The following is a 143681-nucleotide window of genomic DNA, read 5'->3' as shown; positions in this document are numbered from 1 at the left end:
TTTGGACGCACCTCTTTCTTCTTTTCCTTTCTGGCGTCCTTCTTCCCTTCTTTTCTTCCTTCCTTCCTTCTTCCTTTCTCTCTCGCCTTTCCGAGAAAAGCCTCCTCCAAAAGTTTCTGCTTCTCCCGGGATCGCAGCGGCGGCGGCGGCGGCTCTCCGCCTCGAGGTGAATCCATTGAAGGAGGCAGGCAAAAGATCTCCAAAGCGCCGGGAGGGATCAGCTGTAGAAGGTGGGCCGGGCTGGGCTGGGCTTGACGGGGAGGGGGCGGTCAGGAGGCAAACAGGAGATCGGGGATGGGAGCTGCTGAAGTTCTAGTCCTCATGGAGGAGGGGAGCCCTCCTGGGCGCGGGGGGGCTGGAGGGGGCTGGAGGGGGGAAAGCTGCTAAATTGGTCTCTTCTTTTCGTCCCACGACACGTGCAGACAGCCCCACCTCCCCCTCTTTCTCCCCCACTTGCTTTAGGGAAGATAAAATGGGGAAGGGGAAGGAGAAAAACATATTTATGATTTTTTAAAAAAAAATGGGGAAAGGGGAGAAAAAAACACGAGTTTCTAAAAAAAAAAATGTACCCAGGGGCAGTTTTTCCTCTCCCTAACTCATAAAATGCCTGCCAAGTCAGAAACTAAAGCTTCAGATACAGAGAATGGGACCTTGGAGGTCATCTAGTCCAACCCCCCCGCCTAAGCAGGAGACCCTACACATTTCTGACTGAGGGCAGTCCAGTCTCTTCATGAAAGCCTCCAGGGATGAAATTCCCACAACTTCTGAAGAACAGAATAATAACAGCTTAACAGAGATTGAAAGGGACCCTGTAGGTCATCTAGCCCAACCCCCACCGGCCCAAGCAGGAGACCTTACACCATTTCTGACTGAGGGCAGTCCAGTCTCTTCATGAAAGCCTCCAGGGATGAAATTCCCACAACTTCTGAAGAACAGAATAATAACAGATTAACAGAGATTGTAAGGGACCCTGTAGGTCATCTAGCCCAACCCCCACCGGCCCAAGCAGGAGACCTTACACCATTTCTGACTGAGGGCAGTCCAGTCTCTTCATGAAAGCCTCCAGGGATGAAATTCCCACAACTTCTGAAGAACAGAATAATAACAGATTAACAGAGATTGTAAGGGACCTTGTAGGTCATCTAGTCTAACCCCCTGCCCAAGCAGGAGACCTTACACCATTTCTGACTGAGGGCAGTCCAGTCTCTTCATGAAAGCCTCCAGGGATGAAACTCCCACAACTTCTGAAGAACAGAATAATAACAGCTTAACAGAGATTGGAAGGGACCCTGTAGGTCATCTAGCCCAACCCCCACCTGCCCAAGCAGGAGACCCTACACCATTTCTGACTGAGGGCAGTCCAGTCTCTTCTTGAAAGCCTCCAGGGATGAAACTCCCACAACTTCTGAAGAACAGAATCATAACAGAGTAACAGAGTTGGAAAGGGACCTTGTGGGTCATCTAGTCCAACCCCCTTCCGAGGCAAGAGACCCTACACCATTTCTGACAGAGGGCAGCCCAGTCTCTTCCTTCAAGGGATGACGAGTTATTCAAGGCAATAAATTGAGTCAATAAATGCGGCACAACCACGCCCACCAGTCCTGACCGGTTTCCTTCCCTGAGATGCAGAGCCAGGCAAAACTGGAGCAGGATTTATATAATACCACATTTTATATAATGCCCTATATGCTAGAATTTATATTATTTTAATTGATATTACACAAGAGGGTTTTATACAGCTAGTTCTGGACTCAAGAGCCCCAGCAACCGCTAAGCGAGGCAGTGGTGAGGTGAGCTTTCCTTCTTTTGTGAGCTTTCTTCCCACTGTTGTTAAGTGAATCACTGCCATCGTTCAGCTAATCACCCGGTCATTAAGTGAATCCGGCTTCCCCGTGGACATTGCTCGTCCGAAGGTCGCAAAACGGGGATCCTGGGGAATCTTGCGACCATCGTAAATAGGAAAGAGTTGCCGAAACGACTGAATTTTGGTCACTTGACCATGGGGGACGGTCATAAGTGTGAAAAAATGGGCATAAGTCACTTTTTTTTTCCAGGGTCGTCATAATGTTGTACATCACTAAACAAACTGTTGTAAGTTGAGGACTACCTGTATATTTTTTATATGATACCCGATTGTATTATACAGGGCATCCGCAATTCCTGTTGCTAAGTGAGACAGCCGTTGAGTTTTGCCCCATTTTACGACCTTTCCTGCCACGGTTCTGCCACAGTTGCTAATCAGCCAGTCGTTAAGTGAATCTGGCTTCCCCGTGGACGTTGCTCGTCCGAAGGTCACAAAACGGGGAATCTTGCAACTGTCATAAATACGAGTCAGTGGCCAAAACGACTGAATTTTGGTCACCTGACCATGGGGATGGTCGTAAGTGTAAAAATCAACGGGCATAAGTTACTTTTTTTCAGGGTCGTCGTAACATTGTACATCACTAAACAAACTGTTGTAAGTTGAGGACTACCTGTGTATTTTTATATTGTACCAGATTGTATTATCCGTAATTCCTGTTGCTAAGTGAGACAGCCGTTAAGTGAATTTTGTCCCATTTTACGACCTTTCCTGCCACGGTCGCTAAGTGGAGCGCTGCAGTCGTTAAGTGAGTCGCGTGGTCGTTAAGCGAATCTGGCTTCCCCATTGACTTTGCTTATCGGAAGGTCCCAAGAGGGGATTGCGTGACCCCGGAACGCGGACTGTGACCGTTGTAAATACGAGTCAGTTGCCAAGCCGTCTGAATTTTGATCACGCAGCCATGGGAATGCCTCAGCAGTCGTTAAGCGTGAAAAACAGCCATAAGTCCTTTTTTCCAGGGCTGTCGTCACTTTGAATGGTCATGAAATGAATGGTTATAAGTCGAGGACTGCCTGGGGTCCTAAATGGTTTTGCGAGAGGAGGCACTGTGGCCAATCTATCGAATTAAAAAGGAGGGATTTCAGGAGGGAGGGTGACAGCCCCTCGCACAAGAACCCCTCCAAGGGCACGGAGTGGTTTTTAAATAATATTTGGGGACGACGTTGCAGTTGCTGTAGCTGTTCCTCTTGCCTTGGCCAGGGGGTTGGGCTAGAGGACCTCTAGGGTCCGCTTCAATGAAGCTCGGATCGATGTAATAACTCATAGTGATGATATATAGATTGCAACGTGGTTTTGTCCCCTGATGGGAAACCCCACCCCTCTTTTTTTTAGGGGCTTCCGGGGACGTTGGCAGAAATCCTAAAGCCTTTGAAACCCCCCCCCCAAAATTTTTATTTTTATTTTAATCAAAAAAATTTTTAAAAAATGCATCAATGAAATAAAAGGCACCGGCTTTTGTGAGAGGCAACGAATTATTTGAACCACACGCTGGAGATTTGAAGATTTTTTTGGGGGGAGGGAGGAACACTCATAGGGGAGGGGCAAGGGGCCCAAAGACCCCTCCCTTTTGCACACTCATAGGGGAGGGGCAAGGGGCCCAAAGACCCCTCCCTTTTGCACACTCATAGGGGAGGGGCAGGGGCCCAAAGACCCCTCCCTTTTGCACACTCATAGGGGAGGGGCAAGGGGCCCAAAGACCCCTCCCTTTTGCACACTCATAGGGGAGGGGCATGGGGCACACAGACCCCTCCCTTTTGCACACTCATAGGGGAGGGGCAAGGGGCCCAAAGACCCCTCCCTTTTGCACACTCATAGGGAAGGGGCAAGGGGCCCAAAGACCCCTCCCTTTTGCACACTCATAGGGGAGGGGCAAGGGGCCCAAAGACCCCTCCCCTTTTGCACACTCATAGAAGAGGGGCAAGGGGCCCAAAGATCCCTCCTTTTTGCACACTTGGGGAAGGAGCAAGGGGCAGACAGACCCCTTCCTTTTGCACACTCATAGGGGAGGGTCAAAGGGCCCAAAGACCCCTCCCCTTTGCACACTCATAGGGGAGGGGCAAGGGCACACGACCCCTTCCTTTTGCACACTCATAGGGGAGGGGCAAGGGGCCCAAAGACCCCTCCCTTTTGCACGCTCATGGGGAGGGACAAGGGGCCCAAAGACCCCTCCCTTTTGCACACTCATAGGGAAGGGGCAGGGGCCCAAAGACCCCTTCCTTTTGCACACTTAGGGAAGGAGCAAGGGGTACACAGACCCCTTCCTTTTTGCACACTCATAGGGGAGGGGCAAGGGGCACACAGACCCCTTCCTTTTTGCACACTCGTAGGGGAGGGGCAAGGGGCACACAGACCCCTTCCTTTTGCACACTCGTAGGGGAGGGGCAAGGGGCACACAGACCCCTTCCTTTTTGCACACTCGTGGGGGAGGGGCAAGGGGCACACAGACCCCTTCCTTTTTGCACACTCGTAGGGGAGGGGCAAGGGGCACACAGACCCCTTCCTTTTGCACACTCGTAGGGGAGGGGCAAGGGGCACACAGACCCCTTCCTTTTGCACACTCATAGGGGAGGGGCAAGGGGCACACAGACCCCTTCCTTTTTGCACACTCGTAGGGGAGGGGCAAGGGGCACACAGACCCCTTCCTTTTGCACACTCGTAGGGGAGGGGCAAGGGGCACACAGACCCCTTCCTTTTTGCACACTCGTAGGGGAGGGGCAAGGGGCACACAGACCCCTTCCTTTTTGCACACTTGTAGGGGAGGGGCAAGGGGCACACAGACCCCTTCCTTTTGCACACTCGTAGGGGAGGGGCAAGGGGCACACAGACCCCTTCCTTTTTGCACACTCGTAGGGGAGGGCAAAGGGCCCAAAGACCCCTTCCCTTTAGCACACTCGGGGGGACAAAATGGACCCCTTGGTTATTGGAATTGAAGGGGAGAGACCCCTTCCTGTTTGCACACTCGTGGATAGGCCTTGGGGCGCACAAGAACCCTCCCCTTTTGCACACTCATGCAGGATGGGCTTGGGGCACACTCCTCCCCTTTTGCACACTCGTGGGGGAGGGGCAAGGGCACATGACCCCCTCCCCTTTTGCACACTCATGGGGAAGGAGCAAGGGGCACAAAGGCCCCCTTTTTACACCTATGGGGGAGGGGCAAGGGCACATGCCCTTCTTTTTGCACACTCATGGGGGAGGGGCAAGGGGCACAGAAGACCCCTCCCCTTTACCACACTCGTGGATAGGCTTAATCAGTGAAATGGGAGAGACCCCTCCCCTTTTGCACACTCATGGGGGTGGGGCTTGGTGCCCTTCTCCTGCCACCATCATTAAGGGAATCACTGCAGCTGCTAGGCAGCCGGTCGTTAAATGAATCCAGCTTCCCTGTGGACCTTGATTGTCAGAAGGTTGCAAAATGGGATCACCTAACCCCGGGAAAACCACAATTGTCGTAAATACGAGTCAACCGTCAAGCCTCCAAATTTTGATCACGAGATAAAATAAAATGAAATAATATAATACGGCAAATAATAATTTTAAAAAGCAAAAAATAAAAAAATAATGCAAAAAAGGCAATAAAATAATAAAATAAATAATAAAATAATAAAATAAAATAAAAATAATGAAATAAAATAATAAAATAAAATAATAATTCAAATAATAATTTTAAAAAGCAAAAAATAATAATGCAAAAAGGCAATAATAAAATAAAATAAAATAAAATAAAATAAAATAAAATGAAATAATAAAATGAAATGAAATGAAATGAAATGAAATAAAATAATAAAATAAAATAATAATAATGCAAATAATAATGGTGGGGGGCAAGAATTCCCTCCAGGACCACTCCCCATCTTTCTTTAGGCCACTAATCCCCGGCTTACGACCACAACTGACCCCAATGTTGCTGCCGCCGAGCGAGACATTAAATGACCTTAGTTTGCTCCATTTTACGACCCTTCTGGCCACGGTCGTTAAGTGAACCCCTGCAGTCATTAAGTGGGTCACCTGGTCATTGAGCGAATCCGGCTTCCCCGTGGACTTGGCTGGTCTGAAGGTCCTCAAAAGGGGATCCCGTGACCCCCGGAGGGGTGAGGGAATGCTGCGACCGTCGTAAATGTGAGTCAGCTGTCGACTGTTTGGATTTTGATCAGGCTGACTCCATAAACTGCTTAGAGAGGGCTGCAAAGCATTGTATAGCGGTATATAAGTGCTAGGGCTATTGCTAAGGAAGGAAGGAACAAACAAAGAAGGGAGGGAAGGAAGGAAAGCAGGAAGGCGAGAAGGAAGGAAAGCGAGTAGGAAGGAAGGAGAGGAGGAGGAAAGGAAGCGAGTAGGAAAGAAGGCAGAAAGAAAGATAGGAAGGAAGGAACAAACAAAGAAGGGAGGGAAGGAAGGAAAGCAGGAAGGCGAGAAGGAAGGAAGGAGACGAGGAAGGAAGGAGAGGAGGAGGAATGGAAGCGAGTAGGAAAGAAGGCAGAAAGAAAGATAGGAAGGAAGGAAGGAAGGAAGGAAGGAAGGAAGGAAGGAAGGAAGGAAGGAAAGCAAGTAGGAAAGAAGGAAGATGAGAAGAAAGATGAGGAAGGAAGGAAAGTGAGAAGGAAGGAAAGCAAGGAAGGAAGGAAAGCAAGTAGGAAGGAAGGAGAGGAGGAAAGAAAGCGAGTAGGAAAGAAGGCAGAAAGAAAGATAGGAAGGAAGGAAGGAAGGAAGGAAGGAAGGAAGGAAGGAAGGAAGGAAGGAAGGAAGGAAGGAAGGAAGGAAAGCAAGTAGGAAAGAAGGAAGATGAAAAGGAAGATGAGGAGGGAAGGAAAGCAAGCAAGGAAGGAAAGCAAGTAGGAAGAAAGGAAGATGAGAAGGAAGATAAGGAAGGAAGGAAGGAAGGAAGGAAGGAAGGAAGGAAGGAAGGAAGGAAGGAAGGAAAAGCAAGAAGGAAGGAAGATGAGAGAAGGAAGGAAAATAAGTAGGAAGGAAGATGAGAAGGAAGACAAGGAAGGAAGGAAGGTGAAAAGGAAAGAAGGTGAGAAGGAAAGGAGGAAGGAAAGTGAGAAGGACAGAAGGAAGGTGAGAAGGAAAGAAGGAAGGAAAACGAGTAGGGAAGGAAAGAAGATGAGAAGGAAGATTAGGAAGAAAGGAAAGAAGGAAGGAAGATGAGAAGGAAGGAAGGAAGACAAGAAGGAATGGAAATGAGAAGTAAGGAAGCTGTGTTGGTGTAGTGGTTATAATACAGAATTTGCAGGCTGACTCTGCCCACTGCCAGCAGTTCGATCCTGACCATGTCAAGATTGACTCAGCCTTCCGTCCTTCCGAGGTGGGTAAAATGAGGACCCAGATTGTTGGGGGCAATTTGCTGGCTCTGCAACCTTCAGGGAGGCGACGTTTATCGGCTGTGAATCGAGTCTGTAGCACCCTCATATCATCATTTGGGATTTGGGTTTGGCCAGTTCAGTGAAAAGAAGAATTAAGGGTGACATGATAGCAGAGTTCCAGCATTTGAGGGGGTGCCCCCAAGAAGAGGGGGGTCAAATGATTCTCCAAAGCACCAGAAGGCAGGACAAGAAGCAACGGATGGAAACTGATCCAGGAGAGAAGCAACCTAGGAGAAATTTCCTAACTGTGAGGACAATTAACCAGTGGAACTGCTGGCCACCAGAAGTTGTAGGGGCTTCATCACTGAAGGTTTTCAAGAAGAGATTGGTCAACTATTTGTCTGGAATATCAGGCCTCCTGCTTGAGCAGGGGGTTGGACTAGATGACCTCCAGCATCCCTTCCAACTCTTGTGTATTCTGTAAAATACATCATTTTTCTATTTGGAGAGGAAGGGGGGCGGGTCTTCTAAATTTCTGCTCCTTCTGGATTCCTGCTTTTGATTCTGGGGCAAAAAAATAAAAATAAAAACGCCTGTGAGGCTTCCAGATCAAAGCCGATGCCGTCTGTAAAATCAGTAAGGAAGGAACTTAAAAAATGCCGAGGCTGCAAAACTATTTATTTATCACATTTTGCCTCTCATGCAGTCTCCCCCCCACCAGGCCCTCTCCTGAACCCTGCGAGGGAGGTGGGGCGAGAAAGAGCGCTCAGCTCGAACAGCCTGGAGGGTAGATTGGAACTCAGGTCTCCCTGCTGCCAATTCAGAACTTTCTAATGTGGCTTTAGGCATAGAAGCCAGTTGGGTGACTTTCAGCCAATCACCAGGAGATTGAGAGTTCTAGTCCCCGCCCTAGGCATGGAAGCCAATTGGATGACTTTGAGCCAATCAACAGGAGACGGGGAGTTCTAGTCCCCGCCTTAGGACTGAAAGCCAATTGGATGACTTTGAGCCAATCAACAGGAGACAGGGAGTTCTAATCCTGCCTTAGGTGTGAAAGCCAATTGGATGACTTTGGACCAATTACCAGGAGACGGTGAATTCTAGTCCCGCCTTAGGACTGAAAGCCAATTGGATGACTTTGAGCCAATCAACAGGAGACGGGGAGTTCTAGTCCTGCCTTAGGCATGGAAGCCAATTGGATGACTTTGGACCAATTACCAGGAGACGGGGAGTTCTAGTCCCCGCCTTAGGCGTGAAAGCCAATTGGATGACTTTGGGCCAATCACCAGGAGACGGTGAATTCTAGTCCTGCCTTAGGCGTGGAAGCCAATTGGATGACTTTGGACCAATTACCAGGAGACGGGGAGTTCTAGTCCCCGCCTTAGGCGTGGAAGCCAATTGGATGACTTAGGGCCAATCACCAGGAGACGGTGAATTCTAGTCCTGCCTTAGGCGTGGAAGCCAATTGGATGACTTTGGGCCAATCAACAGGAGACGGTGAATTCTAGTCCTGCCTTAGGAATGAAAGCCAATTGGATGACTTTGGGCCAATCACCAGGAGACGGTGAATTCTAGTCCTGCCTTAGGCGTGGAAGCCAATTGGATGACTTTGGACCAATCACCAGGAGACGGTGAATTCTAGTCCTGCCTTAGGCGTGGAAGCCAATTGGATGACTTTGGACCAATCACTAGGAGACGGTGAATTCTAGTCCTGCCTTAGGCATGGAAGCCAATTGGATGACTTTGGACCAATCACCAGGAGACGGTGAATTCTAGTCCCGCCTTAGGCGTGAAAGCCAATTGGATAACTTTGGGCCAATCATTGGAGACAGGGAGTTCTAGTCCCCACCTTAGGCACGAAAGCCAATTGGATGACTTTGGACCAATTACCAGGAGACGGGAAGTTCTAGTCCTGCTTTAGGAATGAAAGCCAATTGGATGACTTTGAGCCAATCACTAGGAGACGGTGAGTTCTAGTCCTGCTTTAGGAATGAAAGCCAATTGGATGACTTTGGGCCAATCACCAGGAGACGGTGAATTCTAGTCCTTCCTTAGGCAGGAAAGCCGGCTTGGTGACTTTGGTCTAATCCTCAGGCGACAGCGATCGTTGTTAAGTGAATCCGGCTTCCCCTATTGACTTCACTCGTCAGAAGGTCACAAAAGGGAATTATGTGACCCTGGCACACACTGCGACTGTCAAAAAAAACGAGTCAGTTGCCAAGTGTGTGAATTCTGATCACATGACCCTGGGAAATGCTGCAGTGGTTGTGTGAAAAATGGACAATAAGTCACTTGTCACAGTGCCGTTATAACTGTTCACTAAACAAATGGCCGTTAAGTCAAGGACTACCTGTGCCCTAAATTGCGGCGCAACCTTTTTATGGACCAGCAAAAAAAAGCCTGTTTTTATCCCTTCTTTATTCACCCGCGTTCCCTTTTCTTAATTTGGAGGCAGGAATTTTCAGAGTCTTGGCCAAAAAAAAAGAAAGAAAGAAAAAAAATCCAATCCAATCCCATTCATGGCCGTGTCCATCTTCCTTTGCAAGGCGCTAGTCCCTAAGATCAACTCCAGGAGACCAAAACGTCGTTCAGGCAAGTGTTTTAATTAAAATACTTCATAGCACCATAAGAGTGGTTGAGGGCATACGAAATGCGGTTTATTCTTATTTATTCTTATTTATTTATTTCCCAATGCTTCCCTTTCGCTCTGTGTGCGTGTGTGGGTGTCTCTTCACCGGCCTGTTTATAACGATTGTTCGCTCTGCCTCCCACGCGGGGAAGGGGAGATCCCACCAAAACTGGAATCCTTTTGAACAAAGGCCAAAAAAAAAAAAAAAAAAAGAAAGAGAAAAGAAACGAAACCATCTTCTCCAACCTGGTGCCCTCCGGGTGAGACGCATCACGGACTGTCCAGTTACGGCTCCGGAGGTCCTTATAAGCATTAAATATATTTTGCTTATATATTCTTTTGCGGTGAAGGCCCACCAGGTTGCAGAAAACCAGTCTGGAAAAGATGGGCAGGGGAAGAAAATTTACTGGGTAATTTCCAGTTATCCACATCGCCCCGATATCTTATCTTCCCACAGGGGCATAATCGATGCGACCCTCCATTTCCAGCCTACAAACAAATATCCTAAAATATCTCTCTCTCTCTCTGTGTGTGTGTGTGTGTGTGTGTGTGTGTGTGTGTGTATATATATATATATATATATATGGATCTTTGGTTATTCGGGTTTTCTCCCGCGTAAGATTCGAAGTATCTAGGCAACGTTTCGATGAAGTCTCATTCATCATCTTCAGGCTTGCTTCTTCAGCCGAAGAAGCAAGCCTGAAGATGATGAATGAGACTTCATCAAACGCTGCCTAGATACTCAATCTTACGCGGGAGAAAACCCGAATAACCAAAGATCCACATACAAATACCGCGAGAACCTCAGAAAACAAATATATATATATATATATATATATATATATATATATATATATATATATATATATATATATATATATATATATATATATATATATTATATATTGCATACAGCTCGTTCAAAAGAATCCCTTTCCCGCTTCCAAATGAGTGCATTATGATGAGTTTTTTAAGAAGCCATATTTTTTTAAAAAAAGAAAGAAATGTGGCACTGTGTTACCACCAATGGCCAGAGATGGACAGTGCCTTCTGAAGGATGGGGAGGGGTGTGTGTGTGTGTGTGTGTGTGTGAATGTTAGCACCTCTAGTTGGGACACTCGGGTCCCCCCCTCCCCCCTGGGAGGGCTCGGACGCAGACCCCCGGGGCTCCCACCGGCTTGGAGTTGACCCAGGAGAGTGGGGGGGGGGGTGTCGTCCCCTCCTTGTCCCGACTGCTCAGTGGGCCAGAGCCCCCATGGGATCCCAGGCAGGCAGGCAAATGGGCTCTTGTTGTAAGACCTCCAGGACTTCTTCTGGCACGTGTTTGCGGTCGATGACCACTTCGTACACGAACTCGGAGAACCAGTCGTCGGTCATGAGCAGGTAACCTGGAAGGGGGGAGATAAGAGTCAGTTGATGTCAACTCGTACAGCATCCCTATGCCTGTTTTCGAGTTGCCATAAGCAGAAGGGAGGGGGAGGATATCTGAAGGAGCAGGGCGGAAGTTTAAAACCAGAAGTGCATCCCAACACTTATCTTAACAAAGATTGTAGCTAACCTACCGGATCTTCTTCCCACGAAAATCCTTAGTTGGAGAATGTGATTGATGACACACCCAGCCTGTGAACGTGCTTCATTGGAGAACGTGATTGATGACACACCCAGGGGGAAGGAGGGAAACAGGGTCACAGGGGACTGTAAATTAGGTATGCCAGAGTTGGCTTCATACATGTTAATGCCAGGCATGTTGCTCCTAATAAATAAACCTTTTGGTTTCTTTTGAAGCTTGGCTCGAGGCTCATGAGTTAATTAGGGCAATCACCGGAATCCTGACAGCTAGGCTGTAACCGCTAGGCTGCGATGGAGACGTTCATGACGAGGTTGGGCTAAGGCTGCGGCCCAAGAACCAGGGAGGTAAGAAGAAGGCCGTCATTCCCAGGCCGTCCCGTCTCTTAAGTTTGTGGTTTTTGTCGGGGAAACTAAACAACATTCGTTTTTTCTCACCATGTACAGACTAGGCTGTTTGTCTGTGTCATAGGATATATGGGAGTAGATGCATAATTTTGTATGCATATGTATGCATGTATGCAATTTATTTTGTCGTGTTTATGTAGTGTATATTGGAGGTGTGACTCTTTGAGAGCTGTAGGCAATGAAATTTCATTTTAATGATTTGTGTACAAAGTGACCATAAAGTTATTCTATTCCATTCCATTATTATTCTGTTCTATTCTCTATTCTATTCTTTATTCTAATCTCTTGTTCTGTTCTGTTCTGTTCTGTTCTGTTCTATTCTATTCTATCCTATCCTATTCTATTCCACCCTATGGCTATTACTAAGTGTTGTACCTTATGATTCTTGACCCTTGATGAATGTATCTTTTCTTTTTATGTACACTGAGAGCATTTGCACCAAGACAAATTCCTTGTGTGTCCAATCATCCTTGGCCAATAAAAAGAATTCTATTCCTATTCCTATTCCTATTCCTATTCTATTCTATTCCTATTCCTATTCTATGGCTATTACTAAGTGTTGTACCTTATGATTCTTGACCCTTGATGAATGTATCTTTTCTTTTTATGTACACTGAGAGCATTTGCACCAAGACAAATTCCTTGTGGGTCCAATCATCCTTGGCCAATAAAAAGAATTCTATTCTATTCCTATTCCTATTCTATTCCTATTCCTATTCTATGGCTATTACTAAGTGTTGTACCTTATGATTCTTGACCCTTGATGAATGTATTTTTTCTTTTTATGTACACTGAGAACATTTGCACCAAGACAAATTCCTTGTGTGTCCAATCATCCTTGGCCAATAAAAAGAATTCTATTCTATTCCTATTCCTAATCCTATTCTATTCTATTCCTATTCCTATTCTATGGCTATTACTAAGTGTTGTACCTTATGATTCTTGACCCTTGATGAATGTATCTTTTCTTTTTATGTACACTGAGAGCATTTGCACCAAGACAAATTCCTTGTGTGTCCAATCATCCTTGGCCAATAAAAAGAATTCTATTCCTATTCCTATTCCTATTCTATTCTATTCCTATTCCTATTCTATGGCTATTACTAAGTGTTGTACCTTATGATTCTTGACCCTTGATGAATGTATCTTTTCTTTTTATGTACACTGAGAGCATCTGCACCAAGACAAATTCCTTGTGTGTCCAATCATCCTTGGCCAATAAAAAGAATTCTATTCTATTCCTATTCCTATTCCTATTCCTATTCCTATTCCTATTCTATTCTATTCCTATTCCTATTCTATGGCTATTACTAAGTGTTGTACCTTATGATTCTTAACCCTTGATGAATGTATCTTTTCTTTTTATGTACACTGAGAGCATCTGCACCAAGACAAATTCCTTGTGTGTCCAATCATCCTTGGCCAATAAAAAGAATTCTATTCTATTCCTATTCCTATTCCTATTCCTATTCCTATTCTATTCTATTCCTATTCCTATTCTATGGCTATTACTAAGTGTTGTACCTTATGATTCTTGACCCTTGATGAATGTATCTTTTCTTTTTATGTACACTGAGAGCATCTGCACCAAGACAAATTCCTTGTGTGTCCAATCATCCTTGGCCAATAAAAAGAATTCTATTCTATTCCTATTCCTATTCTATTCTATTCCTATTCCTATTCTATGGCTATTACTAAGTGTTGTACCTTATGATTCTTGACCCTTGATGAATGTATCTTTTCTTTTTATGTACACTGAGAGCATCTGCACCAAGACAAATTCCTTGTGGGTCCAATCATCCTTGGCCAATAAAAAGAATTCTATTCCTATTCCTATTCCTATTCCTATTCTATTCTATTCCTATTCCTATTCTATGGCTATTACTAAGTGTTGTACCTTATGATTCTTGACCCTTGATGAATGTATCTTTTCTTTTTATGTACACTGAGAGCATCTGCACCAAGACAAATTCCTTGTGTGTCCAATCATCCTTGGCCAATAAAAAGAATTCTATTCTATTCCTATTCCTATTCCTATTCTATTCTATTCTATTCCTATTCTATGGCTATTACTAAGTGTTGTACCTTATGATTCTTGACCCTTGATGAATGTATCTTTTCTTTTTATGTACACTGAGAGCATTTGCACCAAGACAAATTCCTTGTGGGTCCAATCATCCTTGGCCAATAAAAAGAATTCTATTCTATTCTATTCTATTCTATTCTATTCTATTCTATTCTATTCTATTCTATTCTATTCTATTCTATGGCTATTCCTATTCCTATTCTATGGCTATTACTAAGTGTTGTACCTGATGCTTCTTGACCCTTGATGAATGTATTTTTTCTTTTTATGTACACTGAGAGCATTTGCACCAAGACAAATTCCTTGTGGGTCCAATCACACTTGGCCAATAAAAGGAATTCTATTCTGTTCTGCTCTGCTCTACATTCTATTCTATTCTTAATTCTGTTCCCATTCTATTCAAGTGAGAAACATTGGTTTAAACAGAGATGCCCTGGATCACTCCCAAGAACCAGGCCTGGCTGAGGTATTCTGGGAAGTCCATCTGTCTTCAAGAATGATTAATGGGGAATTCTGGGAGTGGAAGTCCTCCCCTCTTAAAGGGGATAAGGTTGAGAAACGCTACTTTATAGGAAAACCCGCTTCCTGAATAATTTTGATTTCCCCCCCTTAAGCTAACTAAATGCATTGTATTATTATTATTTTAATTGAACGGATCAGCTAGTAAGAACGAACAGACCCATCCATACATTGTTTTCCTACTGACCCCATAGCCACAGGGCTTAAAATCGAAATGTTTCAGCATCCAGAAACCAAATAACTGAATTTAAGAGTTTTTGAGCTCTCTTCGATTTGCGTCAAACTGGCCAGGACAGTGAATAGCGTTACAAGATCGGATCTTATATTATTTTTTTCCTCCAAAAGGAAGAATAGGTCTTATTTTCCGGTTAGGTCTTATTTTCGGGGAAATACTGGACCTCACTGAGTCTGTCTGACTGAGAATCTTAACTGGGGCTTATTTTTTTTTGGGGGGGGTAGGGCTTATATTACGAGCCTCCTGAAAAAAACCATGCTAGGGTTTATTTTTCGGTTAGGATCTTATTTTCGGGGAAACTGGGCTATTTCAAGAGCCGCAAGAGAAAACTAAGGATTCAAGTCCCATGATGCAAAATCTTTGCAAATTTGCAAACTTTCTCTCACTTGGGGGAAAAAAAGAAAAACCCCAAACAGGACAAAATGTACAGGGAACACAGAGATTTCAGCGAGTATTTTTGGAAACAAAACCCAAGAAAAAGCAGATTTGATAACCTTTTGGGCCAAGGAAATTCCTGCGTATCAGAGGAAGTGCCTTCGCGGTGTGAACAATGCCCTTTGGGGTGGGGGCAGAAGTCAGGGCGGCCAGAGGGAGCTCCTCCCCCCCCCTTGGGAAAGGTGGGGGAGGCTTGGCAGGAAAGGTGGGTCGAGACCCCAAGAAAGCGCTCTCATTTCCTCCCTCCCTTCTCGCCCTCCGCCTCCTCCCACCCTGGTTTAGTCTGTTGTTTTAGGCAAGCCTCAGACTGAGGTTTGAATCCCTGCCAGAGTCGGCTTCCAAACTGAGCTCGCTACAGGCAGTCCTCGACTTACGACCACAACGGAGCCCAAAATTAATCTCCCCAAGCGAGACAAGTGAGCTTTGTCCCGTTTTTTACGACCTTTCCTGCCACTGCGGTGAAGGGAATCATGGAGTCACACGGTTGTTAAGTGAATCCGGCTTCCCCTGGTCGGAAGGTCACAAAAGGGGATCACGTGACCCCCCCAGGACATTGAGACCGTCGTAAATATGAGTCAGTGGCCAAGCGCCTGAATGTGGATCCTTGTGGAGATGCTGCAATGGTCACTGAGTGTGAAAAAACGGTCGTAAATCCCTTTTTTCAGTGCCGTTGTAACTTTGAACGGTCACTAAACAAATGGTTGTAAGTTGAGGACTGTCTGTAACCAAAGGGGCTTTGCTGTGTTTAAATCCTGAAAGCTTGAAATGGCCCCCTATGAAGGACGAGGAGAGGAGAGGAGAGAATAGAATAGGGAATAAAATAGAACGGAATAGAATTGAATTTGAAAGATTAGAAGCAAAAAGAACTTGAAATAGAATAGAATAATACAGTTGGAAGGGATCTTGTAGGTCATCTATAGACAGACAGACAGATTAGATAGATAGATAGATAGATAGATAGATAGATAGATAGATAGACAGACAGACAGACAGACAGACACCGTAGACAGATACAGACAGACAGTTGGCAGATGGATGGATGGATGATAGATAGAGATGATAGACAGACAGATGGTAGAATTAATGGATAGATGGATGATAGATGACAGACAGACAGATGATAGACAGATGATAGACAGACAGACAGACAGACAGACAGACAGATGACAGAGAGATGGTAGAATCAATGGATGGATGGATGGATAGATAGGCAGACAGACAGACTGTAAAATTAATGGATGGATGACAGACAGATGACAGACAGAGAGACAGACGGTAGAATCAATGGATGGATGGATGAAGATAGATAGATAGAGCTAGGCAGACAGATAGAGATAGATAGATGAAAGATAAATAGATATAGAGATAGATGACAGACAGACAGACAGAAAGTAGAATCAATGGCTGGATGATAGATAGATAGATAGATAGATAGATAGATAGATAGATAGATAGATAGATGACAGACAGATAGACAGAAAGTAGAATCAATGGCTGGCTGGATGATAGATAGATAGATAGATAGATAGATAGATAGATGGATAGATAGATAGATAGATAGATAGATAGATAGATAGATATGAGATAGTTGACAGATAGACAGAAAGTAAAATCAATGGCTGGCTGGCTGGATGATAGATAGATAGATAGATAGATAGATAGATAGATAGATAGATAGATAGATAGATAGATAGATAGATAGATAGATAGATAGATAGATAGATAGATAGATAGATAGATAGATAGATAGATGAGAGATAGTTGACAGAAAGATAGACAGAAAGTAGAATCAATGGCTGGCTGGATGATAGATAGGTAGATAGATAGGTAGGTAGATGGATGGATGGATAGATAGATAGATAGATAGATAGATAGATAGATAGATAGATAGATAGATAGATAGATAGATAGATAGATAGATAGATAGATAGACAGAAGGTAGAATCAATGGATGGCTGAATGGATGATAGATCCAAAAACACATACACACCCCTTCTTGCAATTAATTTGGGGGGAGTGGAGGGAGAAAGAGGAGTCAGAGTTCTTGAATGGGGATGTGTTACCCTCCCCTTGGCTCAACCTTGAAAGCCCCCCTTCCCCTTCACAAAGGACGCCATACCTTTATTCCCACGGTCTTCACCCCAGGAATTCTCCACGCGCCACTTCTCGTAGCCTTCGTCTGGTTCTTCCTAGAAAAGAAGGGTCGTAGGCGGTGAGAAAAACCCAGCGGGAACCACCGACTGCAAGACACTTCATCCTGGGGAATGAAAATTACTTAAGCGGTACAGGCAGTCCTCGACTTATGACCAAAACAGAGCCTGAAATGTCTGTTGCTAAGTGAGAATTTGTTAAGTGAATTTTGCCACATTGTACGACCTTTTCTTCCCACCGTTGTTAAGTGAATCGCTGCAGTTGCACCCAGTTGTTAAGTGAATCTGGCAGCCCCCCCCCACTGCTTGTCAGAAGGTCGCAAAAGGGGATCGTGTAACCCCAGGACATAGCAATGGTCATAAATATGAATCGGTTGCCAAGCGTCCGAAGTTTGATCGTGGGGACGGTGCGAAAGTCGTAAAGGTGAAAGATGGTCGTAAGTCACATTTTTCAGTGCCATTGTAACAGAGTGCCAATGTAACACTGTCATGCCCTTGTGGGAGTCCGACTCCGAGGGGGAGATTGAGCAGCTGACAGGGAGTGGGAGTGTGGCTCCGGTGGCTGTGGAGGAAACTGGGGAAGGGCACACAGTCCAGCTGGGCATTCAGAGGAAGACCCAGGGCCATCCCGTCTTCATCCTAGGGCACTCAGGGAGGAATGGAGAAGGGAGCAACGTGGTTTACGGGGGAGGAAAGGGCCCTGATCCCCTTCATGGGCTGCAGCTGGGAAGACTGTTTAAAAGGGCAAACTGCGCATGGCAGAGTTGCTGGAAGCAAAGTGTGCATTATCTTTGTCGAGGCTTATCTGGGTTTTGGTGTCCTCCCAACTGTGGGTGCTGCATCCGATGAAAGTCTGCAATTTATCATCCTGGCCTGCTGTGTTAATTACGTCAGCGTGGTTTGTGTTGGTTTTTTTTATTTCTAATTATCTTTACTTTGGGTTCGGACTGCATTTCTGCCCTTCGTAGACTGTTTCTGGAAGAGTTTGATCTCCAGCCAAGGGTAATTGGACATTGGGGGCCAAGTTGGAGGCATTCAAGGGAATTTATTCTACTTTTGTAACTTTGTAATTTTTGTGTCACGCCCCAGGTCTTCACAGGTCACTAAACAAACGGTTATAAGTCGAGGACTGCTTATATTTGGTCTGCCTGATCGAATGATTTTTATGAATGATTTTCAGGGCGGTGGTTTTATTTTTTCCCCCCCCTTGAACTCCAGGTAGTCCTCGACCTACGACTAGCATTGAGCTCAAAATTTATATTGCTAAGTGAGGCAGTTTGTTAAGTGTGCATTGGCCTCGTTTTATGAACTTTCTTGCCATCGGGGTGGAGTGAATCACCGCAGTTAAGTTGTTAAGTGACTTGGCTTCCCCGTGGACTTCTCTTGTTAGGAGGCAAAAGGGATCACATGACATGACCCCAGGGCGCTGTGACGGGCATAAGTGTGAAAAATGGTCGTAAAGTGTGAAAAACGGTCAAGTCACTTTTTTTTCAGAGCCATTGCAACTTGGAACTGTCACTAAATGGTCACGCTGTTAAGTCGAGGATGGCCTGTATGGATGGAAATATCCCCAAAATGGGGTGTGGTTTTTTTGCATAATGTCCTGTTTTGTTACTTGGTGTCCCGAAGTCGAGAACGCTTCAGAAATTTTGGACACCCGGCTGCTACGACAAACAAGTTTTCCTTTTACAAAAGTAATTGAAAAAAATATTTGAAAGTGCAGAAATGAATAGATTTAGCATTGGAAATTAAAGAAAAAAGAAGACTCTGAATATAACATGGTATGGGATTTATTTTAGCAATGGTTAGAAAATAAAAATGAATTAAAATGGATCAGATGAATATATAATAGTGATAAGAGAAGATTTGTAAAAATGGATACATTGGATATTAACGACATGAAAACGTGATTATCATATGTGGTGGACCTGCCCAAAAGCAAAAAAAAATAAAAAATACTGGAGAAAATTAAAAATCGGTTAGAAGAAATCACAAAAGTTAAAACTGAGTTTAAACCAGAGATATTTCTATTAGGAATCCTAAAACAGAAAATGAGCAAAAAATTATTATACATAATACTCCATATATTAACGGCAGCAAGGGTCACCTTTGCTCAAAATTGGAAATGCAAAAACCCCCGAATTCATGGTCATAAAGAAAACCCTGGAATGTGCAGAAATGGACAGGCTATCAATGGAACTCAGAAAACAAGAGGAGTCAGAATACTATGAGATTTGGAACTTATGGTATAGTTGGCTGGAAGATAGACAAGAAAGGAATAAAAAGTCAAATAAAAGGACATGAAAGAAATTGGTAATATTATATGCAAATTTATTTGTGATAAATAATTAGAATGAAATTCTGTATTATATCTAAATAAGTGAATGAACATTTGATACAATGAGAGAGTTGTCAATTAGAGCGAACACTGTATTTGCCTACGTTGCGACAAATGGAATGTTTTGATTTTATTGTATGTATATAAATATATTTAATAAAGTATTTTTAAATTTAAAAAGAAAAGAAAACGGATTGTTGTTATATTAGTATATTGATAAGGAGAGTATTAATTGTAAACTGTAAGGACATGAAATATGAACTTAACTGACACACGGTTGAAATGGAATGGATTGATTGTACAGTATGTAAAAAATATTTTTTTTATTTAAAACAAAAAACACGCTTCCTGCCAATCTGGCATTTCTGGTTTCAATTTGGCTGCCAACAATTGCTTCTCCTCCAATTTCTCGACGTGCCAACCTGGTTTTGCAACTGCTGAATGCCAGGGGCGGGTGAATATTTATATATGTGTGCCGCATCGTTGCAAAACGTATTTAAATAACCACAATAGGATTGTTGGTCAGGATGAAGCAATGGTGCCTGAGGAAGGAATTCTGAAAGGCTCAGAGGGAAGAGAACGGCTCTGCTTGGTAAGAGGACTAACCACCAGGCAGGGTTCCCTGGGGTGAGGGGAATGAGACCCCCACCCCCACAATAAATAATTCCCAACATAATTTTTTAGGCTAGCGGGACAGTGTTTTGACATTGCTAGAACAGAGGAGCTCAACCGTGGCAACTTGACATGGACTTCAACTCCCAGAGTTCCTCAGCCAGCATGTCCTCTTCTCAAAAGGTTTCCAACCTTGACTTGTGGACTTCAACTCCCAGAATTCCTCAACCAGCATGTCCTCTTCTCAAAAGGCTTCCAACCTTGACTTGTGGACTTCAACTCCCAGAGTTCCTCAGCCGGCATGTCCTCTTCTCAAAAGGCTTCCAACCTTGACTTGTGGACTTCAACTCCCAGAATTCCTCAGCCGGCATGTCCTCTTCTCAAAAGGTTTCCAACCTTGACTTGTGGACTTCAACTCCCAGAGTTCCTCAGCCGGCATGTCCTCTTCTCAAAAGGTTTCCAACCTTGACTTGTGGACTTCAACTCCCAGAATTCCTCAGCCGGCATGTCCTCTTCTCAAAAGGTTTCCAACCTTGACTTGTGGACTTCAACTCCCAGAGTTCCTCAGCCGGCATGTCCTCTTCTCAAAAGGTTTCCAACCTTGACCACTTCTGGACTTCAACTCCCAGAGTTCCTCAGCCGGCATGTCCTCTTCTCAAGGGCTTCCAACCTTGACTTGTGGACTTCTCTGGAGAGGATGAGACGGCATATAGGGCTGAAGTAGAGAACCTGTCTATCTGGTGTTCACAGAACCATCTGTCCCTGAATGTCCATAAAACCAAAGAACTGATTATGGACTTCAGGAAACATGGACAGGACCACGCCCCACTCATCATCAACGGGGAGAACGAGTGGAAACTGTCCCTACGATCAGATTCCTTGGCACCCCTATTTCAGCTGATATCTCCTGGTCCCCTAACCCCAAGGCCATAGTGAAGAAGGCTCAGGAGCGGCTGCACTTCCTGCGGGTTCTCAGGAAGAACAATCTGGATAAGAAGCTGTTGCTGGCTTTCTATAAAGCCTCTGTGGAGAGCACTCTGACGTATTGTCTGGGTGTGTGGTATGCAGGCTCCACAGTTGAGGACAGAAAAAATGTATAGAGGGTGATAAACACGGCTCAAAAGATCATTAGTTGCCCTCTGCCCTCCCTGGAAGACTTAGCCAGGTCCCGCTGCCAAAGCAGAATCAAGGCCATCATAGAAGACCCCTCACACCTTGGCAATTATCTTTTTGACCTGCTGCCGTCTGGACCGCGTTTTAGGTCAATAAAATCCCACACCACTAGACTAACAAATAGCTTCTTTCCCTGGGCCATCCGAACCGCAAATAAAGACGAAGTCGCTACCTCATTAAGATGTGAAAAGATGTGAAATCTCAATACCCCATTCAGTTGCATAATAACATATTACAGTACAATCCATCTCTTGTGTATTACACTCGGCTAAGCGTTACAGTCAGTGTTGGATGTATATTTTGTGTATATTCGTAGATATTGTACTCTCAAATTGCAAATGGAGACGTGGGTACTCTATCTTTCTTATCTTCATTTGGTTTTATTGTATTGCGAACAGTTGCTGGGGTGCATCCACAGTTTCGTTGTACGTGTACAATGACAATAAAGTTCTTCTTCTTCTTCTTCTTCTTTCTTCTTCTTCTTCTTCTTCTTCTTCTTCTTCTTCTTCTTCTTCTTCTTCTTCTTCTTCTTCTTCTTCTTCTTCTTCTTCTTCTTTCTTCTTCTTCTTCTCTTCTTCTTCTTCTCTTCTTCTTCTTCTTCTTCTTCTTCTTCTTCTTCTTCTTCTTCTTCTTCTTCTTCTCCTCCTCCTCCTCCTCCTCCTCCTCCTCCTCCCTTCTTCTTCTTCCCCTCCTTCTCCTTCTCCCCCTTCTCCTTCTCCTTCTCCTTCAACTCCCACAGTTCCTCAGCTGGCATGTCCTCTTCTCAAGGGCTTCCAACCTTGACCACTTCTGGACTTCAACTCCCACAATATGTTCTCTTCTCCAGAGTTCTCCAAGCTTGACAACTTGATGACCTGTGGACATCAACTCCCAGAATTCCTCAGCCAGCATGACTCTGCCTCTCTGAGTTTTTACTTCTTTTAGGGGAAATATTCTGCCTTTTTAATATATCCTAAAATATTTCTTCTTCTTTTTTTTTAGGAAAGGGGTGGGTTTTAACTTCCAACAGAAGCATCCACAATTTCTGTCGGCAAGCAGTTCCATTGGTTAATTGTCCTCACTGTTGGGAAGTTTCTCCTTAATTCCAGGTTGCTTCTGTCCTTGATTAGTTTCCATCCATGGTTTCTTGTCCTGCCTTCTGGTGCTTTGGAGAATAGCTTGACTCCCTCTTCTTTGGGGCAGCCCCTCAGATATTGGAAGGCTGCTCTCCTGTCTCCCCTGGTCCTTCTCTTCCCTAGACTAGCCAGGCCCAGTTCCTGCAACCGTTCTTCATATGTTCTCATGTGTTCATATGGAGAAGGCTTATACATGTCGTAGTTGAGCTGACATCCATTTGACGGCCCACAATCAGTCAATCAAACCTTGCCAATCTCCAGGACAGGTAAATTTAAGGCAGGGAAAGCGTTTCCCCCCAAGCAAACTTACTTTCTTCGTGAAGGCTGTAATGACCATGGCGTGCGTCATCATGGAGTCCCCGAAAATCAGCCGCTCGTCTTTCTTCATATTCTTGACTGACACCCCGAACATCAGCTCATGGTTGTATCTGCAAACAACCAAGAAGGTTTCTGAATTGGGGGGCAAATGGGGCTGGGATTTCCAGGTGGACTTCAACTCCCACAATCCCTTGCTGGTCGGGACTGAAGGAAGAAGTCACCCCAGGTTTTATCCTCCCTATTTATTAAAAAAATGCATTTCCTGATGAGCTCAGGGTATCATTGAGCCAGTTTGGTCTGGTGGTTAAAACATTAGGCTAGAAACTAGGAGACAGTGAGTTCTAGTCCCGCCTTAGGCATGAAAGCCAGCTGGGTGACTTTGGGCCAATCACCAAGAGACGGTGAGTTTAATTCCGTCTTACGCATGAAAGTTGTCCGGGTGGCTTAGGGCCAATTGCCAGGTGACTGAGAGTTCTAGTCCCTCCTTAGGCATGAAAGCCAGCTAGATGACTTTGAGCCAATCGCTAGGAGATTGGGAATTCTAGTCCCACTTTAGGCATGAAAGTTGTCTGGTTAACTTTGGGTCAATCGCCAGGAGATTAGGAGTTCTAGTCCCGCTTTATGCATTAAAGCCAGCTGGGTGACTTTGGGCCAATCACCAAGAGACTGGGAGTTCTAGTACTGCCTTAAGGCATGAAAGTCAGCTGGGTGACTTTGGGCCAATCACCAGGAGAGTGGGAATTCTAGTCCTGCCTTAAACATAAAAGCTGGCTGGGTGATTTGGACCAACCTCTCTCTCTCTCTCTCTCTCTCCCTCTCCCTCTCCCTCTCCCCTCTCTCCTCCTCCTCTCTCTCTCTCTCTCCCTCCCTCCCTCTCTCTCTCTCTCTCTCTCCTCCCAATAAATTTGATTAATAAAACAATACACACATAAAGAAAATAAACCATGGCCTCTGCGTGCAGACAACGAACCCCCAAAGTGAGAGGAACCAGGCCTCCTGCTTGGAAGCCTTGTCCAGGGGCAACCCCCTCCCCACCCTCCCCATGGGCTCTCCCCCTCCTTGCACCAAACCTCACATCTTCAAATCGTTGATGCCTAGCTTGCTGTTAAAACATTTTCCAACGTCGCAGCCAAACCAAACTGCCTATGGGAGAAGAGAGAGCAGCCAACGGTCAGGACGAATGTCATGCCCCTGTCGGAATCTGATTCGGAGGGGGAGGCCGAGCAGCTGACAGGGAGTGGGAGTGTGGCTCCGTTGGCTGTGGAAGAAACTGGGGAAGGGCAAAGTCCGGCTGGGCAGAGCAGAGGAGAGGGAGAGCAAGGGAGAGGGGGTTCAGAGGAAGACCCAGCCCCACCCCCTCTTCATCCTAGGGGACGCAGGGAGGAATGGAGAAGGGAGCAACGTGGGTTGCATGGCTTACGGGGGAGGAAAGGGCCCTGATTTCCTTCATTAGCTGCAGCTGGGAACACAGTGTTTAAAAAGGGAGATTGCGCACAGCAACTTGTTGGAAGCAAATTGTGAGTTATCTATTATTGTCGAGGGTTATCTGGGCTCCTGGCATCTTTCCAACTGTGTGCGTGTTTTGCTGTGCTTTCAAGTCTGCAATTCCTTCTCCTGCCCTGTCCAGTTAATTGCTGCAGCTTGTGGGTTGTGTGGATTTTTATTTGCAGTTTGTAGGTACTTCGTTTTTGGACTGAATTTCCTCCACTTAAAGGCTATTCCTGGGAGAAGTTTTCTCCAGCCGAAGGTTAACTGGACGTTGGGAGAAAGTTGGAGAGAATAAAGGGACTTTTCTTACTTATGTGACTGTGTTGCCTTTGTGCCACACCCCTTTGGGTCATCACAACGAAGAAGAAAGAGCGGAAGAGAATTGGGGGGGGGAATCAACTGGGGGGGGCAGTGGGGGTTGCAAGAGACTGACCTCTCCATCCTGTATAGACGCGGCCACCATCTTTTTCAAGAGCTCCACCGGCTGGTTGTTGTAAAGGGTCTTCCTGCCACCCACCATGTTGCCCAGATAATCCACTGTGTAGAGCTGGTTGTATTTGTTCCGGGGACGAGGATCGTTCACCAGGCACACCTGTGAGATGGAGTGGAGAGAGGGGGGGCAGGTTAGGGGCAGTCAGGTGCAGGAAGGGGCAACCCCCTGGCTCGGCTGGGACGCCTCCCCCCACCAGCCAGATGGGATGGTTTCAATCAGAGATGTCCAACTTTGGCCACTTTTAAGACTGGGGGTGGACTTCAATTCCCAGAATTCCCCAGCCAGTGTAGGATTAGAACTCCTGGCCTTCTGGGGATTGGCTCAAAGTCACCCAGGCGGCTTCCATGTTTTAAGGTGGGACTGGAACTCACAAGCTCCTAGTGATTGGGTCAGAGGTCCTCAGCCAGCTTTCCTGCCTAAGGCTGGACTAGAACTCAATGGCACCTGGTGATTGGCCCAAAGTCACCCAGCGGTCTTTCCTGCCTAAGGCTGGACTAGAACTCAATGGCACCTGGTGATTGGCTGAAAGTCACCAACCCGCCTTTCCTGCCTAAGGCAGAAACTAGAACTCAATGTCTCCTGGTGATTGGCCCAAAGTCACCCAGCGGTCTTTCCTGCCTAAGGCGGAACTAGAACTCAATGGCACCTGGTGATTGGCTGAAAGTCACCAACCCGCCTTTCCTGCCTAAGGCAGAAACTAGAACTCAATGTCTCCTGGTGATTGGCCCAAAGTCACCCAGCGGTCTTTCCTGCCTAAGGCTGGACTAGAACTCAATGGCACCTGGTGATTGGCTGAAAGTCACCAACCCGCCTTTCCTGCCTAAGGCTGGACTAGAACTCAATGGCACCTGGTGATTGGCTGAAAGTCACCAACCCGCTTCCTGCCTAAGGCTGGACTAGAACTCAATGGCACCTGGTGATTGGCTGAAAGTCACCAACCCGCCTTTCCTGCCTAAGGCAGAAACTAGAACTCAATGGCACCTGGTGATTGGCCCAAAGTCACCAACCCGCCTTTCCTGCCTAAGGCAGAAACTAGAACTCAATGGCACCTGGTGATTGGCTGAAAGTCACCAACCCGCCTTTCCTGCCTAAGGCAGAAACTAGAACTCAATGGCACCTGGTGATTGGCTGAAAGTCACCAACCCGCCTTTCCTGCCTAAGGCAGAAACTAGAACTCAATGGCACCTGGTGATTGGCTGAAAGTCACCAACCCGCCTTTCCTGCCTAAGGCAGAAACTAGAACTCAATGGCACCTGGTGATTGGCCCAAAGTCACCCAGCTGGATTTGATGCCTAAGGCAGAAACTAGAACTCAATGGCATCTGGTGATTGGACCAAAGTCACCCAGCGGTCTTTCCTTCCTAAGGCTGGACTAGAACTCAATGGCACCTGGTGATTGGCCCAAAGTCACCCAGCTGGATTTGATGCCTAAGGCAGAAACTAGAACTCAATGGCATCTGGTGATTGGACCAAAGTCACCCAGCGGTCTTTCCTTCCTAAGGCTGGACTAGAACTCAATGGCACCTGGTGATTGGCCCAAAGTCACCAACCCGCCTTTCCTGCCTAAGGCAGAAACTAGAACTCAATGTCTCCTGGTGATTGGCCCAAAGTCACCCAGCTGGATTTGAAGCCTAAGGCAGAAACTAGAACTCCCAGTCTCCTGGTGATTGGTCCCAAGTCACCTAGCCTTTTTTCCTGCCTAAGGCAAAAACTAGAACTCAATGTCTCCTGGTGATTGAGCCAAAGTCACCCAACTGGCTTTCATATCTAAGATGAAACCAGAAGTTACAAGCTTGGATCAAAGGCCCCCCAGACATCTCTCATGATTAAAGCGGGACTAGAACTCCCCGTCTTCTGGTTTCTAGCCCAGCACCTTCGGATGGTTTACAGAAATAAGTGGGGTCAAATCTCTCGTGGGCTTCCCGTACGCCAGGAAAAAAAAGGAGAATTACAATCAAATCGCCCTTCCTGGTTGAATCCAAAAAGGGAATTCTAGTTTCAGCAAGGGAGGAATGCTGACTATATTGGGGAGGGATGCCACACTGAGAGACACAGCTGGGCTGGGCTAGGTTTGAGGAAAGGGATTTCAGGGTAAGGAATGTGCCCAGATCCCTAAAAAAAAAGAGATTCCAGGATCAGGGAAATGATCACTTGGTCAACTAAAAAAAAATAAAATACTCCTTTGGTCTTTTTAGTTGCCAGCAGAAAGGGAGTGGGAGAAAGCAGTGCATTCCTTAAATGCTTCAGATAATTGCTAGGCAGCCGAAGCTGTTGGCGCACAAGATTATTACTAGAGAGCATGATTGATGACTCTTGGCTATGGATGTGTCCCATTGGAGAATATACATCCAGGAGGGGGAAGACCAGGGTCAAGGGGGAAATGAATGATGGGTCTTAAAGAGTCGGCTGCACCCAGCTAACGCCGACATGGTCACTCCTAATAAATCTTTTTTTTTTACTCTTGAGAGATGTGGCTAGAGACTTATGATTTGAACGGGGGGCGGATTTGTTGGAGCCCTGACACACTTCATGTTGGTTTGCACCGCGAGACCTTCGTACCTTGCTCTCCATATCAAACAAGGGTTTGACGTGTTCTTGGTAGAACTTTGCGGGGCTGATCGGGCCGATCTTGTGATAATTCTTCTCCTTGTCGTAATATTCCCAGCAGAAGGTGGTAGGAGGGTTCCCCAGGCAGATGCTGACGACCCGGAAAACCTGGAAGAGGATGGGAGAGAACGTGGTTGTGGAAACCCAGCCACCCTCTGAAATGGGTTGGTGGGCAGCTGTGAGAGTTTGAAACGGTAGGTTGCAAGTGGAGGAAGGAAGGAAGGACGCGGAGGGGAAAGGAAAGCATTGGCGGCGCCATAGTGGGGTTTGATTCCCACGGTCACCGAGGGAGGAACCTCAAGCTGGAAGAACTGCCAGAGGTGCATAAAGGGGGTGACAATGATTTTAATATCTGGGTAAGGCCACACTTGGAATACTGCATCCAGTTTTGGGTGGTTAAAAAAGAGGTTGACACTCTGGAAAGAGTGCCAAAAAAGAGCAACAAAGAGGATTAGAGAACTGGAGGCTAAAAGATATGATGAATGGTTGCAGGAAATGGGCCTAGCTTGTCTGTCTGTCTATCATCTCTGTCTGTCTGTCTATCCATCTATATCTTGTCTAGCTGTCCTGTCTGTCTATCTGTCTGTCATCCATCCATCCATCCATCCATCCATCCATCCATCCATCCCTCTATCCATCCTTAGTAAGACCACACCTAGAGTACTGCATCCAGTTTTGGTCACCACATTATAAAAAAAGATGTTGAGACTCTAGAAAAAGTGCAGAGAAGAGCAACCAGGATGATGAGGGGACTGGAGGCTCAAACATACGAAGAACGGTTGCAGGAACTGGGCCTGGCTAGTCTAGGGAAGAGAAGGACCAGGGGAGAGAGGAGAGCAGCCTTCCAATATTTGGGCGGCTGCCACAAAGAAGAATTGGAGGTCAACCAATTCTCCAAAGCTCTTGGGACAAGAAGCAACGGATGGAAACTAATCAAGGAGAGATGCAACCTGGAACTAAGGTGAAATTTCCTGAGCGTTAGAACAATTAACCAGTGGAACAGCTTTCCACCAGAAGTTGAGGGTGCTCCATCACTGGAGGTTTTCAAGAAGAGACTGAACAAGCTGCCAGTCTGAAATGGTATAGGATCTCCTGCTTGAGCAGGAGGTTGGACTAGATGACCTCCAAGGTCCCTTCCAACTCTGTTGTTCAGTATGCTTCCAGAAGTTGAGGGTGCTCCATCACTCCAGGTTTTTAAAAAGAGATTGGACAAAAGCATTTCAACCAACCACTCAATCAGAATAGAGCTGGAAGGGACCTTGGAGGTCTTCTAGTCCAGCCCCCTGCGCAGGCAGGAGACCCTAGAGTCTAGACCATTTCAAACAAGTGGCTGTCCAGTCTTTTCTTTTCTGCTCCCTAAGCTCGGTGGCTTTCTTGATTTAAACCAAGGGTCTTCAAACTTGACAGCTTTAAGACTTGTGGACTTCAACTCCCAGAATTCCTGAGCTAACGTGATTGGAGGAAGAAGAATTCTGGGAGTTGAAGTCCACAAGTCTTAAAGCTGTCAAGTTTGAAGACCCCTGCTCTATTCTAGTCTTAAAGTCTTCTTCTATTCAAATTCTTATTCTTTTCTATTCTCTATTCTAAAATTCTTATTCAAATTCTTATTCTTATTCTTTTCTTCTATTCTATATTCTATTCTAAAAATCTTATTCCTATTCTATTCTATTCTATTCTATTCTATTCTATTCTATTCTATTCTATTCTATTCTATTCTATTCTATTCTTATTCGATCGTCTATTCTCCATTCTCTATTCTATTCTAAAATTCTTATTCAAATTCTTATTCAATTCTATTCAAATTCTTATTCTTATTCTATTCTTCTATTCTATATTCTATTCTAAAATCTTATTCCTATTCTATTCTATTCTTATTCAATCGTCTATTCTCCATTCTCTATTCTATTCTAAAATTCTTATTCAAATTCTTATTCAATTCTATTCAAATTCTTATTCTTATTCTATTCTTCTATTCTATATTCTATTCTAAAAATCTTATTCCTATTCTATTCTATTCTTATTCGATCGTCTATTCTCCATTCTCCATTCTCCATTCTATTCTAAAATTCTTATTCAAATTCTTATTCAATTCTATTCAAATTCTTATTCTATTCTTGTTCTATTCTCTATTCCAAGGGTCTTCAAACTTGGCAAGTTTAAGACTGTGTGGACTTCAACTCCCAGAATTCCCGAGCTAACATGACTGGAGGAGGAAGAATTCTGGGAGCTGAAATTCACAACTCTTTTAAAGCTGTCAAGTCTGAAGACCCCTGATTTAAACAGCCGCTCACAAACTGTTGTAAGTTGAGGACTACTTGCACTGTCTGGGGCCGGGTGATTTAAACCTGTGGCCTTCCCCAAAAAAGCAGAATCCATGGGCTGTACTTGCTAAAACGACTGCGTGATTCAGCTGAAGAAGATTTACTTAACCACCCTGGTGGAAAAAGGTGGCGAAATGTGACACGATGCACTTAACCGCTGCTTTGCTTTAGCAATGGGAATGCTTCTTCCCAGTTCTGGCCGTAAGTTGAGGACTAGCGGAACGCTTTGCGCAGCAGCGAGGATGGCTTAGATACATTGGCTGCTACTGCCCTCTAGTGTCCAGATTTTCAGAACTTGTTGGAGCTTCAAATTTTCTTTCTCTCTCTATTATTATTATTATTTATTTTTATTATTACATTTTGTATATTACAGTATTATATTATAAATATTGGTTCACAGATGACTTATCGTCTAGAAACAAATACTGTGGGGGTAAGACGCTACTCTTAACACCCCTTGGGGGTGTGGGGCATGCCTTAAAATAGCTTCTACCAGGGGTGGCTAACCTTTTTGGGCTCCTGTATCCAAAATTGTGCGTGCACTTATGCTCGCGCGCTAGCGTGACAGCACCCAGAAGGCAATGCGTGCGCCTCCCATGCCCCCTGTGCCTACATGTGCAATTCCCCCACCCTCTTACTGCACTGCGCCTCCCAGATGATTTTTGGTCTGTTTGAGGCCTTTTTCGGCCTCCCAGGCGTGAGGAAAGCCTTGCAGCCTGAAATAGGCCCGTTTCGTCACTTCTGGTATTTCCAGAAGTGACGAAACGGGCCTATTTTTCAGGCTGCAGAGGCTTTCCTCGCGCCTGGGAGGCCGAAAAAGGTCTCAAACCAGCCGGAAATCAGCTGGGAGGCGTGAGGTAAGCTCGCTTGCGGCTTGTGCACCAGTGGCACAAATGGTTCCGCGTGCCAGCTGTGGCACGCGGGCCATAGGTTCGCCCTCACGGGCCTCTACTGTACATCACAGTGGATTTGCCATGGTAACGGCTTCACAGGACTGCACAAGGGGGCTCCCTCTTGTGGTGAAAGAGAAGAACTGTGATACTGCGCAAGAGACAGTACAACAGCGTGAGTCCCAACTACAGGATTTTCCTGTCTTAATACAGGATTGGGATAAATCAATACCCGGGCAATGGCGGGTTATCGGCTAGTGGTACTGGCTTGGGGAACCCAGAGAGGGATGGAGCCCATCAAATGGCTAGTGTGATCTGCTGTCATCGGGATGCGGGGGGTGGGAGTTGGGTTTTTATTTATTTATTTATTTTATTTTCCAAATTTTGTTCTATTGTACTTTACGAATTTAATTCTTTTCGATAAGTTTTTATTGTTTTTTATTTTTATTTTAAATATGGTTTTACGTTGTGTAAGCCCCCTCGAGTCGCCATGGGCGATTGGCGGCAATATAAATGAAACAATAATAAATAAATAAATAGTTGTCACTAAACAAATGATTGTTAAGTGGAGGGCTACCGGTAGCGCTCCACTCACAAGAGTTCACTTAGTGACCGTTCGAAGTTACAACAGCACTGAGGGAAAAGGGACTTATGACCGTTTTTCACACTTACGACCGTGGCAGCATCCCCGTGGCCACATGATTTGGATGCTTTGACAACTAACTCACATTTATGACGATTACAACGATTCCCCCTTTGGGATCTTTGGACAGACAAAAGCCCATGGGGAAGCCAGATTCGCTTAACGACCGTGGTACCAACTTTTAACTACTGCTGTGAGTCACTGAATAACTCCGGCAAGGAAGGTTGAGAGATGGGAGTAAAACTTCCTTAACAACAGTCTCACTTAGCAAGGGAAATTTTGGGCTCCACAAGTCCCAAAAACTTTTTAAACACTCATTCTGGGTTTCTGTACCAGCCAGAGGTTTTGTGATAAGATCTTTTGGAGGCATGGCTGCAAATCTGGAATATACTAGATACAGATAATCAGAGTCAGAAGGGACCTTGTAGGTCATCTAGTCCAACCCCATCACCCAAGCGGGAGACCCTACATCATTTCTGACAGAAGGCAGTCCAGTCTCTTCTTGAAAGCCTCCAGGGATGAAGCTCCCACAACTTCAGAAGGTCAACTTCTGTTCCATGGGATTGTTCTCATGGTCAGAAAGTTTCTCTTTATTTCCAGGTTGAATATCTCCTTGTTCAGTTTCCATCCATTATTCCTTGTCTGGCCTTTGGGTGCTTTGGAGAATAGATTGACCCCTTCCTCCTCTCTGGGGCAGCCCCTCAAATACTGGAAGATGCTCTCCTGTCTCCCCTGGTCCTTCTCTTCCCTAGACTAGCAAGGCCCAGTTCCTGCAACCGTTCTTCATTTGTTTTAGCCTCCAGTCCCCTCATCATCCTGGTTGCTCTTCTCTGCACCTTTTCTATACTCTCAACATCCTTTTTTATAGTGTGGTGACCAAAACCAGGTGCAGTACTCTAGGTGTGGCCTTACTAAGGCTTTGTAGAGTGGTATTAGTACCTCCCTTGACCTCGATTGTATCCCTCTGTTAACACAACTTAGGATTGCATTGGCTTTTTTGGCTGCTGCTGCACAACATTGGCTCCTATTTAGCCTGGTTGTCCACTAAGACTCCGAGATCCCCCTCCCAGTTCCTGCTATTGAGCCTGGTTTCACCCAGTCTATTATATGTGTCCTTTGGGTTTTTCTTGCCTAAGTGTAGGACTTTCCTTTTCTCTACGTCGAATTTAATTTTGTTAGTTAGATACTACTTCGAAAGCAACCCCCAAATTCGGGACGGGGGTCCCTTCCCCAAGGACCACCTACCTCCTCGATCATGGTGTCGACTGCTGCCGAAAGCTCCTCTTTGCTACATCCGGTCTCGACCATGTTTCGTAGCCGAAGGCAATATTCCCGCATCTGTTGGAAAGGAGAAATACATGTTAGTATACCTTCCAAATTCTAGACCATTCCAGACCTGTCCAGTCTCTTCTTAAAAACCTCCAGTAGTGAAGCACCCACAATTTCTAGTGGCCAGCTGTTCCACTGGTTCATTGTCCTCACTGTTAGGGAAGTTTCTCCTTAATTCCACATGGCTTCTTCTTCTTCTCTCCTTCATTCGTTTCCATCCCTTGTTTTTTGTCCTGTCCTCAGGTGCTTTGGAGACTAGCTTGCTTAATGACGGACTGCAAGTTTTGACTTTGGTGTCCGGTTTTAATGTCTGTGCTTTTAATAGATTTTACGTGTGCATTTGTGATATATTGATCGTTGTTTTAACTGACGGTTGGGAACATCCAGAGTTTGATATAAAATGGGCGGCTGTATAGTATAAATAAATGCTTTAAGGAGAGGTAGTCCTTGGCTTATACAAGAGGTCATTTAGTCTCCCGCTTGGGTGGGGGGTTGGACTAGATGACCTATAAGGTCCCTTACAACTCTGATTATCTGTTACCTGTTAGTGACTGTTCCAAGTTACAACAGCACTGAAAAAAAAAAAAGGACTTATGACCGTTTTGCAGACTTACAACCGTTCACGTGATCGAAATTGGTGTGCTTGGCATGCGACTCATAGTTATGACCGTCAGAGTGTCCCTGGGGTCACGTGGTCCCCTTTTGCAACCCCTCTGATGAGCAAAATCAATTGGGCGGGGGGGGGGGAACCAGATTCACTTAACGACTGTGCCATGAACTTGGTAACTGCAGCAATTCCGCTTAACAAGAGCGGGAAGAAAGGTCATAAAATGGGGAGCAAAGACTCACCTAACAACCGTGTGACTAACTCAACGACTGCAGGGATTCGGTTAACAAACGTGGCCAGAAAAAGTCATAAGATTGGGGCATAACTCGCTCAAACCAAGGTGCCACTTAGCAACCGAATTTCTGGGCTCACTTGTGGTCGTAAGTCGAGGACTGTCTATAATATGTACGCATTATGCATACATTACATATATATTTATATGTAATGTACTTGGGCAAGAAAAAGCCAAAGGACACATATAATAGACTGGGTGGAACCAGGCTCAATAGCAGGAACTGGGAGGGGGATCTCGGAGTCTTAGTGGACAACCAGCTGAATATGGAGCCGATGTTGTGCAGCAGCAGCCAAAAAAGCCAATGCAATCCTAAGTTGCGTTAACAGAGGGATACAATCGAGATCAAGGGAGGGACTAATACCACTCTATAAAGCCTTAGTAAGACTAGAGTCCTGCATCCAGTTCTGTTCACCACATTACAAAAAAGATGTTGAGACTCTAGAAAAAGTGCAGAGAAGAGCAACCAGGAGGATGAGGGGACTGGAGACTAAAACATACAATGAACAATTGCAGGAACTGGGCCTGGCTAGTCTAGGGAAGAGGAGAGGGGAGACAGGAGAGCAGCTTCCAATATTTGGGGGGCTGCCCCAGAGAGGAGGAAAGGGGGTCAAGCTATTCTCCAAAGCACCCAAAGGCCAGAAAAGGAATAATGGATGGAAACTGATCCGGGAGAGAACAATCAACCAATGGAACAGAAGTTGCCCTCGGAAGTTGTGGGAGCTTCATCCCTGGAGGCTTTCAAGAAGAGATTGGACTGCCATCTGTCAGAAATGGTGTAGGGTCTCCCGCTTGGGTGATGGGGTTGGACTAGATGACCTACAAGGTCCCTTCCAACTCTGATGATCTGTCATCTGTTATATGTATGTATATGCATGTGTATATAATTATATATTTTATATTTATGTATGCCTTTAATGATCTATTGACGTTGTTTTTAACTGCTGGCTGAGAGCACTCAGAGTTTAATATATGATGGGCAGCTAAATAAATACTGTTTAATAAACAGCCAATTCACCACGTAAATTGTTTGGGGGAGAAGCAACTCCGTGCAGAGGTCAGACGAGGAGGAAGAGGCAGTGAGCCCAAGAAATTAAGAGCTGGGAGATCAAAGGCAAGGAAACCTAATTACAACTCATTTGCATTTAATGTAAATACTAGCTGACAAATCCTCCCACCAAATTCTTGTTAAGTGAACAACCTGGTTGTTAAATGAACCTGGACGGAGGGATGAGGCCCCTTGTCAAGACCCAGAGGAAGCGGGGAGTGGATGCCTGACCAAGAATTGGGTGGGAGGATTTGTCAGCTAGTATTTACATTAAATGCAAATGAGTTGTAATTAGGTTTCCTTGCCTTTGATCTCCCAGCTCTTAATTTCTTGGGCTCTGCTGCCTCTTCCTCCTCGCCTGACCTCTGCACGGAGTTGCTTCTCCCCCAAACAATTTACGTGGTGACTTAGCTGTTTATTGAAAAGCATTTGTTCAGCTGCCCATCATGTATTAAACTCTTGAGTGCTCTCAGCCAGCAGTTAAAAACGTCGATATATAATTAAGGCATACATAAATATAAAATATATAATTATATTATACACACACACGTATATATGTAATATATACATAATGCATACATATTACAGGCTGTCCCCGACTTACGACCAAAACTGAGCTCAAAAGTGAGGTTGCTAAGTGGCACCTGGGTTAAGTGACTTTTGGTGCATCTTACGGTTTTGCTTGCTAAGTGAATCGCTGCAGTCGGTAACATGGTCGTTAAATGAATTTGGCTCCCCCCCCACCCCCCATTAACCTTGTTGGAAGGTCGCAAAAAGGGAATCGCATGACTTCCGGGGTGGACACCGCAGCCGTCATAAATACGAATCAAGTGCTCAGCATCTGGATTTTGATCACGTGGCCATGGGGATGTTTGCAATGGTTGTTAAGTGGAAAAACAATTGTAAGTCCCTTTTTTTCCGGTGCTGTTCTAACTTTTGAGCGGTCGCTAAGTGAACTCTTGTAAGTTGTGGACTAGAGGTAGTTCTCGAGTTACGACCACAAACAAATGAGCCCAAAATTTAGGTTGCTGAGTGTTTTACTATGCTCCAGGTAGTCCTTCTTGTATGACCATAACTGAGCCCAAGTTCCTGACACAAGTTCACTGCGTCTTGCCCTGTTTTACGACCTTGTTTGCCACCATTGCTAAGTGAATCATTGTATTTGTTAAGTGAGTCACATGGTTGTTAAGCGAATCTGGCTTCCCCCTTGAGTTCATAACAGATGGTAACAGAATAACAGAGTTGGATGGGACCTTGTAGGTCATCTAGTCCAACCCCCTGCCCAAGCGGGAGACCCTACACCATTTCTGACCAGTGGCAGTCCAGTCTCTTCTTGAAAGCTTCCAGGGATGATGAAGCTCCCACAACTTCTGAATAACAGAATAATAACAGATTAATAGAGTTGGAAGGGAACTTGGAGGTCATCCAGTCCAACCCCCCACCCAAGCGGGAGACCCTACACCATTTCTGGCAGAGGGCAGTCCAGTCTCCTCTTGGTGGTCAGTTGGCTGGTCAGAAGGTCAGCAAAAGGGGATCACGGGACCCCCGGGACTCTGCGACCGTCGTAAATGTGAGTCAGCTGCCAAGTGAATCAAACTCAGCTGGTCTCTCCGGGAAGCTCCTGAGTCAGAGATTTCCCCAGAGTCAATCTTTCCTCCTAGGTCCAAGTCCCACTTACCTTATTGTTCAGGATGTCATTCATCCGTCTGGAGGTCTCAGAGGTATTGGATTCAGGGAAAACCTTCTTTGGAACGACACCGTACTTTTCTATTCAGACCAAAAAAGAAAAAAAAAAAGCCCCACAATTCAACATAAATTATCACACCAGCCACCTGTCAGGCCAAAAAAAATTCTCAATAAAAGGAGAATATTTGTAGCTCAGGATTGAATTAAGGGGGCCCTTGGTGCTCTCTGAGTTTGGTGGTTTTCTTGCAGACGTTTTATGACCCAATAGGGAACGTTATCAGAGGAGGAGGAGGAGGAGGAGGAGGAGGAGGAGGAGGAGGAGGAGTAGGAGGAGGAGGAGGAGAAGTAGAAGAAAAGGAAGAAGGAGGAGGAGGAGGAAGAAGAAGAAAAGGAAGGAGGAGGAGGAGGAGGAGGAGGAGGAGGAGGAGGAGGAGGAGGAGGAGGAGGAGGAGGGAGGAGGAGGAGGAGGAGGAGGAGGGAGGAGGAGGAGGAGGAGGAGGAGGAGGAGGAGGAGGAGGAGGAGGAGGAGGAGAAGTAGAAGAAGAAAAGGGAGGAGGAGGAGGAGGAGGAGGAGGAGGAGGAGGAGGAGGAGGAGGAGGAGGAGAAGAAGAAGAAGAAAAGGAAGAAGAAAAGGAAGAAGAAGAAGAAAAGGAAGAAGAAGAAGAAAAGGAAGAAGAAGAAGAAAAGGAAGAAGAAAAGGAAGAAGAAGAAAAGGAAGAAGAAGAAGAAAAGGAAGAAGAAAAGGAAGAAGAAGAAGAAGAAGAAGAAGAAGAAGAAGAAGAAGAAGAAGAAGAAGAAGAAGAAGAAGAAGAAGAAGAAAGAAGAAGAAGAAGAAGAAGAAGAAGAAGAAGAAGGATTGTTTGGGGTCCTTGGTGCTCTCTGAGATTGGTTGTTTTCCTACAGACGTTTCATGACCCAATTAGGGAACATCATCAGTGATAGTAGAGGGGGAGGGCTGCACTCTTGTTAATTTCTTGTAACTTGCCCTATCAGGGTTGGGATGGTATAAACAAAGTCACTGGGTAAAGCCAGGTTTCACTCAACCCCCCCCGATGTTGCTAACTTTACACGTGCCCGATTCACTTAACAACCATAGCGAGGAAGGTCACAAAACGGGGCAAAACTCACTTCCCTCCCTTGCCCCGGGGAAGAGGAAACTAGGGAACATCGTCCATGCTAGAAGGGAGAAGGCTCAAGTTGTGGTGGTTAAGTGGAGGACACCCCTGAAGGCCAATCTCAAGCCGGAGGCCTCTGCGCTGACTTCCGGGGAGAAGACCCCTGGGACACCCGCCCCCTCCTCCAAAGCAGCCCCCTTTGAGGCTTCACACAGACCCCCCCCCACCCAGAAGCCCACCCACCCACATTCAAGGGGCCTGGCTTGTCTTACCGATGATGTTCACCAGCATGTCCCACTGGCCGCCGTCGTTGCAAGGGTTGGTGAGGAGGAATTGCACCAGCCGCCCGTCGACAGGCTCCTGAGCGGTCTCAATGAAGGCGTGAAGGAAGTAGTAGCAGCGTTCGATCTGGGGGGGACAGGCCGAAGATAATGGCATCAGAACCCCATACCTGCTCAGGTGCTTCACCCCAAAAGTCTGTGGGCCTGGCTTGTTTCCCCTTAAACCCAGAGGTCTCCAACCTTGGCCACTCGAAGACTGGCGGACTTCAAACTCCCATGAGTCGTCAAGTGGCCAAAAGCTGAGGAATTCTGGGAGTTGAATCGAATTCTTTATTGTCGTGGCACGAAAAAACATACAACGAAATTCACATCACACCCAGAGACCAGACTCAACACGCGCGCGCACACACGATAATCCCCAAACACCCACCCGCCAAAAATTCCCCACCTCCTAAAAACACACAAGCCTCCACACAACAGACCGAGTAATCCTGTCCAACTGATGGTGGTTGATTGTTAAGTGCAATGATAGTTCTGGGATAAAAATGGTTCGGAAAACGTGTGGTCCGAGTTTTAATGGTTCTGTATCTCCTGCCAGAAGGCAGCAGTTCAACACAGATTGTTTTTTTTTTTAAATAATTTTGTAAAATTTTTATCACAACAAAAAACAAACATAAAACCTTCTTGAGGTTGAGTACATATTTCTTCATGCACAAAATAATATTATCATATTTAACTTGTATATATTTATAATCATTCTTATTAATATTTTATATCACATGTTAGCTCATCTATTTATTGGTAACAATATACTATGCTTATATAATTCTTTACTCTTCTATCCAACCATTCATAAAATAAATTCCAAATTTTATAATCATCTTTTCCTTCTTGTTCTCTAATCGCCATTGTCAATCTACTCATTTCTGCACGTTCAATTATTTTCTTAATTATTTCCTCTTCTGTTGGAATTTTTCCATTTCTCCAATTTTGTGCAAATGCGATCCTAGCTGCTGTTCATATATTTATAATCAAATACGGTAACTCCTTATTACAACCCTCGGGCAGAATTCCCAATAAAAATGCCTCTGGTTTTTAAATCTATAGGTTGCTTTATCATCTTCTCCAGCCACATGTGTATTTTAGTCCAATACATTTGAGTCTCTGCGCATGTCCACCACATGGGGTAGTATGATCCTGGTAGCTTCTGACGTTTCCAGTACTTATCTTCAAACATCTTAGCAATTCTCATTGGGGATAGTTCACAAAGATTGTGAGCAGGATGGGAAGAGTCTTTGAGAATGTGCGACTTCCTTAAACGGCGAGATGCGAAGATGTCGTCCAGGGCTGGTAGCTGGAGCCCCATGATATTCTGGGCAGTTTTAATGATTCTCTGCAGAGCCTTTTTGTCCACTGCAGAGCTGCTCCCATCCTATGCAAGGATGTCGTAGGTCAGGACACTCCCAATGGTGCTGCAGTAGCAGGACAGAAGGAGATGCTGAGATAGATTTATCTCCCTGAGCATTCTCAGAAAGTACAGCCTCTTCTTCTGGGCCTTCTTCACGAGCATGTTTGCATTCATAGTCCATGAGAGGTCCTCCGAGATATAGAAGTGCCCAGAAATTTAAAACTACCCAACCCTTTCCACCTCCTCGCCATTTATGTAAAATGGTCAATGTACCATCTCTCTTCCTCCTGAAATCGATTATAGGGGTTTTTTTTTGGTATTAAGTGTGAGGTTATTTTTTTTACACCCACGGTGTCAGCCCTTGTCCTTCCTTTCTATAAGCAGACCAGTCCACCAGTCTTCGAGTTGCCAAGGTTGGAGGCCCCGGCCTTCATCCTTCTGTTGGCACCTGCCCAACCGTCACCTTGGTATTCTTATTGGGGGTGGTGGTGGTCAGCCAGATGTTTAGACTGTATCTGGTGTTTTTATCCTACTACCCTCCAAGGGCAAGCCGCTAGAATACAACCTGACAGCAAATCTCTCTCCCTATGAGCCCTGATGATGTTACCTAGTTGGGTCATGAAACGTCTGCAAGAAAAGCACCAAGGCCCCTCCCTGAAGTGTAGAAGGAAGTAGGGTTTATAGAGAGGAGGAGGAGGAGGAGGAACAATGTGGGGTCCTTGTTGCTCTTCTGGTGGCTTTCTTGCAGACATTTCATGACCCAACTAGGGAATATCATCAGTGCTGGGAGGAGGAGGAGGAGGAGGAGGAGGAGGAGGAAGAGGAAGAGGAGGAGAAGACAGCAATTTTCTATTGTAATCTTTAATTGCAGGTTGTGGGTTGTTTTGTGTACCCCACCCCCTTTATCACACTGTCTTCATATTTCAAATCTTTCTTCCTTGTCAGCTAACGCCCGAAACTCTTGGGAAAGGAACCAAGTACGTAAATCAACCCGAGATCCGCCTGAAAGCAGCTACTTCCACACCGTAGAAAAGCAAAGGTTGCTTCTTACGTTAGACGGGAAAAAAATAAAGTCCCTTTTTTTGATTCATCATCTTCTCCACGTCATTCCTGGTTTCGCAATAATGACTGAGAGGTGCAGGAACTGTAAACACAATGCTGGCAGCCACATTGTCTAAAATGCTATTTCTCAACTTTAGCAGCTTTTAAGAAGGGTGGGCTTCAACTCCCAGAATTCCCCAGCCAGCCATGCATGGCTGGCTGGGGAATTCTGGGAATTGAAGCCCACCCTTCTTAAAAGTTGCTAAAGTTGAGAAATTATTGGTCTAGGTAAGGAGCTGAAATGTTCTTACTCCACCAAACAATCTGCCGGGGCTACAATTCCCAGCATTTGGAATAACGAGACTTGGAAGGGAACGTGGAGGTCTTCTAGTCCAACCCCTGGCTCAGGCCAGTAACCTATAATCTGTCCCAAAGGTGCTTTTTCAAGAGGCAAAAATGGCCTTTTGTTTTTTTCTTCGAAGGTGTTTGGCTTCTCATCCAAGCTGTGACCGGATGGCGGGGAAGGATTTCTACTCCTTGCATAAAGACAGCTGGTCCTTTGCATCCTTTTTAAGAGAGTCCTTGAGGCCACTTGGAGGTTTGTCTTGTGTCTTCAGGGTCACCTGAGTTTGCAAAATGGTTCCTGTAGTCTGCAATTTTTCCCCCCTCTGGAAATCCATTCCTATGGATTGGATTGCCAGAGGATTTGTTCCTATGAATGGTGTGGGAGTAGGAATGGGTTTCGGAGGGGGGGGGATCGCAGACCACAGGAACCATTTGCAAACTCAGGTGACCCCGAGGATACAGATGAACCTCCAAGTGGCCTCAACGACCCTCTAAAAAGGATGCAAATGACCAGCTGTGTCTGCAAGGAGTGTAAATCCTTCCCTTCCCCACCATCTAGTCAGAGCTGAAGAAGCTTCTTAGAGGAGAAGCAAAACATCTTCAAAGAAAAAACAGAAAGTCCAGTTTGCCTCTTGAAAAAAAGCTCTTTAGGATAACTACAACCTGGATGACAGAAAGTCTCCATAGACAAAACAGCAAAGGGTATATAAATATACATTATTACTATAATCCCTAGCGAACACCATAAATGTCCGATTTATATGGATAAAATTGACCACTTTTGTTCTTCCCTTATTCAACAGAACTGTGATGACTCGTGACGTGACACAAAAGCAACAAAGTCACAAAAATAGGTAAAGTCCCTTTAATTCCTCCAACTTGGCCCCCAATGTCCAGTTACCATCGGCTGGAGAAGAAGAAAAAAAACCTCCCCCAATAACAGTTTTTAAAGGGAAGAAATTCCATCCGAACCCAAAGTACATATAAATTATAAATAAAAAACCAACATAAACCATTAATGAGACAGGGAAGGATAAGGAACTGCAGACTTCCAAAATATAACAAAACACACACAGTTGGGAGGAGGCCAGAACCCAGATAAACAAAAATAATTCACGCTCTGCTTCCAGCAAGGTGCTGTGCGCAAACACCCTTTTTAAATCCTGTTTTCCCAGCTGCAGCTAATGAAGGGAATCAGGGCCCTTTCCTCTCCCGTAAGCCATGTTGCTCCCTTCTCCGTTTCTCCCTGCGTGTCCTAGGATGAAGAAAGGGTGAGCCTGGGCCTTCCTCTGAATGCCCAGCCGGATTGTGCCCTTCCCCAGTTTCCTCCACAGCCACCGGAGCCACACTCCCACTCCCTGTCAGCTGCTCAACCTCCCCCTCGGAATCAGATTCCAACAGGGACCCTTTGTGGTGAGATGGGCAACAAATAAATAAATATCAGTAATAATAATCTCAAAAGACTAGAAATTTAAAACAACGACATCATCCAGCCTCCATATTCAGAGGGTGCCTGATAGGAATGGAATGGGCCAACTCAATCCCATTTAACAATTTAAAATGAATTTTAAAAAATTACTTTTAACATTTTGTCGTTCCCATCTCACTTCTCTCCCTCCTTTTGCCTCCGTCCTTGAATGGTTCTATTCTATCAACTTCCTTGATGTGGGTAATCCTCAACTTACAACAGTTCATCTAGCGACCAACCAAAGTTACAACGGCGCTGAAAGAAAGGGACCGTTTTCCCACTTAATGACCGTTGCAGCTGTTCCGTGGTCACAGTCTGGATGCTTGGCAACGGGGCTCATATTTATGACGGTCACAGAATCCTGGAGTGTTCTAAGTTTGCTCGCTAAATGGATGGTTGTAAGACGAGGACTGCCTGAACTCAAGGAAGGGGAGACAAAATTGCCGTTCCGAGCAGCAGCGGTACCTTGTCCCAAAAGAAGAGGTAGGACTGGCTGAACTCAAACTCCTCAATGTTCAATTTCTTCATGAGTGGCAGGCGCATCACATTTAAGCAGGAGAAGATCCAACAGCGTCCTGAAGACCAGAAGGGGGAAAAGAGAGAGAGACGGAACAAGGCAGAAGGTTTAAACTCCCAGGGGGAAAAAAAAGAACAGAGTCCCAAAGGTGCATTTTTTTTTCTTTTCAAAAGACAATTTTGACTTTCTCGGCTTTTTGCTTTGAAAACGTTTCGCTTCTCATTCACAGGCTGCTTTCTTCAGAGAAAGAAAGAGAGAGAGAGAAACAGAGGGGGGAGAGGAAGGAAGGAATAAAGAACGACAAACAGAGAGGGGAGAGAGAAAGGAAAACAGAAAAAAGAGAAAGAGAGACAGGGAGAGGAGAGGAGAGGAAAGAGAAGAGGAAACAAAGGGAGACAGGGAAGAGAAAGAAAGAAAGAAGAAAGAGAAAAAGACAGGAGACAGGCAGAAGAGAGGAGAGGAAAGGAAAGAAAACAGAAAGACAACAGAAAGAAAGAAAGAAAGAAAGAAAGAAAGAAAGAAAGAAAGAAAGAAAGAAAGAAAGAAAGAAAGAAAGAAAGAAAGAAAGAAAGAGAAAAAAGAAAGAAAGAAAGAAAGAAAGAAAGAAAGAAAGAAAGAAAAACCAAATACAGACTGGGAGAGGAGAGGAAAGGAAGAGAAAAAAAAAAGGGAGACAGGGACAGTGAAAGAAAGAAAGAAAGAAAGAAAGAAAGAAAGAAAGAAAGAAAGAAAGAAAGAAAGAAAGAAAGAAAGAAAGAAAGAAAGAAAGAAAGAAAGAAAGAAAGAAAGAAAGAAAGAAAACCAAATACAGACTGGGAGAGGAGAGGAAAGGAAGAGAAAAAAACAAAGGGAGACAGGGACAGTGAAAGAAAGAAAGAAAGAAAGAAAGAAAGAAAGAAAGAAAGAAAGAAAGAAAGAAAGAAAGAAAGAAAGAAAGAAAGAAAGAAAGAAAGAAAGAAAGAAAAAGAAAGAAAGAAAGAAAGAAAGAAAGAAAGAAAGAAAGAAAGAAAAAAGAAAGAAAGAAAGAAAGAAAGAAAGAAAGAAAGAAAGAAAATACAGACTGGGAGAGGAGAGGAAAGGAAAGGAAGAGAAAAAAACAAATGGAGACAGGGACAGTGAAAGAAAGAAAGAAAGAAAGAAAGAAAGAAAGAAAGAAAGAAAGAAAGAAAGAAAGAAAGAAAGAAAGAAAGAAAGAAAGAAAATAAGACTGGGAGAGGAGAGAAAAGGAAAGGAAGAGAAAAAAACAAAGGGAGACAGGGACAGTGAAAGAAAGAAAGAAAGAAAGAAAGAAAGAAAGAAAGAAAGAAAGAAAGAAAGAAAGAAAGAAAGAAAGAAAGAAAGAAAGAAAGAAAGAAAGAAAGAAAAAAAAATAAGACTGGGAGAGGAGAGAAAAGGAAAGGAAGAGAAAAAAACAAAGGGAGACAGGGACAGTGAAAGAAAGAAAAAAAGAAGAAAGAAAGAAAAGAGAAAAGGAAACCACCTCAGGTGTCCAGGGACCTCGTTTCCCCTCAGGCCGGTTGCCCAAAACAGCATTTGAAGCCCCTCCTCCCAAAGCTTCCCAACTGACAAACCCCCCCATCTTAGCCGGACGCCTTCGACTTACGCCATTCGTTTAGTGACCGTTCAAAGTTACAATGGCCCCGAAAAGAGTGGCTTAGGACCGCTTTGCACACCCACGGCCGACCGCATCCCCCAGGGTCACGGGATCAAAACTGCCAGCTTGGCAGCTGATTCACATTTATGACGGTCACAGCTCCCCGGGGAGGGTCATGGGATCCCCTTTGGGTCACCTTTTGACGAGCAACACTGATGGGGGAGCCGGATTCACTTAAGAACCGCGTGACCGACTTAACCACACAGGTCCTAGGATGAGGCCAAACTCCCTTGCCTCACTTAGCAACCGGAAATTCCGGGCTCGGTTTGCGGTCATAAGTCGAGGACCTTTCGTGAGGGTTTTTTTTAAAACCTTCAAAACTTGGCTGTGTTCCCCAGCCTGGGGCACTGAATGAGTCAAGGGCCCTGTTGTTTTTTTAATAACTGTTTATTGGCTAATTATCTCAGCTGCTGCATATATTCACCTTGGATATTTTTTAATTTGTTTAAATGTATTTAATTGTTTTAATATGCTTAGAACTTTGTATTTAATTGTTTTAATATGCTTAGAGCTTTGTCAGCAGGCCAGAGTCGCTGGAATAAGATGGGTGGCTATAAAAATGGAATAAATAAAAATAAAGGCTTTTTTGGGGGGCTGGAACGGTAGCCTGAGATGGTTACGATCCAGGGGAAAAAAAGAGCCAACAGGTAGAGGCAGGTCTGAGCAGGTTTATAAAAATATTTTTTAAAAAATTATAGCTAGTCCTCGACTTACATTTTGTTTGGCAACCGTCCAAAGTTACAATGGCCCTGAAAAAAAAACTGGCTTGAGACCATTTTTTTTTGTGAGGGATCTCGGAGTCTTAGTGGACAACCAGCTAAATAGGAGCCAATGTTGTGCAACAGCAGCCAAAAAAGCCAATGCAATCCTAAATTGCATTAACAGAGGGATACAACTGAGATCAAGGGAAGTACTAATACCACTCTATGAAGCCTTAGTAAGGCCACACCTAGAGTCCTGCATCCAGTTTTGGTCACCACACTATAAAACAGATGATGAGGAGACTAAAACATACGATGAAGAGTTGCTGGAACTGGGCCTGGCTAGTCTAGGGAAGAGAAGGACCAGGGGAGGCAGGAGAGCATCTTCCAATATTTGAGGGGCTGCCCCAGAGAGGAGAAAAGAGGTCACGCTATTCTCCAAAGCAACCGAAGGCCAGACAAGGAATAATGGATGGAAACTGATCCAAGGAGAGATTCAACCTGGAAATAAGGAGGAATTTTCTGACAGGGAGAACAATCAACCCATGGAACAAAAGCTGCCTTCAGAAGTTGTGGGAGCTTCATCCCTGGAGGCTTCCAAGAAGAGACCGGACTGCCTTCTGTCAGAAATGGTGTAGGGTCTCTTGCCTGGGTGGGGGGTTGGACTGGATGACCTACAAGGTCCCTTCCGACTCTGATTATCTGTTATCTCTGTTTATTCACACTTAGTGACTCTCTGATCCCCTGATCAAAATCAGAACACTTGGGCAACTGGTTCATATTTATGACGGTCACAGTGTCCCGGGGTCATGGGATCTTTCCCAGAAGCCAGATTCACTTAACAACCGTGGGACTAACTTAACCGCTGCAGCGATTCAACTGGACAACCGGGTCAAAGAAAGGTGGAAAAAAATGGGGCGGGACTTGCTTTAATGATGGTCTCGCTTAGCAACGGAACTTTCTGTGGCTCAATTCCTCATTTTTTAAAAGTAAAAGGTTCCCCTTACACCTACGTGCTAGTCATTTCCGGCTCTAGGGGGCAGCGCTCAGGTCCGTTGCAAAGCCAAAGAGCCAGCGCTGTCCGAAGACGTCTCCGTGGTCCTGTGGCCGGCATGACTAAACACCTTCAAAGGCACACGGGACGCTGTCCTCTTCCCACCAAAGGGGTCCCTATTTTTCTACTCGCATTTTTTTTTTTACATGCTTTCGAACGGCTAGGTTGGCAGAAGCGGCTTGGACAAGGAACGGGAGCTCGCTCCGCGACGCAGCGCTAGGGATTCGAACCGCCAAACGGCCAACCTTTCTGACCGACAAGCTCAGTGTCTTAGCCACTGAGCCACTGCGTCCCTTCATCCTCTTTTAACGACCCCCCATAATCCCTTGCAGGGAATGGAGCTAGCAGAGTAATTTCCTGGCTGGATGCCTTTCCCTGTTGCCAATACGGAGTTTTGTTCAGCATTGGGCCCAGAGAGAGAAATATCTGTCTCGACACCTAGGATCGAACTCACAGCCTCCCGATTGGGACGTGAGAGCTCCGCCTCTAGGCCACCGCACCGCTCCCTTTCTGGGGCTCAAGGGTGGTCACAAATCGAGGACTAGGCTTTCGATGCGGACAGCGGTTTACCTGAATTCTTCTGGTTGGTGATCGGCTTCCCTTCGGCCGGCACCGCGTGCTGGAAGACCTGCAGGGTGCTTTGGAGAATGTCCCGGTCGAGGCTTCCGTCCAGGAAATCCGTTGACGTAGCCACATTCTGGGCTAGGCGATAGCGAGGTTCTCCTTTCAAGGCTTTGAGGAACGCCCCGGATTTCTTCAAGCTTAACCCTGTTATAATTGAAAAGAAATAAAGGAGGAACATACAATAATAAGAGTTTTGAAGGGACCTCAGAGGTCTTCTAGTCCAACCAAGCAGGAGACCCGGCCTATACCATTCCAGACAAATGGCCGTCCAGCCTCTTCATAAAAACTACCAGTGATGGAGAAGGAAGGGAGGGCGGGAAGGAAGATCAGAATAACCGAATTGGAAGGAATCTTAGAGGTCTTCTAGACCAGTCCCCTGCTGAAGCAGAAGAACCTATACCATTCCAATCTCTTCTTAAAAGCCTTCAGTGTTAGAGCATTTACAACTTCTAGTGGCCAGCTGTTCCACTGGTTAATTGTCCTCACTATTAGGAAGTTTCTCCTTAATTCCCACTTGCTTCTTAATTAGTTTCCATCCGTTGTTCCTTATCCTGCCTTCAGTGGCTTTGGAGAATAGCTTGACCCCCTCTTCTTTGGGGGCAGCCCCTCAGATATTGGAATGTTGCTATCATGTCACCCCTAATTCTTCTTTTCTCTAGACTAGACTAACCCAACCTCCAGCGATGGAGCACCCACAACTTCTGATGGCGAGCAGTTCCACTGGTTAATTGTTTTCACTATCAGGATGTTTCTCCTGAATTCCAAGTGGCTTCTCTCCTTGCTCAGTTTCCATCCATTGTTCCTCGTCCTGCCGCTCACGATATGGATGCAGTATTCCAGGTGTGTTCCAACAGTGCTTTTTCCAAGAGGCAGCTGGGCTTTCTCAGATTTTCCAAGCAAAAGTCCAGTTGCCTCTTGGAAAAAACACCTTTGGGACAACCATGACCTGGATGACTAGAGAATCATCCAGCAACAATGATGATTAGGGGACTGGAGGCTAAAACTTATGAAGAATGGGTTGCAGGAACTGGGTATGTCTTAAGTTTAATGCAAAGAAGAACATGACAGCAGTGTTCCAGTATCTGAGGGGCTGCCCTCAAAGAAGAGGGAGTCAAGCTATGCTCCAAAGCACCTGAAGGCAGGATAAGGAACAATGGATGGAAACTAAATCAGGAGAGAAGCAACTGGGAATTAAGGAGAAACTTCCTAATAGTGAGGACAATTAACCAGTGGTTTGCCAATTGCACCTGGGCAGACAGGATGTCACTCCAGAGGGTTAATGTCATTGCCCAGAGGATCATTGGTTGCCCTCTCCCCTCTTTGGAAGAGCTTTATAGCTCCCGCTGCCTTAAGAAGGTTCAAAACATCCTTAAAGATCCATCTCATCCTGGGCACCCCCCCCCCTTTTTTTTGAACTATTACCATCTGGCAGACGGTACAGGACAATAATAAAAACAAGGACAAATAGGCTGAAAAACAGCTTCTATTCCAGGGCAGTAGCTCTTTTGAATTCTACTGTATAGCGCAATATGAATGCAATATCAGGGGTTCTCCATTCAATTGTATAGAATGTGAAGGAGGTGTGTTTGTGTTTTATTTTCATGGTCATGATGCGCACTGAAGATGGTGTTTCATTTCATAGTAGGACGTGCAATGACAGTAAGGTAAACTAAACTAAATTAAACTAATCTTCGTAGACATATTGCAAGTGGGGTCTTACTAAAGCTTTGTAAAGTTGTATTAGAATTTCTTGCAATCCTGATTCTCTCTCTATTAATGCAAAGATAAGCCACGTGAGGACAAAGCCACGTTTTGGAAAAAATATTCCCGATCTTGAGATGGCTCGTCGATTGCTTGCTCACAGAGAGGAAATGCCCTCTGAGGTATCGTAACAAAAGACTTTTTGCAAGCCGGTTGAGACATTTAATTTGGTTGTGGGCGAGAGTTTAACGTATAGCGGTTGGGGCTCAAATGTGGTTTTTATGTGGCTGCACCTTCCAGCTGCCCACGTTTATTCTGCTTTCAGGATTTGCTTCTGCTGCTTGCTGGATCGCCTTACGTGTCACTTTTGTGCAGCCTTTTTAAAAAGCAGGAAAAATAACAAGGACAAAGTGCAACCCTAAATATTTATCCACCTCTCCGACTGACAGGGCTGTCCCTCTTTACCGTGACCAATTGGTACAGCAAAAATGAAACCAACCCAAAAAGCGGCACTGATGATGTTACCTAGTTTGGGTCATGAAATGTCTGCCAAGAAAACCACAACGCTCAGAGAGCCCCAAAGACGGGGACACACACACACACAAACACACACACACAAGTTCTAGCCTGAGCAACAAATATTCTCTTTTCATTGGAATGGGGGAAAAACACATCGCAAACTGTAAAATATATACACGGAAAAAGCATGGGGGTATCGTTTTTAAAAGCCACCCGTCAAACTGAATACTCTGAAAACGAATTGCCAAAGTCAAGAGTGGCACATTTTTATTTTTCTCCCCCAAATTCCTGGGAGGGGAGGGATGGGTCCCAAGAGGAGAATAAAAGAATGAATTTATGGAATTTAATAAGTTTTTTTTTTCATTCTCATTCTTTTGGGGGAACAATTTCACAGCCACAGAAATTGGAGGATAATGAAGATGTCACATACACCGTCCATTGTAAATTTATGGACAGGTAACTCCTTGACTTATGATCACGACTGAGCCCAAATTTATGTCATTGAGCGAGGCACTTGTTAAGCTCCATTTTATGACTTTTCGTGCCGCCGTTGTTAAGTGAATCCCTGCAGTTGTTAAGTTAGTCACTCAGTTGTTAAGTAAATCTGCCTTCCCTCCCTCGATTTTGGCTGATCAAAAGGTTGCAAAAGGAGATCACGGGACACTGCGACCATCGTAAATACGAGTCGGTGGTCAAGTGTCTGAATTTTGATGCCGCGACCATGGTCAAAATGATGGGGGGGAATGGTTGCATGTCACTTTTTTTTCCAGTGCCATTGTGACTTTGGTCCCTCAACAAGTGAGTCGAGCACTGCCTGTCTTGTACATTTATATATATATATATATATATAATATATTTTTCTTCAATTGGCATCCATAGGGTCCCAATTTTGGGGTGGCATCCCACTGTGTCAACCCACCCCCTCCTCAAATTACCTCCATATGGCTGCCCCCCCCCCCAAAAAAAACCCCACCCTAAATCTAGGGGTTTGTTTGCTTTAAATTATTATTATTTTAAAATCTGGTTGCTTTAAATTGGGGAGGGGCTTCCACTCCCAGAATTCTTTGCTGGCTGGGGAATTCTGGGAGTTGAAGTCCTTCCCCTCCCCCCCCCATTTTAAATCACTGATTTAAATTTAAATGAATGAAAAGTCAAATTTGGAGCAGATGGAAGATTTAGGCTTTGCTTTTTTTGGGGGGGGGTCTATTTTTAGGAGCCCCCCCCCGGTGTTATCCCAAAGCGGGCTACAGGCAGAAAGCACTCTGCACGTGCTCAGAGGCACGCTCGTCGTTCGTGTTTCCCCCCTCCCGCACCCCGTCCCGAGGGGAGCCCTCGTCCCCCACCGGCTCCCGGGCCACCGGCCGTCTCCATAGCAACCCCGGGCTCGCGCCCCCTCCCTCCGCCGTCCCCATGGCAACGCACCTGAGACACACATCGCGAACCCTCCAGGCACAACCGCCGCCGCCTCGCTACCAAACCAGCCGGGCGCCGGAAGCGGCACTTTATAGCCTCGGAAACAGGAAGTGGCCCTGCGACGGGGGCGGCGGTGGTCAATCCTGGCTGCGCGGCGCGCTCCGGCTTCGCGCTGGAGGGAGGGAGGGAGGGAGGGAGGGGAAAGGGCGGGGCTGCTCTTAAAGGGCCCGCGCGCGATTTTCTCCAGGGCGGGGGACGCGCGGGGCGGGGGGGGGGTGGACAGGGAAGGGTTGGGGTGCTGGCTAGCAAAAGCAAGAGGGAAGGAGGGAAGGAGGGGTGGGGGGGAAAGGGCTCTGCCCAGGGGGACCCGCTTGGTGAATCTGGGCCAGGCCCTCTCAAGCCAGCCTACCTCGCAGGGTTGCTGGTGAGCAGATCTAAAAGGGGTTCCTAAGGATGTCTGTCAGTCTCTCTACCTCTATCTATCCATTATCTATCCATCATTATTTATCATCTATTCATTATCTGTCTATCTCTACCATCTGTCTGTCTGTCTGTCTGTCAATCATGTACCCATCTCTCTCTCTCTCTCTCTCTCTCTCATCTATCTATATTTACCCATTATCTATCCATCATTATCATCAATCCATTATCTATATTTCTATCTATCATGTACCCATATCTATTTATCTATATCTATCTCTACCCATTACCCATCATCTATTTATCTATCATCTATCCATTATCTCTACCCTCTATCAATCATGTACCCATATATATCTATATCTATATCTGTCTGTCTATCTATCTATCTATCTATCTATCTATCTATCTATCTATCTATCTATCTATCTATCATGTATCCATATCTATCTATCTACCTCTATTTACCCATTATCGATCATTTATCATCTATCCATTATCTATATCTTGATCTATCATGTACCCATATCTATTTATCTATATCTATCTATCTTTACCCATTATCGATCATCTATTCATCCATCATCTATCCATTATCTATCTCTACCGTCTGTCTGTCTATCATCTATGTATCATGTACATCTATCCATCTAACTATCTATCTATTCATTATCTATCCATTATCTGTCTACCCTCTATCTGTCTGTTTGTCTACCTATCTACCTACCTACCTACCTATCGGTCTCCCACCTTTATTATTTTTACAAATAATACAAGGTGGTGAACATACCTAATCCTCGTCCCTCCTCCTGTTTTACCCAGCACAACAACCCTGTGAGGTGGGCTGGGCTGGGCAAGGGGGACCAGCGCAAAGTCACCAGCTAGCTTAACAATTTCCTGCTTGCAAAAGAATTTCTGTTCCCAATCCATGATCCTTTGTCAAGGGCTTGCCTCCCTACATCAATTTGAGAGCTTCAGAAAAGAAATTAAAAACAAAAAACAAAATATATGCACTACCTGACTGTTGTTACATCCTCTAACCCCCACTCCTTTAATTTCAAACTATTCACTATTGACCTCACCCCATTCCTAAGAGGTCTATAAGGGGCGTGCATAAGTGCACCATCGTGCCTACCATCCCTGTCCTATTGTCCCCATTTATTCATACCTATTTCCTGTATTCTTACGTTTATACTTCTACCTATTTTCTTGTAAGCATTTGACAAATCAAATCAAACAAACAAATAAATATAAAATTAAATTTTAAAAAATGCATGCGCACAAGAAAGACGGTTTTGAAAAGGCTGCTCAGGAAGTCACTTATTCATTCGGTGTATTTTGGGCTTTAAATCGTCTACTTAAGTGGCTTCCCAGCCCATTTTTCAAAACCATTTTCCCAAAATGGTTTGATTCCCGAAGACGTGAAGTGTTTCAAAGAAAGGCCACCCTAACATTCGGTGTTGCTTGTTGTCCATCTGCAGAATAACACGGTGGCGTTTTGCGAAATAAACCTCGCGCTGAACAGCGGGTCAGTCTAAATGACCCCGAGGTCACCTTCTGAAACAGGTTTCCCCCACCCCCACCTTAAAGATAAATCCCCAAGCAAGCTGGAACTGCCAGAACGCCCCTTGAAAAGGTTTTTCCACCCGTTGTTGCCTGCCGCTGTGCCTTGGGAATGTGAAGCAACATTATTACGCCCGTTAGGGCTGTGCATTATTGTTCTTCTCCAGCCAGCATGAAGTGCAATTCTTGGAACAGGGCAACCTTTCATCCCGTGGCCTCTCCCTTTGCAAATGAGGCTCTGCGTGGGAGCTGCTGGCAAGGACAACAGCCTGTCTGTTTATTGAACTAGGGCTAACAAGTTGTCTTCCTGTCCTTGAGGAAGGGTTGGGAGAGGGGGGGAGGAGCGTCTACCTGTTCTCAAAAGCACCTGAAGGCAGGACAAGAAGCAACAGGTGGAAACTCATCAAAAAGAGAAGCAGCCTAGATGTAAGGAGGAATTTCCTGACTGTGAAAACAATGAACCAGTGGAACAGCTTGCCACCTGAAGTTGTGGGTGCTTCATCCCTGGAGGTCTTTAAGAAGAGACTGGACAGTCACTTGTCTGAAATGGAAGAGGGTTTCCTATTTGAGCAGGGGGCTGGACTAGAAGACCTCCAAGGTCCCTTCCTACAGGACTATCTGTAGCTAATAGTGCAGAGAAGAGCAACTGACATGATTAAAGGCCTGGAGACTTAAAACATACGAAGAAGAACGGTTGCAGGAACTGGGCCTGGCTAGTCTAGGGAAGAGAAGGACCAGGGGAGACAGGAGAGCATCTTCCAATATTTTGAGGGGCTGCCCCAAAGAAGAGGGAGTCAAGCTATTCTCCAAAGCAAATGGAAGAGAAGGAAGACGAGAGGGAGGGAGAGAGAGAGAGAGACAAGAAAGAGAGAAAGAAAGACAGACATCTGAGCAAACCATGGATGGACAGAAGATATGTCTAGTTTAAGGAAAAGGAGGATGGAGTGTCATGATAGCAGTCTTCCAATATCTCAGGACTTGCGATAAAGAAGAGGTGTCAAAAAGAGGTTGAGGCTCTGGAAAAGGTGCAGAGAAGAGCAACCAGGAGGATGAGGGGACTGGAGGATAAAACATACGAAGAACGGTTGCAGGAACTGGGCCTGGCTAGTCTACGGAAGAGAAAGACCAGGGGAGACAGGAGAGCATCTTCCAATATTTGAGGAGCTGCCCCAAAGAATAGGGAGTCAAGCTATTGGGCAGCGGGTTGGACTACAAGACCTCTTAAGATCCCTTCCAGCCCTAGAATTCCATGGATTCTATAAGCCGCTCCTGGACTCCAGCTCCCATCAATGGAGCTGTGGATGGAGCAGGAAGGGGTAGATTATAAAAAGATGGTACATATTTTTTTCCCCCTGCTCCTACACGTTTCCTGCTTCGATAATTCTAGGATTCATTCTGGCTTCTAAGGAAAAAAAAAACCTATTAACTCCCTTCGGATTTAATTAAGGTTTATTTTGATTTGCTAGGGGATAAGCAATTCCCAGGTTAGAACGTTTGAGCTTCTGGCTAACTATTCAGGTTGTTAATCAGGATGCAGGGATCTATATCCTTTCTTTTCAGTGGACTAAACCATCATCTTATTTTTAAACTAGCTTTAAACCCATGCTTTGCTACGAAACAATATAGTGGGGCTTAATTTTTGTGGAGGAAAATAAGGAGGGGAAAAAATTCTGCCTCTGCCTACCAGCATCCATGGGTATTCATCTGGCTACCATCCTGTCAGTGAGTGAGAGAGTTGAGGGCTCCTTGGAAACTGAAACAGTATTTGCTGTGTGAGCAAGGAGACAGTAAGGAGCCTGGGTGTGGCTTAGCTCAACTGTTCTGTACTAAAGCTGCTTGGTGCTGTGAAACTGAAACTCCTCTGCTTGTGTTTTGCATTTGGAAGAGGTTTCTTTTTGGGTGGGGAGAGGGAGTAGAACTCCTCAGCATCAGAGCGTGTTAATAGTAATAATTCAGACTGCTCACATCCTGGACATAAATAGTTTCAACTCCTACCCTCAAAATGACGCTGTAGAGCACTGCACACCTGAACAACTAGACACAAGGACAGTTTTTTCCCCAAACGCCATCACTCTGCTAAACAAATAATTCCTTCAACACTGTCCAACTTTTACAAAGTCTGCACTACTATTAATCTTCTCATCACTCCTTATCGCCCATCCCCTCCCACTTGTGACTGTATGACTGTAACTTTGTCACTTGTATCCTAATGATTTATATTGACTGTTTCCTGGTATGAATTGATTGCTTGTTGTACCCTATGACTATTATTAAGTGTTGTACTGGATGGTTCTTGACAAATGTATCTTTTCTTTTATGGACAACTGAGAGCATTTGCACCAAGACAAATTCCTTGTGTGTCCAACCACACTTGGCCATAAAGAATTTTCTATTTTCTTTTCTTTTCTTTTCTTTTGTTCTATTCTTTCTGTTCTATTCTAATTTCTATTCTATTCTAATTTCTATTCTAACTTCTATTCTACTCTATTCTAATTTCTATTCTATTCTATTCTGACTATCACTAGGCATTGTATCTTATGATTCTTGATGAATGTATTTTATTTTTTATCTTATGTACACTGAGAGCATTTGCACCAGAGACAAATTCCTTGTGTGTCCAATCACACTTGGCCAATAAAGAATTCTATTCTATTCTATTCTATTCTATTCTATTCTATTCTATTCTATTCTATTCTATTCTATTCTATTCTGTTCTAATTCTTGGTTCTTCAAGGTCACTGAGTTCCTCATGGCCACCGGATTTCTTCACAACCAACTTTTTTGGGGGGGGTTGGGCCAATTTCCTTTGAAGACATCCTCCGTTGCAATTGCATTCATCCCACCATGTTGTCTTTTTTGTGTGTTGGGACGACGACTCGTTCTTCTTGTTTGACATTCTGTCATCTTTGGGTAACATACCTTACTACAGTGATGTAAGGCCTGGTCTCGGTGTACCAGTCTTTCCTGGTGATAACCATCTTGCAGGATCAACCTTTTGTGTTCCTGGCTTTTTGATCACCGGGAGAGAAAACTAAATTAAAGCACAACGCGCCTGCCAGCAAGCGACTTTAACCTGCATTGTTTTTTTGGTCCACCATTTACCTTGTCCAGGAGAACAAATTGTTCCCGTGTAGACCAACAGAGACAGATACAATCAGGACAGGACGGGACAATTATATTTATATTCATCACATGTAAACAAGAGGTTGAGACTCTGGAAAGGAGGCAGAGAAGAGCAACGTAGAGGACTAGGAGGCTGAAAGCTATAAAACGTACGAAAAACAGTTGCTGGAATTGGGTATGTCTAGATAACAGATAACCAGAGTTGGAAGGGACCTTGTAGGTCATGTAGTCCACCCCCTGCCCAAGCAGGAGACCCTACACCATTTCTGACCAATGGGAGTCCAATCTCTTCTTGAGAGCCTCCAGGGATGAAGTTCCCACAACTTCCGAGGGCAACTTCTGTTCCATCAGTTGATAGTTCTCAATGTCAGAAAAATTTCTTCTTATTTCCAGGTTAAATCTCTCCTTGATCAGTTTCCATCCATTATTCCTTGTCTAGAGGGATCCCGGCACAGCTGATCGTGGGAAGCGCTGATCATCGGGAGGGAAAAAAGAAAAAGAAATACCAGTTCGGCCAAACCAGTAGCTATTTTTTTACTACTGGTTCGGGTGAACATTAAAAATTTTTTACTACCGGTTTGTCTGAACCGGGCTGAACCAGTAGAATACCACCACTGGATTGGAGGCTGAAACATGCGAAGAACAGTTGCAGGAACCGGGCCTGGCTAGTCTAGGGAAGAGAAGGACCAGGGGAGACAGGAGAGCATCTTCCAATATCTGAGGGGCTGCCCCAGAGAGAAGGAGGAAGGGGGTCAACCTATTATCCAAGGCACTCGAAGGCCAGACAAGGAACCATGGATGGAAACTGAACAAACCTTCTTCAACCAATTCACCATCAGCCAAGACTAGGCACGCCCGCCCCCAACTACCTCAATTCAAACTACAACTGGCCTTAAATGCAAGCTACTCAATGCAAGAAGCCTTGTAAATAAAATACCTGAATTTCTCCTCTTACTAAATATGGCTAAATTCGACATCATATTTGTCTGTGAAACATGGCTCAATGCATCTCTCCCTGACTCCATTACCACAGTAAGAGACTATCATGTTTACCAATCCGATTGTGAAATCCGTAGAGGAGGTGGTGTTGCTATCTTCTATAAAAAGTCCTTATATCTAAAAAATATCCAAGTTACCCAAGAGCTTGCTCTTCCTGAGACCATTATCTGTGAACTGACTTTAAATATCACGTTTCGGTTCTACTAATATGGGCAACCTCCTGCCCACACGCTTTTATCTTTCTTGGTGACTTCAATCTACCTCATTATTAACTGGAGCCTAAACGAATGTACAACTGAACCCATACATGCAACCTTCTACAATGCTGTAACAAATCTGGGACTGGAACAACTAGTAACCAACAATACTAGGCTTAACAACTGCCTTGATCTCATCTTCTGCAATAGTTTGAATTCAATTTACGGAATACAAATTAAAGAACCCTTTTCCAACAGTGACCACAACATGATTGACTTTTGTCTCAACATACGTCCACACAAAAATCATCATAATGACAAAATCCCCAATTATAACTTCAAAAAAGGCAACTATGATCTTATAATCAACGATCTCTCTTCCCTTGATTGGCAATTTCTATTCACTGGATGCAATACTGTTGAAGACCATTACAACATATTTTTACTTGAAGTCAAAAGAGTCATCAAACTATATGTACTAATAACAACTCCCAAAAGCAGGAAAAACAGATTATCCATAACAATAAGGAAGCTTCAATCCAAAAAGAGATCACTTTGGCAAAAAAACAAATTAGGTCACGTTGCCAACTTCAAAAGCTGATACAAAAATTTATGCCACCAGATAAAAACTGAATGCACTAATTATCACATTAAACAAGAGGAAAACCTTCTACGCACCAATTCCACCTGCGCTTTCCACAATTTTGTAAACAACAAACTAAAAGACTCAAGGTCCATCCCACCCCTGAAAGACTGCAACGATGACACCATTAAAGCCAACATCTTTAACACATTCTTTGGCTCAGTATTTGTAAACAGTAATGGATCAAGTCCAGTACTTCCTAACCGAACCACAGACAACTACAATGATCTAATACATATCGATTTTACAGAAGACAATGTTGAAAAAGCACTATGCAATCTAAAACCATCTTTATCTATTGGACCGGACGGAATATGTGCCTACTTCTTAAAAAAGCTATCCACTGCCATAGCCAAACCTCTAAGCATAATCTTTGAAAAATCTTTCAGGACCAGCTCCTTGCCAAACCTATGGTCACAAGCCACAGTCATCCCCATCTTCAAAAAGGGAGACCCCAGCCTAGTTGAAAATTACAGACCAATCTCCTTATGCTGCGTCACCTGTAAAGTCATGGAATCAATTATTAACCAATCCATCATCCTGCACTTAGGGACAAACAACCTACTCTCCAATAAACAATTTGGTTTCAGGAAAAAACTATCCTGTAATCTGCACCTCTTACACTGCAAAAACATATGGATTACACAACTCGATCAGGGCAAAACAATAGACGCAATCTACATAGACTTCTGTAAAGCCTTTGATTCAGTGGTACATGACAAACTACTCCTAAAACTAAAATCTTATGGTATCTCTGGACAACTGAATAACTGGATAGAAGCATTCCTGTCAAACAGACAACAAATGGTCAAAATTGGGAGCGTCCTATCAAATTCTGTACCTGTCAATAGTGGTGTCCCCCAAGGCAGTGTTCTAGGTCCAACTCTTCATACTCTATAAAAATGACCTCTGTGATCATATTAAGAGCAACTGCATTCTCTTTGCTGATGATGTAAAGTTGTTCAATACCACAGACAATACTGCTACCCTTCAAAAAGACCTTGACTATGTATCAGAATGGTCAAATAAATGACAACTTCAAATCTCAACAAATAAATGCTCTGTCCTACATACTGGCAGAAAAAATCAGAAAATAAAATACAAGCTAAATAGTCAAGACCTTGTTGAGGATCCAAACTCTGTCAAGGATCTTGGAGTATCATCTCAAATGATCTAAGTGCTAGAGTCCACTGTAACTACATAGCCAAAAAGGCATTAAGAGTTGTTAATCTAATCCTATGTAGCTTCTTCTCTGGTAATATCACACTACTAACTAGAGCATACAAAACATTTGTTGGACCAATACTTGAAAACGCTCATCAGTCTGGAACCCACATTACGTATCTGATATTAGCACAGTTGAGAAAGTCCAGTAATATTTCACAAGAAGAGTTCTCTACTCATCTACTCGTTGTAGAATCCCTTATGCCACCAGACTTGAAACTCTAGACCTAGAAAACCTAGAACTACGCCGCCTCCGGTCTGATCTAAATATAGTATATAAAATCATACATTGCAATGTCCTACCGGTCAATGAATACTTCAGCTTCAACCATAACAACACAAGAGCACACAATAGATACAAACTCAAGGTTAACCGCACCAAACTTGATTTGCAGGAAATACGACTTCAGCAATAGAGTGGTCAATGTCTGGAATACTCTACCCGACTCTGTAGTTTCTTCCCCAAACCCCAAAAAACTTTAACCTTAGACTGTCTACTATTGACCTCACCCCTTTCCTAAGAGGTCTGTAGGGGCGTGCATAAGCGCACCAACGTGCCTACCGTCCCTGTCCTATTGTTTCTTTTATTTTTCTTATATGTATCCATGTATTCATAACTATATTTATTCTTATACCTGTATCTTGTAAGCAATTGACAAATCAAATAAATACTAAAAAAAGGAGAGATTCAACCTGGAAAAAGGAGAAACTTTCTGACAGTGAGAACAATCAACCCGTGGAACAGAAGTTGCCTTCAGAAGTCGTGGGAGCTTCATCACTGGAGGCTTTCAAGAGGAGACTGGACTGCCATCAGTCAGAAATGCTGTAGGGTCCCCTGCTTGGGCGGGGGGGGGGTTGGACTAGATGACCTTTAATGTCCCTTCCAACTCTGTCAATCTGTTCATCTATACATTCTGTTGTCGCTTGAAAGTGGATCACTTATAAAGGTTAATGTTGCTTGAAGGCGGATCAGTTATAGATTTGATTTATTTAAAGTTAGAAATCAAAGCAATGCAGCGCTAAGGATTTCCTCGCCGAGAGGGAAGATGCGCCATCTGAAGTCACGCGGGTTAACTAAGGGGTTGCTCCAGAGTAAGAATGCCTTCACCTGAAAAAAAAAAGAAAAGGAAAAAAAAAAGTATCAAAATTGGCCGCCAACCATAAAATTAACAAAGCAACGAACAAAAATGAATTGATTCCTAGGCACCCCAGTGAAAACACAGCCAGCCTGGCAAACTGGTTGAGTGAAGAGCTTTTTATTCGGTTTTTATTCGGACGCTACCAGAAAGGAATTAAAGCAATTTATAAAACGCTACTCATCTCACACCCTGACTTTGGGCCGCAAACAGGAAATTAAAACCCCAAGCGAGGAAGACAACGCAATTCGTAGCAATGAAATTTCAACCACAATCTGTCGATCTATCCTGAGTCGCAAAACAATCGCTTCGTTTTGTAGTCGAGGAGAGACAGCCATGACCAAAACCAGGGCTGCCTTGCCTCCCACCCCAAAGATGGAGGTCCTTCATAGTTAGTAAGCCTCAGGTAAGGCCACACCTGGAAAAACTGCATCCAGTGTTGATGGCCGCATTATTTAAAAGGTGTTGAGACTCTGGAAAGAGTATGGAGAAGAGTTCCTGCCTGCTCTGCCTGATTTTGGGTAAAAGTTGCTCTTTTTTAATTAAAAAAAATTCAATATTTACATAAATATTTTATAATATTTACATACTAACCACGCCCAGCCAGTCACATGACCGCCAAGCCACGCCCAGTCAGCAAGCCACGCCCAGTCAGTCCCATGACCACCAAGCCACACCCACAAAATAGGCCACGCCCCATTTTGTTCAGAAATTTGAATCCCGCCCCTGGATAGATGATGTGGTATCCCTCCCCGCTCTGTGGAGGGAGGGCTATTTAATTTAGAGACAGATGGCCTCTTAAGGCCCCTCTTTCAAACCTAGGACAATAAACCCATCAGGACTAGATTCAGACCTTCCACTTGCATTGAAAAGACAAAAGCCCTTCTTCTCAAGACAGCCAAGTCCACATGTTGGACAGACCGAGAGGACCGCTGGTTGGAAAGAGGTTTGAATTGCCAAACAGTTGAATTTGGATCGTGGGACCGGGATGGGGTCGTAAGTGCGAGGATCATTCGTAAGTTATATTTTTCGGTGCCGTTGTAAATTTCAAATGAGGGCTAAGGGAACGCTTGTCATTCAAGGGCTGTCTGTCTTAAGAAATGAAGAAGCTGCTTTTCTACTTTCTGGCTAATATAGAAACACGACGTCCGATTAACATTTATCCTGACTGGTTTTTTTTTCCGGAGAAAGGCGTGAATCAGAAGTAAAATCAGAAATACTTACAGGGCGGTGTGGCTTGAAGCATCGGTTTTCTTGAAACACTTTCAGGAAAAGTGAAAAAGGGAAGGGAAAGGAAGGAGGACAAAGAGGAGGGAAGGTAGGAAGGGGAAGGAAGGAAGGAAGGAAGGAAGGAAGGAAGGAAGGAAGGAAGGAAGGAAGGAAGGAAGGAAGGAAAGAAAGAAAAAGAAACAGAGAGAAAGAAAGAAGGAAAGAAAAAGAAAGAAAGAGAGAGAGAAAGAAGGAAAGAAAGAAAAGGAGAGAGAGAGAGAGAAAGAAAGAAAAGAAAGAAAATATTTATTTATCATACTAATAAAGAAGAATATTTGTAGCTCAGGGTTGACATGAGACAGACCTTGGTGCTCTCTGAGCTGGCTTGTTTTCCTGCAGACATTTCATGACCCAACTAGGTACCATCATCACATCATAGACTAGCACTGATGACATTACCTAGTTGGGTAATGAAACGTCTGCAAGAAAACAAGCAAGCTCAGAGAGCACCAAGGACCCTAAGTCCTCCCTCCTCCTCCCCCTCCCCTTCTTCTACTCTTCCCCTTCTTCTCCTCCACTCCACAAACCCTACTCCCTACAAACTCTGATGACGTTACCTAGACGGGTCATGAAACGTCTGTAAGAAAACAACCGAACTCAGAGAGCACCAAGAACCCCTCATTTATCATGGTTAGAAACGGCCCAATTCCCTCCATGAGTGACTCTTTCGGCACAATATCCAGGTTATTTATTTATTTATAATTCAAATTTCTTAACTGCCCATCTCCTTCAAAAAGGCGGGGGGGCGGCTTGTGCATTGAGGATGGGCCGTGTGTTGGCCTGGATTTTTGTTCAGTTTGGCAGGATAATTCCCTTCCCTCCCCTGGCAATCACTCCGTGGTCCAAAATGCTTGGAAACCTGACTTTAAGATTAACATCGTAGGTGGTGGACCTGCCCAAAGGCAAAAAAAAATTTTTTGGAGAAAAATGCATACATGGATAGAGAAAACGATAAGGCAACATATACATATAAAGCCAGAAATGTTTTTGTTAGGTATTTTGCCAGGAAAAAATATAATAAAGAGAATATATATTTAATACTGCATGTGGGGATGGCAGCGAGAATTGCATTTGCACAACATTGGAAAAAAGAGGAAGCTCCTTCAGAGGAAAATGTAATTAAAAATATATATTAGATAAGTGCGGAAATGGATAAGTTAACATTAAAGATAAAGGATAAAGAAGACACTGAATATTTTTTAATTTGGGATTTGATTTAACCGTGTTGCTTGCAACTTCACAATTTATATTGTTTTATTTGTTTCCTAGTATGATCTGATTGCTTATTAGTAACCTATGACTATCACTAAGTGTTGTATCTTATGATTCTTGATGAATGTATTTTATTTTTTCTTTATGTACACTGAGAGCATTTGTACCAAAGACAAATTCCTTGTATGTCCAATAAAACACTTGGCCAATAAAAAATTCTGTTCTGTTCTATTCCATTCTTTTCCTGTTTCTATTATATTCCCATATTCTCTATTCTATTCTATTCTATTCCAGTTTTTATTCTATTCCCACATTCTCTATTCTACTCTACTCTACTCTACTCTACTCTACTCTACTCTACTCTACTCTACTCTACTCTACTCTACTCTACTCTGTCCCTGGTTTTATTCTATTCCCATATTCTCTGCTCTGCTCTGCTCTACTCTACCCTACCCTACCCTACCCTACTCTACTCCTGTTTTTATTCTATTCCCATATTCTCTATTCTATTCTACTTTACTCTATTTTATTCTGTTTTTTTTTACCAATGGTTAGATAATAAAGGTAGAAATTAGAAGTTGGAAGAATACTATGATATACAAGGAAAGAATATTACTAATATTATGTACATGTAAAATGACCCAGACAACACACAGTTTATTAAATACTTATATATGTGTGTGTGTTTTTTTTAAAAAGGACGAACATCTGGGGCTTTAGGTTCCTTTTGGCCCAAGGCCCTGGCGATAGGAAGTGGGCGGGAGTCGCTCCCTCTCTGCCACTCCTTCGCCCAGATGTTAGGCAGATGTGAAGCCACTGCCCCAAGCCCATTATCTACCTACCTGAGGGTGCTGCATTTTGGCAGGAAGGCGGGAGGCAATTTGGAAGTCCGCCTGCGGCCAGGAGGTGGATGACAGCTCCTTCCTATGGGGTGTGTGTGTGTGTGGGCACCAGGACTCAAGCGGGAGCAGCACCTCCTGCCGGCAAAGAAGGTTGTTTTCCCGCCAGGGGTTGTCTTCCTGGGGGAGACTCGGGTTTCAAAAATGAAGCAGCCCCCCCCCTACCCCAGGACTTCTGGGTCACATTCGGACATCCGAAAGGGCACCTACAACATTTATGGCTGAAGGAAATTTGCCTCTTGCCAGAAGGGGCCGCTTCTTAAAAAAATAGGAGCATTACTAATATTAGGAGCATTATTAATATTAATATTATTACTAATATTATATATTATTCCAGGCTTTTCTCACTGCTCATACCCCCCCCACACCGCATCCCATCCCATGGCAGTGTCCCACAGTGCCAAAGGCTAAATTTTGGGCTGTAGAAAGGACGGTCGTGTCCGGTTACGATAAAGGAGACCACAGGATGCTCGGGGTTTTGGGTTGTTGTTTTTTTAATTCTATCGCAATTGGTGTAGAGTTCAGCCCCACAAAGCTATGGCTAATTACAGGAGTCAGTCAGTCAGTCAGTCAGTCAGTCAGTCAGCCAGCCAGCCAGCCAGCCAGCCAGCCAGCCAGCCAGCCTGCCTGCCTGCCTGCCTGCCTGCCTGCCTGCCTGCCTGCCTATCTATCTATCTATCTATCTATCTATCTATCTATCTATCTATCTATCTATCTATCTCTATCCATCATTATCTACACGTCTGTCTGCCTGCCTGCCTGTCTGCCAGCTGTCCATCCATCCATCCATTCATAGCCATCTATCTATCTCTGTCTAGCTATCCATCCATCCATATCTATCAGTCTGTCTGTCTATCTATATCTATCCATCATTATCTACCTGCCTGCCTCTATCTCTCCATCCATATCTATCTATCTATCTATCTATCTATCTATCTATCTATCTATCTATCTATCTATCTATCTATCTATCTATCTGTCTATCTGTCTATCTCTCTATCTCTCTATCTCTCTATCTCTCTATCTCTCTGTCTATATCTATCTATCTATCCATCCATCCATCCATCATTATCTATCTATTGGTCTGTCTATCTGCCTACCTATCCGTCTGTCCGTCCATTTCCCCCCCATCTGTTCGTCCATCCATCCATCCATCCATTCATGTAAACACACATACAGACTTTTCCAAGTTCTACATATTTCATTTTCTTTCTTTCAAGCTCGCAACCCCCTTGACTGGGTTTCTTGATATTTTTCTGCCCCCCCCCCCCCAATTTGAATAGCTGCCCGGCTGGCCAAACAAACGATGCTGCACAGCCCTGTGTTCAATATTCACTCTAGTAGGAGAAGGAGGGGCAGAGCCTGGGGGATGGAGTCAATAAAGGAACCAGCCTGGAATCCTTACGTTCCCACAAGCGGTCTAAATCCAACCCTTCTTCATACAGACACCAAACTCAATTTCATGCTCATTTTTATATTCTATTCCATATTTTATTACCGCTTTATATTTTCTACATAGTTTTTCCCCTCTTTTAATTTTCTCAACTTTATTTTAATTATCTCATCTCAATTCAAATCATTATATTTATACTTTTGTCTGTCCTGTTTCAATTTCATATTATCTTTTCTCATTAAACAAATTTTTCCCCGTAGTTACCAATTGGAGTATGACACCTTTATATCCTTTAATTTTATCTGTTCAAGCTCTTATTTAAGCTTCAATGTATACCTTTAAAATTACAGCATTCAATATAATACATAACGTCCAATCGAATTCTGCTTGGTACATTCTTAAAATACACACTATATTCTTAAAAAGAAAAAATTATACACACACATTCCATTCCAATTCAATTCTATCATTAATATTCATTAAAATCTTAACATCTTTAACATTTCTTTTCAATTAAATATCATACTTCCTTGGGAACACTTATAAACTTTCCATAGTTAATTCTTTTCCCCCCCATATTTCTCACTTATATTTTTATAAATCATTAATAATAATTAAAATGTTCCCATTTAATTCTCTCATTCACTTTAATTCATTTATTTATTAACAAACATTCCACTACATTACAGTAAATATTTTATCCATCATTTTAGTCATATTTTCTAAATTTATTTCTGTTTGTAATACAACAATGTTATCTTAGGTACCTTTGCAGAATCCCTTTTACAATTAAATTTTCACCCATTATCTCTAAACAAGCTTATGGTTACAATTCTTATATCTTTTCCCTGTTTCTCTATTTCTTGTTTCTGTCTTTTACAACTTCTTTTCCTTGCCTTCTTCCCCCTCTTCTTCTCCCTCCCCTTTCCCCCCCTCATCTCTCTACTTCTAACTCTCTCATCTGTAATCCCCTCTTCTGTTGCTTTCTAATATTGTATTATCTTTCAAATTGTTCTTCTTTTTTTTGGTTGTTTTTTCTGGTCTTAAACCTTTCACTCTCTTTCCCCCCTTTCCTTTTTCCCCCCCACTTAAAATTATTTGATCATTAAAGATGGCTTCTTCTTTGTCCCAATCTTCTTGTTCTGCAAGTGTTTCTTGTTGTTTCTCATAGTTCCAAATCTCCATTTCTAAGAATTGAAATATGAAGCCAAAAGAACCTCTCCCTTCTTGTGCATCCTCTTTCCATTTTTAAAGTTCCATTTTCAGTTCTTCTAAGAGTGATACCATTTTGAAGACTTTTAAACAACCACCTGGTTAATTTTAGTCATCTAGATGCAAAAACCAAAAATCACCAAATAATCCAAATAATCCAAGGCTGTTTCTTCTTGCTTCTTTTTTCCACTTTCTCTTCCTGGGGTTCTATTATTTTGTTGCCAAGTTTCAGTTAAAATGTATCTTTGAGGAATCTTGTTAAAATTTCACTGTAGGTTCCTTTTAGTTACAGTTCCATTCCTTAGTTCCAGGCAGTCTCCTCCATTTTTCCAGATCCTGCCCTTTTATTCTTTTTTTTTCTCCTTTCCTGCTTTTAAAAACTTTTAAATATCCAGAAATCTTCATTATCCCTTTGACTTTTATTTTCAGCTTAGATGCCTATTAATGTCAAAGTGGATTTTTTTTTCAATTTCTTGCTTAAGTCTTTTGGCTGTCAGTATAAGGAAGGGAAGAAAAAAAAATCCTTTCCCTTCTCTCTCTCCTTCGCAGCTTCAAAATCTTCTTTGGGAACAATGTTATTTAATTTAAATTCCAGGGTACTTTACATTGTTGCTTTTTCAGTTTAACCCGGTCGACCAAAACTTTCTCTTCTTATCTTCCTCCTGCACATTCTTTTCCGGTTCAGTTCTTCTTTGAGGTGGCCATTACTGACCACCGCTGCAACCGCCTTCGGAAAAGGGAGTAATGGCCAGCTGGGGAAGAGAGATGCGGCTCTCCTCGACCCTGCTGGCAGTCTCCCCCTTCTTCACCATCTCTACGGGGTGGCTTAGCCCCAAAACCAGCCGGCTCGGGGCGCTCTGGCGGCGAGCACAGATCAAAACTGCGCACGATCGCGGATTTCGGTCTGTCGCCGAAGAGACTCAAACCGGAAGCCCTGGTTGTTTCTGACTTCCAATATTATGTGGTGTAATTCCGGGTTGTGTCAGATGCGGAATTACAACAAGACTTCGCCAATTAGATGCTATTCTGAATAAAAGAAATTATTATTGAAGATGGACTTTGCTGTTTTCTTTTTGAATGGATTTCATCACTTGGAAACCTGACAGAAAGGAGCAATTAAGAACTCGGGGTCAACATGGGAGTAAGGCCACAGATGGACGATTAATGGCCCCTCCAATCAGGATTAAAAGAGGAGCAAAAGGGGAGGGGGCTTTTGCAGGAAACAACTCGCTTGTTTGTCCATTCATTCCAGCCTCTTGAAGATTTCTCTGTAAACCCAGCCTTCCCTGCCAGCACTGAGTGTGGAACTATTTACCGGGCAACGTTCCAGGATTGCTAAAAGTCTGAGATAATTAGTCTACCTTTGTGAGGCTGTTTGCCAAGCTGTTGGCTGATTGTGAATGAAATAGAAAGAAAGAAAGAAAGAAAGAAAGAAAGAAAGAAAGAAAGAAAGAAAGAAAGAAGGAAGGAAGGAAGGAAGGAAGGAAGGAAGGAAGGAAGGAAGGAAGGAAAGAAAGAAAGAAAGAAAGAAAGAAAGAAAGAAAGAAAGAAAGAAAGAAAGAAAGAAAGAAAGAAAGAAGAAGGAAGGAAGGAAGGAAGGAAGGAAGGAAGGAAGGAAGGAAGGAAGGAAGGAAGGAAGGAAGGAAGAAAGAAAGAATAGAATAGAATAGAATAGAATAGAATAGAATAGAATAGAATAGAATAGAATTCTTTTATTGGCCAAGTGTGATTGAACACACGAGGAATTTGTCTTGGTGCAAATGCTCTCAGTGCACATAAAAGAAAAGATACATTCGTCAAGAGTCAAGAAGCATCAGGTGCAACACTTAATGATAGTCATAGGGTACAATAGAACAGAATAGAAGGATATAGGAATAGAATTTAAATAGAATGGGATGGGACGGGATGGAACAGGATAGAGAGTAGAGTAGAGTAGAGTAGAGTAGAGTAGAAAATAGAAAATAGAAAATAGAATAGAACAGGAATATATGGAATATGGATAGAAGAGAACAGAGAATAGAATAGAACAATAGAATAGAGAAGAAAAGAGAATAGGAATAGAACAGAACAGAATAGAATTCTTTATTGGCCTAGTGTGATTGGACACAGAAGGATTTTGTCTTTGGTGCAAATGCTCTCAGTGCACATAAAAGAAAAGATACATTCGTCAAGAGTCAAGAATCATCAAGTACAACACTTAATGATAGTCATAGGGTACAATAAGCAATCAAATCACACACTAGGTAACAGGAAATAATTCACATTACTGTAAATGAAGTGATTTTTGATGGGACTCAGAATTGACTGAGTCCTTTTTGGTGAGGCCTAGGACGGAACAGATTCATGTTACCCTGATTCTTCGCATCTGGAAGATGTTTCTGAGTGGGCAATAGCCATCCTCGAGTCTCCCTACCTGTATGAACTTCTGCCATCGAACTGCCAGAGCAAAGAGCGCTATGAGTGACAGGACCACGCCGGCAGCGATGACCGCTTCGGTGGGAAAACGCAGCTTGCTCTCTGCGGGACAAAGGGAGAGAGAAGCCACCATCGTTCAGTAAGATCCATTTTATTAAAGACATTCAACAGATGCCAATTCTATCCTATTCTATTCTATTCTATTCTATTCTATTCTACTCCTGTTTCTATTCTATTCTATTATTTCTATTCTATTGTATTCTACTCCTGTTTTTATTCTATTCTATTCTACTCTACTCGTTTTTATTCTATTCTATTCTACTCCTGTTTTTATTCTGTTCTGTTCTATTCTATTCTATTCTATACTACTCCTTTTTCTATTCTATTCTATTCTATTCTATTCTATTCTATTCTATTCTATACTACTTTTTATTCTATTCTATTCTACTCTACTCGTTTTTACTCTATTCTATTCTACTCCTGTTTTTATTCTGTTCTGTTCTATTCTATTCTATTCTATACTACTCCTGTTTCTATTCTATTCTATTCTATTCTATACTACTCCTGTTTTTATTCTGTTCTGTTCTATTCTATTCTATACTCCTGTTTCTATTCTATTCTATTCTATTCTATTCTATTCTATTCTATTCTATTCTATTCTATTCTATATTCCTGTTTCTATTCTATTCTATTCTATTCTATTCTATTCTATTCTATTCTATTCTATACTACTGATTCTATTCTATTCTATTCTATTCTATTCTATTCTATTCTATTCTATTCTATTCTATACTACTCCTGTTTTTATTCTATTCTATTCTATTCTATTCTATTCTATTCTATTCTATTCTATTCCTGTTTTTATTCTATTCTACTCATTTCTATTCTATTTTATTCTGTTCTATTCTATTCTATACTACTCCTGTTTCTATTCTATTCTATTCTATTCTATTCTATTCTATTCTATACTACTGTTTCTATTCTATTCTATTCTACTCCTGTTTTATTCTATTCTATTATTTCTATTCTATTCTACTCCTGTTTTTATTCTATTCTATACCTGTTTTTATTCTATTCTATTCTACTCCTGTTTTTATTCTATTCTATTCCTGTTTCTATTTTATTCTGTTCTATTCTATTCTATTCTATTCTATTCTGTTCTGTTCTGTTCTGTTCTGTTCTGTTCTATTCTATTCTATTCTATTCTATTCTATTCTATTCTATTCTATTCTCTATTCTCTATTCTCTATTCTCTATTCTATTCAATTCTATTTATATGTAAAAATAGTAGAGGTGGGATACCAATCAATAGACAGAAGTACCTTCGATGACCAGGTGGAAATCCTTACGGCTCATTCCACGCGGAGAGCGAGCCGCGCAGGCGTACATCCCACCGTCCGAGGCTTGGAGCCGCTTAATGGTCAGCTGAAACAGCTCGTTGGTTTGGGAAATCCAGTAGCGGGAGTCCTCCAGGCGCAGCGTTTCGTTGTCCTTCAGCCAGGCGAGCTGAGCGGGAGGGTTGGCTTTGACACGGCAATCGAGGGTCACATCCCACTCGGCGGGGATGCCGGGGGGGTCTTCCCCAGTTAGGATGGGGGCATCTGTGGAGCGCCAGAAGATGGGTCAGCAGAGAAAACCCGGGTTTGGGCAAATGCCCTTGGTGCCACCCAACCTCTCCCTGCCAGGTGCCCTTTGCAGGACCGTTGTGTGTCAGCATAGACACAAATCTATATATATATATATGAAAGCGAAATTACCCCTCACGCATCGTCGCAAAATCTCCAGAACCATAAAGCCTACAAACTTGAAATTTGGCACTTATGTTCCTCTTGGGGCTCACTAAGAAAGGATTTTTTTTTCCAAATGACCATCAGAGCATTGGTATTTCCTATATTATTATTGTTATTGGTATTGTTATTATTAACACGCTCTGATGCTAAAGAGTTCTACTCCCCCTCCCCACCTGAAAAGAAATCTGCTCCAAATGCAGAACACCAGCAGAGGAGAGGAGTTTCAATTTCAGTTTCATAGCACCAAGCAGCTTCAGTACAGAAGAGTTGAGTTAAGCCACGCCCAGGCTCCTTGCTGTCTCCTCTTTGCTCACACAGCAAATACTGTTTCACTTTCCAAACAGCCCTCCACTCTCTCACACATTTACAGGACATTAGCCAGATGAATACTGGTGGATGCTGGGAGGCAGAGGCAGAATTTTTCCCCCCCTTATTTTCCTCCCCAAAAACTAAGCCCGACGATATAGTTTCGTAGCGAAGCACAGGTATATAGAGCTAGTAGATAATAGATAATAGACACAAATAGCAAACTGAGAATTCACATTGTCCATTTTCCTACCACTGGATCCAAATGGGAACAAATTTGGTATAAATAATTTGGAATAAATTTGGTATAAATAATTACAAAAATTAAACCTGGGAGCCAAAGTCCACCCCGCTTAAAGGGCCCAACGTTGACAAACACTTTTCTACTCATAATTTAAATATCAATAATCTTTTTATTTTGTGGGGAGAAGGAACAGCTGGCTGGCAATCTGGCTGTGGAGAGAACCCGGCCTCCCATCCTATGGCAATGGGACCCCTCCCTCCTCGGGGCCCCACCCAACCCCACCCAGGTGACAGTAATCATAAAGTGATAATTTTGTAATGATACTTCTATTTGGTGCAAAGAAAATGCGGAGATTTTTCTATTTCTTTCTTCCTCCCTCCCTCTCTATATCCTTCCTTCCTTCCTTTTTCCTTTTCCTCCCTTCCTCCTCCTCCCTTCCTTCTTCCCCCTTCCTTCCTCACTAGCTTTTCCTTCCTTCATTCCTCCTCCCCTCTTTTTTCTTCCTCCTTCCTGCTTCCCCCTTCCTCCCTCACTCTTTCCTTCCTTCCTTCCTCACTTCCTTCCTCCTTGCATCCCTCCCTCCCTCTTCCTTCCTTCCTTCCTCCCTCCTTCCTTCCTCCTCCCTCCGTTTTCCTTCCTTCCTTCCTTCCTTCCTTACTTCCTTCCTTCCTTCCTTCCTTCCTTCCTTCCTTCCTTCCTCCCTCCCTCCTTCCTTCCTTCCTTCCTTCTTCCCTTTTTCCCTCCTCCCTGCCTCCCTCTTCCTCCCTCTTTCCCTCCTTTCTGCCTCCATCCTTCCTCCTTTTTTCCCTTTCTCACTTCCTTCCTCCCTGCATCCCTCCCTCCTTCATTCCCTCCCTGTTTTTCCTTCCTTTCTCCTTCCCTCCTTCCTGCCTCCCTCCTCCCTCCTTCTTTCCCTCCTTTCTCACTTCCTTCCTCCCTGCATCCCTCCCTCCTTCCTTCCTCTTCTCTCCCTGTTTTTTTCTCCCTTCCTCCCTTCCTCCCTCTTTCCTTCCTTCCTTCCTTCCTCCTTCCCTCTTTCCTCCCTCCCTCCTCCCTCTTTCTCTCCTTTCTCACTTCCTCCCTCCCTCCTCCCTCCCTCTTTCCCTCCTTTCTCACTTCCTCCCTCTCCCTCCCTCTTTCCCTCCTTTCTCCTTCCTCCCTCTCTCTCCTTTCTCCTTCCTCCCTCCCTCTCTCCTCACCTCCCTGTCCCTTTTCCCTCCCTCCTCCCGCTGTCTTCCTTTTATCCCCTTTCTGCTTTTTTTCCTTCTGCTAAGTTTGCCTAGTTTGCTTCTGTTCTCCTTTGTACAACTTCCAATTTAAAACTATATATATATATATAAAACTGCCACTCACAGGTGACGTTCAGTAGCACAGAGATCTGGACGGATTTGTCCCGGGCCAACTGGCAGGTGAAGGAAACGCCGTTGTCCTCGTCTGTGACAGGGGAGATGCAGACGTTGCTGGCATTCACCCGGTTCCCCTCCTGCAGGCTGACCTCCCTGTCCCCTCGCATCCACAGCAGTTCCTCTGCCTGGCTGGGATGCTTCACGGCGCACCAGAGGGACTGGCTCAGGCCCACCTCGGTCGCCAGCTCATAGTCCGCGGTGTTGGCGTTGATGGACAGCTCTAGGCCTGAGGGACGAAGGGGTTAATCAGAATTGGAAGGGGCCTTGGAGGTCTTCTAGCCGAATCCCCTGCCCAAGCAAAAGACCCTAAACCGTTTCAGACAGGTAGCTGTCCAGAACTCTTCTTAAAAGAGTGTTGAAGCATTCACAACTTCTGGTGGCCAGTTGTTCCACTGGTGAATTGTTCATTTCTTCTTATTTCCTGGTTGCTTCTCTCCTTGATTAGTTTCCATCTATTGCCTGCCTGCCTTCCTCCCTCCCTTTTCTTTCTTTCTTTTTGGAAAAACCTTTATTAAACATTGAAAAACATCAAATACAAAACACAATACCACTCATTAAAATGAAAACACTACAGATGTTACAAACTATTTTGACGGTGCGTGCATACCAATTATTTTTTTCCCATGCGTATTTCATAGTCCTGGTTGTTCTTATATATTGTCCATCTTCAGCTATTCATTCCTTAGTTATTTAATTGTTTATTTCTGTTACTTGTTCATTTGTACCAGTTTTCCCACACTGTATAATACTTAAGAGTCTTCCTCCCTCCCTCCCTTCTATAGAATAATAAAATAACAGAGTTGGAAGGGACCTTGGAGGTCTTCTAGTCCAACCCCCTGCTTATGCAGGAATCCCTATATTATTTCAGACGAACGGTTGCCCAATCTCTTCTTAGAAACCTCTAGTGATGGAGAACCCACAATTTCTGGAGTCAACTTCTGTTCCACTGGCTAATTGTTCTCACTGTCAGGAAATTCCTCCGTACTTCTACGTTGGATTACTTTCCATCCATTGCATCTTGTCCTGCCCCTCTTTGCAAACTCCGCTCCCTTTTAGCACTGATGATGTTCCCTAGTCGGGTCATGAAATGTCTGCGAGAAAACCAAGCTCAACAGCGAGGATGCTCGGTCCCTGCAGAGTAAAACTGATAGGAAGTTTCTCCTGAATTCTAGGTTGCTTCTCTCCTTGATTAGTTTCCATCCGTTGCTTCTTGTCCTGCCTTTCAGGGGTTTTGGAGAATAGATGGATCCATTCTGGGATTTCCAGAGGATTCCTTCCTATTAATAGTGTGGGAGTAGGAATGGATTTCCAGAGGTAAAAACTGCAGACTACAAGGAACCATTTGCACCACACTCAGGTGACCCTGAAGACACAGGTGGCCCTCAAGGACCCTCTCAAAGGATGCAAATGACCAGCTGTCTGCGAGGCATATAAATCCTTCCCTTCCCCACCATCCAGTCAGAGCTGAAGAAGCTTCTGGGAGGAGAAGCAAAACGTCTTCAAAGAAAGAAACAGAAAAAAAAAAAAGCACCTTTGGGATAATCCCCATTTGCACGCTAGGAATCCCACTAACACCTGGCCTGTTGGATGCAGGGCTCTGCTTACCTGCCACGACGCCTGGCACAATGGCCGCAACAAAGAGGAACTTTGGGTAAGAGACGCCTTCCATTCTCGTGCTCCGAACCCAAGCTGGAAAAAGAGACAAGAGTGGGGAGGCTCTTAATGCTTCCACGGATTTGAAGGGTCTTCCCAAAAATCTTCCTAGCTGCACACACACACACACACACACACACACACACACACACACACCCCAGAAGGGGAAAAAAGAAAGCTTCAATCGATTTTTCACTCCAGAAAGTGGATCTGCAGGTAAATTCCACACCTCGCCGTCCTCCGTACCAGCGGGACCCATTTTAGGCTCTGGTTTCCCCCTCCAGCAACCCCCACCCCGGGCTCTCAAAGCAGACACTCACGTACAATGACTGGCCCCGGGCGCCCTTGGTCCGAAAAAAAACCCAGAGGCGGCCGTAATCGCCCAGTTTTTATAGGCGTCCCAGTTATATGATTTTATTGCGGTGCATGGAGAAGTGAGTCAGGTGTGCTGAGTTCAAGGTGTTGCCATTCAAGGACTTTTCTGGATAAACTCTGGGTGCTTCCCCTGGGTGCTTCCCCATTTTATGGGCCCCGGTGGGACAATGAGTAACCAGCATCCCGCTGGGTTCCTGGTTTTGACCTGGCGGGCAGCGAGAAACCTTTCAATAGGTCGAACTTTTGTCACCCGAACAGGATGTCAGCGTTCCAGAAAACCTCCAAACATCGTCTCCAAAGTTCTTTTTACTTTACTTTATTGTCATTGCACCCGAAGGCCAGACAAGGAAGAATGGATGGAAACTGACCAAGGAGAGATTCAACCTGGAAATAAGGAGGAATTTTCTTGACAGGGAGAACAATCCACCCATGGAACAGAAGTTGCCTTTGGAAGTTGTGGGAGCTTCATCCCTGGAGGCTTTCAAGAAGAGACTGGACTGCCTTCTGTCAGAAATGGTGTAGGGTCTCCTGCTTGGGCAGGGGGTTGGACTAGATGACCTACAAGGTCCCTTCCAACTCTGATTATCTGTTACCTGAATTGTCGTAAGTGACTTGCAGCCGTTTGTTTAGTGACTGTTCGAAGTTACAACGGCACAGCCATGCTTCACACTGACGCCTTTGTCAGCATCTTCATGTGATTGGAATTTGGAGGCTTGGCAACTGGCATGTACCCTGTTTCCCTGAAAATACAACCTACCCTGAAAGTAAGTCCTAGCTTGATTTTTACACATGCACCAATACAAGCCCTACCCAAAATAAACCCCAATTAAGATCCCGCACACTCCAGAGTGGATGGGTAAAAATGAAGCTAGGGTGGGGTGGAACTGCCCTACTACTTACCTTTGGACAGGTGTGGCCAGGCCTCACACACCCTGACACCTGCCTTGCCGGCCCATTTCTTCTGCAGCCGGCAAGGCTGGCAAGGCTTTCCTGAAGGCCTCTGGAGCTGATCACAAAACCCTGGATCAATCCAGAGCTCTCTTATCAGCCGCAGCTGGCCACAGAAGAAGAAGTTCCAGAAGGAGGCCGGGGCGACGCGCGCAAGTGAGATGAGTCAGTGGATGATGTCCCCCGAAAATAAGACCCAGTGCCTTTTTTTTGGTGGCAAAAAAACAACAACACGTAAAACAGGGTCTTGTTTTCAGGGAAGCATGGTACTTATGATGGTTGCAATGTCCCAGGTCATGTGATTTTTGCAACTTTCTGACAAGCCAAGTCCACGGGAGAAGCCAGATTTCCCATAACAGCCGTGCTAGCAACAATAACTGCAGTGATTTACTTAACAACTGCGGCAAGAAAGGCCGTAAAATAGGGCAAAACTCACTGAACACCTTTTTTCACATAGCAACCATTGTGGTCGTTTTAAGCCCCGGACTAAAGTACCTGCAAATGAAGCGACCTGTAAATATATTTTAATTTTGTGGCTGCTTGTCTGCTTGATAGCCACTAGAGGGAGCTGCAGTACAGGATTTGGGATTCCTCTTTTGGAACCCAATTTTAATTGCTAAAGCTGCTTTTACCTTTACAGGTGAGCATGAAATTCAATGCTACCTTGTGGTCAGGTAGCTTTGTTCTTTTTTCCCCTCAGGCCACAGAGAATATTTTTCATCAAAACACAGAAGCAGCAAGGTTACTTATGTGGAAGACTTTGGCATACAACCAGGGTGAGTGAACAACCCATGGAAAGTATTTTTGGGAACAATGTTTTCCAAACTTGGCAACTTTTAAGATGAGTGGACTTCAACTCCCAGAATTCCTCCCTCAGCAGGGCTATCCAACCATGGTAGCTTCAAGGTCTGTGGACTTCAACTCCCAGAATTCCCCAGCCAGGAGAGCCAGACCATTTCGGAAAATGGTTGTCCAATCTCTTCTTGAAAGCCTCCACTGATGGAGCATTCACAACTTCTAGTGGAAAGCTGTTCCCCTGGTTAATTGTCCTCACTGTCAAGAAATTTCTCCTTATTTCCAGGTTGCTTCTCTCCTGGATGAGTTTCCATCCGTCGCTTTGATGGAAGAATTATCCTTCGGGGCTCAGTTCCACATGGGGGAAGACAAACCCTGGAAACACGGAGGCTGGTTTGGAAAGATGGTTTAAGGGCGGACAGGACCACGGATGCCTTGGAGCTCCACAGTGAAAAGGACGATCAGGTGCTTCCAGATGTTGGGGGAAGGAAAAGAAGGGAAGGGGAAAGAGCTGAGATGCTGAGAGACCCCAAGTTATATCACCTCTCTTGGGCCTCACCTTAGGGTTTCCTGTTCCTGTGCAAGAAATGTATCCCACTGACTGCCAGGCTCCCATGAGCGGGGGGCTTAGCTAACTTTCGTAGGCTTTGTCTGGACCACATGGCTTCACCTGAGCGCCGGCGGATGCAATCTTCCCAGGTGCCAGGTGGCGGGATGGGTAGAGGCCTTTGTTATGTAGAATACTCTGGCCCAGGCCTTAATGGCCCTCTCATTAACAAAGACGGTGTGTGTGTGTGTGGCAGGGGGTGAGTTTCTGCTTCTGAGTTTCTACTTCTCTTTTTAGGGGAAATATTCTGCCTTTTTTTTTTTTTTAAGTAGATCCTAAAATATTTCATTGTCCCAGGAGAGGGGTGGGTACTAACTTCCAACAGAAAGGGAGGCCAAATATTTCCCTGGGAACTGTTGGAAGAAATTATCCTTCTGGGTTCAGTTCCAAGTGGGGGAAGAAAGACCCTGGAAACACCCTGGCGACTGCTTGGAAAGGTGGTATAAAGGCGGACAGGATCACCTGCCTTGGGTGAAGAAAGAAGGGGGAAAAAGGGGCTGAGAGGCGGAGAGGGCCGTGGTTTTATACTCCCTTCTGGCGGTTTGAATTTGAGCTTGTATTCGGATCGGTTCTCGGGCTCCCATGGGGCCACGTAGGCTGTCCAGGCTTGGTGGAGCCTTGCTGGATGATGATGTCAAATGAAAGAGCTTGGGCCATTCCTAGTGTCGCTCTACCTGGAGCAGGTCTTTGTTATGTCAAATAGGCTGGCCTAGGCCAGAGGAATGGCCCATTAGCAAAGGTGGTGGCGATGGTGGGGCTGACTGAGTTTCGACTTCTCTTTTTCGGGGAAATATTCTGCCTTTTTAGTATATATCCTAAACTATTTCATTTTCCTGGGGGCGGGTGGTGGGTGCTAGCTTCCTTGTCTGGCCTTCAGGTGCCTTGGAGAATAGCTTGGCCCCCTTCCTCTCTGTGGTAGCCCCTCAAAAATTGGAAGACCGCTATCAGGTCACCCCAAGTCCTTCTTTTCATTAAGCGAGACGTACCCATTGCCTGCAACCATTCTTTGAATGTTTTATCCTTCAGTCCCCGAGGCCGCATCAGGCTTGTGTTTGAAGGGCCGTGTGTGTATGTGGGGGGGGGGGGGCCTTTGACCTTGGCTGAAGATGCCTTATTTCCCCTTCTCTTCCTTGTTTCCACCGTTCTTTACTATAACCAGGGGTGGGATTCAAATTTTTTAACAACCGGTTCTGTGGGCGTGGCTTAGGGGATGGGCGTGGCTTGGTGGTCATGTGACTGGGTGGACATGGCTTGGCGGTCATGTTTATTGGCTGGGCGTGGCCAACTCAATATCACTCACATCGAGGCACGCATCTCCTCGCCTGTCCTCTCATGACTGTGGGGATGCTGCAACAGTCGTAAGTGTGAAAAATGGTCATAAGTCACTTTTTTCAGTGCCACTGTAACTCTGAATGGTCCCTCCATACAAGCAAAGGACCAGCAAAGGAGGGGGGAAAAATACTCCAGAGACGTTCCTGTCTAGTCCTGCCAAGAATGTAATAAGGGTTAACGGAGAGGCAGTTTCTGTAAGCAACACCAGAATGTTTCCTTCCTGCCTTCCTTACAGGATTAGCCCTGTAATTTCTTCTAACAACCGGTTCTCCGAACTGCTTAGAAGGTTAACAACCGGTTCTAGCGAATAGGTGCGAACTGGTAGAATCCCACCCCTGACTATAACCATTTTCCTATCTCTTCTACCAGATATTACTGGGGAACATTTTTTTAAAATAAATTTATATATTCAACGTTTTAACATTTAAAAACAAATTTACGCACTTTGCAACATTACTATAGCAGGGTTTACATTGTAAATGTCTTCTATGACCGTGTTATACATCTCTGTATTTGATTCTTCATCATTCTAGGCATTTTATATACACTGCTTAAAAAAATAAAGGGAACACAAAAATAAGACATCCTAGATCTGAATGAATGAAATATTCTTATGAAATACTTACATAGTTGAATGTGCTGACAACAAAATCACACCAAAATTATCAATGGAAATCAAATTGAGCAACCCATGGAGGTCTGGATTTGGATCTACACTCAAAATTAAAGTGTTAAAAAACACTACAGGCTGATCCAACTTTGATGTCATGACCTTCAAACAAGTCAAAATGAGGCTCAGTAGTGTGTGTGGCCTCCACGTGCCTGTATGACCTCCCTACAATGCCTGGGCATGCTCCTGATGAGGTGGCGGATGGTCTCCTGAGGGATCTCCTCCCACACCTGGACTAAAGCATCCCCCAACTCCTGGACAGCCTGTGGTGCAACTGTTGGTGGATGGAACAAGACATGATGTCCCAGATGTGCTCAATTGGATTCAGGTCTGGGGAACGGGCGGGCCAGTCCATCGCATCAATGCCTTCGTCTTGCAGGAACTGCTGACACACTCCAGCCACATGAGGTCTAGCATTGTCGTGCATTAGGAGGAACCCAGGGCCAACCGCACCAGCATATGGTCTCACAAGGGGTCTGAGGATCTCATCTCGGTACCTAATGGCAGTCAGGCTACCTCTGGGGAACACAGGGAGGGCTGTGCGGCCCCCTAAAGAAATGCCACCCCACACCATTACTGACCCACTGCCAAACCGGTCATGCTGGAGGATGTTGCAGGCAGCAGAACGTTCTCCACGGCGTCTCCAGACCCTGTCACGTCTGTCACATGTGCTCAGTGTGAACCTGCTTTCATCTGTGAAGAGCACAGGGCGCCAGTGGCGAATTTGCCAATCTTGGTGTTCTCTGGCAAATGCCAAATGTCCTGCACGGTGTTGGGCTGTAAGCACAACCCCCACCTGTGGACGTCGGGCCCTCATACCACCCTCATGGAGTCTGTTTCTGACCGTTTGAGCAGCCACATGCACATTTGTGGCCCACTGGAGGTCATTTTACAGGGCTCTGGCAGGGCTCCTCCTGTCCCTCCTTGCACAAAGGCGGAGGTAGCGGTCCTGATGCTGGGTTGTTGCCCTCCTATGGCCTCCTCCACGTCTCCTGGTGTACTGGCCTGTCTCCTGGTAGCGCCTCCATGCTCTGGACACTATGCTGACAGACACAGCAAACCTTCTTGCCACAGCTCACATTGATGTGCCATCCTGGATGAACTGCACTACCTGAGCCACTTGTGTGGGTTGTAGACTCCGTCTCATGCTACCAAGCGAAATACCCCTCATGCATCATCGCAAAATCTCCAGACTTGAAATTTGGCCCGTATGTTCCCCTTGGCTTCTAGGGGCTCACTAAGAAAGGATTTTTCCAAATGTCCATCGGAGCATTAATATTTACTATATTATTATTATTAGCATGCTCTGATGCTAAGGAGTTCTACTCCCCCTCCCCACCTGAAGAAATCTCTTCCAAATGCAAAACACAAGCTGTGCAAAACACAACACCCTGTTGCTTAATAGTAAATTGCTCTTCCAGGCAGAAAAGCTATTTATACTATTGTATTTTACAAAGCGGTATTAGCACTTATCTTGTGATCTTGATTGTATCTCTAGAAAGTATGAGGTTGGAGGCGCCCCCATAGCCTCAAGGCAGCCAGGAATCTATGCTAAGGACAATACCCTTGTATTCTTACACGACACCCCTGGAAAAGTATTTCACATTTATTACGGGTAGTCCTTGACTTACGACCTCAATTGGGACCTGAATTTCGGTCGTTAAGTCAAGGCACCCACCATTATTGGGGCAAATGTTTTGACAGTTTTTATAGTGGTTAAGTAAATTAGAATTAGAATTATTTTATTGGCCAAGTGTGATTGGACACACAAGGAATTTGCCTTGGTGCAAATCATGTCAGTCCAAATCACATATATCCATGGCTTATGACCACAACTGAGCCCAAAATTTATGTTGCTAAGTGAGACATGTGTTCAATGGGTTTTGCCCCATTTTACGACCTTTCCTGCCACAGATGTTAAGTGAACTTGGAGGTTTACCTGTTGTGGTTCACTGGCAGCAGGTGAGGACGGCTGAGGTCTCAGAGAGCGAGGACTCGGATGTGGGGCCTGCGTGTGATGCAGGGATGGGGCCAGGACCATCAGGAAGTGGAAGGCTGCCTTCGGAGGTTGTGGAGGCTGGCAGCAGTGAGGAAGAGGCCCCCAAGGAGCCTGTGCCCAGGGCGCATGCACACAGGGCTGCTCGAAGGAAAGAGCAGCTGCAGCAGCACGGGCGACTCGGGAATAAAGCTGCAAGGTGATGGCCCTTCCCTTAAGGGATAAAAGCCAGCTGAGAAACCAGAGTTCTTTGCAGGAAGCAAAGACGTTTTTGCACTCAAGCCTTGTGGACGTTCGGATTCTCTTAGTTTGTGTTTGGAGACTCTTTGTGTTTGAAATACTTCTTGGCAACTTTATCTAGTGTTCTTGGCAGCCTTGGCAAGGCTCGTTCTTATCAGAGACCATGAGTTTGAAACAGCCTTTGAACCGTGAATGAACGGAATTCGTAAAGAATCATGAAAAGGTTGTGCTGTTACCTTTGTCTCGTGTTTGCTTCCTTGGAACCAGGTTTGGGTCAGAACATTACCTGTGTCCTCAGGGTCACTGAGTGGTGCGAATGGTTAGTGCAGTCTGCAATTTTCCTCTGGAAATCCATTCCTACTCCCACACAATTCCAAGAGTGTTCATCCCAAATTGGATAGCTAAAAGTCTTCAAAAGAAAAAAACAGAAAGTCCAGTTGTCTCCTGGAAAAAAAACAAAAAACCTTTGGGACAACCACAACCTGGAGAATCTGGAGAATCTCTACAGATTTTAGTTATGCAACTTGAGATGAACCCCCTTCGACTGGTGTGGGAGCAGGAATGGATGCAGACTCCAGGAACCATTTGCACCGCTCAGGTGACTCTGAGGACACAGACAAACCTCCAAGTGGCCTCAAGGACCCTCTAAAAGGAGGCAAATGACCAGCTGTGTTTCTGCAAGGCCTATCAATCCTTCCCTTCCCCACCATCCGGTCAGAGCTGAAGAAGCTTCTGGGATAAGAAGCAAAACGTCTTCAGAAGAAAAAAAAACAGAAAGTCCAGTTGCCTCCTGAAAAAAACCACATTTGGGACAACCACGACCTGAAGGATGGAGAATCTCCAGAGACACTTAGCAATGTTTGTCTATTTTAAAATGTCTATTTTAAAATAAGGCATGCTGGGCTACACAGGGAAGCTGATAGCAGGGGGTGTGAAAACTCAAATCAGTTCTGTAGAAATTAGTTGGCTCAAAGATTTTCAAAGGGAAGTATAAACCAGGTGCAGCTTTGGGTCTCCTCGTGTCAGCGGAATTGCACAATTCAAGAGGAAGATTAGCTTGGTCTCCTTTGTTTTGTAATACTTGGAGGCAGCGGGTAGGAAAAAAACCTGTGTGTGGGAATTCACTGCCCTTTTGATTGCTCATATGACCTCTTCATTTTTCATCGCCGTTACAGACTTAGCCAAAGGATCTTTCCAAATAATTACAGTTTAATAAAAAATAAAATAATCCAAGAACACAGAAGCCAGCAAGAGAAATGGAACATGCCCCGAGAACAATATTCCAATATTTAATAGTCTGAATATTTGAGGGGCTGCCCCAGAGAGGAGGAAGGGGGTCAAGCTATTCTCCAAAGCACCCAAAGGCCAGACAAGGAATAATGGATGGAAACTGATCCAGGAGAGATTCAATCTAGAAATAAGGAGAAACTTTCTGACAGGGAGAACAATCCACCCATGGGACAGAAGTTGCCTTCGAAGTTGTGGGAGCTTCATCCCTGGAAGCTTGCAAGAAGAGACTGACTGCCCTTCCAGGTCAGAAATGGTGTGGGGTCTCCATGCTTTGGGGTGGGGGAGATGGACTAGATGTCCTAGAAATGGTCCCTTTGGGTGGGTGGGGTTATTCTGATATCCTTCCTTCCTTCCTTCCTTCCTTCCTTCCTTCCTTCTTTCCTTCCTTTTCCATCATTGGAGGTTTTTAAGAAAAGACTGGCCAGCCCTTTGTCTGAAATAGTATAGGGTCTCCTGCCTGAGCAGGGGGTTGGGCTAGATGACCTCAGAGGTCCCTTCCAACTCTGTTATTTATTTATTTATTTAAATTTATACTGCCGCCTGTTCCCCCATGGCGACTCAAGGCAGCTTACACAATGTAAAACCATATTTAAAACAAAAAAATAAAAATAAAAAAACAATAAAAACTAACAAAAAAAATCAAATAAATTAGTAAAGTACAATAGAACAAAATTTGGAAATAAAAAATAAAAAAAAATTCTACAATTGTATGAATTGATGTCCACTGGGGAACCAGTATTCCTGTACCATTTCTTGTACAGCCTTTGGAACCAACGGCCTCTGCAGAGAAAACACTAGCAGATAAAATCAGAAATCCAGGAAGGTGTGAACTTCCTTTCCCATCGGATGACCTTCCAGGGGACTGGTGACGAAAATCCAACCCGTCTCAAATGTTGTTGTTTTTTTTTCCTACAGAAAGGAATGAATTATTCACGGTCAGTTGCACCTGACCCGTAACTCAACACTGAGCCGGATAGAGAGGAAAGGTGATCGAGAAGGGGATCAGGGGAGCTAACTGTTCTAACCTCAACACCCTCTTAGATCCAGTTTCAAACTGGCGTAAAGATGGCAACAGGGAAAAGCCAGCAGAGTTTCCCACAACTAAGTAGGCTCTGGGGCTAAATCCCCCCCCACGATTCTTCTAGTAAGACCTGAGGATACGCCGAATTTCAATTTAATATTTAATATATGGGTGTCTTGAGCGCAGGAGTGCCCAATGCTGGCAGCTTTAAAAGTTTATTTATTTTTATTTTTATTTATTTGATTTGCCAATTGTTTACAAGATAATAAGTATAAGTGTATACATAGTTGTGAATACATGAAATGGATACATATAAGAAAAATAAAAGAAGAATAAGAGAAACAATAGGACAGGGACGGTAGGCACGTTGGTGCGCTTATGCACACCCCCTACAGACCTCTTAGGAAAGGGGTGAGGTCAATAGTAGACAGTCTAAGGTTAAAGTTTTTGGGGTTTGGGGAAGAAACTACAGAGTCGGGTAGAGTATTCCAGACATTGACCCCTCTGTTGCTGAAGTCGTATAAGTTGTGGACTCCAACTCCCAGAATGGCCACAGCCAGTATGAACACTAAACAAGCAGAGATGCAACCATTTGTCTGAAATGGTAGAGGGTTTCCTGCTTGAGAAAGGGGTTGGACTAGACCAGCGGTTGCCAACCAGTGGGCCGCGGCCCATGGGTGGGCCGTGAGAAAATTTTGGTGGGCCGCAGAGAAATCTCCCCCCCAGAGCAATTAATCCAGGCTGCGCAGAAACACAAGGCTGCGCCATACACATGGCCCGCGGGAATCCTGCCCGCCCACTCACTCCTTACCCGGCAAACTTGCCTGCTAAGTTTCTATTTTTCCTTTTTCCGACCCTCATCTGTTCTGCTGTGCCGGGAGATTTAGATTAGCTAGGAAGCAGGAAATGGTTGGATTTCTTGCTTTCTAGCTAGTCTTTAGATCTTCGGCTCTGCTTTTAAGCCCAGCCGAATCTCCCTTAGGACTGAAGGTTCTGTTATTCAGTGCAGACTCTGCCATTGGCTAGCTCAGCCCGTCACAAAATTTGCTAGCAAGCAAACTCACAAAATTAACTCACAACACACCATGTATGTAAATATTGAATTTTTTATTAAAAAAAAAAAAAAAAAAGAGCAACTTTTACCCAAAATCAGGCAGGCAGATTGAGTTGCTCACAGAATCATTCAGTGATCTATCTATCTGCCATCGGCTAGCTCAGTCTCTCAAATTTGCTTGCCGTGAGTCTGCACTGAGTTTGCTTGCAAGCAAACCTTCAGTCCTAAGGGAGGTTCGGCTGTGCTTAAAAGCAGAGCCGAAGATCTAAAGACTAGCTAGAAAGCAAGAAATCTAACCATTTCCTGCTTCCTAGCTAATCTAAATCTCCTGGCACAGCAGAACAGATGATGGTTGGAAAAAGGGAAAATAGAAATTTAGCAGGCAAGTTTGCCGGGTAAGGAGTGAGTGGGCGAGCCATGTGGGCGGCGCACCCTTGTGTTTCTGCACAACCTGGATTAATTGCTTTGGACGGTGCTCTGGGGTGAAATTGCTCTGCGGCCCACCAAAATTTTCTCACAGCCCACCAGTGGGCCATGGTGCACCGGTGGCGACCCGCTGGTTTAGGTCTCCTGCTTGAACAGCGAGCTGACTAGAAGACCTCAAAGGTCCCTTCCAGCTCTGATTGATTGATAGTGTCTGTCAAAGAGATAGCAAGCTGCTAGATCTAAATTAAAAGCAAACACAGAATCAGGCAGGTTGCATGTTATTATGGCGTTTGTTAGGGATAACATTGTTTACCTAACTGGTTTGGGTAAAAATAATAAATATGGTATCATGGTTTGTTAGTTAAAGTGTGTGTAAAGTGTGTGTAACAGCAAGAATGTAATTAAGGGTGTGGTTGTAAAAGCACTATATAAGAAGCGAGGCAATTGCAGCTCTCTCTCTCTGGCTTACTGATCCCTAATTACTGGAAGGATTGATGACTCGCTCTTGCTGGAACAGGGAGAGAAAAAGGAGTGTTGATATTTCTCAACAGAGAGAAGATAAAGATTGGACTGATTTATTGTAAGTGTACTGACTGACATTGGCTATTCAACACGGACTTTGCAAATAGAGTATCCCCAACAAGACTTGACTGAAATTGATATATGACTAATGGACCGTTTATTTGACTATGCTATAATTCTTAAATGGAATAAACTATATTTTTGATAGCACAAGCGTATCTGTATTTTTACTGCGTGTTAACTAAAAAACTTATCTCACACATTTACCTGTCTTCCTATCTGACTTCGCTGCACGTTCTGTTTAGTTTGTTTTCCTTAACACCCGTTGGAGAATCCAGGCTTAACAGCGTTCTTGAATGGCTCCTAGAGCCATTCCCATCTGGGTATACCTTCTCTGGGGAGTCTCACATTGGAAGTAAGTCAGTGCAGTAGGCCTGCCTCTTGGATGTATTTTTATTTTAATTTATGTGATGTCCATCTCATAGAGGGCATACAATCAATAAAAACAATGGGACAAGACATCCAAACAATAACAGTGAATGCTAAAATTGATTTAAACATTGACAAAGATGGGAAGTCAGAAAGAATTGGGAGGAAGTGGGGTCCATTAAGACCTCCAATATGAAATGCTCCTATTGGGACCTCAGGCCAGGTTTTCAGGCCCTTCTACGAGGCCTAGAAGCAGGGGTGGGATCCAACCGGTGTAACTACCGATCCGGGATATATGTTTTGTTTTTAGTATGGTTGTAACTTGGAATGGTCACTAAATGAACTGTTGTAAGTCAAGAACTACCTATAGTTGCTAAGAGTCAGTAGTTGACTGAAAGACATCAAAAAGAAGAAAAATGTACCCCAAAGCATGATGCCTCTTACAGAATAATTAAATTCCTTACAAAAATATTGATTTGACATTAGCTCAAGAACGATTTAATCTTTTATGAAAGTTGTTTTCTTAATTTGCTTTTTGTACTGACACATAAAGCAGACCCTGAAAGTAAGGCAAGGTTGCTTTTCCGTCTTAAGAAAACCCCACGACTTCCCACAGTGAAACTCAATTCATTCACAAGTTCAGGGAGACTTGACCCAAAGTGACCCTATCAACTTACACCCTAATCAATAGTGTTCTTCACCTGGAAAAACAATACACAACCAGGTGCCAAAGAGCAATTATAAGTAAACTAGCTGGATACCCGTGCTTTGTTACGAAACTATGTGGTCGGGCTCAGTTTTTGGGGAGGGAAATAAGGGAGAAAGAATTCTACCTCTGCCTACCAGCATCCATTGGTTTTCATCTGGCTAGCGTCCTGTCAGTGAGTGAGAGAGTTGAGGGCTCTTTGGAAACTGAAACAGTATTTGCTGTGTGGGCAAGGAGGAGACAGCGAGGAGCCTGGGCGTGGCTTAGCTCAACTGTTCTGCACTAAAGCTGCTTGGTGCTGTGAAACTGAAACTCCTCTGCTTGTGTTTTGCATTTGGAGCAGATTTCTTTTTTTCAGGTGGGGAGGGATAGTAGAACTGCTTAGCATCAGAGCATAATAATAATAATAATAATAATAATAATAATAATAATAATAATAATAATAATATAGGAAATACTCTAAATGCTCTGAGAGTCCTTTCGCCAAGAGGAACATATGGGCCAAATTTCAAGTTTGTAGGCTTTATGGTTCTGGGGATTTTGTGATGATGCATGAAGGGCATTTCGCTTTTATGTGTATAGATAAATACTTTATTTATTTATTTACAATGTATTCATTGTATATTTTTTTTTGCTTGCAGCAGCCAGATACAGGTAGTCCTCAACTTACGACCACAACGGAGCCCAAAATTTAGGTTGCTAAGTGAGAAGTTTCTTATGCCCCATTTAACGACTTTTCTTGTCACATTTGTTAAGTGAATCACTGCAGTTGTTCAATTAGTAATACAGTTCTGGTTTCCTCTTTTACTTTGTCCCTTTGAAACTGCGACCATCATATATGTGAGTCAGTTGTCAAGCACCCGAATGTGAACACTGGGATGCTGCACTGGCCGTTAAGTGTGGAAAAACAGCCATATTTCCTTTTTTTTTTCAGGCCGTTGTAACTTTGATTGGTAACTAAGAGAACTGTTGCAGGTCGGGGGCTACTTATTTCAGAGAATCTTGCCTTTAGCGCGAATTAACTATACCTTCCTCTATTTTTTAAATCTTCGAGAAAAAGATTTAAAAATAATAAAACTAAGTTTTCCAGATTTTCCCCATTCAGACATGACTATACCGTTCACGTGAAAAGACAGACGCGTTTGTATCTTTGGCTCCGCCCGCTGCCACCTATCGCAGATCTCATTGGTCGTCATCATTAATTATTCCCGCCTACCCGTACGTCATTGACTCCACCCCGGCTTATCACGTACCGTTCCCCACTCCTCCCCACTTTACGGCGCTTACGTCGAACCCCGCCCCTTTCGGCCCCGCCCTATGGGCTCTTAGCCCGCCTTCCACCGCTGCATCCTCGGGCCCTCATTGGGTACCCGAGAATCTCCCTATTGGACACTTCACCTCCCGCTTTTCTGATTGGCCGGCCGCTCTCTTCCCGACCCACCAATCGGGTGTCGAGTTACCTCAGGAGGGTTGAGGCTAGGGCTGAGGCGGCGGCGACCTGTCAGAAGCCAAACGGCGTTATGGCTGGCCGAAGCCGGCGCGGCGCAGCTTGGAGGCCATGGATTCCGCTGCTTTTGTTGCTCTCATGGCAGTGCGGGGCCCGGGCGGCGGCGCATATAAAGAAAGCGGAGGCCGCTTCTGCTTCTTCTTTCTCCTCGGAGGGCCCGCATTACTTGGACGAAGCCGAGCTGGGCGAGACGCTGAGGCGGCTCGCTGAGGAAGATGCTCCGCGCGGCCTGGCGCGGCGCTTCTCCATCGGCCGCTCCAACGAAGGGCGCGAGCTATGGGTGCTCCGCCTCAGCGAAGGCCTTCCGGGGGACGAGGGCGGCGGCGGGCCTCCCCTGCCGGGCCGCCCTCAGGTGAAGCTGGTGGCCAACATGCACGGCGACGAGACGCTGGGCCGGCAGCTGCTGGTGCGCCTGGCCCGCGAGCTGGTGGCCGGCTGGGCCCGCGGGGAGCCTCGGGTCCGCCGCCTCCTCAATGCCACCGACCTCTTCCTCCTGCCCAGCCTCAACCCGGACGGCTTCGCGCGATCCCGGGAAGGGGACTGCCAGGGAGCCGGCGGCCGGGAGAACGGACGGGGCCTCGACCTCAACCGCAGCTTCCCAGATCAGTTCGGCGCCACGCAGGTGGATCTGGCCGCCGTGCCCGAAGTGCGCGCGCTGATGGAGTGGATGCGGCGCAACCGGTGAGGAGGAGGAGGAGGAGGAAGTGCACGTGGGGGGCGGGACCTGGGAGGAGAGGGGCGGGGCTTGCCGAGTCTGCGCTTTGAAGCGCTGCCTTATTCCTAGAAGTGGTGGCCACGCCCCTCCGAGGTGGGCGGGGCAACTTCTGATTTAGGGTTTTTATGTGTATGTGTATATAAGACATGTATGTATATACATGTGTGTGTACGTGTGTGTGTATGTACAAGCTATATACACAAAACCAGAAGTTGCACTGCCCAACTCAGACGATGCTTATGTATAATATATATTTATTTATTGAATTTATATTGCTGCCTATTTGCACATGGCAACTCAAGGTGGCTTACAGAATATAAAACCTCATTTAAAACAAAACTAATAAAAAATTAAAATTAATTAATATACTATAAATATAAATTGTGTGCGTGTGTACACACACATATATCTTATGTGTGTGTGTGTATACACACATATGTACATACAGGCATACACACTGTTCTTGGCTTACAACAGTTCATTTAGTGACCATTCAAAGTTACAACGGCACTGAAAAATGACTTATGACCATGGGGATGCTGCAACGTAAGTGTGAAAAACAGTCATGTCACTTTTCCAGTGTCGTAACTGAACGGGCATTAAATAAAATGTAAGTCAAGGATTACATTTATATGTATAGATAGATAATATTGATGCGTAGGTATATATATTTGATATGTATTTATAAAGGAGAATATTTGTAGCTCAGGGTTGAAATGAGGGGTCCTTGGTGTCCTCTGAGCTTGTTTTCTTGCAGATGTTTCATGATCCATCTAGGTAACATCATCAGTGATAGAAGGAAGGGAGGGATGAAGACAAGGAAGAACATTGGGGTCCTTGGTGGTCTCTGAGCTTGCTTGTTTTCTTGCAGATGTTTCATGATCCATCTAGGTCAGTGATCCCCAACCTTTTAGAAGGAAGGAGGGATGAAGACAAGGAAGCATCAGCTGGGGCCTGGTGGTCCTGATCTTTTTTTGAAAATGTTTCATGACCTCATCGGTAACATCATCAGTTAGAAGAAGGAGGGATGAAGACAAGGAAGAACATTGGGGTCCTTGGTGGTCTCTGGTAGCTTGCTTGTTTTCTTGCAGATGTTTCACGATCCATCTAGGTAACATCTTTTGATGAAAAGTGCTTCCGGATGAAGCTTTCTACCGGAAAACTCACGGCCTTGGCTCTGATCTTGCTTGTTTTCTTGCAGATGTTTCTGACCAAAGCTCACGGTAACATCATCATGATAAAAGATGGGAGGGCAAGACAAGGAAGAACATTGGGGTTTGGTGGTCTCTGAGCTTACTTGTCCGCTTGACAGATGGTTGGGGACCCATCTAGGTAACATCATCAGTGCTAATAAGGAGTGCAGTTTGCTGTCAGTTTATATTCTGGTGGCTTTCCCCAGTCAAGTGTTGGTTGGGTTGGTCTTAGAGATTTTTTGGTTGGGCTGTTCCCCTTTGGCTTCTTTGGCAATTTCTTGACTGAAGTATTGTTTACTTGATTGCTGGTCTGATGTTAATCTTGGAGTTAATATATATGCTGATTGCTGATGAAGAGGTGCTTCGTTCCTTGTGGGGCTGAGTGATAGTCTCTTTTACCTAGTCTATAGATATTGTTGATATCTACAGTATGTGTCGAAAGATGGTTGTTTTGTCAGAATGCGAGGCTTCTAGAAATTCCCTGGCATTTTTGGTCTTGGCTTGGTCTAGGGTGGTCACATTTTCCCAATTGAAACTATGGTTAAATCTGTCTCTATGTTGTGAAATTAAATGTAATAGTCTCCTGCTTGAGCAGGGGGTTGGACTAGAAGACCTCCAAGGGACCTTCCAGCTCTATTCTGATTGATTGATTTCCTTATGAATGCTTCCATCTTAAAAGTAGCCTATAAATAAGTTAGTGAGGGAATTCATAAATGTGTGAATCCTGTTAATATTTTTTCAATGTATAATGTAATGTAATGTTCTGGTTTTTCTTAAAAAGAATTCTTTGATGCTAGCTTGCTTAACATTGAAAGGTATCACATTCTTTTTGTACTGCTGGAGAGAAAGTAACTAAAAGAGCCAATATTTAAATAAAGCCAGAATCCCCATATCTGCTGCAATTGATCTATATTTAGGACATTCCCCTCTTTTTTGTTTGTGAGATTACACAACTTTCAGGTATCCATTTAAGTTTCTGCAATTTGGTTTTGCTTGTTGCTGATTCAAACACAAATACTTTGGTAGGAAAATAAATACTTTTTACCTCCCAGCTGCTGAGATTTTTATTATTGTTCTGTTTTTTTGTTTTTTTTTAAATATAGGTTTGTGCTTTCTGGAAACTTTCATGGAGGAACCGTTGTTGCAAGCTATCCATTTGATGACTCAAAGTCACACAAGTCCTCTGGGATATACAGCAAATCGGCTGATGATGACCTTTTCAAATACCTGGCAAAAGCCTACGCATCAAACCATCCCATCATGAAAACAGGCACCCCAAACTGTCCTGGGGAAGAGAAAGAAACCTTTAAAGATGGCATCACCAACGGAGCTCACTGGTATGATGTCGAAGGTAGGTTGTTCAACTGACTTGATTGCCAGCTAATTGATCGGAGCCTTTGGATGTAGAGCGGCCTAGATAATGTTGGAAATAAGAAAAAGAAAAGTATCCTAGCAACAGGGCCAGTGGTGACTTTTGATTCTGCCTGTTTATATGTCATTGTCATACCCAGTAAAACAATATATCAAGAAACCATTGGGTTTAACTAGTATAAGTAATCCTCGAGTTACAGCCCCAATTGAGCCCAAAATTCATGTTGCTAACATTTGTTAAGTGAGTTTTGCCCCCCTTTTATGACGATTCTTGTCACCGTTAGGTGAATCACTACAGTTGTTAAGTTAGTAAACCAGTTGTTAAGTGAATCTGGCTTCCCAATTGACTTTGCTTGTCAGAAGATCACAAAAGGGGATCGCATCACCCCAGGACACTTCAACTGTCATAAATAAGAGCCAGTTTCCAAATATCCAAATTTTGATCATGTGAACATAGGGAAGCTGCATTGGTCATAAGTATGAAGAACGGTCATAAGCCCCTTTTTTCCGTGCCATTGTAGGAGGAGGAAGGAGCATTAGATACATTCACCACCTTGATTTATTAGCCCATGCAAGAAAGACCGGGACTCTAATAAGTAAATAAACCACAGATAAGACAGGAGGATAATGTGTTGCAGCTGTTCTCCCTCGGTTGGTGGCACATGGGTTTTGGAACCACACCTAGGACCTTACCCTAACCCTGCTGGGAGGTCTGGATGCAGGTAATCAGAATTGGGACAATCCACCCCTGAATCCTTCATGCTGCACTTCCTTAACTGGAAATATTTATATAAACCATCGTAGAGGAAGAGAATTTGAGAGGGTTGCTGGATTCAGCCAAGAACCCCCTTTGCCTCAGAAGGAAAATCTGCTCGCAAGTCGTAGTCTTTGACTTACGACCGCAATGCAGCCCAAAATGTATGTCATTAAGTGAGATATCGGTTAAGTGAGTTTGCTCCATGTTTCTGGCCACCTTTGTTAAGCGAATCCCTGCAGTTCTTCAATGAGTCACACTGTCGTTAAGCCAATCCGGTTTCCCCCATTGACTTTGTTCGTCAGGAAGGTCGCAAAATGGTATCATGTAACCCCGGGATGCTGCGTCTGTCATAAATGCGAGTTCGTGGCCAAGCATCTGAATGTAAATCGCGTGACCCTGGGGATGCTGCAATGGTCGTAAGTGTGAAAAATGGCCCTAAGTCCCTTTTTTCAGGGCCGTTCTAACTTTGAACGGTCACTAAATGAACTGTTGTAAGTGGAGGACTACCTGTATGGAGGATGTTACATAACACTTGTGTATGGCTTGTTTGGGCATATTGCAATTGGTTGGGGTTCCCTCCGGATCCCCCAAGTTAGAAGAATGCTACACATTCCACCTGAAGATGGGTGGAGGCAACTGCTCTTATTCTGATTAATATGGGAGACAAGTTGTCCCACAAGTAACCTGGCCCTGCGGCATTGTAAGCTTTAATAACCAGCACTTTGAATTGTACTCAGAAATGAACCATCAAACCAGAGCAGCTTGTGAAGCAGAAGTGTTGCACGGGCATATTGAATCATGCCCTCCCCTGCACTTAGGACCAGTTGAAGTTTCTGCGGGGGTGTGTGTGTGTGTGTGTCTTCAAAGGTAGCCCAGGTAGAGTAGTCAAGCTGTGAACGGACAAGGGGGTGGGTGATGGTCTGAAGGTACCTTTGATCCAGGAAATACCGAAACTGTCTCCCTCAACATCTGCCTAGGAGGTAGTTGGATCCTGCAGGGTTGGCACACTTCCAATTCCTTCAGTTAAATGTTATCTATTGGAACTCTGGAAATGTGCCTTCTGTAGGAGAACCTAAAGAATGAGGCCCCCCTCAAAAAAACTAGATCACCCCCCCCCCTTTTACGCTCTGCTGTTGCTTCCAAGCCTGTTATTCTATATTCTGCTTGTAAGAACCCTGAAGCCCTGGTTATTCATCCAGGCCTTTCACAAGGGAGAATGAGACCCAGACTTCAATTGCAATAATTTATGAAATACTGGTACTCAACTGCTAGGAAAGATTGCAAAAGCATGTAGAAAAGCGGGTAAACAAGGAAAATACTATATTCCAATCTTATGAATAGTAAGGTTTCTTTATGAAGAAAATAGATACGTTGAGGCATTTAACACAGGAAAAAAAATTATGCTGATGTCTTTATTTCTGACAGATATTTCCATGGCTAATTATGTGCTTTCGGTGTTGCTGTTGATTGAAAAAGGATTGCAAAGGATTGTATGTTACGCCAAAGGTTAGCTTTGGTATAGTAGCTAAACAAGTATGTTTAATTAAATTAAAATGAGTTGTGATTCTGAATATACATTCAGCATTACAAGGTATACCTAAGATCTAACCGAAATAATGTTTAAAGATATCTATACTGGATTTTTTGTGTGTAGTTGATTTCTAATACAATAGACATCTCTAATACCAACCTATATATTCCTGATTTCTTGCTTTACGATTCTGCAGTTGGTTTTGTTGCCCTTGTGATATGTATGGCTGTGGGTATGTGGGTTTGTGCTGAATAATTTTCTGTTAAAGTTTAAATATTTTTTTTTTACATTTTGTAAGCTGCCTAGAAATGATAGCTTTAATTTAGACAACCTATAAATTTGATTAAATTAAAAATGTTGAAAAAAGAAATTGGATTGAAGTAAATATGATGTTGCTAAGTCTCCTTATGTTTAGTCTCTTTATGTTCTTTAAAAATTATGTTGGGTTAAAGAAGCATCTTTTATTCTAATTAAATGCTTTAGATCTAACTGTTCTGATTTCTTTTTCACTAGCTTCATCTAAACTAGTGATAAACAGATTAAACAACCATAAGTCTAATTATCAAAATAAAATTAGTTCATTGTTATCAATGGAAAAGAGATAGTATTTTGAAGCCATGCATTATGTCTATTAATACTTTTATATAAGGACTTCATTAATTTTGTCATAATTAGATGTCAGATCTAATAAAAAATAACTTTTTGTTCTAATAAAATTAATAATTTAATTTAGTCAGCAGATTTTTGCATTGACCAAATGTCTTATTTAAATAAAACTATCTCTTTTTATCAGCAATCATTATCTCATTTTCCTGTTATAGCCCCCATTTCTCTCTCTCTCTCTTTCATCATAGCAAACACACCCAAATAGTGCAATAAGATATGAGCTAATTATATTTACAAGGATTGCTGGGTTTAATGTACCGTACAAGGAAATAGAATGAGTAAATAGTTGTAAAACTTAAAATTATTACTCAGCTCAAACCAGGATATCCTTGAAGAAGCATAATTTCTTTTTTCATATTTACAAATACCTCTGTTAGGTAGAAAACTATGAATTACAGATTAATTCTTTGCTATCATATAACAGGAAAATACATGTTTTATATATAACAAATAGTCTGATGCCCTCCAGCTATTTTGAAGTAAAAGTCCCACAACCCCTCATCACTTATCATAAGGCTCCTGATGGGAAACATTTATTTATTTTTAGTATACTGCTATAATTCACAACATCTGACAGTTAAAAAGAGCAACATCAAAATATCACAAACCTAAAACTCATAAAACAGCAGTGTGTCACCCCTGCTCTATTTTATGGCAGCAGTAATAATACTTGAAACAAATGTTAGCTTCTTCATCTCAGTTTCTCTTTTGCTTTTTCCTTCTTCATTTTCTTATGCAACACGTTTTTAAATTGTGATTCTTTTTAGAAACATATATCACAGAGACCAACTGTTCCCAACTATGTTTCCAGATTCCTGCTTTTTATGCTTCACAGCATTTATTGGGTAAACCTTCTTGCAATCTGTCTCTCCATTAAAAAAATAAAAATGTGACAAACTGGCGCTGCTCATTTTTATAAGCAGATCTGTTAGTAGCTGTGAACTTCAAAACTTCCGTGTTTGCTTAAGAGAAAATCTTCCTTGGCACGGTGGTATTTACAGTACTTCTTTAAGTCCTTTAGACAGTTTCCCATGTTACATAAAGCTAATTATCTACTTAGAAAATTGCCACGGCTGCCCATCTTAGAGATGAATTTTGAGAGCCTAACAATTGGAAATTGAAAAACAATATAATGAAACTTCTACCATTCTAGACAACAGACACAACACTAAAATACTTACAGCACAATAACCCAGCCACACCTATATTAAGCTCATCTAACACTCTGGCTCAGTGTCTGGATTTTAGCCAGGTCTTTGGGAAAGCCAGGAGAGTTGGGACTTTCTGGATCCGGGGTCCCCAACCCCCAGGCTGCAGCATGCCAGAAACTGGGCCATGTGGGATGCAGGAAGCATGCGAAGCCACATCCTCTCTGGTCCACGGAAAAACTTCTCTCCACGGAACCAGTCCCTGGTACCTCAAAGGTTGAGGTCCGCTGTTCTAGATCTTGGGGGGGGGGGGGACATCTACATGACGTGCTGCAGTAGACAAGGTATAATTCCTTGGTCCCATAAGATGGGATGTGGACTTCACCCATCTTGGTGCACCTGAGAAACTTTTAGGGATATGTGATCTCGCAAGTAAGCTGGCCTAGTGCACATTCCAGCACCTGCAGTAGCATGTAGAAGCCTACTGAGAGCCAGTGCAGCTTGTGTAACAATGATCTAACTTGGGCAACACTGCATCTGCTGTTTAAAAACCACTTTTTATGCCTCTTCTGTTGCACACTAAACCAGTCGGACCCCTCACATCCTGGACATGCTGCTATAGGGCACTGCGTGCCAAAACAACCAGACACAAGGACAGTTCCCACCACAACCCTCCCATGCCGCCATATTGCTGAACACTTAATTCCCACAGCACTGTTTTGGGACTAAGAAATTTACCCATGTAGTGGGCTGTATTTGCTATTATCTTTCTCATCTTCTCATTTCTCATCTTTCCTACTATCTTCTCCTTCTGATTTATCACTTCTTGTTTGTATCTTATGATTAATGGTTGTAAGTATGATTTATGATCTATGACGTATCACTGTGTAATTGTCAAATGTGTGTACACCGAGAGCTTATGCACCGGAGACAAATTCCTTGTGTGTCCGATCACATTTGGCCAATAAAGTTATTCTCTTCCCTTCGGCTCTGCTCCTAGTCTGCTCCTACTCCACTCCACTCCATGTACTGTTGTTCTGTTCTATTCTATTCTATTCTATTCTATTCTATTCTATTCTATTCTATTCTATTCTATTCTATTCTCTCTTCTGTCATACCCTAAACTATTTCTATCTCTATCCTAGTACTGTTTTCTATTCTATTATCTAATTTATTCTCTATTTTATTTATTCTGTTCTATTCAGAACTTTCATTACTTTTCAAGAACAGTTGTATGTTGAGCACATTGCAGTAATCCAGCTGGGAAGTGACTAGGGCGTGGTGAATTGCCAGAAGGGCCTCCCGCTATAGGAAGACATGCAGTTGGCACACAAATATGGACAAAAGTGACCTAGCCAAGCTGGCACCTGCTGTTCAAACATGAGCCATGAGTCTACCAAACTCTGGGGGAACTGCTAGTCCATTGCCAATTAGAGGTGAAAAATAGCTGGATTCAGGAGACCTGAAATGCCAAAGCCTCTTCATCTTGAGTCACAGTCTGTTCCTGCACATCTAGACTCTCATAGCCTCCAGGCACTCAATAAGCACCTCAGTGTCCTCATTTACCTGGCCAGAGGTGGAACTGAGTATCGTCAGCTGATGATCTTTCACACTCTGCCATTCACTGACCTTGGTTTCATGTCAATGCTAAATAGAAGTGGAGAGAAACGGATGCCAAATAAAGGAGAAGAATCACCACAACATAGTGCACACGCATCCACTCCTAATACCGTGACCTCTTGAATGAGGTTTCTCGGAAAGGCCCAGGTGGCCCCCACCCTGGGTTTTCACCTGAGCTTTTTAGTGAGAGAGAGCGCAAAGACACTGCTTCCTTCCTCCCCATTTTGTTATCCTTGCCATTTTTTTTTACTGGCTGTTAATGTATGTCTCTTGGTTTTTTTAGTATTGTGAGCCTCCCAAACTGTTTGGGAGTACGGCAAGCATACAAATTTGATAAATAAAATCAGTGTTATCAAAGGCCCCTGAGAGATCCAGGAGGGGAAGAATGGTTGCACACACTCCCCCACCCCCATTCTTGTTTTCCAAAGGCCCTCTACAAATGAATCAGCGCTATACCTGACAGGAGCCCCAACCAAGAAGCGTCCAGATAATCTGCTGCTTCCTCAAAAATTGCAATTGTAAATTGCAGTCACATGACTGTGGGATGCTGCAAATTTCCTTTGCAGCAAATATAAGTATTCTGTAACTATAAAGTTATCTCTTACTGTTACGATTACAAAACATACTATTTCCATTATCTAGATTTTTTCCTAATCATCAAAGCCAAAAAGTGCCTTTTTTTTTGTTTCATGCAAAAAATATACACAAGTTTTCCAGTCACAAATATATTGTCTTTTCTCTGATCAAAGAAGTCAATTTAGCCATCCGTGCAAATTCCAACATTTTCACCGACTATTCCTGTATTGTGGGTAATTCTGAACTTTTCCACTTTTGAGCATATAGTCATCCCACCGCAGTCGTCCTTTGTAAAAAGAGTTCTGTGACTGTTTTCTAGCTTATTTGTCCATTAAAAGTTACAGCGTTGTGACTGCAAATGGTTGCTAAACGAGGCAGTCTCTAAATGAGCACTACCTGTGTGTGTGTTTTTCACATTATATTTTAAATGTGCCAAGAACAAGGATTTGCTATATGACTTTGCATGGCAAGAACAAATTTCATATTTGTCCAGGGTGCACTTTCATCTGCTTATCGTTTTGCTGCTGAATTTGGCACTCCTGCTTTGAAATCTGAAAAGGTTATTTTGTTAACCTTAAGAATACTGTTAAATCAGCATTGGAACAGGGGCACCTTGTTTGGAAGTTGTGATTAACTTTCTTTGGGACTTTGGATAGGTACATTCTTTGGATAGATAAGCTTAACTTACAGTACAGTTAAGAGTACAGTAATGATAAAAATGAGGAGAGACATGCACTTTACTGTTAGTTTTTCAAAAGAAGAGTTTACATATACGGTATATATGAGAATGTACAATCCTTTAGATTGAGTGAAAAATGAAAATTATATCAATGTGGTACTTAAATACAATTAAATTAACATAAGTATTTCAATAATATGGTATACTTGAAAGGTTAGTCCAATTCTAAGCATCAAGTATTGACCTACTGAAGAATAAAAAGAGAAGATGAGTATAAAATGCCTCAGACATAATGAAAAATCAGGACTCCTGCATATTAACCTGTTACGTTTTTTTTGTAAACAAGATCACCTATGACAAATAGGGAAGTTGCATGATCTCAGAATTTCAATTGTTATTTTTAAAGTAGCAGACACAGATTTCCCCCCTCCTAAATGGTCCTTTGTTTCTTTGAAAGTTGAAACCTTTTTTTTCTTCGTTTGCACAAATGGGTTTTCCTGCCTACTGATGCTAATGCTAATTTGAAATTATGTGAAGAGAAGTCTTGTTGGTGCAAAAGATTATTCTTTGCTTAATTATTTCACGATTCTTTCTGTACATGCCTTAGGTGGAATGCAAGATTATAACTATCTTTGGGCTAACTGCTTTGAAGTCACATTTGAACTTTCCTGTTGCAAATACCCACCAGCTTCTCAACTTGAGCAAGAATGGCTGAATAACCGAGAATCTTTGCTCACTTTCATTGAAAAAGTAAGATTTGACTTTAACTCTCTTCTTGACTATGTTAGCAAAACAATCCATGTAGGGGTGGGATTCTACCTGGTCAGACCGGTTCTATAGAACTAGTTGTTACGATTCTGCGCAGTTTAGAGAACCGGCAAATCGCGCCACTGGCTGGCCCCGCCCCTTCCCACCCACTCACCCCTTACCTGGCATGAGCGCCTTCCAATTTTCCTGTGTTTGGTAAATTGCTATTTTTCCTCCCCCCCCCCCACCATCAGCTGTTCTGCAGGGCTGGGAGATTTAGATTAGCAGGAAATTGTTGGATTTCTTGCTTTGTAGCTAATCTAAAAGCAGAGTTGAACCTACCTTAGGACTGAAGCTTCTATTTTTCAGTGCAGACTCAGGTAGCAGATTGCAGAAAGATAGATCTCTGAATGAATTGGTGATTCTGTGAGCAACTCAATCTGCCTGCCTGCTTTGCCTGATTTTGGTTGCTCTTTTTTTAAAAGTTGCTCTTTTTTATATAAAAAAAATAAGTATTTGCATACATGGTGTATTGTGAGTTAATTTTGTGAGTTTGCTTGCAAATTTTATGTGACAGACTCAGGTGGGCAGATTGCAGAAAGATTGATCTCTAAGTGAATCTGTGTTTCTGTGAGCAACTCAATCTGCCTGCCTGCTTTGCCTGATTTTGGTTGCTCTTTTTTTAAAAGTTGCTCTTTTTTATATATAAAAAATAAGTATTTGCATACATGGTGTATTGTGAGTTAATTTTGTGAGTTTGCTTGCAAATTTTATGTGACAGACTCAGGTGGGCAGATTGCAGAAAGATTGATCTCTAAGTGAATCTGTGTTTCTGTGAGCAACTCAATCTGCCTGCCTGCTTTGCCTGATTTTGGGTAAAAGTTGCTTTTTTATATAAAAAAAAATTCAATATTTTCACAAATATTTATAATATTTACTTGACCACCAAGCCATGCCCAGTCAGCAAACCACGCCCACCCAGTCACATGATCACCAAGTCATACCCACAAATTAGGCCACTCCCACAGAATTGATTGTTAAGAAATTTGAATCCCACCCCTGAATCCATGTATATTTGAATCTGTCTTTGTTCTGAATAAAAGACTATTCATCTCTGTCAGGGCTTTCTTTGCCTGTAGATTTTGAATATGCTTCTTGTTTGTCAGAATGTCAGCTCTGCCTAATCCCTTTTGACTCATAAATTGGACCAAGGACACAATTTTTAATGTTCATATTATTGTTTTATGACCCATGTAAAATTTAGCACGATTCGTACCAAATGAAATATGAGAAAGTGTAACTGTGGTACAGCAAAATTCTGGCAATATTTAAAAAGAAGGAAGTGTCACTGATCCATGTTTGAATTTCTTTGTTTCAAATCACAAAAAGACTTTGGTTTAGAGATGTATGCTAAGCTGTAATAATAAGTGGGTTTGGTTTTAGCAGTTTTATAACTCCAGTTAATCGTATCCTATTTATTAAATTGATGGCCAAGCAAGCCATAATTAGATCTGTTTTAATCAGATCTTTGTCTCAAGTTTCTTATCACTCTTAACACATTTAACAATTACCCAACTAAGCAGGGAATAAGTAATTTTTCCCCCCTCGCTCAAGTAACTTTTGTTTCATTTGCCCAGGGTAAAGGTATCTGGTTGGGTCTTCACAAGCTTTATCCAGGGTCACTTATATTATCTAAATTCTCTCAGATTTTTCACTGCAGCTGTGTGTGCTCAGAAATATTCAAGTATCTTCAAAAATACTTTATCTCAAGAGTTACACATAGTTCTTTCAAAGTTACTTCCTGTCCTGATCTCTCTTTCATATCTAAAGTCAACACTGGCAATATTTACATATCAGATTAAATGATATTCCTTGTATTCAGCTATTGATTACAGGTAATCCTCGACTTATGACCACAATTGAGCCCAGAATTTATGTTGATAAATGAGACATTTGTTAAGTGAGTTTTGCCCCACTTTACGACCTTCTTTACCACTGGTGTTAAGTGAATCACTGCAGTTGTTAAGTTGGCCACACGGTTGTTAAGTGAATCTGGCTTCCCCATGGACTTTGCTTGTCAGAAGGTCGCAAAAGGGGATCACATGATCCCAGGATACAGCCATCATAAATCTGAGTCAGTTGCCAAGTGTTTGAATGTAAATGTCAGGGCTACCTCCCTTCAAACCCTAAGAAAGAAACCCTCCGACTCCATTGATTTAGAGAAGAGGGACTTTTACTAAGAATGAACTGATAGCAGCAAAAGCAAGGCAAGATCTCAAGCAAACCGTGTGAAAGCTACACACTAAAGTCACCCCAAGTCCCTCTCCCTGGGGTCCAGCACCAAGAGGCCAACCAACATCCAGTAAGGTATTAATGAGAAAGTTCCTCTGCATGTATTTCTCACCGCTGGAGTATCAGGATGGTTGGCCTTGAAGAAGTATGAACGACTCCACTCTACATTCGTGAGTGCAAACCTCCCTTCCAGATCTCATGGGATCACTCCACACCAGCTCACTTCCTCATTCCAAATGCCCCCCCCCCCTCATTTCTGTGGCAGCCAAGAGCAAGCAAGCGTCACGAAACCATGCTGGAGTTTAGGCTGACCTTAAGTCACAGGAGCATGGAGATGCTGCAGTGATCATTAGTGTGAAAAATATTCATGTCACTTTTTTCAGTGCCACTGTAACTACAAACGGTCCCTAAAGGAGCTGTTGTAAGTCGAGGATTACCTGTATTAGAGTCAAGTATATGCAGACACTACCTTTCAGGGTTTGATTAAAGAACGGCTGATCATGGAGCCAACCACTAACTATACAGACATGGTATATTAAGCCATTTCATGGTTTTACAGTTCAGATTATTGCATTCTAATCCTAGAAACTTTATCACTGATGGCTGTGAATCACAATTGGTATCCTTTTGTGGATGGAGCTAATCTGTGTAATCTGTGGTTAGAACTTGTTAGAATAACTTTATTGTCACTTTGAATGTACGCTAATCAGCATACATTAAAATGAAATTTCTTTGCGTACAACGAAATGGTTCAGGGTATTGTCCAGACTAAAGGATTAACTCTGCTTAAGGAGTCATTTGTCCTTTTTGTACGTAGCACGGAGTGCTGACAAAGTTGAGCTGCTCATATATCAGCAATAGCAGTGATAATTTCTTTTTTCAATAATTATAACTGCACAGGAACCCCCTTTTCATATCACAGGAGCTAAGGGAAAAATTAGCTTTTGTCCAGCCTGCACCTGTCATTCAACTGTTGTGCATATATTAAAATTCTCCTGGAAATTACAGCTTGGCAGTCACCACAAAGGTTACTGAAATACCAATTAAAACAGGGGACAGATCCTGGTTCGTCACTGTCTTCAGCATTACTGTTTTTTACAGGTCTCAAGGAAATTAGTCACTCTGCATGCAACACACGGAGAGCAGAGCACTCAGTATCTCAATCTGTTGCAGGACATCCTTTAGGCATGGAAAAAGGTTTCTTTCATTTGAGTTCCTTGAGGAGAAGGTTTTTTTTTTAAAACCAAATGGCTTGAGGCATAGATTGCAGCCGCATATGAAACCTGCCTGAACTTGTTCTGATAATTCACTCTGCCAGAGTATAGTGATCATGTGTATAAATCTCTTCCCTTTTTCATCTTTCACAGAAATATTTAGGACCATGCATAAAACACATTTAGTAACCGTAACTGTACTAAAGTCTAAAAAAAAATGATATCTTATTCTGAAGCTGTCTTTTGCTCCCTCTCAGGAGTTTCAGCTCCTGTTGCCTACTCTGCTTGGTTCGCTGAATATTTACACAAATGCTTTTTCACTTAAAGAGTTGACTTAAAAGACAGCCAGTTTGGTTATGGTGCTGACATAGAAACCAGGAGATTGGGAATTCTAGTCCTGACATGGCATGAAAGCCAATTGGGTGTCTTTGGGCCAGTCCCTCTTTATCAGCCCAGTTCACCACACATTGTGGTTGTTGTGGGGGGAAAGAGGAGAAACAAGTATCATTTATTTATCTGTATGTTACCCATCTCAACCAATGTGACTCTTTATTTGAGTAACATATAAAGTAATTAAGACAGGATAAACATTTAATTAATAAATAAACGGCATAGCATTGCTTATTTTCCATGAGGATTCTGTCGAGGATGGTGTCAAGCCATGTCCTCATAAATCAATATAGTTGTTGGCTTTGCATAAATTGAAGCAATTGGCCATAAATTTATTGACACCTTCCTCAGTCTTCTAGCTGTGGGACATATTCTTTCACTTTACTCTGTGAGCTTCTTAATACCGGTATGTGTTCTGTCTCGATTGGTATGATCGATCAGTAGGAAAACGGGGTGGGGGATTTTCCTGCAGGCTCTTTTATGAAATGGAAGCAGGATATGTCCAACCCCACCAAGGTATAAAAAAGTAGGTTACTGCCTCACTGCAAAGCGAGAACCCATTATTAGATAGGTAAAGATAAAGGTTCCCCTCGCACATGCTACTTATTTCCGGCTCTAGTGGGTGGTTCTCATCTCTGTTACAAAGCCGAAGAGCCAACGCTGTCCGAAGACGTCTCTGTGGTCATGTGACCGGCATGACTAAATGCCGAAGGCGCACGAAATGCTGTTACCTTCCCACCGAGGTGCTCCCTATTTTTCTACGTGCATTTTTACATGCTTTTGAACTGCTAGGTTGGCAGAAGCTGGGACAAGTAACGGGAGCTCACTCCGTTATGCAGCACTAGGGATTCGAACTGCCAAACTGCCGACCTTTCTGATCGACAAACTCAACGTCTTAGCCACTGAGTGATCACATCCCTTATTAGATAGTTACGTCACATCCAAAAAGAAATGACATTATGAAGAAAGACAATTCTGTCTCATTTGTGTAGTTTTATTAATGAATGATAAATAATGCTGAATATGAATCAGTACAAAGTACATAATAATATTAGATAACAAATACTTTAACATAACATTCTCTGTTGATAGCTCTACCAATAAAAAATGATGTGCTCTGCGTACCATCTTGAACATAATTTCATATTCTAAAGTCATATGAATTCACCATCTGTTTTGAGTGAAGCATTTTGACGGAAGCGGTGCATAAAAATGGCATGTTTATCTGTAAAATAGAGCTGAGTTGTTTCATCTTTTGGCTTTTACAAGCATGACTCAAAAACACACAACTGTCTTCTTTGTTTTTCTTGGCATTTTGTTTTTTGAAAGACAGCCTGTGACAGAAACAAATCCCTTGGTTACAGAACAAGAAATCTAAAACTGCGAGCATGGTTGATAAAATCTATGACATTTCCTTCAATCTAAAGATTAATGTAGCTGCTCTTTCCTAGTATACTGAACTTTATGTAGAGGAATTCAAAATATAGAAATTCACAGACATACTGTCAAGTTTTAGATTTATGCCAACCTTCTGGTGATGCTGCCCAGCTGCTCTTGTTATGCAAGAGATGTGCTATTCTCTGCCAATTTCTCCTTGTTATATTCCTTATTTTATTTCATTTTGTGTGCAAGCTTAACAGAAACCTGTAACTTTCCTTGGATGAGGAAAAAAAAGAATATTGCACAGATCACTTAGCATGAAATTAGCAAGTTGCTGAATATGAAAATACTAAAAGTTTTTACAACATGTTCTGGATCTAATTCACATTTATTTAATACAGGTACATATTGGAATTAAAGGATTTGTGAGAGATTCGGTCACTGGGGCTGCCTTGGAAAATGCAACCATTGCTGTGGCTGGGGTTGCTCACAACATTACGACTGGACAGTTTGGTGACTATTACAGACTGTTGGTGCCTGGGACCTATAATATCACAGCTTCCGTCTCGGGGTAAAGTATATGGAGCTGGCATCAACAAGTTCATTATCTTTGGCATAGTTTCTTCTAGTAAGGAGTTGCTTTATGGGAATATTAGAAGCCAATCTCGCTGCTTTGTCTCATTTTGCCATAAACTAGGCAGGCGCTGTCATATAATCACATTGCTAGTGCAGACAACAAAAAACTAGGCGCATAGAAAAGCAGGGAAGGACAGTGGTTCCATGAGGATTAAGCCTACTACCTTCAGTGTTTCTTTGTGAAAAAGGTTTCCCTTTCTTAAGAGAAAATGAGTGAAGGATTTGGAACAGCTACATTGCAAGCCTGAGATTTGCAGTTAAGCAGACATAAAAATGGAGCTTTGACATGGGACCCTTGAGTTAGGTTCTTCAGTTGAGAAATAATAACGTTGCTATTTGGTCTTACTTGTTTCACTAACGAAGTGGGAATAATATTCAAGGTGAATAAATACAGGTTGTCCTCAACTTACGATGGCAATGGAGCCCAACATTTCTGTTGTTAAGTGAGACATTTGTTAAGTGAATTTTGCCCCATTTTATGACCTTTCTTGCCACAGTTATGTGAATCGCTGCAGCTGATATGTTAATAACTTGGCTTTTAAGTGAATCTGGTTTCCCCATTGATTTTGCTTGTCAGAAGGTTACAAAAGTTGATCACGTGACCTTGGGACACAGCAACTATTGTAAACATGAACCAATTGCCAAGCACCTGAATTTTGATCACATGATTAAGGGGATGCTGCAAAGATCATAATGTGAAAAACCGTTCTAAGTCACTTTTTCCAATGCTGTTGTGATTTTGAACAGTCACTAAATGAACTGTTGTAAGTCAGACACTACCTTTAGTAATGGAATTAAAGTAAATTCCATTAGGGATGCTCTTAAGCCAGGTGAAGCTAATGTCAACCTAAAAGCATATTCTTCTCTTTCTTTTTCCCCATCAGCTACCTGCCAGTCACCACGGAGAACATTGAAGTGAAGGAAGCAAACGCAACCATAGTGGATTTTTCCTTGCATCCTGCAGTCACAGTGTTGACTTCCAGACCCACCAAGGAAACACTGATCACCACCAGCAACTCTCTTGGCAATGCAGCAACTATCACTGCTGTAAACAGGACAACCTCTGCTCGCCAAGTGATCCAGCCGGATGATTTTCGCCATCACCACTTCCCTGATATGGGTATCTTTCTGAGGAAATTTGCCACTGAGTACCCAAACATTACCCGGCTCTACTCGGTGGGCAAGTCAGTGGAGCAAAGGGAATTGTATGCCATGGAAATATCGGATAACCCAGGCATTCACGAAGCAGGTAATTTGCCATTATATAGTTTTGTTGCATGATCTAGATCACGGGTATCAAACTGGTGGAGTCACATTGCTGTCACATGATGTTTCGCAATGTTTTTTCCATTCACGGAGCTGGGGTGGGCGTGGCCTGCAGGTAATGCCTGCGGCTTGTGGGCCGCCAGTTTGACACCCCTGATCTAGATTCTAGTATTTTGAAAAATGGGAAAATATTTCTCCCTGGTGTTACGAATTTTGAATCAGGTCTGTTAACTTAGTCACCATTTTTTAAAGGTACAAAGATTAATGTCCTGTAATCTTTCCTCATAAATGAGTTGGTCCAATTTTCATTATTTTTTAATACACTGCTCAAAAAAATAAAGGGAACACAAAAATAAGACATCCTAGATCTGAATGAATGAAATATTTTTATGAAATACTTACATAGTTGAATGTGCTGACAACAAAATCACACAAAAATTATCAATGGAAATCAAATTGAGCAACCCATGGAGGTCTGGATGTGGAGTTACACTCAAAATTAAAGTGGAAAAAAACACTACAGGCGGATCCAACTTTGATGTAGTGTCTTTCAAACAAGTCAAAATGAGGCTCAGTAGTGTGTGTGTGGCCTCCACGTGCCTGTATGACCTCCCTACAACGCCTGGGCATGCTCCTGATGAGGTGGCGGATGGTCTCCTGAGGGATCTCCTCCCACACCTGGACTAAAGCATCCCCCAACTCCTGGACAGTCTGTGGTGCAATGTGGCGTTGGTGGATGGAGCATGACATGATGTCCCAGATGTGCTCAATTGGATTCAGGTCTGGGGAACAGGCGGGCCAGTCCATAGCATCAATGCCTTCGTCTTGCAGGAACTGCTGACACACTCCAGCCATATGAGGTCTAGCATTGTTGTGCATTAGGAGGAACCCAGGGCCAACCGCACCAGCATATGGTCTCACAAGGGGTCTGAGGATCTCATCTCGGTACCTAATGGCAGTCAGGCTACCTCTGGCGAGCACATGGAGGGCTGTGCAGCCCCCTAAAGAAATGCCACCCCAAACCATTACTGACCCACTGCCAAACCGGTCATGCTGGAGGTTGTTGCAGGCAGCAGAACGTTCTCCATGGCGTCTCCAGACCCTGTCACGTCTGTCACATGTGCTCAGTGTGAACCTGCTTTCATCTGTGAAGAGCACAGGGCGCCAGTGGCGAATTTGCCAATCTTGGTGTTCTCTGGCAAATGCCAAACATCCTGCATGGTGTTGGACTGTAAGCCCAACCCCCACCTGTGGACATCGGGCCCTCATACCACCCTCATGGAGTCTGTTTCTGACCGTTTGAGCAGCCACATGCACATTTGTGGCCCACTGGAGGTCATTTTACAGGGCTCTGGCAGTGCTCCTCCTGTCCCTCCTTACACAAAGGCGGAGGTAGAGGTCCTGATGCTGGGTTGTTGCCCTCCTACGGCCTCTTCCACGTCTCCTGATGTACTGGCCTGTCTTCTGGTAGCGCCTCCATGCTCTGGACACTACACTGACAGACACAGCAAACCTTCTGGCCACAGCTCGCATTGATGTGCCATCCTGGATGAGCTGCACTACCTGAGCCACTTGTGTGGGTTGTAGACTCCGTCTCATGCTACCACTAGAGTGAAAGCCCCGCCAGCATTCAAAAGTGACCAAACCATCAGCCAGAAAGCGTAGGAACTGAGAAGTGGTCTGTGGTCACCACCTGCAGAACCACTCCTTTATTGGGGATGTCTTGCTACCTGCCTCTGCTTTCCACCTGTTGTCTATTCCATTTGCACAACAGCATGTGAAATGGATTGTCAATCAGTGTTGCTACCTAAGTGGACAGTTTGATTTCACAGAAGTGTGATTGACTTGGAGTTACATTGTGTTGTTTAAGTGTTCCCTTTATTTTTTGAGCAGTGTATATTTGCTCCATAATAGCCATTTTTAATTGTGTTAATCAGGACCAACTACATGCAATAATTAATGTATAGTGATACCATTGTAGAATATTACGATTTTGAAGGTTTTAATTCTGTCCCTATAATTAACAGGTTGAGAGGAATTTTTCAGGGTTCTTCATTGCATATTTTTGTTTTTACTGTGTTTACATTTTAATATGTTTTTTCTATCAAATTAATTTTGTAAATAGGGTAAGAGAGTAACAAGGTTTAATATGTTTCTTTTGCAAACCTGAGGAAGTACTTCCTGAAGTAACAAAATATATAAATGCCCGATGGACTTCTAAGTTTAAAATAATCATTTTTTTAAGGCCAAATTTTTTGGATTTTAGTTTGAATCTTTAGTTTCAATTTTGAAGTTTTGTCAGTAATTTCAAATGTTTTTTATACTAAAAGTCTTCTTTGGGCCAAATGAGTTTTAATTCCTAAGGTTTATGTCCATTGTAGGTTCTGGTAACATCATAAACCATTTGTTTGGGCCTAAATAAAGCAATAAAGCAATTTGTTACTTGTAAAAAAAATTGTAAAACAAATATTACAATTCCAACACATATAGGTATGCATTTATAGGTATGTACATTTGAATGTTGTCTAACTGTCTTGTATAACTCATGTGGCATGAGCAGAGCTTGGATTCATTTAGTGGGCTGTGAACGGTGTTTTCATATCATGTTAACATCTAGACCAGGGTGTCAAACTTGCACCATCATGGCAGCGTCATGTGATGTATCATGACTTTTCCCCTTTGCTAAACTGAGCATGGCCAGTGCATGACACATCTGGTCCGTGAGTTTGACAGCCCTGATCTAGACCAAACAAGGAGAGAGAACTGCAATTTCTCTCCCTCCCCACCCCCTCTCCATGTTTGTATGATCTATGTCAGTTTCTACATGTCATCCTATATAGACAAACTGCTAAGTGCTATGGCTAAACTAAGCACCTCTGTCCCTCCTCCAGGTGAACCAGAATTCAAGTACATTGCCAACATGCATGGCAACGAAGTCGTAGGAAGGGAATTGCTCCTCAATCTCATTGAGTACCTCTGCAAGAACTACGGAACTGATCCTGAAGTGACTGACTTGATCCAAAAGACTCGGATCCATATCATGCCTTCGATGAACCCCGATGGCTATGAGAAATCTATAGAAGGTAGGCTTGCCTACCAGCTTTCTTCTTACCCTTCTAGTAAAGGCATTGCACAAGGAAAGGTGGTGGTTTTATGGGGCAAACAGCTTCTGTTTTTTTCTGATAGGTGACTCGGCTTTAATCATTTGATACACTTGACGAATGTCTCTTTTCTTTTATGTACACTGAGAGCTTATGCACCCAGACAAATTCCTTGGGTGTCCCATCACACTTGGCCAATAAAGAATTCTATTCTATTCTATCATAATGTACATAAAGAGCCCCCTTTCTTTTCTGTGTTTTAGCCCAGCATTTCTTCTTTTCCTTGACTCATCTCTGTGCCTGTTTCCTAATTTTTCTCTCTTGTACTTCATTTATCTCATATTCCAATTTAATATTTTTATTGGGTTATAAGATAAAATAAGATATGAAATACAAAAGTACATAGGAAAACAGTAGGGTGGAAGAGAAGTGAGGAAGGATAAGAAAAAAAAGAAAAAGAAACATTGACTTCCAACTTCCTCTGTTGCAGTAAAATAAGGCGTTAACAACAAAATAACAACTTTTTGTTTTTTTCATAACAACGTGAACAAGCCCATTTATCTCACGTTACAGAAGTAAGGTCTTTCTCAAGCTTAGCTTGACTCTTTGTGGTCATTTTAGTGTGTTTTTGCCGGCCACAGTGCAGAAATGGTTTGCCGCTGATCTTTAGTGAGGCTTTTGACTTCTTGGAAATGAGACATTACTAAGTGGGCTGATTCTGTGCAGACTCTGATCCTGGGGATACCTGTGTGCCAAGCCTCCTAGTGCTTTATCCGTCCAAAACCACCTTTTAAATTGCATTTGAAGGTCTGTCAGGAGTCAATGCAGGGCCAGTAACACAAATGTGAAAACTTGCCAGTGATGGATACCAGTTAACATATGGGCTGCTGCACTCTGGATCAAATGCAATTTTCAAGTGCATTTAGTGCTGTGCATTGCATCCTCTAAAATGACTATCTTATCACCCAAAGTGTAGAGATTCTCAGTCATCCAGGTCATGGTTGTCCCAAAGGTGCTTTTTCAGGAGGCACCTGGGCTTTCTTGTTTTTTCTTTGAAGACATTTCGCTTCTCATCCAAGAAGCTTCTTGAGCTCTGACAGGATAGTGGGGAATGGTCTGTATAGTCCAGCTGCCTCCTGAAAAAGCACCTTTGGGACAACCATGACCTGGATGACTGAGAATCTCTACACTTTGGGTGATAAGATAGTCATTTTAGAGGATCCCTTATGGCATTCTATATTAAGTAATAAGACTATCCTGCTTTCATCATTTAACTCAGCAAAGCACGAAGAAAGGAAATGAAAGTTTACATCAGCCCAGGCAGGCAGGGAAGGTATGTTGTAGACCTGTCAGTTCAAGAATTCTAGCTGGCAGGGTCCAGGATGAAAGCCGCCTGTGCTATTGCCCCTGCCCTGTGGAACATTCTCTTCCCAGAGGTGAGGCAGGCCCCCACTTTCCTGGCCTTCCAGAAGAGCATAAAAGCATGCCTTTATGGCCTTCCTTGAGGCACACAGAGAAACATGAGGGATGTGGGACTGATTAGCGCCCCGAGGGCCCTTCCTCCACCTTGTAATTAACTTTTAATGTGGTATTTTAATTCTCTTTTGCCTCTTTTAATTTTTATATTCATTTTGTTTATGTTTTCATACTTTAGTTGTACACTGCCCAGAGTCCCTGAGTGAGGGAGATGGGCAGTTTCAAAGTTGAATAAATATGATTTTATCAGCAATTTAAATAGCTGAATGGAAATAGTCTTTAAATGTTAGTTCACTGATTGACTTCAAAGGAATAATATTGAATGCAGCCCTTAAGCAAAGGAGGATTGGCAATAGATTGTAAAAAGGGGTGGCATTAGGAGTTGGCAATTACAGTCTTCTTAAATTTATGTAGCTGCCCACCTCATGATTGTGCGGCATACAATAAAAACAGAAGAGTAAAAATCACATCTTAAAAGGATCATCAAAAACAGGAAACATGTATATAACTTGGGGCAATGTTGAAAAAATTAGACTTAATAGACCCACCTCTGTTCCCAAGGAATTCAGGGCCTGTTGGGAAAGCCATGTGTTGAGATGTCTCTGGAAGGCCAAGTTTTGCCTTGGGGCGCATGATGTGCCAGAGTAGAAAGGCTCTCACTCCCTGGGTCCCATCGCACAGAACTCCTTAGTTAGCAGACGAGACCTGTACAGTGCCCTTCCTGCCTGACCTGATGGGAATCCTACACAATTCATGCAGTTTACACAAGAGCAAATAAATAGTACGGTTAGAAAGAAGGTTTAGTGTCCCAAAGGTGTTTTTTTCAAAAGCAACTGGATTTTCTTGGGGGGGGGTTTCCCTTGAAAACCTTTCACTTCTCATCCAAGAAGCTTCTTTAGTTCTTCTTCTTCAGAACTGAAGAAGCTTTTTGGATGAGAAGGGAAAGGTTTTCAAGGGGGAAAAAACCCCAAGAAAATCCAGTTGCCTTTTGGAAAAGCGATTCTGAAGAAGCTTCTTGGATAAGAAGAGAAATATTTTCAAGGGGAAAAAACCAAGAAAGCTTTTCAAACAGCACCTTTGGAACAACCATGACCTAGATCAGTGATCCCCAACCTTTTTATGGTGCGGCCCGGTACCGGCATTGCTGGCGCCGCCATCTTTTTGATGAAAAAGTGCTTCCGGTGACCTCACCGGAAGCACTTTTTCATCAAAAAGATGGCGGCGCAGCGCTTCGTGAGCTTTTCCGGTAGAAATGGCTTTCTACCCGGAAAAGCTCACGAGCGCTGGTGCCACCATCTTTTGATGAAAAGTGCTTCCGGTGAGCTTTCTACCGGAAAAGCTCACCAGGAAGCACTTTTTCATCAAAAAGATGGCGGCAGCAAACCAGCGGCCCGGTAGGACTTGTTCCACGGACCGGTACCGGTCCGCGGACCGTGGTTGGGGACCCCTGACCTAGATGATTAAGAATCTCCATACAAAAGAAGGCTTAGTATTTATTAGTGTAAAAGCCACGAAGTAGGGGCTGTGGAAAGATGAAACAATGAAAGCCGAGTCATTAATGAAAGAAAGAGACCAAATTTGACAATAGCTGAGACCGTGTTTGCAAGGTGAAGCTTGTTCGGCTACACCTTGGATTCTTTCTAAAGAAAGGATTTTTCCAAATTGAAATGTTTGATTAGTATAAATGTTTATCATGGCTTGGGGCCAAGGTATATTGCAGAAACATGAGCAACAATTTGTGGTTCTTCATGCAATTAGGAAAATCTCTACAAGCAGAACTTCCTTGACTTACAACAGTTCATTTAGTGACCGTTTGAAGTTACAATGGCACTGAAAAAAGGAACTTATGACCGTTTTCCACACTTACAACTGTTGCATGGTCAGCTGATCAAAATTCAGACACTTGGCAACTGGTTCATATTTATGAAGGTTCCAGTGTCCTGGGATCAAGTGATCTCCTTTTACGACCTTCTGATGAGCAAAGTCAGTGGGGAAGCCAGATTCACTTAACAACCAGGTTCCTAACTTACCAACTTCAGTGATTCACTTAACAACTGTGGCAAGAGGAGTTGTAAAACGGGGTAAAATTCCCTTAGCAAATGTCTTGCTTAACAACAGAAATTTGTGTGCTCAATTCCGATCGTACTTCAAGGACTACCTGTAAAGTCTTTGGGGACAGTTTTCATTTCTCCCTTTTATAATTATAAAATCTCTTGGGACTTGGTAAATAAGAATTACAGAAAAAAAACAATGTCCCTTGCTTTGCTCACTTAACTGAGGAGTGCAAATTGAAGAAATGGTGTAGGGTCTCCTGCTTGCGGGGTGGGGGTGGGTGGACTAGAATGACCTATAAGGTCCCTTTCAACCCTGTTAATCTGTGAAATTCTGTGTGCAGGAAGGATAGATAGTGATAATTGCTATAAAGCACAGATGGTTCAACCAGGCTCTCTTCTGTTTCTTAGGAGACGTATCGGGAATTTTCGGAAGAAACAACAGCAACAACTACGATTTGAATCGGAACTTTCCAGATCAGTTCGTCCAAATCACCGAACCCCTGCAGCCAGAGACCATAGCTGTGATGAACTGGCTGAAGACCTACCCTTTTGTGCTATCGGCAAATTTGCATGGAGGTAAAGAGGAATGCAGACTGGCTTGTGTGGAAACGTACAGCATTTTTTAATTCTAGACTCAGTAAGCCTCAGGCCTCACTGCAGGAAAACTTACCAATGGATGGAAAAGAGGTTTCACTACATAATTTTATCTGATAAGAGCTTACAAGTTAGGATTGCTGGCCAAGATCATCCCAAGGAGAGCCTGTACTAATCATAAAAAAAAGTGTTCAAATTCAGCACATGTGCTCGTATTAGGGTTACTTTGAAAATGATTAAAATTGCATTGAAAAGAAAGCTGCATGAATTACTTGATTGATTGATTTATCATTTGTTTCTTAAATTCATACGCTACCCATCTCGCTGTCCAAAGGGACTCTGGCCCGCTTAAAATGTAATTAAACTCATTGTATTAAATTTATTGAAACAGATTTGTCTTTTTTTCCAGATTTCTGGAAACCTGGGGGGGGGGGAAAGACATGCCTGTTTTAATAAGTAACCCCATAGGTGGTGTGCTTGCATGAGGTCCAAAGAATTTCAGAGTCATTTTTAAAGTATGCACAACCGTGGGTTTTATTTGTGTAGCTCTTCTGAAAGGACCAGATTCACCTTTTTTTTTATACTGTGGGGGGAATTTACTGAGTACATTTCCTCTGTACTGACTCTTGATTTTTAAGAACAAGTAACAAGCAGGTGCTATCTTGCCACCTCTTGATGAATTCCCCTAGGTGGATTTTTACTCATTGTTGTCTTTGTTTGCCTGGATTAGTGTTGTGACTACTTGCAAAATCTAAGCAAATAGTATTATTCTTCACTGTGGTGGTGGAACAACTGGCTTTTATACTATGATTAATTTACTCAGACTAATAAAATCCTGAAAGCTATTTTCTTTTTGTCTTTCTCGCAGGATCTCTGGTGGTTAACTACCCCTATGATGACGGGCGGCTAGGAGTCGCCACATACAGTAAATCCCCTGATGATGCTGTTTTTCAGCAGCTAGCTCTTGCCTATGCCAAGGTAACAATTATTAGAAGGTGTCTCCAGCGGATCCTGGAACCTCTGAGATCTGTTGGCTTACTTATCCCACACATTTATATACTGTGATATGCGGATTGTGATTCCCTGGGGGTGTTTTAAGGAACTTAAGAGAAGCTTCAGGGTTTTTTTTTTTAAAGCTGTCAGGCTTGTGCAGACAAAATGCAGTTATATAGCTCAGGGATGTCAAACTCAAAGGTCCTCGTCTATCCAGTGCAAAGAAGAAAGATCGGGCCAGCGTAGCTTTGGCCCGGTCTACCCAGTGCATAGAGGAAACATGCCAGCAGTTTGGGGAGTGGCATCAAGCGGGCCATGCCCACCTGGCCCCGAGGTCAACCACAGCCTTGAAGTTGATGCGGCCCTCAATGAAATTGAGTTTGACACTCCTGATCTAGCTCATGCTACATATAAAGCACCCACAGTAAGGTACCTACAAGAATTAAAAGCCAATGCAACTAGACTTGAGCAGTAAATAATGGCATGATAATCCAATGGCATAATCTAACTTGTCAGAAAGATCTCCTGGATGATGTCATTGTTTTAAATTTCTAGTCTTTTGAGATTATTATTATTATTACCATATTTCTTAGCAAATAAGACAGGGCCTTATTTTTTTAGGACCCCCTCCCCCAAATGGCCAGGCTGTCTTTTCAAGGGGTGTCTTAATTTTCACCCCATGTGCCTCGTCCAGCCACTGGGCTGCTTCTGTCCGAAGGAACGCCCCGCGTGCCTTGCCTCTGTAGCAGCCAAAAGGAGCTCTCCCAGGACCCTGCAAGGCTTTTTGTAGCGGAAGAATGCGGCGGCTGTGAGGTTCATCACATCGGCACCTCCTCTTTGAGCAGGACTCTGCAAGGATTGCTGTGTCGCTGCTTGCATGTACAATGCTACAACAAGCCTTGCAGGGTCATGGGATCAGCTGAAGGCTCAGAATGGAGCCTTTTTCACAGGAAAATGGGGAGGGGAATTTTCCTGCCTGTCATCCATTCCTCAAGTTCCTTCTCCCTCCTCATTTTCCTGCCTTTCACAAAAACGGCTCCACTCCGAGCCTTCAGCTTATCCCAGGACCCTGGCAAGGCTTGTTGTAGTGTGGTGCGTGCGAGCGGCGGCATTGCCGTGAGGTTCGTCACATCGGCTCAGTCTCTTCGAACAGGACCCTGCGAGGATTGCTGTGCCGTTGTGCATGTGAGCGGTGGCCCTGCTGCGAGTTTGGATACACTGGCGCAACTGCTCACGGTAGGATGCCAGCTTCCCCAGTGCGATGAAGCCCATGGAGGTGCTGCCATTCATGAGTGCAACGCCACAACGAGCCTTGCAAGGCTCCTGCTCTAAGAGGAATGGATAACAGGCAGGAAAATCCCCCTCCGTATTTTCCTGCCTTTCACAAAAACGGCGCCACTCCGAGCCTTCAGTGTATCCTAGGATTGCAACGCAGAAGGCTCCATTCCAGATCTTCGGCGTTGCAGTCCTGGGATACGCTGGAGGCTCGGAAGGCCTCTGGTTCAGCGCAGAATGACTTTCGCCCCTCTCTGCAGCCGGACACTTGCCACCCTCCCATGCCCGCACCGCCACTCATGCCGGCCATGCCCATCCCCCAGGCTTATTTTCGGGGTAGGGGCAATATTAGGCCCACCCCAAAAAATTAGGATTGGGCTTATTATGGGATGGGTTGTGTTTTCTGAGGAACACGGTATTATTTATTTATTTGCCACCCATCTCACCACAAGGTGATTCTGGGAAAGGTTCTGTTGGATAAGGGGGGAAAATGGTCAATTTTATCCGTATAAATTGGACGTTTACGGTGTTTACTAGGTATGGGGATTATAGTAATATTGTGTATTTATATGCCCCTTGCTGTTTTGTCTATGGAGAGTCTCCGTCATCCAGGTCGTGGTTGTCCCAAAGGTGCTTTTTCAAGAGGCAACTGGTTTTTCTTTGAAGGCATTTTGCTTCTCATCCAAGAAGCTTCTTCAGCTCTGACCGGATAGCAGAGAATAGAAGGATTTATACTGCTTGCAGACAGCTGGTCATTTGCATTCTTTTGAATCTGACTAGATTCAGCACTTCCACCTGCATTTAAAAGACGTGTCTCTTTTGAAGACAGCAAAATCCACCTTTTGGACAGAGAGGACCACTTGTTTGAAAGAGGGGGTCCAAGAGGCCATCTATCTCCAAATTGAACAGCCCTCCCTCCACAGAGCGGGAGGGATATGACCCCATATATCTCCAGTCTACAACCCAGTCCTTTCAGCAGTTCCAAGAAGGCTCCACACCTGCATTTGCACCACTCAGGTGACCCTGAGGACACAGATAAACCTCCAAGTGGCCTCAACGGGGTCTCTTAAAGGATGCAAATGACCAGTATGTCTGCAAGGAGTAGAAATCCTTCCCTTCCCCACCATCCGATCAGAGCTGAAGAAGCTTCTTAGATGAGAAGTGAAACGTCTTCAAAGAAAAACCAGAAAGTCCAGTTGCCTTTTGAAAAAAGCACCTTTGGGACCTGTGCTGTTTTGGTTGTTTTTGTTTATATTAGTAAGTAGGAGTCCTTGCTAATTATTGCAGTATGTAAAATAAATAATACCCTGTTTCTCCAACAATACGGCCTCCCCCAATAGGAAGTCCCAGCATGTTTTATAGGAATGAAATGAAATTAAGCCCCTCCCCCAAATTAAGGCCTATATTAAAACAAGCGAAATGTGGGGGAAATGGCGGGGGGACTTGCTGTTAGGAAGTACTTTGTTGCACACCCGGATATGGTGCTGCCTGCGTTGACCCTGATACAAAGTGCCCCAACGCCGAGGTCAACATCCAAGCCATCGCCGCCCGCCTGCCCGAAGATGCAAGGGGAATTAAGTCACCCCGAAAAGACAGCCTAGCCATTTTTCGGGACTCAAAAAAATAAGACCCGCCTTATTATATGAGAAACACAGTATTAACAGACTTCAGAATGTGATGGAAATTGTACCCTTGTAAAGAATATATTTCTTTGCTCTAACCGCAAACAAATCATTTGTTTTATTCAGGGCGGGGCTGAGAGTTTCACACAAATTCATTTATCTTTTTAGGGGGTTCACAATATCAAAAAGATTAAGGAGTCCTGCACTAAACTGTAATGCAAGGGTATGTTTTTAGTTTGTGTTTGCCTGCCATTGTTTTTGCAACAGCAAGGGTGAACAACTTTTTTTCAGTTTCACTTTTGTGGAGGTCAAACTCTCCCCCCAAAAAAAAAAAGAAAGAAAGAAAGAAAGAAGTAGATATTGTTAGGGCCAAAAGTAGATTTGAATTAATTCAGATGAAATTACTTTGGATCCGTTAAATACAGTTTTTCTTCTTGTCACTTCAAAAAAAATAGAATTTTCTGGCAATTTCTGAAAGGACTTTGCCTATAACATTTTGTGACCTGCATGTGGCTTTGTGGAATAAATTTTACCGCTCTGGTTTGTGCCTTAATATCATTCTGAAACCAGCCACTGTAATTCTTTTACAAGTCCAGGAATGAATGATATATACTAAAGGGAAGTATAAACCCAATGACTGACCGGGAGATCCTGGAAGATTTAATTCAAAATGTTTGGAAGGCACTAAAGTTCCAAAGAAAGTGAATTGTTAGTTACACATACAAGAATGTAACAGGAAGGCCTGCTCCAAATATCTGGAGGAAATAGTAGGGTAATGTGATCCGAATAAACTCAAGTCAACACTTTCAAAAGTTGTGGGTGACATTATTCTCTGGTTTTACTAATTTCTGCAAAAAAAAAAAAAAATGCAGGTCCTTGTTATCTTGATTGTAGATCCTGCTAGGTTTTCTTCTGTTATATTTCAACCAACAGGTTGCTTGGATTTTAGGGTACGAAAGCTGTGACTGTAGAGGGATTTTAATTTAATTTTAAATAAGAACTCTGACAATTATGAAACTTGGTGGATGATCCAGAGTATCACATAGCTTAACCTGTCTCACAGGTTTATTCAGTCAAAATTGTAAGAGAATAGTATACTGGATTAATGTTGGGATAAATAGGTAGTAATTTTTCACATATTTTGATTTTTCAGATACAGGTAGTCCTCGACTTACGGCCACAATTGAGCCCAAAGTTTCTGTTGTTAAGAGAGAGATTTGTTAAGTGACTTTTGCACCACTTTACAACCTTTCTTGCCACAGTCGTTAAGTGAATCAGTGCAGCTGATGAGTTAGTAACCCGGTTGTTAAGTGAACCTGGCTTTCCCATTGACTTCGCTCATCAGAAGGTTGCAAAAGTTGATCCCATGACCCCGGGACACTGCAACTGTCATAAATATGAGTCGGTTGATCACCAAATTTTGATCACGTGACCATGGGGGTGCTGCAAAGATTGTAACTGTGAAAAAAGGGGTCATAAGTCACCTTTTTCAGTGCCTTTGTAACTTGGAACAGTCACTAAACTACCTGTTGTAAGTTGAGGTCTACCTGTACCATCCACAAGAATAAAAATGTAGTTTGGAGTTTGATCATTCACAAACTACTTACTTGTATGTACCCTGTTTAGAATGGAAGCTGAAAAGCGATACCCCAAAAATCCGTAATGATGTAAGACTTGGATTTTTCCAACCTGAATTTAATAAGGATGTGTAAACTCAAGTCTCTTTGGGGTCAAGGTGAGCTACTGGTGACATCAGAGTCGTGTCCATATTGTTTTCCTTGAGCGCCTGGCCTTTTCCATCCGGCATGCTTCTCAGTCCAGCTCAAAGCCCTAGGATTTCCTGGTTGTCTCCCTTTCAAGTGCTGAACAGGTTCGGCCTGCTTAGCCTTTTTTTATAAGCTCACATGGGATCACGGGGAACTTCACCTCCCTGTGATCTGTTATCTCGCACTACTGCTCATAAATAGGCACGTATTGAAGGAAAAACTCTTTGCATGAAAAGTTTCTCTGTGATTTCAAGCGTAACAGCATGAATCTGAATTCATATTCTACTCTTTCAGGAGAATGTGGAAATGTTCCAGGGCCATCCATGCGACAACATATATCCTGATGAATATTTCCCTCGTGGCATCACTAATGGAGCGAATTGGTATAATGTCCCAGGTAAAGCATAAATGTCCATGGAGGTCATGGTTGTCCCCAAACTGCTTTTTTTCCAAGAGCCAACGGGACTTTCTAGGTTTTCTTTCAAGACGTTTCGCTTCTCACCCAAGAAGCTTCTTCAGCTGAGCTGAAATGTCGTCAAAGGAAAACCAGAAAGTTGCCTCTTGAAAAAGCACCTTTGGGACGAGAAAGAATAAATGCTGGAGATGTTTGTTGGGAGGGGGCAACAACATCTATAGGTTTTATGTGCGAAAATAAGATCCAAAATCCTCTTCAGGTTGTTCCGAGTTTCTCAAGGTGAAGAATTTTTCCCTATAAGGCAGCCATGATGAGGACTGTGGGGAAAAAAAAATTTTTTAACATCAAAACAGTTTTGACTTTGAGATTAGGAGCTTTGAATTTGGAACACTTTATTTGAACTGCTTTGCCCACCACAAATGTTTATTTGCTTGTTATATGTGTCCAAACCAGATACACCTGATTTACACGGTGTATGAACCCAGCTAGTGTTTACTGAGGAAACGGCAAAGTGTTCCAACTGCATTTCCTTGAGTTCCATTTTTAAAAATAAATAAATACTGCCTTCTACTGCTAGGCACAGGTGTTTAAGAAAACAGTTCTGTACTCTATTTGGCATCTTCTTTTTTAAAAACCCTTTTTCTATTTTAGATTTGTTCTTATTTCACATGAATTTTATTCAGTACTATTGATATAAAAGAAGTACAGATAATCCACAACTTACCACCACAGTTGAGCCCAAAATTTTGTGTTGTTGTGAAACAATTGTTAAGTGAGTTTTGCCCCATTTCACGATCTTTTTTGCCACAGTTAATGAAGTGAGTCACTGCAGTTGATCAGCTAGTAACCTGGTTGTTAAATGAATCGGATTCTGCTTGGTACATTCTTAAAATACACACTATATTCTTAAAAAAAGAAAAAATTATAAATATATGTAATTAAAACAACACATTGACTTTGCTTATTGATTGACTTTGCTTATCAGAAGGTCACAAAGGGAGACTCTGCAACTGTCATAAATATGAGGCAGTTTTGCCAAGCATCCGAATGTTGATCACGTGACCACAGGTATGCTGCAATGGTTGTAAGTGTGAAAAACAGTCCTAAGTCCCTTTTTTCAATGCTGTTGTAACTGTGGTCACTAAACAAACTGTTGTAAGTCAAGGACTACCTGTACTGCTCCTTTTTGGGCAATATGAAACTCCTTTTCTTAAAATGGCATCTTGCTTTATAGTTAGTCGTCGACTTCCAGCCATTACTTTCGTGACCATTCAAAGTGACAACGGCACTGAAAAAAGTGACCTATGACCTCTTTTCACCTTTACAACCGTTGCAGCATCCCCATTGGTCACGTGATCAAAACTTAGATGCTTGGCAACTGACTCGTATTTAGGATGGTCGCAGCGTCCTGGGATCACGTGATCCCCGTTTGCAACCTTCTGATGAACAAAGTCAATGGGGAAGCCCGATTCCCTTAACAACTGCATTGCTAACTTGACAAGCAGTGATTCGCTTAACAACGGTGGCAAGAAAGGTCGTAAAATTGGTCAGAACTCATTGAACAACTGCTTTGCTTAGCAGCATATATTTTGAGCTCAATTGTGGCCATCAGTCGAGGACTACCTGTATTTTGTTCCTCAACCTCAAAGTCTTATGGTTAGGATTTCACCTCTGTGGAATTAATTTTCTTTATTAAGACCTTCGCCGCTAAGCATAAGCCTTTGATCTCCCTTCTGATAATGCTGGTTTCAGGTGGCATGCAGGATTGGAATTACCTTAACACAAACTGCTTTGAGGTGACCATTGAATTGGGCTGTGTCAAATATCCCAAGGCAGAAGAGTTGCCAAAATACTGGGAGAAGAACCGCCGGTCTCTGCTGCAGTTTATCAAGCAGGTAAGATAATTTTCTGCCCCTTCAATTTTCTCTGGAAGAGAAAGTGAAAAAAAAGAGGAAAAAGGAAACAGCTTGCGTGTATTTGGATTACTTGGTGATCTTTGGATTCTTGGTTATTGCATTTGAATGACTAAATTAATCAGGTGGTTGTTTAAAAATTTATACAATGGCACTACTTCTGGATGAATTGAAAATGGAACTTAAAAAGTACAAAGAAGATGCACAAGAAGGGAAGGGTTCTTTTGGCTTCGTTTTTCAATTCTTAGAAATGGAGATTTAGAACTATGAGAAACAGCAAGAAACGTCTGCAAAACAAGAAGATTGGGACAAAGAAGAAGCCATCTTTAATGAACAAGTAATTCTATGTGGGGAAGAAAAAGGAAAGGGGGAAAAGAGAATGGAGAATTTAAGACTTAAAAAAACAACCAAAGAAAAGAAAAATAATTCGAAAAATAAGTATATTACTGGAAAGCAACAGAAGTGGGGAATACAGAAGAGAGAAATAGAGGTAGAGAGACAAGGGGGTAAAAAGGGGAGAGAGAAGAAGAGAGGGAAGAAGGAAAGGAAAAGAAGTTACAAAGGACGGGAACAAGATATAGAGAAACAGGACCTATTTAGAGATAATGGGTGAAAATTTAACTGAAAAAGGGATTCTGTAAAGGTACATAAGATTGTATTGTTATATTAGTAATAGAAATAACTAGAAAATTGGAAACAATGTATGATTAAAATGAGGGATAAAATAGTGTAATTTAGTGAAAAATAAGTGAAATAAAATAAATGAGAAAATTGAATTAGGAAGGGACGGGAACATTTTAATTAGTTAATGTTTTATAAAATATAAGTGAAGAGGGGGGGGGGAATTAATTATGGAAAGCTTATAATTGTTCCCATAGAAGTATGATATTTAATGGAAAAGTAATGTTAAAGAAGTTAAGATTTTAATGAATATTAATATTAATGATAGAATTGAATTGGAATGGAATGTATTGTTTTAATTACATACATTTGTAATTTTTTCTTTTTTTAAGAATATAGTGTGTATTTTAAGAATGTACCAAGCAGAATCCGAATGGAAGTTATGTATTATATTGAATGTTATAACTTTAGGGTATATATTGAAGCTTAAATAAGAGTCAAATGGATAAACTTAAAAGATATAAAGGCGTCATACTCCAATCAGTAACTACAGGAGAAACTTTGTTTAATGAGAAAAGATAATAGATAATTGAAACAGGACAGACAAAAAATATAAATACAATGATTTGAACTGAGATGATATAATTGAGAAAATTAAAAGAGGGGAGAAGCTATGCAGAAAATGTAAAATAGTAATAAGATATGGAATAGAACATAAAAGATGATCGCTGCTGATTGTCATCTAGGCTAACATTCCAAACCTTTCCCTCCTCCCTTATTCTGTGGCAAGCTGAGAAACATCAAAAATGGCTATAACAGCATAAACTCCGTTTTGAAGTTGTCAGTGACCGTTCCTCGTATGTTTTTTAGCCCCCAGCCCCCTAATCGGCTTCATTGCTCTTCCCTGCACTCTTTCCCTGGCCCTTGTTTTCTCATCGGTTTGGGGGACACGGATCCAAGACTCTCTCTTGCGCAGTGTAACCCTTCATCTCTCTTCGTTTAGGTCCACCAGGGTGTCTGGGGGTTTGTTTTGGATGCCACGGATGGACGAGGCATCTTGAACGCAACCATCAACATCGCCAGCATTGACCACTCTGTCTCCACCTACAAAGCCGGGGATTATTGGCGCCTGCTGGCTCCAGGGACGTACAAGATCACGGCATCCACCCGAGGGTAAGCCACGTGGCTTTCGGTGATCTAATATCCGTCATTCTCACCTGAGGGCCCTTTCTTAAATGCGCTGGAATTAAATCACCTGTTCCCTACAGAGAGCAAAAGAGGCTGCTATTTTGATTGTTGTAGGGATTGTAGTACAGGTAGTCCTCGACTTACAACATTTGGTGACTGTTCAAAGTTACAACGGCACCGAAAAAAGCGACCTAGGACCATTTTTCACAGTTATGATCCTTGCGGCCTCCCCATGGTCATGTGACCAAATTCAGACGCTTGTTTCATACTTACGACCATTGCAATGTCCCAGGTTTGTATCATCCCCTTTTGCGACCTTCTGACAAGCAAAAATCAATGGGGGAACCAGGTTCACTTATCAACAATACCAACAATGCTAATTTAAGAACCGCAACAATTCGCTTAACAACCGTGGCAAGAAAAGTCCTAAAACGGGGGCAAAACTCACTTAACAAATGTATCACTTAGCGACATAAATGTTGGGCTCAGTTGTGGTTGTAAGTTGAGGACCGCCTGTACTTGAAAAGATTAAAGACAAAATAGGGGCCTATGACCAAGTGGCTGGATACTATCACTGGTGACCAAGCAGGAGTTTACAAAAGCGATTATTGGCAAATAGTCCCAGTAAAAAAGTATGTCTCTTGGGGTTGCAAGGAAGAAGTAGTGACTGAAGTAAAACAAGGATGGGAAGAAGCCTCTTAATCCTGCACAGTTAAGGCTCTGGAAATATCTTAACTGTATCTTCTACATCATCCCAAAGAAGAACATCAACTTCAGGGCTTCCAAAGGTAGACAGCAAGCAGCTTATCACTCTTGCCCCATAGAAAAACTGCAAATAACTTGTGAGCAGTTTTTTAAATCTCAGATTTCTATGAAAAGCAAGATGAAAATTGCAGGGATTTTTTCTTTTTTTTTTTAACATGGAAGGTTTAAAAGTCTGCAGAGATTCTCAGTCATCCAGGTCACAGTTGTCCCAAAGGTGCTTTTTCAGGAGGTAACTGGACTTCCTTGTTTATTCTTTTGAAGTTGTTTCGTTTCTCATCCAAGAAGCTCCTTCAGCTCTGACTGGATGAGGAGGAAGGAAAGGATTTATATTCCTTGCAGATAGCTGGTCCTTTTAGAGGGTGGTTGAAGCATTTGGAGGTTTATCTGTGTCCTTAGGTTCACCCGAGAGGTGCTCCTGGTTCCTGTAGTCTGCAGTTTTTTCTCTGGAATCCATTCATTCCTACTCCCACACTATTCAAAGTGGGTTCATCCCAAATTGTGTAGCTAAAAGTCTGTAGGGATTCTCTGGGATGAACACATTAACGTCATCTTTCAACCAAGCCAGGCTGTGGCATCTTCACTTGAAACGAGGAGAGAGCAATTGAGAGGAAGGCAATTTTACCTAAGACTTCGGAGATTTATTCCATCACAAGTGTGCCAGAGGTCTGGAGTGACAGGAGTCAGCTTCCTGCTGTCCTATAGTGCAGGGGTCTCCAGCCCTGGCACCTTTAAGACCTGTGAACTTCAACTCCCAGAATTCCTCCAGCCAGCGTGTCTTCTTGGCTTCTCGGTCTACTTAAAACAGTAGCTCTGCCCCTAATACTGCAGCTTTTATTCCCCATATTAAAAGTCAGAAAGGATGTGGTTTCATAAACGGTGGTAAGATGTAGGTGGAAGTGCGGTATATGCCTCAGCAGATACTGTTTAAATTACATAGAGGAAATTAGAGAATTGGGGGGGGGGGGTTTAAAAGAAGCATCTCTTTTCTTTCTGTGGTTCTGTTTTATGAGGTTTGCATAAGAATGTTTCCACTAAATAAAATGACCACGGGCAGTCCTCCACTTAGGACCAAAATTTATGTTGTTAAGCGAGACATTTGTTAAGTGAGTTTGGTCCATTTTACAACTTTTCTCACCCCATTTATTAAGTGAATCACTGCAGTTTTTAAATTAGCAACACGGCTGTTAAGTGACTCTGGCTTCCTCCATTGACTTTGCTTGTCAGAAAGTCCCAAAAGGGGATCGCATGACCGCGGGACATTGTGACCGTCAAAAATATGAGTCAGTTGCCAAGCATCTGAACTTTGATCACATGACCAACGGTCTTAAGTATGAAAAACGGTTATAAGTCACTTTTTTCAGTGATGTAACTTCGAACTAAATGAACTATTGTAAGTCGAGGACTACATACATGCATGTCTGCAAGGAGTAATTATTATTAAGGTTACGTGCAATTAAGCCAAAGTAAATTTTAAATGAAGCAGCTTAATTTTTGCAGTGTTAATGATTTAAGAAATTGGGAACATCATAGCCTGCCAAATTCCGAATAGCCATATCAGTTTAGCCCCCTCAATAACTGGTTAGATTTGGTAGTGATGTTTACTGTGATACAGGTAGTCCTTGACCATTTGTTTAGTGACCATTTGAAGTTAAAATGTCACTGAAAAAAAGTGACTTATGGCCCTTTTTTCATACTTATGACTGTTGCAGCATCCCTTCTTTCCTTCATCTTCTTACCTGTTTTTCTTCTTTTTTTTCTGGAAGGTATAATTCAGAGACCAAGATGGTCAAAGTTGAAGAGAACAACGCTGCACAAGTCAACTTTACTTTAAGTCGAAAAGGCTCCAAAGTTGAAGAAGGGTCAGCACCGCATGTGAACATGGCGGACTCCAACGGACCGATCACCAAGGAGTTTGAAACCCTGATCAAAGACCTCTCAGCAGAGAATGGCTTGGAACATCTCCTCTTGGCGTCTTCAGCCGATGTCCAGCCTTCACGTTACCGTCCCTACAATGATCTGTCTATGTTCCTCAGAGGCTTGAATTTGAATTATCCCGAAATCACAACTCTTGTTAGGTATGTGACGGTGTTTGGAGACATCTGCATTCTGGAAAACCACAGCCTGGGTCCCATCACTGGATCACAGATGTGTTCCTGAAAGAAAGTTCCTAAAGAAAGTGACCTGATACAGCAATGCGGTCCAGAGTTGCTGTGTCCGCCATTCTAAAAAACACTCTGCATCAAAAAATCTGTAGAGGTTCTCCATCATCCAGGTTATGGTTGTCCCAAAGGTGTTTTTTTCAAGAGGCAGTTGGACTTTCTTCTTTTTCTTTGAAGACGTTTTGCTTCTCATCCAAGAAGCTTCTTCAGCTCTGGCTGGATGGTGTGGAATGGAAGGATTTATACTCTTTGCAGACAGTTGGTCATTTGCCTCCTTTTAGAGGGTCGTTGAAGCACTAAGAGGTTACTCTGTGTCCTCAGGGTCACCTGAATAATGCTCTTGGTTCCTATAGTCTGCAAAATGGTGGAGTAGGAATGGATTTCCAGAGAAAAGAAAAAATTGCAGATTACAGGAATCATTAGCATCACTCAGGTGACCCTGAAGACATAGACAAACCTCCAAGTGGCCTCAACGACTCACTAAAAAGAATGCAAATGACCAGCTGTCTGCAAGGAGTGTAAATCCTTCAGTTCCCCACTATCCTGTCAGAGCTGTTTAATTCTTCAAATTAAAGAACCAGAAAGTCCGGTTGCTTCCTGAAAAAGCATCTTTGGGATACACCATCTAATTTAGACAAACTAAATTCTATGTTGATACTTGCTAAATAATGTATTATACAGATAGATTGAGCTTTGAAATATTACCTCAACAGTGTTTTTCCTTTGCTAATAATGGAAGACGGGGTGAGCCCTGAGATTATTGGTTTGGTATCAGAGACACATAGACCCCAGATTTGTTGGTCTGATTGGTAAATCATTAGGGGTAGGCTTTCTACTCAAAATGAAAGCTGAACTTTCCTGCAAGTTGTATCTGCATCAGGAAAAGGCGATTCACTCTTTTTCCTTGAGAACACCAAGTCAGGAAAAAAATATTTTGTTGCTTATTGTTCTTAGTACCAAAATTCTTACTATATTCAGTAGCTGATAACCTTAGTAATGTGATTGGTGTCACTAAAAGATATGGGATGAATTAAAAAAGTAATAAACCTATGAGAAGCTTAAATTATGCCGTGGTGGCACAGTGGTTAGAGTGCCGTATTTGTTGGCTAACTGCCCACAGCCAGGAGTTCGATCCTGACTTGGCTGCAGATTGACTCAGCGTTCTGTCCTTCCGAGGTCGGTAAAATGAGGACCCAGATTGTTGGGGGCAAGAGATTGACTCTGTAAACTACTTAGAGAGGGCTGTAAAGCACTGTGAAGCAGTATGTAAGTCTAAGTGCTGTTGCTATTAAATCATACTATTTTAAATGTGATAATATATTTTTTTTAGCTTGAGTAACCAAAAGTAGCTGGAACTATATTCATTTGTTGGTGTTTTGTTGCTCTTTCCCTGTGGAGCAATCTTGAGGTCCTTCAGTGGGAGGTAGTTTCCTTGCTGTATTGATATCTTACTATACATGTCTCAGCATTCTTGGAAATGTTGTTTTTAACTTCTGCAGAATGAAAAAGCAGCCCCAAATTGCCATTTCTATTTTTAAAAAGCAGCCAATAGACTTCTACTCTTTTTTTTTTATTTTGGCAGCTTGGGCCAAAGTCGTGAGATTCGTCACATATGGTCCCTGGAAATCTCTAACAAACCCAACCAGTCTGAGCCAGAAGAGCCGAAGATCCGTTTTGTGGCCGGCATCCATGGGAATGCCCCCGTTGGTACCGAGCTGCTCCTGGCCCTGGCAGAGTTCCTCTGCATGAACTACAAAAAGAACATGGCTATCACAAAGGTGGGTGACCTACATGTTTGTAAGCTCTACCATGTTTCCCTGAAAATACGACCTACCCTGAAAGTAAGTCCTAGCTTGATTTTTACATGTGTGCCCAATATAAGCTCTACTTCCAAAATAAACCCTAATTAAGACCCTGCCCACTGCGTGGTCCACAGGTAAAAATTAAGCTAGGCTGGGGGTGGGGTGGTGGAGCTGTCCTACTACTTACCTTTGGACAGTTGTAGCCACACCCTGCACATTCTGACACCTGCCTTGCCGGCCCATTTCCTCTGCAGCCAGCAAGGCTTTCCTGAAAGCCCCTGTAGCCGATCCAGAGCTGTGGATTGATCCAGAGCTCTTAATCGGCTTCAGAGGCCTTCAGGAAAGCCTTGCTGGCCACAGGAAAAAGTTCCTGAAGGCCTCTGACAGCGAAAAGAAGGTCAGGGGCGACGCATTCAAGTGAGGTGAGTCAGTGGACGACATTCCTTCATCCCAAAAATAAGACCTGGTGCCTTTTTTGTGGCAAAAAATATATATAAGGCAGGGTCTTATTTTTGGGGAAACATGGCACAGCGGGGTGGGCAGCTATGGCCCCTTTATGACCTGTGGACTTTGACTCCCAGAATTCCTGAGCCAGCCACATTCTCTCAGGAACTGTGGGAGTTGAAGTCCACAAGTCACAAAGGATTTGCCCACTCTGATCTACAGTATTGTAGCAAATACTTGTAGAATTGCCTATTTATTAGATTAGGTGGAACGTGAATATATTAGAGCCCTGTGGAAAACCATCTCCGGTAGTCTGAAATCTGAAGAGAGCAAAGGCCACTGTGGCTTTTCTCTTGGTTTGGGAATGTTCCAGGTGAGGCCTTTTATGTGCAGTCATTCTGCCTTTATATTTTATGACACAGCTTTGTTCTGTTTTCCCACTCTTTCCTCTGTTTATAAATGTTGAAATACTACACACCCTGTAAGAGTTTTGCCCTGTAAGAGTTTTAAAATATCCAGATCTGATAAGGGGATGCCCATCACGTCACTCAACAGATAACAGATAATCAGAGTTGGAAGGGACCTTGTAGGTCATCTAGTCCAACCCCCCGCCCAAGCGGGAGACCCTACACCATTTCTGACAAATGGGAGTCCAATCTCTTCTTGAAAGTCTCAACTGATGGTACTCCCACAACTTCGGGGGGCAACTTCTGTTCCATGGGTTGATTGTTCTCCCTGTCAGAAAGTTTCTCCTTATTTCCAGGTTAAATCTCTCCCTGTTCAGTTTCCATCCATTATTCCTTGTCTGGCCTAAAATCACCACAGTAGCTTTACAATTATAGTAAAAATCCTCCCTTATGTAACCATAACTGATAAACAGCCACCTTTGAATGTTTCCCAATTTCCTTACAGTCTGCTGAAATGGATTTTAGGTTATGAAAGAGAGGCACCTTGTTCGGTAGAGGAAAGTTACTCTTTGCATTTGCTTCCAAAAGCTGTTTTTTGCACCAACAGCCTTAATAGAAGGAGCTCAGTCTTGCTGCAAACCTTGAAACTTTGCCATGAGTTAAAGTGAGCCCCTCTTCAGTTATCCCAGTCCTCCTTGGTGAGATAGAGTGGATTAATTCTCCACGAAATGGTTTGTTTTTGGTTATTTTTTAAAACATATTTTTTATTTGTTTTCTCTTTACATGCAATGTGTGCTTAATGAACAGCGTACTGTCTGAGTCAATTCGTTTACTTAGTAATACTTCTTAAGTTCCTAATTTGTACCCCTTTTATCCAACCATTGATAAAGCAAGTCCTAAGTTCGAAAATATTCTGCGTCTTCTTTTTCTTTTATCTTCAATGTCAATCTGTCCATTTCTGCACGGTCCAATGTTTTTTAATTATATCTTCTTCCATAGGTGTTTCCTCGCTTTTCCAATGTTGTGCAAATGCAATTCTGATTTATTTTTGTAATTTATTTTTGGCTGTTTCCCCCCCACCCCAACCCAGCTAATTGAGAAGACAAGAATAGTGATTGTACCGTCCTTAAATCCAGATGGGCGTGAGATTGCCCAAGAAGGCGACTGTACCTCCAAACTGGGACAGGCCAATGCCAATGGCAAAGATCTGGACACAGATTTTGCAAGTAAGAGCAGGTTAATGTGTTCCTTTCTGGGCTGCCCTTTGTCTGCACCAGGGAAGACAGAATGTTCCATGCCTCTGATCCCTTGGTTACTGGATTGTTTTAGCATGTAGAGATTAATCATGTATCACTTGTTCTTACATGCAATTCAGTTTTTTCCATTGGTGTGCTTAGATGTCTTATCAATGGTTTGTTTATTCAAATTATATGTTTTTTAATGTTTTGAATGTAGGTTGTCTCTCGCATAATGTATTTTCAATAATTTCTGTTGTTTTATGTATTTTAACCCATAGCCAGTGGGTTGTTATACAGATTGAAATAATATCAATAGAACAGAGCATATGTAGGTCAGGGTTGAAGTGTGGAATTCTTGCTGCTATCTGAGCCAGTTTGCTTTCTTGCAAATATTGCAGTTATCCAACAGATAACATCTTGAGTAATAGAAGGGAGTGGGGTTGGCTGTCTGATGATGTATCTTAGCTTGCTCTATCCAAGTTTGTGGAGTTGTTGTTTTCTCCTTGGTAGATCCCTGATTAGGCTGTTGTGTACTGCTTGGTTATATGTCTGAGATGGTAGTTCAGAGAGTATTGGTTGGCTATTGTTTAGAGCATTGTCATTAGCAGTCCACCCTCCATCAACACTCAGAGAAGGAGGGATTAACACCCAAGAAACAATCAAGAAATAAACAACAGCCTATTCAAGGGACACACACACACACACACAGGCATTGCAATCCACTGTATATAAACAGAGAGCAAACCCCATTCCCTTCTAGCACTGAAAACAATCAAACTCAAGAGAGTACCAGGGACCCACAGCCTCCTTCCTCCTCCTCCTCCTCCTCCTCCTCCTCCTCCTCCTCCTCCTCCTCCTCCTCCTCCTCCTCCACCTCCTCCTCCTCCTCCTCCTCCTCCTCCTCCTCCTCCTCCAGATTGAAATCGCAATTAGATCAATGTGGTTCTGCACCAGTCACATACTGTGTGGTGTATTTACACCAGAATTGAATGGGAAGGCTGTCTCTCTTACTGTGAAAAATCCCGTGATTATTCCGCTAGGCAATTCCTCCGGGGCAAGGGAACCTGAAACAAAAGCCATTATGGAGAACCTGATCCAGAAGCAAGACTTCAGCCTCTCAGTTGCCTTAGATGGAGGGTCACTCCTTGTTACTTACCCATATGACAAACCAGTGCAGACAGGTGAGCGGATTATTTTTTTCTTCTTTCTGATGCTTTGCAAAACATCTTTTCAGACTGGCTCTTTACTCGGCTTTGGTCCTTTAGCCAATTCTATGCCCCCCAAAACTCCCCTAAACATTCTGAAAAGAAGTTTTGACTGGTTTGTTTTGTTTCCTTTTTTTAGTGGAAAATAAGGAAACGCTGAAACATTTGGCGTCTGTCTATGCGAACAACCACCCTACGATGCACCTAGGACAGCCAAACTGCCCTAACAAATCAGGTATGGGCCTACAACGTCCTAAACCAGCATGTGGGGCTGGCAGCTGTGGAGCTGACTCTGGATTGCAGGATCAGACTGCAAATAGAACGGCTGGGATTGAAAATGGGATGAAATGAAATAAAGGAAGGGTTTCTGATTTCTGGCTCTTTTGCAGATGAGAATATCCCCGGAGGTGTGTTGCTGGGAGCACAATGGCACAGCCATCTAGGGAGCATGAAGGTATTCCAGAGATGGTTATTTTGGGGCTTATCATGCAGATAGTGGAAGTAATCAAGGTTACCCATACAGGCAGTCCTTGATTTACAGCCATTCATTGGTTTGAAGTACCAAAAACAGTGACTTGGGATTCACACTTACGACCGTTGCAGCATCCCCATGATCAGGCAATCAAAATTCAGGTGCTTGGCAACTGGTTCATATTTATGACGGTTGCAGTGTCCCGTGGTGTCACGTGTTCCCCGTTTTGGGACCTTCCGACAAGCAAAGTCAGTGGTTCACTTAAACAACCGTGTGACTAACTCGACAACTACATTGATCCACTGAACAACCGCGGCAAGAAAGGTCGTAAAATGGGGCACAACCCAGTGGAAATTTTCCACTTAGCCATGGAAATGTTCGGCTCAGTTGTGGGTCGTAAGTGGAGGACTACCTGTAATCTTTTGCTGATTGGGACTTTTTTAAAAAAAATAGGGGGCTATCTTTCTTTTGATCTAAACCCTCTTATTTCTCCAGGATTTCAGCGTCACATATGGGCAATGCCCAGAGATCACAGTATACACCAGTTGCTGTTACTTTCCAAGTGCAGGACAACTCCATACTCTGTGGACAGAGAATAAGAAATCGCTCCTCAGTATGCTGGTGGAGGTGAGTTTTGATGGGCTGTTGCTAGATGTCAATTATGGGTGGTCATCAACTTACAGCAGTTCGTTTAGTGACCAGGGGTGGGATTCTACCAGTTCGCACCTATTCGCTAGAACCGGTTGTTAACATTCTAAACAGTTCGGAGAACCGGTTGTTAGAAGAAATTACTGGGCTAATCCTGTAAGGAAGGCAGGAAGGAAACATTCTGGTGTTGCTTACAGAAACTGCCTCTCCGTTAACCCTTATTACATTCTTGGCAGGACTAGACTTCCTGTCTCAGGAACTTCTCTGGAGGTTTTCCCCCCTCCTTTGCTGGTACTTTGCTTGTGTGGAGTGACCATTCAAAGTTACAATGGCACTGGAAAAAAGTGACTTATGACCATTTTTCACACTTACGACTGTTGCAGCATCCCCACAGTCACGAGAGGCCAGGCGAGGAGATGCGTGCCTCGATGTGAGTGATGTTGACTTGGCCACACCCAGCCAATAACATGACCACCAAGCCATGTCCACCCAGTCACATGACCACCAAGCCACGCCCACCACCTAAGCCACGCCCACAAAACCAGTTGTTAACATTTTTGAATCCCACCCCTGCCTGCAAAGTTACTGTTGGGCTCCAGGCATGGTGATACTTACCTTGGAGCCCGCCAACTCTGACGGGGCTCAAGTGGATGACGTGGCTGTGGGGGACTCCCAGTTTGAGCCTCCCTGGCGCCAATGCATTTGCTGAGCCGACAGCAAAGGAGAATCTGTCTCGGGCGGTGGAATGCGGCGTTGGGAAAGCCCTGACATTGATGACATCAATGTTGGCAGCGTCCAGGCGCTCGGCGACCTGATGGGGCTCTTGCGAGATCCAAGACACTGGCTGGCACTGGGATGATAATTGGGAAGGGGGTGGATGGGATTGATAGGTGGATGAGGCTAGACAGGGTTGATAGACAGCATTAGGGTCGACAGGGATTAACGACCCACGATTACCACCCGGAAAATGAAGCAAGTAGGATGATTAGAGAGTGGGGGGCGTAATTAGGAGGTGGAGGCGTCCAGCAGGGGGCATCGCCACGGCTATAAACGGCGCTTGGGAGGCAGACGCTCTCAGTGGTAACCTTGATCGGCTTCTCGCCAGATGGAGAGTTCGTTGTTTGTGATTAAACCAAGCTTTAAGCCACTGAACTGTGAGAGTTGGCTTGTTTATCCTGGCAAATCCTCAGGCTTCTAGGAGATCGGCTGAGAGTTACGACGGCGCTGAAAAAATTGACTTAGGACCGTTTTTCACAGTCAACAAACTTTGTGGCATCCCCATGGTCATGTGATCAAAATTCAGGCGCTAGGCAACTGGTTGATACTTAGACCACTGCTGTGTATCCCAAGGTCACCTTTTGCCATCTTTTTACCAGCAAAGTCAAGGGAGAAGTCGGATTCACTTAACAACTGTGTCACTGACTTGACAACTGCAGTGTTTCACTTAACTGTGGCAAGAAAGATTGCAAAATGGGGCAAAATTCACTGAACAATGTCTCGCTTAACAACAGAAAATTTGGGCTCCATTGTGGTCGTAAGTCAAGACATAACCTGTACATTCAAACTTTTCGGTTTGTGACTGCTCCAAAAGCAATAGACTCGATTTAAGAATCGGATCTCATGTACGTCTTGAATATAGAGAATAGGAAATAAAGTGCAGCCTCGGGTCGTGACTGTTACCCGTTCCCGGACTTCAGTCATGACCCAATTTGGTCGTGTGCATAAGCATGACTGGCTGCGCATGTACACAGTAAAAAAAAAAAAAAATGGCGCCGAAGGGGAAATCGGCATGGAAAGGGAATCTTTCCTTGCCAGTTTTGTTCACCACCTGGTTTTTGAATCGTGACCCGATTCAAAAAATCAGGTGGATTTTTTGTTTGCCACCCGATTTGGACACAAGCAGGAACATTTGCGACCCGAGGTTCCACTGTAGGTGGGGGGAGAGGCAGGATGATAAGCTGGGACAAGGGAATTTTCTCTCACACTGCAAGATCAGCAGATGACCTCGGGAAAAATGGCCTTGCTTTTCAATTTCTCCATGCCCCTCAGGTCTTACAGCAGGGCCTTTATGCTGGCTAGAGCAACGGTTCCCACCAACCCAGCCTGGCCCAGCACAGGGGGTGGGAAGAAGGGAATTGGGGGGCGGGGGGCGAAGGGAATGGTTTGGTGTGAGTGGTAGGCGGGCGCAAGCGGGCACAGCGCAAGGGCCCAAAGCTCAGGCAAGTCTCTGCTGCTCACCCAAGTGGAGCTTTGCCCGTGCTTGCCTGTTTGCGGGACCTGGTTCTGAATGGGCCGCCCAGGGAGTGGGGGTTGGAAACCCCTGGGCTAGAGTCAGGGGTGAGATTCTACTGGTTTGGACCGTTTTGGGCGAACCGGATGTTCAAGTTACATCGGGTTCGCCGAATTGGTATTTCAACCGACTAGCTGGCCCCACCTACCCTGCCCCTCCCAGGAATCTCCACGAGGCCCATTTTCAATGGAGGTAAGTCCAAAAACGGGCCTGATTCCAGCTTCTGGAGGGCCTCCAGAGCCCCGGGGAGGCCGTTTTCACCCTCCCGGAGGCCCCGGGGGAAGCCTCCAGACCCTTGGGAGGGAAAAAATGGCCTCCCGGGGCTCTGGAGGCCCACTGGAAGCCGAAAGCGGGAAGTTCCGGTAGGCCATGCCCACCCAGCACCCGGGCAGTGAACCAGTTGCTGGGATTTTTGAATCCCACCCCTGGCTAGTGTATTGTAAACATACAGAAAAGGTGTATATCTATGGGTTCAGTCTGATTCGTTGAGCTTATCGTCTGTTTTTGTAGGTACAGGGATGCAAACAGATTGAAGCGATTGACACAAAAGTTTGCAGTAAGATAGTTTAGAAGGTCGTAACGCAGAGCAGTGAAAACGCTGCAGGGTGGATAGATAGAAACTTCTTCAGCTGGCATAGAACATCTACATTTTTATTCTGTCAAGAATCTTGGAAAGATATTCCTCGATTTATGACTGGCCGCTTAAGTGATTGTTTGAAGTTGCAGCCGACTAAATAGAAGTTACTTACAGCCTGTCCTCAGAATTATGACTTCCATACCACCTTTATGGTTACATTATAGCATTTCGGGTGATCGGCAACCAACTTGCACTTGCAACTGTTTTTTTGCTGGATAAGTTGCTTGGATTTGGGCTTATAACCATGGAATTCACTTAGAGGAATGTGGCGACTCACTTAAGAACCATCATAAAAAAAACATTCAAAAAATTGAATCTGCTCACATGGTGATTCGATTAGAACAGCAGTGACTTAACGACAAAAATTCTGGGTTCGGTTATTGTTAAGTCAAGGACTGTCTCCCCTTCCATATACAAGAAAAGATGTATGTGCATACAACGCTTACAAGGGACGTGTTTCGTAGAAATTGTAATTGTGTTTCCTGCCCTGTTTCCCTCCCACCCCCCTTTTCCTCCAGGTTCACAAAGGAGTCTATGGCTATGTCAGAGACAAGCACGGCCGGCCAGTGTCCAAAACCCAAATTGTGTTCAACGAAGGGATAAAAGTGTGCACCAAGGAAGGCGGCTATTTCCATGTGCTTCTCGCTCCAGGCTATCACAAGATCCACGCTATAGCGGAAGGCTACCAGCAGCAGCACGTCCAGGTACAGGGAAAGCCTCTTGTTCTAGCCTGGCTCCACTTTGGAATAAATGCCATGTGGAATGAGGTGGCGTAACTGGCAGTCCTTTTTGTAAATATATATTTATACTAGTGTGTACACACACACACACACACACACACACACACACACACAGAGGGTGTGGCTGCTGGAGGTTCACAGGAGTTCAGGAGAAGCTAAGATTCTGTGCAGTTCGGGGAACCCCCAAATCCCACTCCTGGCTGGCCCTGCCCACCCTGCCCCTCCCTTCCCAGGAGTCCCCACACGTCCCGTTTTGGATACAGGTGAGTGCAGGGTGCGCGCGGAGGCTCGGGGAGGGCGAAAAACGGACCTCCTGGGAGTTTGGGAAGGCTGGAATCAATCCTGTTTCTGGCTTCCAGGGAGCCTCCGGAGCCCGGGAGGCCATTTTCGCTCTCCCGGAGGCTCAAGGAAAGCCTCTGTAGCCCGAGGAGGGCAAAAACGCCCCTCCCTGCCATGGTGCAGGAGGCCAACTAGGCCGTGGCCACACCCACCCAGCCACCGGGCAGAGAACCCATTGCTAAAAAAAATTTGAAGCCCACCCACCCCTGCACACAACATCCTCCTTTAAAGACATCAGCTGCAGGTCAGGGCTGACTCTGCAGCAGTGAGAAAGTTACCTCACTGCCCCTGGTTTGCTTATGTTCTAGCGTGAATCCTTGAATGCCCTGAGCGCATCCACATGATGGTCAGAACACACGTTTTGTCATTTTCAGGTCTTGGTTCGCCACGACATGGCCAGCTTCCTGCATATACAGTTCGACATAGACAACAAGATCTTTGGCCTTCCAAGGGAGCTGGTGGTTACAGTAGCAGGTAGAACCTAGTACTGTCATCTGGGGTATTTTACGGGGGGCAGGGGAGGGACGGGTGTTTGTGTCTGAATGGCTAGTTGGATGGAGGCAAACAAACCACTTTTCATCACTCTGGCCTTGTAACCATTTTCCTTCGACTTGCTTGCTCTACATTTGCATCCAGCATTCCCTTTATTTCATGATTTTTCTCATTTTTGAACTGCCCGTCTCCCTCAGAGAGGGACTCTGGGCGGAGTACAATAAAATGTTAAACTATAAAACCAGTATATAAAAGATTGAACAAGGAGGCAAGGATGATTAAACACTCTTAAAATGAGTTAACATGGGAAGGGAGGGCTATTGGAGCACTAATCAGCCCCACAGCTGCATGTTCCTATATGAGCCCCAAGTAATGTTTCAGAGCCACGTTTTCACACGGTTGCAAAAGGCCAGGAGAATGGGGGCCCGGCTCACCTTTGGAGATAGAGACAGGGTGAGGCCTATGGCAGAGGAGGCCTCTTCCTGGGCCCCACCCATCGATTCTTTAACTCTTTCATTCTTTAACTTTAATTAAGCTTTACCTGATGGGATCTGCAACATACCTTCTCTGCCTGACCGGGTGGGACAGGTCGATGTGATGTTTTCATATCTTGCTGGCATAGACAGTTTATATTTAATGCAAACTTATAATAGCAATAGCACTTAAGACTTATATACAGCTCCACGGTGCTTTACAGCACTCTCTGGACAATTGAGAGTCAGTATCTTGCTCCCAACAATCTGGGTCCTCATTTTGCTGACCTTGGAAGGATAGAAGGCTAATTCAGTCTTGAGGTGGCCGGGATCAAACTCCTGACTGTGGGCAGAGTCCACTGCATCACCAAAGCTCATAAAATGCCCCTTCCATACCATATCACAACAATAGCAATAGCACTTATATACCGCTTCACAGTGCCTTATAGCCCCCTCTAAACGGCTTACAGAGTCATCCTCTTGCCCCCAACACTCTGGATCCTCATTTTACCGACCTCGGAAGGATGGAAGGCTTGAGCCTGGTGAGATTCGAACTGCTGGCAGTCTGCAGTGCTGTACTCTAACCACTGCGCCACCACAGCTCTAAAATGCAAATTCTACACTGGGTTGCTGAGCTGGTCTTGCATTCACATGTATTGATAGATGTGAGGGGTCTTTAAAAGGGAAGGTTACTATCTTCTTTAGACTTCAGTGCCTTTTTTTGATCTCTGCTGAGATAATTGCAGGCAAGCATGTTTAACCTTTGTGCGCATGGCCTGAATCTAACAAGGGCCTCTGCATTTTGTCATCCCTTTTCCTCCGCTCAGGTGCAACCATGTCAGCTGTGATCCTCACAGCCTGCATCATCTGGTGTGTGTGTTCCATCAAGACCAACCGGCACAAAGATGGCTTCCACCGCCTACGGCAGCACCACGATGATTACGAGGACGAGATCCGCATGATGTCCACCGGCTCCAAGAAGTCGCTCCTGAGCCACGAATTCCAGGATGAAACGGACACCGAGGAGGAAACAGTTTACTCCAGCAAACACTGATCTTTCCCGTGGCGGGGAGTTCCCCTGCCGAGACACGTTTCACTAACCTGAGCATCATTTCCAGCCAGTGGACGTAGAATGCGCGACCTTCCAAACCTCAGTTCTTGGTTCCAGGCCGGTTTCTGCTTGATGCACAAGAAGGCTGGACTGGACGGCTGGCTGGCTGCTCTTCTATTTGGAATCAGAAGTGGACCCCTTCAGGCAATTTAGCCAGGGTAAAACGGACACTCTGGTCACAGAAGCTGCCACGGGAAAAACAGCTGGCTTTTTCTGATACTTTGAAAAGTTTCTCTTTAAATCCTTCTAAATGCTACTTGGTGGGAAAAATACACAAGGTTTGTCTAAGCTGCTTATCCACTGCAGCTTAGGGACAGTTGGAACTTACTTTCTTGCCTGCCTGCCTGCCTGGAACAGTTTTCAGAGTTGGTGTGAAGGCGTTAAACACCCCACCACCACCACCACCCCACACACAAATTTAATCCTCTTAATTATGGAGAGTAAAATTCCTTCTGCTGAATGACTTCAGGTCAGGCTTTCTGGGCAGATATGCCGTCTTGAAAATATTGAGATAGGGGAAGATCTCCCTCTCCCGTTGAGGCTGCATCTGCTGTTGTTGCTGTTTTTAAAACACAACACTTACTTTAATTACCTTGCTGCAGCATTTCCGCTGGTTTTCTTTGGGAATATAGAATAGCAGGAGGTGCATTTCTATACAGAGAGAACAACTCCCCATAAGCCTAGTACTAATTGGAGATTGAAATTTCAGCTTGGTGCCAAATATTCTTTTGTAATTTGTTTCTGGAGCCTGCGGACGCATCCAGGAACTGGTTTGTTTGACGGGCGGCTTGCCAGTCTAGAAAATAACTTTTCATAAGAACGTTTTCTGCTTTGAAAGCGTCCGGTCGCTTTTTCGGGACCCTTTTCAACATGAAATCTCTTAATGGCAGTCTCTGCTCTTCTGCCAGGACAGAATTTTGTGTGGAATTACACCGTTCTCAGATTCTTCTTTTTTGAACTGTTGTGGGTCTGTTCAGGAAAGAAGGCGGTACAATGGTTACTTGTTCCTCACGTTATATGGGTGTATAAAAGTTAGCCTTTTATTCTTGTAGCACTTTGGTGTGAAATGTTTAAAAGAGGGGCTTAAATGTTTGAGAAAAGCGAGAAGCTGTTGTACAGCTGATTAAGTACTAGTCTTGGACTAGAAAACCATCTTTAAACAAGATCATTTTCCTGTTTGTGCCTCGGGGAGTTTAATTCCACCATTCCTTGATAAAGGTAAGGCATGTTGGATTAGAATATAGTTGAAAACATTATCTGCATTATCTCCAAAGAACCGGATTTATTAGAGAATCCATTTTGGTTCTCATTATACCCCAAGACCTCAGACTCCTCAAAAAATTTTCTGGTTTCTCAAAACTTGCCAGAAATGGGGACAATGACTTATTTTGATGGCTTATCTCCAGAGGCTTGGTTGTACTAATAAAGATTTCTCAAAATAGTTTTAAACGTCAAACCCACTTTAAAACTGGGGCATTATTAATAATGTTGGATTCTGGTTATCATTCCCAGGAAGTTCATTGACAGATAATACATGCTAGCTATCAGGACACTAAACGTTTAGGCTACATTGTTGAACGTACTAGGAAGTAGAACAAATTGTAGGAATAACCTTTAAAATCATCAAATTAAATGTATTAATTTTATCCTTTAGCCGTTGATTCTGGATTCAGTTCATTTTAGCCCCTCCCATCTGTTAGAAAGTATGCAGTACTTAAAAAAAAACCAAGTGCCTCAGTCTATTAGCATTATTAATTATCTTAGTATATCCATGCCAGTAGATTGTCCTAAGTTTCAAGCGATGCTATCCCGGTTGTGTTTCTGCTTTAATTCAACTTTGCTGCTTCTGATCCAATTACCCGCCAGAGCTTTCTTTGAAATAAAGTTGGATGGTAACTGACTCCAAATCCCTAGCTGGGGTCTGGGGATAGGTTCCTTTAATCTATATTGGAATGTACTTCACCCTCTTCATAGCCTGTCCAGAATTTAAAAAGAAATGCAATTCATAAATCTCTGGATTAAACTTGCCAGCAATAACTGGTGTGTTGAGCGCCAGCCACCGGTCTCCTTTCATCATCTTGTTCAAATCTCGAAAGAAGCCAAACTTGGAAGGTCTTGGCGTGTTCGGGTCTTTTCCTGTGTAAGATTGAGAGCATCCTGGCAACGTTTCGACGAGGTCCCACTCGCCATCTTCAGGCTGGTACTTTTGACTTCGTGCTTGTGGGAGCAAAGCGTGATCGGAGCTGCCGTCTCTCTATAAATACTGGTGGGGAGGTGTGATGTGCTGGCTCTGTTGTAAGTGGGCTGGCTGGCTGTGTTGTTATTTCTTGTCGTGCTCACACAAGCACAAAGCTGAAAGCACCAGCCTGAAGATGGCAAGTGGGACCTCGTCGAAACGTCGCCAAGATACTCTCAATCTTACACGGGAAAAGACCCGAACACACCAAGACCTGCATATATATATTTCATAGAAAATCTATTTGTTTTCTGAGGTTCTCGCGGGTATTTGTATGTGGATCCTTGGTTATTCGGGTTTTCTCCCGTGTAAGATTCAAAGTATCTAGGCAACGTTTCAGCGAGGTCCCACTCGCCATCTTCAGGCTGGTGCTTTCGGCTTAGTGCCAGTGCAAGCAGTGTGTGACCGGAGCTGCCATCTCTCTATATATACAAGTGGTGGGGGATGGTGTGCTGGGCTGGTTGGCTGTGCTGCAGCCTCTTGATTGGTTGATGGAGTTGATGTTGGTATAATGGGCTGTGTAATGGCCTTTAAAAAAAAAAAAAAGAGATCAAAACACAAACGACCCAGGAGATTACAACGCAAGACCCAGGATACCACAACAAAAGAACTCACAAGCCCATCACACAACCCATTACCCAAGCCGTTAAAACACAAGAGGCTAACGACCCAGGAGATGACAGCACAAGATTCAGGATATCTCTACAACAAAAGGCCATTACACAGCCCATTATACCAACATCAACTCCATCAACCAATCAAGAGGCTGCAGCACAGCCAACCAGCCCAGCACACCATCCCCCACCACTTGTATATATAGAGAGATGGCAGCTCCGGTCACACACTGCTTGCACTGGCACTAAGCGCAGCACCAGCCTGAAGATGGCGAGTGGGACCTCGCAACGTTGCCTAGATACTTTGAATCTTACGGGAGAAAACCGAATAAAAAGGATCCATATATATATATATATATATTTGTTTTGTAGGTACTTACATGTATGGTATTCAGCTTTGCTCGGGTATTTTCCCACATTATTATAGTTGTGCTTTTAAAGTTGTAGCGACGTTTCGGCAGAATCTCATCTGCCATCATCAGGCTTCTGTATTGAATACATACATATACATACATACATACATACATACATACATACATACATATATATATCTTTGGTTATTCAGGTTTTTCCCCGCGTAGAATTGGAAGTATCTAGGCGACGTTTCGATGAAGTCTCATTCATCATCTTCAGGCTTGTGTCTTCAGCCTTGTGCTTCTCAGAGTAATTCTCACATTACTTTGAGAAGCACAAGGCTGAAGACACAAGCCTGAAGATGATGAATGAGACTTCATCAAACGCGCTAGATACTTCCAATCTTACGCAGGAGAAAACCCAAATAACCAAAGATCCACATACAAATACCCGCGAGAACCTCAGAAAACATATATATATATAATTAAAACAGGGTAGCTGCCTGCCTTTTTGTATAATGAGTCTGTGGCAGAGAAGAATAAATGGCAGCTACCTGTGTGGCTTTGCCACTTTGATTTGGGGTGGGGGGAGGGAGGGGATCTGTGTCCTGTGCCTTCAGAAGTAGAAGTTGAAAGGAAGGGCTTGGCTTAGGAATGCAAAACCGATTAGTGTCACTGGACAACTTGAACGTCTGTACGTCAAACAAAGACTTCTGCAAGTGTATTTGATTAAAAAAAAAAAGTGTATGCTAAGCTCTAATCTGTATAAAACTCCTTTATGGTTTCTTTCCTTTCTCTGCTTTATTGGCTTCATCAGTTACATCCCCTAGGACCGTGATGGCAAGCCTATGGCACGCGTGCCGTAAGTGGCATACAGAGCCATTTGTGCAGGCACGCGAGCCCCAGTCAGACTTACCTGCACTGCGCATGCATGTGCCTCCCAGCTGATTTTCAGCCTGTTTGAAGCCGCTTTCACCCTCCCAGGGGCTCGAAGGAAGCCTCTGCAGCCTCGGGAGGCCGAAAAATGGGCTTTCCAGAAATACCGGAGGTGCCTGTTTTCAGCCTCCGGAGGGCCTCTGGAGCCCGGGGAGGCGTTTCGCCCTCTCGGAGACTCGAGAGAAGCCTCGGGAGGCTGAAAACGGGCTCGTTTCGGTATTTCCGGAAGGCCCATTTTTCGGCCTCCCGAGGCTGCAGAGGTTCCCCTTGAGCCTCCAGGAGGGTGAAAACGGACGCAAAAAGGCTGGGTAACAGACAGACGCAATCAGCTGGGAGGCGCGCACATGCGCAATGCAAGTAAGGTGGTAGGGAACATTGTGCGTGCATGTGCGGGGGGGGGGCGCATTGCATTGTGGGTGCAGGCACGTGCATGCTTTCGGCACACCACAACAAAAGGTTCGCCATCATTGACTGCCCTCGGGGCACGGTCTGGAATATCTGTACAAATAATCCTCGATTTACGACCACAGTTGAACCCAGAATTTCAGTTTGCTAAGTGAGTTTTGCCCCATTTAGATGTTCAGTGAATCACTGCGGTTCCTAAGTTAGTCACCCCGCTGTTAAGTGAATCTGGCTTCCCCATGGACTTTTGCTTGTCAGAAGGTCACAAAAAGGGGATCATGTAACCCCCGGGGACAGTGCAACCGTTATAAGTGTGAACCAGTTGCCAAGCATCCGAACTTTGATCACATGACCATGAGGATGCTGCAGCAGTCGTAAGTGTGAAGAATGGGCATAAGCCACTTTTGTCAGGAACCTTGCAAATTTGAATGGTCACTAAAAGAACTGTTATAAGTCGAGGACTATCTGTAGTCATCTCAGGTAAATGCAACTAATACGTTCTACAGATGCAGGCAGTCCCCGACTTACAACAGTGCATTTAGTGACCGTCCAAAGTTACAAGCAGGAGTCTCTATACCTCACCAGACAAATGGCTGTCCAATATCTTCTTAAAAAACCTCCTGTGATGGAGTCCCCACAACTTCTGGTGGCCAGCTGTTCCCCTGGTTAATTGTCCTCACTCTTAGGAAGTTTCTCCCGAATTCCAGGTTGCTTCTCTCATTGGTTAAGTTTCCATCCATTACTACTTTTTGCCCCCCCCCCAACTCTTTGTGGCAGTCCCTCAAATGTTGGCATACTGCTATTTTATCCCCCCTAGTCCTCCTCTTCTCTAGGCTGACCAAACTCAAATCCTGCAGCCGTTCTTCATATATTTTAGTCTCCAGGCCTGTAATCCTCTTACTTGCTCTTCTCTGCCCTTTTTCCAAAGTCTCAACACCTTTTTTGTAACATTGGTGATCAAAACTGGATGCAGAATATTCCAGGTGTGGCCTTACTAAGGCTTTAGAAAGCAATGCTAATACTTTTTTAAAAAAGTGGTTCCTACGCCCAGGTTCCCCTCTTCTATCGGGCATACCAGGAAACGGCGCCAGAGTGAGTTGATCCTGCTCGAATCGACATTTGTGCAATCGTATCAGTACAAGCGTACGTGTGGGGAAATGAGGCTTATTTCCCGCGTGCCAAAAGTCAACCCGTGAGGATGGGAAGCTAGTCACAAGCAGCTAACAGGAGCAAAAGGCTAACTGCAAAGTTCTCAACGGAAGGGAGGTTGACGATATTGTATGAAAACGATCAGGCGATTAGCTAACTAGGGAAGGAACATAATTGCTAAGAAGTGGAAAAGTTAGGGGAAAAAATGAAAAATTATTTTTGTTGAGCTTCACAATGCAGAGGCAGCATCCAGCAAGGAAGCAGCAAGGAAAGACTAGATTAAACTAGACTAGAGTATAGTAATAGTATAGTAACAGTATAATAGTAATAGTATAGTAATTGTATAGTATAGTAACAGTAATAGTATAATAGTAATAGTATAATAGTATAGTATCAGAAAGGTATGAAGTGGAATGGAATAGACCAGACGACTAGAATAGAACAGAATTTATAATAATAGACTAGAATAGAGAATAGAATGCAGACTAGAACAGACCAGAATAGAATAGCATAGAATAGAATATAGAACAAAACAAAACAGAACAGAATAGAATAG

At 43.7% G+C, this 143681-nt stretch overlaps 4 protein-coding genes across 7 annotated transcripts in view; 1 reads left to right on the top strand and 3 right to left on the bottom strand.

Moving 5' to 3' along the window:
• The window catches only part of SLC6A4 (solute carrier family 6 member 4), a 61023-nt gene extending 60818 nt beyond the window's left edge, over positions 1–205 (bottom strand). Inside the window, exon 1 of one of the 2 annotated variants that reach the window (XM_087955800.1) lies at positions 12–205. The gene's annotated coding sequence lies outside the window, so the exon portion shown is untranslated. The remainder of the gene's footprint in view (positions 1–11) is intronic. The other variant, XM_087955802.1, reaches the window with a different exon arrangement.
• A 10758-nt stretch (positions 206–10963) lies between these two features.
• On the bottom strand, positions 10964–50053 carry BLMH (bleomycin hydrolase). The gene is made up of 12 exons (XM_087955845.1): positions 50002–50053; positions 46306–46503; positions 42275–42384; positions 37539–37674; positions 36144–36232; positions 32435–32527; positions 27288–27443; positions 24670–24828; positions 23824–23891; positions 22741–22858; positions 17162–17231; positions 10964–11181 (listed from the first exon to the last, which is right to left on the bottom strand). The coding sequence occupies exons 1-12, from the start codon at positions 50012–50014 to the stop codon at positions 11030–11032; spliced, it is 1362 nt and encodes a 453-aa protein (XP_087811971.1). The 5' UTR covers positions 50015–50053; the 3' UTR covers positions 10964–11029.
• A 9096-nt stretch (positions 50054–59149) lies between these two features.
• TMIGD1 (transmembrane and immunoglobulin domain containing 1) lies at positions 59150–98462 on the bottom strand. Of its 3 annotated transcripts, none has more exons than XM_087955932.1 (7): positions 98360–98462; positions 73049–73132; positions 71391–71669; positions 69020–69298; positions 67696–67799; positions 60522–60559; positions 59150–59269 (listed from the first exon to the last, which is right to left on the bottom strand). In XM_087955932.1, the coding sequence occupies exons 2-7, from the start codon at positions 73110–73112 to the stop codon at positions 59266–59268; spliced, it is 768 nt and encodes a 255-aa protein (XP_087812058.1). In that variant the 5' UTR covers positions 73113–73132; positions 98360–98462; the 3' UTR covers positions 59150–59265. The 3 variants fall into 3 exon arrangements, with proteins under 3 accessions (XP_087812058.1, XP_087812055.1, XP_026545887.2); XM_087955929.1 differs by lacking the exon at positions 98360–98462 and adding an exon at positions 79763–80490; XM_026690102.2 differs by lacking the exons at positions 59150–59269; positions 98360–98462 and adding an exon at positions 79763–80490 and having other exon boundaries at positions 60518–60559.
• On the top strand, positions 86147–138478 carry CPD (carboxypeptidase D). Its single transcript, XM_087955753.1, has 21 exons — positions 86147–87695; positions 90026–90273; positions 97878–98020; positions 103695–103864; positions 104814–105178; positions 108087–108278; positions 112235–112402; positions 113289–113398; positions 118371–118473; positions 120244–120386; positions 122029–122198; positions 124742–125053; positions 126720–126915; positions 128881–129016; positions 130069–130209; positions 130373–130468; positions 130623–130687; positions 131201–131332; positions 134799–134984; positions 135734–135833; positions 137152–138478. The coding sequence occupies exons 1-21, from the start codon at positions 87028–87030 to the stop codon at positions 137376–137378; spliced, it is 4071 nt and encodes a 1356-aa protein (XP_087811879.1). The 5' UTR covers positions 86147–87027; the 3' UTR covers positions 137379–138478.
• The last annotated feature ends 5203 nt before the right edge of the window (positions 138479–143681 follow it).

This window comes from Notechis scutatus, chromosome 1 (assembly GCF_049901735.1).
Source record: "Notechis scutatus isolate UNSWTSFEM ecotype Mainland chromosome 1, rNotScu1.2, whole genome shotgun sequence".
Lineage (NCBI taxonomy): Eukaryota > Metazoa > Chordata > Lepidosauria > Squamata > Elapidae > Notechis > Notechis scutatus.
The sequence above is the reverse complement of the archived record's forward strand: the minus strand, read 5'-3'. Positions and strand labels throughout refer to the sequence as shown.

Excerpts from the sequence above, each read along its gene's own strand:
- CPD (XM_087955753.1), top strand. The coding sequence starts at position 87,028 with ATGGCTGGCCGAAGCCGGCGCGGCGCAGCTTGGAGGCCATGGATTCCG. Across the intron at positions 105,179-108,086 it reads CCCAGGCATTCACGAAGCAG|GTGAACCAGAATTCAAGTAC; the intron begins GTAATTTGCCAT and ends TCCCTCCTCCAG. Across the intron at positions 130,210-130,372 it reads TGACAAACCAGTGCAGACAG|TGGAAAATAAGGAAACGCTG; the intron begins GTGAGCGGATTA and ends TCCTTTTTTTAG.
- BLMH (XM_087955845.1), bottom strand. Across the intron at positions 42,385-46,305 it reads CACCAACCAGAAGAATTCAG|GACGCTGTTGGATCTTCTCC; the intron begins GTAAACCGCTGT and ends TCTGGTCTTCAG. Across the intron at positions 17,232-22,740 it reads TTACAGCCTTCACGAAGAAA|GAAGAACCAGACGAAGGCTA; the intron begins GTAAGTTTGCTT and ends CTTCTTTTCTAG.
- TMIGD1 (XM_087955932.1), bottom strand. The coding sequence starts at position 73,112 with ATGGAAGGCGTCTCTTACCCAAAGTTCCTCTTTGTTGCGGCCATTGTG. Across the intron at positions 69,299-71,390 it reads TGTGCTACTGAACGTCACCT|ATGCCCCCATCCTAACTGGG; the intron begins GTGAGTGGCAGT and ends GGCGCTCCACAG. Across the intron at positions 60,560-67,695 it reads GATGGCAGAAGTTCATACAG|TGTTTCAAGAAAACCGATGC; the intron begins GTAGGGAGACTC and ends TTTTCCTGAAAG.